At 46.1% G+C, this 144,179-nt stretch overlaps 1 long non-coding RNA gene across 1 annotated transcript; it reads left to right on the top strand.

The window, feature by feature from the left end:
* Positions 1-40,590: 40,590 nt before the first annotated feature.
* LOC142786371 (uncharacterized) lies at positions 40,591-129,098 on the top strand. Its single transcript, XR_012889026.1, has 4 exons — positions 40,591-40,784; positions 50,863-50,911; positions 53,236-53,431; positions 128,886-129,098. It is a non-coding gene; the product is annotated as an uncharacterized LOC142786371 (long non-coding RNA).
* Positions 129,099-144,179: the final 15,081 nt, after the last annotated feature.

Raw genomic sequence — 144,179 nt, 5'->3', positions numbered from 1 at the left:
TTCGTCCCACTTAATAAACATCGGTCGCGGAATCAAATCTCGGCTGCGGCGGCTGCATTTCCGATGGAGGCGGAAAGGTTGTAGGCCTGTCTGCTTATATGTGGGTGCACGTCAAAGAACACCAGGAGGTCAAATTTCTGGAGCCTTCTACTACAGCGTCTCTCATAATCAAATAGTGGTTTTGGGACGTTAAACTCTACACATCAATCAATCAATCACTTAATAAATATCAGGACATTGTTAGATGGCTGTACCAAAACTTATTCACCTATCGTTCTGGCAGGAATTTCTCAAGGTACATTTCAAATAACAGTAGTGTGTACCAAAGAAAAAGAAATAACTTATACGGAACTATCAACCCGTCTACTTCTTTCGTACGCTAAACGTATTGGTCACAACAACAACAAAAAAGTTGGCAGAACTTACATACCTTGAAAATCGATGTTATGCGAGGCATTCGAGGAAAGGTGACCATGCTGTCACCTTTTTACTGAATGACACCTCATGAAATGATGCTAAATATATGTATAATTGTTGCACCCACAGATATCTTATGTAACCAGTTGTTTGCACTTACGGAACGGTGCCAACAGGACCATTAGTAATAGCACCACTACAAGTGATGAGGTGATATGAAGCGCTGGTGCTCGTAAGGATGTAGCTCAGGGCGCTGTTACATAAATCAACTGCCTCGCAAGACACATAACTCCAATTGACGTTAACCCTACTGCGCATGCGCCAATCTTACTTCATGTGAGCAGGAGGACGTGGGGTGAAGAAGGTCACACAGCGCTGCCTCAACACCCTTTAAAAATTCTTCTAGTGCGTGTTGGCTGCCTCGACTTCGTTTCTCATCTCCCGTTTATCTGTCCATCACAGCTGCGCGCTCGTACATACTTCTGCGAGCTCTCGCACTGTTAGGCTTTCCTAACTGCGCTGTGTCTTCACTTTGCGACGCACACGCGCAAAACACAAAAGTGGGAGGGACGGAGGTACCATAGGTGGTACATATCATATACCAACTTCGCCTATAAATGAAAAATATACGGGAACATACAAATAGAAGCACACGCCTACAAGGTTCCCTTTAGTGGGAAATGGTGCTATTACTTGGGTGAAAAGCCATCGTGACCAGTCACTGAATACTGCCCTCAAAGAAGCTTGCTACGATTTATTCACAACTGATGGGGTTCAACGTCCCATAATCACGATATCGTTACCAGGGATGCTGTAGTGCAGGGCTCTGCAAATTTAGACCAGCGGGAGTTTTTTTAACGTGCACCTAGGCGTAAGCACGTCATCTTCGAGCTTTGCCGGTAGCATCAAAAGTGTGGCCGCCGCTGCTGGGATTTGATTCCTCGACATGTAAGTCACCAGTGGAGCACGATAACCACCGGTCCACCATGGCGGTTGCTCCGAAATGGTTCGCTTGCGTTTGTTTCTCAAAGCGGTGGAGCTTCTAAATTCTTTACAGCAGAAACGCCAAAAGGTAGACATTGGGCGAAGGACAAAGAGGACGACGAGGACAAGTGCTACTTCCAACTAAAATTTTATTGAAAAGACACTTCTAGAAGCGGCTCCAGAAGTCGTGCAAGGAGGTGACTAAGGTAGATAGGTGCTGTGTTTGCGCGACTTCAGCCACTCCTCCAGCATGTGAGAATGCGTTCCTAATTGACTTGCAAGCATGAAATGATCTTTTGTGTTACAAGGATCAAGTACGGGCGGAGCCTTATAAACTGTTTAAGTTTGCTGAAATTGGTACTAGTACGGCTGGTGAACGTGAAAACTTTATTGAAAAGTAAACACTTCAGCCCAGGCGATAGGTTAGAGCTATAGACTATGATGAGGCGCTCTGAGCAGCTTACGTCCAAGGTGACTGTCTTCGGTTCCTCGTCTGTTTAGAGAGCTTAAAGGATTGACTTTGGAAGGCTTGAACCCATTTATCCCCAGAGAAAGCGATTTAAGTTACCCAGAGGTAGAGTTGCACACTTTTGACATACTTAGCTCTAATACGTGTGTTCAATTGTCCTCAGCCGTGTGGCGTGGTGACGAACGAGCTCGGCCGCTGATGGTTCTAAAAAAGGGGCCCTAAACGGTCAGAAGAGACCCACGTGCGGGCGTAACTTTTTCTGTTTCCCGATCCCCCGAGAATAGTTTTGCACCATAGCATGGATTGATGCTCTCCTGCAGCGGTAGAATACTCTTTTCTATCGCCAGTCTTGTGCTGAAGCCGAATTGATGCTCAGTAGAGGAAAGCCTATTTTAAGTTGTTTAGGTGCGACTATCCCATTATCGTTCTTCTCAAACAGATGTGTTGTACATTTATTTTTAGTTTCACGATCACTGCCACTGGTGGCACCAGTGTCGCTTAGGTATATACGCAAGTGTACGTTTGAATAAAGGGTAATTTTGTTATTGTGTTTGTTACTCGGTCACTTCTTCAGTGGCGTCACACACCGCCACTTCATTGGCGATGAAGGGTCGGCTTCGGGGGGCGTGCTTTTCGCCAGCACGTTGGCGGCATCATGAGTATGTCGTGACTTGACTCGCCACCCCCGGCCGCAATGGTTTCGCATCTTAGAGAATTTCAAGCTCACTACGGAGGCCTCAGACTACACACCGGATCGCCGCAAAGCCTTACTTCTTCACAGTCTTGACGTAAAAGGCCAGCGCACAATTGACGCCCTGCCGCCTCCATCGTCGGACAACGCTAAGCACGGGGAACAAACTGCTAGTGATAAGATACCAACAGCTAGCAAGGTCATTATAAATACACGAGCTGAAGCGTCCTCGTATGACATCACAGTCGCAGCTGTACCCGCGCATTTCCCTACAGGAAGCAGTGTTGTAGCCGAACGGCATCGTTAGGTGCGTTCAGCAAGCTAGTGAAACCAATAATGAGTACGTTACTGCACTGTGTGAGCTTTCTGCAACGTGCTCTTTTCCTTCTGTGGAAGATTTGCTGCGTGACCAGTTCATTGCGGCTGTATCATCTCGGAGCTTGCGTGTGCAGTTTCTTCTTGAAGAGTCCTCTCTCTCGTTTGCTCTAGCTGTAGCCATGGCAGCGCAGTTTGATCGGGTAACAAACGGTCTCGAAGAATTTATTCCTGCAAAGTTGGAGTGCATAACTCCTCGTGGAAATACGCCAACCTATTCGCCGCATTCAGACGACCGCTCGAAGGCTTCACGCAACCACCAAACTCGTTGCCACCACTGTAGTGCATCCCATTTTGAAGTACAAGGTCATTCTGGCCCAAGAGTTAGGCTACTAGACCATTCAAAGAGGTCAAATACAGTTCTTGGTTGTTTCGTCGCAGACGTCACGCATAAAGATTGCACGAAATGTCTTCAGTTCCATGTCATGAAACAAGGCACTTCACTTACGTCGTCTGTGGCCACTCTAAGAAAGCGCCGCGTCTGTGGCCACTCACTTACGTCGTCTGTGGCCACTCTAAGAAAGCGCTCCGGCCACCCAAGTGACGTCGACAGTGAGGACACGCTCATGTACTCTACGGCCAGTGATGAGAGCTCCGATGAAAGTGACTTTGTGCCCGTGGCAAAACACAAGGTGAAGAGGAGGCTGCTTACGACATCTCCTTCCCAAAGTAAGGCCACCACGAATATTCAAGAGCCACCGGTTCACACTATTTTGTTTGTCCCGCTGAATGCCACTGACAGCATGAACCGACTTAATCGCCAGGTCACGTCTATGTCACTTGAGGCGCTCGTTCCGGGACAAATAACAGACGTGAGAATCAATCGCCGCAAGAACGTTCTGGCGATAGACGTTACGAAACGTACTGCTCTCGACGTATTGACAAAGGTGAATGTGCTCGGGAACATCAACGTTCGTTCTTTCATACCAGATGGCAAGGACTCTAGGGCAGGCGTTATCTACGACGTCGACACCTCTATCAGCGATATTGATTTTCCAACTGTAATCAAACCAGTGACGGAATCTACTATAATCTTGCAAGCCCGCCGTCTCGGGAACTCACGATGCGTGAAACTAGTTTTAAGGGTGACAGCCTCCCAACTCAAGTAAGAGTTGGTCTTTTCGACACACAGTACGGCCGTTCGTGCCGAAACCTCTTCAGTGTCGGAAGTGCTGTAAAATAGGACATGTGAGTGCTGTTTGCACAAGTTCTTCTGTGTGCTCCCGATGTTCGGAGTCGCACAACACGGAAGCCTGCCAGGCAGAACATCGCAAATGCGGCAATTGTCAAGGTCCTCACGAGGCGTCATCAAAGCAGTGCCCAAATGTGAAGAAGGAAATGCAAGTGCTGAGGCAGATGGCCAGACACGGTTCTACCCACAGGGAGGCTGCTGCCAAAGTGCGACGTCGGCGTTCACGCCATAGGAAAGCTCCTAGGACATCCTCTGCCAAGGCCAGGGATACACCGCTACCCCATATCACGCACTCACCACCACAAGCATCACCAAGCGCCAACAACAAGCATCCTCAGAGAGACGCAAGAAACATTGACCCTGACGTGTGGCCAGCACTGCCGTCAGTGACACCGCCAGTAGAACGACAGCATCGCCCACTGAAAGCTACTTCAGAGCGAGTAAGTCATGACAGTCAAGATAACGAAATAATAGACGTGATTGAGACCCTCATGAAGGCAATTCGAGTACTCCTGAATAATATTCAGACTCCGACTGCCCACAGCGCTCTTCAAATATTGGACGCTTTGAATCCGGTGCTATCAAATCTAAAAAGCACCGTGGCTCTTTCCCTGGAGCCCTTCTGTAAACAAGTGAAAAAGGCATCAATTTTCCAATGGAATGCCCGAGGTCTTAAACCCCGCATTTCGGATTTTCGACCATATGTTTTCAAGAATCAGTTTCCAATTATTGTAATTTGTGAACCACGTCTTCACAATGCTATACGACTTTCTAAATACGAGGCTTTCAGATCTGCAATCCGTAACGAAACCATGGCAGTAAGGTGATTGTATACATCAGGTGCGAACTCACATATATTGAGCATCCAGTAACACCGGACGACAGCAACCAATACGTGTGCCTGACAGTTAAGCGTAAGAACGTGAACTTCACGCTAGTGGCAGTATATATTTCGCCTTCAGGCCGCTTCGACCCAGCAAGATTAAGCGCCATTATATCAGCGACACCTGGGCCATGAATTATTACCGGTGATTTTAACGCTCATCACCCCCTGTGGGGAAGCCAGAAGATGGACCGTCAGGGAAGAGATGTGTCCTCCTTTGCATCTGACCACCAACTATATTGTTTAAATGACGGCGCTCCCACGTTTTTACGGGGTCTGACTTATAGTAGCTGTCTCGACCTAACTTTTGTGTCAAGTAGCCTGAACACCAAGGTGCAGTGGTTTGCGGACAATAAAACGCATGGCAGTGACCCCATTCCCACCTATATGAAAATAAAGGGGCTGAGCAAGTCGCAAATCGCGCCCACTTCACGGATAGACTGGTCAAAGTACAGATCATCCACAGAAAAGCAATGCGAGAGAAACCAAAAAGGTTCTCTTGAAAGCCTAGAAGGTATAATGAAGGCCGCTATTCAAGAAGCAACGTTTAATTGTGGACCTTTGCCAGATTTTTACAAATATGAGGTGGAGTTGGAGCGACTTCGAGCAATCCGTCATCGCGCCGAACGACGTTATAGGCGCACGAAATCTATCTACGACTTGAGGGAAGCGAGACGTCTACAAAAGAAGATTCAACGTCGAATCAATGCACTAAAGTCACAACGATGTAAGTCACTATGCGAGTCGCTCGATCCCCACAAACCTCTTTCGCAATTATGGAGAATATTCCGCGGACTATGAACATTGCCACAACAGAATCGTCCGTTCAAATGCCTTGCTCTCCACCAAGGCCGGCGTGAAATCGATGTAGCGGAAGACTTCTGTGCCAGGGTTGCAAACAAGGGGTCCGTGATCAACATGAGTAACCTACGAAACGCGCCGGTGTCCAGAGACACTCGGATGGACAATATGTTTTCTCTAGAGGAGCTTCAGGCAGCATTGACAGCATGCAAGCGCTCGTCATCGTCTGGACCCGATGGAGTCACTTACATGGTCCTTGCTAACCTAGGACGAACATGTCGGCGTGCCCTTCTAGCTGTATTCAATAACTCGTGGAGCAACGGTTCGGTTCCTCCTTCGTGGAAGTGCAGCCGCCTTGTGCCCCTGCTCAAACCAGGAAAATCGCCTCTGGACATGGCCTCCTATCGCCCCATCGCGCTTGCCAGCTGTTTTGGAAAGGAGATGGAGAAAATGGTGCTGATTCACCTGAAGTGGTACTTGGAACATAACAATATATACCCCGATGCTTTGACCGGCTTTCGACGTGGACGGTCTTGCATAGACAATGTTGTTGATCTTGTCACGTCTGTACAACAGCAGAAGAGCCTAAAGAGATTATCAGCGGCACTTTTCTTGGATATTAAGGCTGCATACGACAATGTATTACATGAAACCATCCTGGACGCCTTGGGCAGCATTGGATTGGGAGGCCGCGTTTACCAATGGATCTACAGCTATTTGAAGGACAGAACCTTCTTCGTTCAAAGAGAAGATCGCGCAACAAGGCAACATCATACTTATCGCGGCGTACCTCAAGGTGGGGTCCTAAACTCTATACTTTTCAACCTTGCGCTCATCAGCCTCATTGACGTCCTGCCACACTCCGTACATCTGTCGATATACGCGGACGACATCTGCATCTGGGCATCAGGGGTCACGCGTCTACACGTATGAGCCAGGCTTCAGACACCGGCTACACTGACGTCAAACTACCTTCAAGGACGAGGACTAGAGCTGTCATATGAGAAATGCTCACTAGTTGCGTTTACGCGCAAGACAATGACGCCATACCGCATCAGAATTAATGGACGCACAATCAGCTATCAAAAGACTCACCGTTTTCTGGGAGTAATAATAGATCGTGATTTGTCTTGGAGCCCTCATATCGCTTACATGAAGAAGAAACTGACCATGATCACCCACGTCCTAAGGTATCTTGCGGGAAAATCATGGGGTGCATCGGTACGAGCCATGCTTCAACTGTATGCTGCACTTTTTCTTGGCTTCATGCGCTACAGCCTACCAGTGTTGGCAAGGCCCGAATAACAAACGTACACGTCCTCCTGTCATTACAAGCTCAAGCACTGAGAATATGCCTCGGGCTGCCGAGATGCGCATTCTCAGCAGCGACTGTCGCAATCGCTCATGAACACCCCATCACAACCTACATTCGTGTCGATGCTTTAAGAACGCACATAAGACATGCCACCCGGATTCAATCGCATCACCTCGCCTCCCTTCCAACTTCCAGGCCATGCTCTGCCTTCTGCTCTATTATTGGCCCACATCGCACGGTGATTCCCACGAACTTCACGCACGCAGCAAGACCGTCGTTACAATTGTGGTGTCTACATCCACTGGAAGCCCTGATAACCATCCCCGGAATGCAAAAGAAGAAAAATTTGTCAAATTTGGCCTTAAAACAAACAACATTACTGTTTCTGCATGAGAAACACAGTGGACGCATTCACATTTACACGGATGGGTCGGTCACTTCAACAAGTTCAACAGGCGCAGTGGTAATTCCGGAGAAATCCATCACGATAAAGTTCAGGACCTCGCATCTGACATCATCCACGGCGGCAGAAGTCACCGCCATTCGTGCCGCTCTGGAGTTCCTAGTTGAAGAACCGCAACAGACATGGTCAATATTCTCCGACTCCAAAGCAGCTCTCCAGGGAATTGCCTCGCCATATCGTCATGGACCAAACGAACAGCTAATTGCTGAAATACGACTGCTCCATCACCGGGCTATAGAGAAACAACATGACATAGCATATCAATGGATACCAGGCCACTGCAGCATTGATGGAAACGACCGTGCAGATGAAGCAGCCCGAACTGCTCATGATGATGCCCCTTGTGTAGCTATACCATATCAAAAATGGACGCCGCTGCAAGGCTTCGATTACTTGCACGAGAACTGACACTCGCTCAGTGGAATTCACCGGCATTCACCAACGTCCGCCTTCATAATTTGGACCCACACCTACAGCTCCGTCTTCCATCAGGAATAACCAGAGCAGAGGAGACACTTTTGTGCCGTCTGTGGATTGGGGTGGCCTTTACAAATGCTTATTCGTTTCGAATCGGAATGGCGAGAAGCCCGACATGTGGCAACTGTGGCTGCGCAGAGACTTTCTCCCATCTTCTCTGCGAGTGTCCCCGCTTCAGCGTGCCAAGAAAAGAACTGTCAAAAGCTTTAGATAGGATAGACAATCGCCAATTGTCGGATGAAAGGGTATTAGGACACTGGCCGAGACCGTCCTCTGCACGCAAGGCATTGAGAGCGTTGTTGCGCTTTCTGCGGGCAAGTGGTCTTAGAGACAGACTGTAAACAGCGTCGTGGATCACCTGATGACCTTCTCTCTCTCTTTTTTTACAACGTCTCTTTTCTCTCATCTTTTATCTCCCTTACCCCCTTCCCCAGTAAAGGGTAGCCAGTTGGTCTGAGAACTGGCTAACCTCCCTGTCCTTTCTCATTTATTCCGCCTCCTCCTTGGTATCTCGAAGTGTGTCGATTTCGGTACCTAATGCGTATACGTTTTTTGGTGAAGGAGCGTACTTTTCTTTATATCTGATGCAGATAATAAATAATTACTGCCATTATAGTGCAATGTGATTCTCCTTCCCACTCACTTCCTGGAATGCGTGCCTTCACATCGTGGGTTCAGACGTCTATTCCCGCCTCTTAAAAAATTGTTCTGCCAAAAGCGTCTTTATTTGGCTTTTTTATATCTCTTTTCCTCTACCTTCTTCATTCTTCCTCTGTACCTGTTCTCTGACCCTTCAGGCTCACTACAGGCAATGCTGGAAGAATTAGTGCAATTTGTTATGCGAGCGAAGCCGAAAAGGATGAAGCTGATAGTAATAATATTACCTAGAATTTTACGTCCCAAAGTCAAAATGTTATATTATTTGACGCCGTAGTGGAGTGCTCCGGGAATTTTAACCACCTGGTATTATTTAAGGTGCACTGACGCCGTAGAGTACAGAGAGCCTTATTCTTTAAGCTCCATCTAAATGGGACCGCGACGGCCGGGATCGAACTCACAACCTTCGGGTCAGTAGCCGAGCTCTCAACCATGGCTTACAGGACCAAGGTATAAAAGAGGGGGTAGTGCGAAGATGATGAAAATTATTACGGTGGTCACTTCTGTTTTCGACAGTAAAGTTACGGCGAGCTTAAATAGCTTCGCTGTTAAAAATTCTTGCAGCTGGGAGTGATGTGGTTTGTCCCGTCTAGAACGCAAGTTCGTGCACTGAAAACTACTCCTCCTTTCCACCTTTCACTCCGATTCCTTATAATGTTTTACGAATATGTTCCTCTCTAGTAAGCTTTACCCTCATCCTTGTTTCTCTTTGTTACACTTGTTTCATCCTTGTCAACTTTTTCGGAGGAAGACGAAGTGTTTTCTGAGTGGAACTCTGGTTTCAGTCTCTGTTATTTCTTTCCCAGTTTTCATTGGTGCTTGTGGAAGACGCCGTTCTTCTGCCTGCGGAAATAAATGTCGAATCACCAGAGCCTCCATCCATACCTTTCACGCAGTCTGTGGCTACATTAGGAAGCGCTTTGGCCACCCACGCGACGACGACAGTAAGGACACGCTGCTATACTCTACAGCCAGTGATGAGAACTCCGATGAAAGTGACTTTGTGCCCGTAGCAACGCGCAATGCTAAGAGGAGGCATTTTACGACATCTCATTCCCAAATTCAGGCCACCACAAATATGCAAGAGAGACCAATTCCCGCTATATTGTTTGTCCCGCTTAATACCACTGACAACATGAACTGAATGAATCGCCAAGCCACGTCTGTGTCGCTTGCGGTGCTCGTTCCGTGACAATTACCAGACGCGAGAATCATTGGCCGCAAGAACGTTCGGTGATAGACGTAACGCAACGTACTGCTCCCGACGTATTGAACAAAGTCCATGTGCTGGAGTACATCAACGTACGTTCATACATACCAGGTGGCAAGAACTCTAGGCAGGTGTTATATACGACGTCGACACTTCTATCAGCGACATTCATTTTCCCATTCTAATCAAACCAGTGACGGAAGGTACCATCATCTCTCGGGCAGCAGCGGTAGCGGTTGGCGTGGGTGGATCCCGTCTAAACGCACGCCTGATATTCTTCAGACGATTATCGCTGGACGTTTTTGCGCTACTGGATCAAACTGCATCGCAACAAACTGCTGCCACTAAAGATCGCCGAGGCACGTGACCCTTACCGAGACACCTGACCTTACCCCTGACGGAGCCTACAAAAGGATCGACATCTGGCCAACGTACTCACTCGGGCAGCAGCGGTAGCGGTTGGCGGGGGTGGATCCCGTCTAAACGCACGCCTGATATTCTTGCAGGTTAGTGGAAAGTGTCTGCAATTATATTTTGCATTCTTATTTATCACTCACCACTTCTGCTGCTGCTGCTGTCCTGAAAACTGTTTAAATTGTCTTCACATGTGTATCATTTCCCTCGAGCAAAAATGACTGCAAAGGCTTGTTCCTTTTGTAAAACAGCGTTTAGTGATGATGATGTCATCATGCGATGTGTTGACTGCAACGGTGACTTCCACATCGGGAAATGTAGCGACATCACAGCTAGGGCGTTTAAGATGATAAAAGATGCGACTAAAAAGTCACTTAGGTGTCCTACTTGTAAGATTGCTCAAGAGAACACTGACACAGCAGGCCAATCTGTGAACCTTCAAACTGAGCTTGCTGAAATAAACGAAAAGCTGTCGCAAATGCAAGCGCTAGAAGCAAAGTTAGATAAACTGATGTGCTTGCAAGAAACTGTGCAGAGCGTCGAGAGGTCAGCGCAGCATTTGTCTGATACCTACGATCACCTTAAAGATGCTGTAAATTGGCAGGAACAAGGTATCGGTGAATTACGCCGCCGAATAAAGGCTGTTGAACAGTCGCAAGACGTGACAGTGCTTTCAAAATTAAAAGAACAAATGGACACTCTAGAACAGTACAGCCGCAGGCAGAACATGGAAATTCATGGTCTGGCTCAACGAGAAGGAGAGAACCTGCTAACAGAAATAAATAAGATTGCCGCGCAGCTTTAGCTGCCGTCCCTATCTGAAAAGATATTGAGGGAATGCACCGTCTGCGTGCAAAAGAGGGTAGGGACTCTGTCGTTCTTGTGCGCTTTGCCACAAGAATATTAAAAACTGCGTGGTTCAAAAACAAGAAAAATCTCGGGAGCAAAACACAGGGTATTAAATTCTTTGTTGACCTGACTCCTACAAACAAGCGGTTACTATGGTTTTAGAAAAGCCGGGCAAGGGAATTGAACTATCAATTCGTTTGGAGTTCACAGGGAACTATCTTTGTGCGCAAGCAGCCGAATGCTCGCGCAATAAGGCTGGCCACAGAAAGTGACTTAGAAAAAATTGTTTAAGACTATAAAACGCCGCCAACTTCCACAAATATGGAAACCTATCACAGTGCTGCATCTTTTAACAACTTGGTAGCGAAGAATAGCTGTTTTTGTGACAAAAGACTTACACTGTTCCATGTGAATACGCAAAGTTTAAGAAATAAGCAAGTTGACATGGAGACATACCTATCGCAACTAAACTGTTGCTTTGACTTCCTAGCCTTTTCAGAGACGTGGTACGTGGCTGAGCATGACGTCATACATTTCTGGGGTTATAAGCACATTTCACTTTATCGTTCCAGAAAACGAGGCGGTGGAATTTCTCTGTATGCTCGCGAAGACCATGGTTGCGAAATCTCGCCTGAATTTACGTGTGTGACCGATGATTTTGATTTTGTTGCTGTAGTTTCTAGAAACATTCTTATTGTTGCTGTCTACCGCCCGCCGCAAGGTGCGCTAACAAGATTACTTCATTATATGGACTCAGTGCTTGAACTTGCTAACATGAAGAAATTCCATTCGATTATTGTTGGTGATTTCAATGTTGACTTACTTTCAAAAAATAATAAAAGTATCCAACTTATTGAAACTATGTTAACAAATAGTTGTGAAAACCTTATAAAACTTCCTACGCGGATAACCCCGAGTTCAAAAACATTGATTGATTTATGTTTTACTTCTTTCACAAAAAACGAAACTTGTTTTGGAGTGCTAAGCTCTGGCATAAGTGATTATTTGTCGATATTTGCTGCGTTACCATTCTCTGTGCGCATTGATAGAAATCACAACTTCAAGTGTGTTATAAATAGTCGAAGTATACAGCTATTTCAAACGTTACTTTCTAATGCAGATTGGTCTGAAGTTTATGCTGAAGGAAATCCCTCAGCATCGTATGATCTATTTGTGTCCAAAGTGAAAGAAATATACAATGTAGCATTTCCTTTCTTCCCTGTGGTCCGGCCTAAAAGAGCTAGAAAGGAATGGGTAAATCGTGAACTATATAAACGGATTCAACACAGAGACAAATTATTAAGTCACTTCTTAAAGACAAGAGACCCCCAATAATTAAAAGAATTCAAACAAGTCCGGAACAAACTCAACAGTGATCTGAAGAAAGCAAAATCTGAATACTATACGCGTAAATTTGAAACTTTCATGAGTGATGGTCGTAGAATGTGGAACATATACCGCGAGCTAATAGGTTCCTGTTCGAAAATGTGCCGTCAGAGATTGTTGTAAATGATGTTAAGCACTGCGGTAATGATGCAGCTCATCTCTTTAATAATCATTTTATCAATGCTGGTGCTCCAACCTCTATATTTGGTTTTTCCCAAAATCGAAATTATGAAAGTTACATTGGTGATCGTGTCAGCGAGACAATATTTCTTACGCCTACATCTGAAAGTGAGATTTTTTCCATTATTAATTCCTTGAGTAACAAGTAAGCTGCTGGAGAGGATGGTATCAAAGCTCAACCTAACAAAGCAGTTGCTCACATAGTATGCGATCCATTGGAACATATTTGCAACAGTATACTCCCCGCTGGTATTTTTCCTGAAAAAATGAAGCTAGCTCGTGTTGCAGTAATCTTTAAGGTTGGGAATCACAATGACTTAAAACACACCGATTCTGGTACTCCCATTATTTCCAAAGATAGCTGAGCGTATTATGTATAAGCGCCTTAATAGCTTTCTACTGAATAAAGGTATTATTTCGGATAAACAATATGGCTTTCAAAAGAATAAGTCAGCCGATATGGCATTATTAGGAATCAGAGATACAATTATAAGTAATATTGAAGAAAAAACTCACCATTGCTATATTTTTAGATCTTCGAAAGGCCTTCGATTCTATAAAACATGAAATATTGCTTAACAAGCTCCACGTATATGGCATTCGCGGTGCAGCCTTAGAACTTATGAATAGTTACCTTGATTCTCGATTGCAGTATACTTCCCTGCAGGATTACAGTTCAGACAAAAGCTCGATTAAATATGGGGTACCACAAGGTTCAATTTTAGGGCCATTATTGTTTATCGCGTATATAAATGATATAGTAAACATTCCACTGACAGATCAAATGATCATGTACGCGGATGACACTAATGTATTTTTTTTCTGGTGCTGACCTTCAGGAACTAGAAGTTACTACAAATTCTTGGTTAAAAGAACTTCACCAATGGTATATGTAAATCAGCTTAAACTAAACGCGAAGAAAACAAAGTTTACGGTTTTTTGTTCTAAGAATAAAGAAATAAGGTACGGTGTAAAACTTTTATACTGTGGATCCCAACTAAAGCATGTGACAAGCCATTCTTTCCTAGGTGTTATACTTCATAAAACTTTGAGCTGGTCAGAGCACATAAATAAGGTCCACACCAAGGTAGCACGCTCTGTTGGTCTACTACGACGAATCCGATGCTATCTGCCTGTCAAGTTCGTCAGACAACTGTACTTTTCACTTGTACATTCACATCTTAGCTATGGCTTATTAGTATGGGGGAACGGAAACAAAACCAATATAGAAAAACTAGCAGTACTACAGCGTCGAGCTGTTCGTTTGCTTAACTCTTCAAGTCAATACATGGGGTCTTCTAAATTAATCATGCGCTACAATATCCTTGACATTAGAAACTTTTACAGATCGAAGATTTGAATTCGGCTGTTTAAAGAAGTTTCCAGCAACTTTGAGACATTTTCAAACCGGTACCTCAGTCGAGACACAGGGTACAGTTTACGCCGCACATGAATAGTAATGAAGAAGACCTGGACAAACTATGGTATGCAAACCATTGAGTAGAAACTATGTCTTTATGTAATATGTATCCTAATGTTGTTAAAATAGCCAGGCGTTGTAAAACAATTAATGAATTTAGACAGTCAATTATGAATATGTTTCTTGCTTCGGAATTGGATGTGTTGTGTAAATGTTAATATCTTTGGTTACTGCATTAGCATTGGTACTAAGTGTTACTGTAAGTAAGCATTACTGGTCACTGCATTGTTATGTTCTTGTTGCTTAGTGATTATGTTCTTGCTGTTACTATATCATTACAGTTATTACGTTCTTACTATAATTAGCGATCATGTTCTTATTGTAATAGTGATTATGTTCATGTTGACTTATTGTGTTCTAGTGAAATTGCAACTTTCGAATCCACTGTCTCTGCTGCCCCAGCGAGGTACGGCCTAGTCAAGGGGTTTAAGTCCTCCTTTTGCCTTACCTCGTGGGCAAACCCTGTATGTGTTATGCCCAAATAAAAATAAAAATAAAAATAAAAAAATAAATCATGCAGGCTCGCCGTCTCGGGAACTAACGATGCGTAAAACTTGTTTTCAAGCGTGACAGTCTTTCATCTCAAGTAGGAGTTGGTCATATTCGACACAAAGTGCGCCCATTCATGTCGAGACCTCTTCAATGTTGGAACTTCTATAAAATGGGACACGTGAGTACTGTTTCACAGGTTCTGTTGTGTGTTTGTAATGCTCGGAGTCGCACAACACCGAAGCCTGCCAAGCAGAAAATCGCAAAGGCGGCAGTCTCGCCAAGGTCCCCGCGTTGCGTCTTCAAAAGATTGCCCAGACATGAAGAAGAAGATGCAAGGGCTGAAGCAGAAGCCAGAGATAATTCCAACTACAGGGAGACTGCTGCCAAAGTGCGACGTCGGCGTTCGCGCCACAGAAGAACATATAGGACACCTTCTGCCAAGACCAGAGATACACCGCTACCCCATATCACGCACTCGCCACCACAAGCACCAACAAATGCCAACAACAAGATTCCTCAGAAAGACGCAAGAATAATTGACCCTGATGCGTTGCCAGCGCTGCCGTCGATGACACTGTCAGTACAGCCACAGCATCGCCCGATGAAAGCTACTACACAGCGAGTAAGTAGTGACAGTCAAGATAACGATGTAATAGCCGTGTTTGAGACCCCTAAACGAACCTTCGAGTGCTCCTTATGACTATTCGCACTCTGGCTGCTGAGAGAGCTCTTTAAATATTGAACGCTTTGATTCCAGGGATATCAAGTCAAGAGAAGCACCGTGGCTCTTTCTCTGCAGCTGTTTGGTAAGCAAGTGAAAGAGGCATCTATATTCCAGTGAAAGGTCCAAGGCTTTAAATCCCACATTTTGGATTTTTGGCCTTTTGTGTTCAAGAATCAGTTTCCAGTTATCGTCATTTGTGAACCACGCCTTCGCAATGCTATACGACTATTCAAACACAAAGCTTTAAGATCTGCAACCTGTAACCAAAACAGTAAGGTCATTGTTTACATTAGGTGTGAGCTCACATATATTGAGCATCTAGTAACACCGGATGACAGCATTATTGCGTGTGTCTGACCACTAAACATAAGAACGTAAATTTCACGCTGGTGACAGTATATATTTTGCCTTCAGGCCACTTTGAACCTGCAGGATTAGGGGCCATTATCTCAGTGACACCTGGGCCATGGATTATTACTGGTGATTTGAACGCTCGTCACCCGCTGTGGGGAAGCCAGTAGATGATCCGTTGGTGAAGACGTGTTTTCCTTTGCATCTGACCACCAACTATAATGGTTAAATGACGGCACTCGTACGTTTTAGGGGATCTGACATACAGTAGCTGTATCGACATAACTTTTGTGTCAAATAGCCTAAGTACCAAGGTGCAGTGGTTTGCGGACAATCAAAGTGATGGGAGTGATCGCACTCCCACCTATAAAAAAATCAAGGCACTAACCAAGTCGCTGATCGCTTCCTCTTCACGGATAGACTGGTCAAAGTACAGGTCATCCACAGAGAAGCGGTTTGAGGGAAACCAAAATGTTTTCCTGAAAGCCTAGAATGTATAATGAAAATCGTTATCCAAGAGGCAACGTTTAATTGTGTTCCTTTGTTAGATTTTCGCAAATATGAAGTGGAGTTGGAGCGTGCTCGAGCAATCCGTCGTCACGCCTAATGTTGTCATAGGCGCACGAAATCCACTTATGACTTGTGGGAGGCGAGACGTCTACAAAAGAAAATTCGGCCACGAAATAATGCACTACAGTCGCTATGATGGAAGCCATTACGCGAGTCGCTCGATCCCCACAAACCTCTATCCTGAAAATGGAGAATAATCCGCGGCCTACGAACTTTGCCCCAACAGCATCACCCGTTGAAATGCCTTGCTCTCCCCCAAAGCTGACATGAAATGATGTAGCAGAAGACTTCTGCGCCAGGGTTGCCTACAAGGGGTCCGGGATCACCGTGAGTAGCCTACGAAACGCGCCGATGTCCAGAGACACTTGGATGGGCAACATGTTTTCTCTAGAGGAGCTTCAGGCAGCATTGGCAGTATGCAAGCACTCGTCATCTCCTGTACCCGATGAAGTGGCCCTTGCCAACCTCAGACAAACAGCTCGGCGCACCCTTCTAGCTCTATACAATGACTCGTGCAGCAACGGTCTGATTTCTCCTTTGTGGAAGCGCAGCCGCCTTGTGCCGCCACTCAAACCAAACAAATCGCCTCTAGACACGGCGTCCTAACGCCCCATCGTGCCTGCTAGCTCTTTGGGAAAGGTGATGGAGAGAATGGTGCTGACTCGCCCAGAGTGGTACCTTGAACATAACAATATATACCCCAATGTTTTTACCGGCTTTTGACGTGGAGGGTCTTCGAAAGACAATGTTGTTGACCTTGTCACGTGTGTACAAGAGCAGAAAAGCCTAAAGAGATTATCATCGGCACTGTTCTTGGATGTTAACGGTGCATAAGACAATGTATTGCATGAAATCATCCTGGACGCCTTGGGCAATATTGGAGTTGGGGGCCGCGCCTACCAGTGAGTCTACAGCCATTTGAAAGATGAACATTATTCGTTCATAGATGAGATGGTGCAATAAGGCGCCATTATACTTATCGCGGTGTACCTCAAGGTGGGGTCCTAAGCCCCATACTTTTCAAATTTGCGCTCATCGGCCTCGATAACGCACTACCAATGACTTCCTCCATCTGTCAATCTACGAAGGCGACCTATTCATCTGGGCATCAAGGGTCACGCATCTACAAGTACGAGCCAGGCTTCAGAGAGCGGCTACACTGAATTGAAACTACCTTCAAGGACGAGGACTAGAGCTGTCATCTGAGAAATGCTCACTGGTTGCGTTCACGCGCAAGGCTTCATACGTCATCCCATACCCATACGCGACTCCATACGTCATAAGAATTAGAGGAGACATGATCAGCTACCAAAAGACCCACCGTTTCCTGGGAGTAATAGTAGATCGTGACTTGTCGTGAAGCCCTCACGTCGCTCACATGAAAAAGAAACTCTCCATGATCACCCACGTCCAAGCGTTTTTTGCGGGAAATTCACGGGGTGCATCGGTACAAGTTATGCTTCAATCGTATACTTCACGTTTTCTCGGCTTTATACGCTACAGACCTACCTGTGCCCTGCAAAACCCAAATAAGAAACGTACGAGGTTCTCCAGTCAATACAAGCGCAAGCACTGAGAATATTGTCACGGGGTCGTGACGTGGCCGAAGACAGGAGACTTCTTGTTGGAATTTAACTGTTTATTTGGGCGAACCTGTGCCCGGTAAACAGAAAGTCCAATTACAGCCGCAGTCTCGCACAGATAGCAGTCTCAGACTGATAGCGGCGAACGGAGCGTCGGCCTTCGATCAACAACTGACAAGCGGCGAAGCGCGTCGGCATTTATACTCCCGCCGTCGAATGTTCTAGCGCTATCGCTGGCGGCGGCGTGCGTTCCAGAACAATCTGTACCATTCGCACAGTGGGTGTGATCTTATCGAAATGATCTACTACAGTCCGGAACCCTCTAGAAAACTGCAGGCGCGGTTTGCGCTGAGAATCGTGTGGTGTTTTGGGACGATAACAAAAACTTGGGAAATGGAACGTGGCATGGCCCCCCTCTGAAAAAGGCATCGTCTCGATGCTTTAACTAAAGATGAAGGTACAATAATAATGCAAGAAATTACAATGAATAAGTTACGATACAACAATAATACAAAAAAAACACTGTTTCAGTTTGTTAACGCGCATGAAACGGCTTGAGGCGTGCGACATGGACGACGTCAGGTCGCGATCGGCGTCGTTGAGAGTTCGTGATGCCGTCGGGGACAACCTCGTAATCAAGTGGGCCGAGACGTCGAACCACCCTGTATGGTCCGAAGTACCGTCGCAGAAGCTTTTCACTTAGTCCACGTCGGCGTATCGGCGTCCACACCCAAACACGTTCACCGGGCTGGTATTCCACGAAGCGTCGTCGAAGGTTGTAACGGTGGCTGTCGGTCGTCTGTCGATTCTTGATACGGAGCCGCGCAAGTTGTCGGGCTTCTTCGGCGCGATGAAGGTACTCGCTCACATCGAGGTTTTCTTCGTCGGTGACGTTGGGTAACATGGCATCGAGCGTTGTTGCCGGGCTCCTTCCGTAGACCAATTTGTATGGAGATATCTGCGTCGTCTCCTGCACCGCCGTGTTGTATGCGAAGGTCACATACGGAAGAATGGCATCCCACGTCTTGTGTTCGACATCGACGTACACTGACAGCATGTCGGCGATCGTCTTGTTAAGCCGCTCGGTGAGGCCGTTGGTCTGTGGGTGGTACGCTGTCGTCCGGCGGTGGTTTGTTTGGCTGTATGCCAAGATCGCTTGAGTTAAGTCGGCAGTGAATGCCGTTCCTCTGTCGGTGATAAGGACCTCCGGGGCGCCGTGACGTAGGACGATATTTTCGACGAAGAACTTAGCTACCTCGGATGCACTGCCTTTTGGCAGGGCTTTTGTCTCGGCGTAGCGGGTGAGGTAGTCGGTAGCTACCACGATCCACTTGTTTCCGAAAGCCGACGTCGGGAACGGCCCCAATAGGTCCATACCAATCTGCTGGAAAGGTCGGCAAGGTGGATCAATTGGCTGCAGAAGTCCCGCTGGCCTTGTCGGCGGTGTCTTGCGTCGCTGACAGTCCCGGCATGTCCTCACATAACGAGTGACGTCGGTTGTAAGACGCGGCCAGTAGTACCTTTCTTGTATCCTCGCGAGCGTGCGAGAAACACCGAGGTGCCCTGCCGTCGGATCGTCGTGCAGGGCCTGCAGGAGTTCTGGTCGCAGAGCTGAAGTCACCACAAGGAGATACTTAGCCCGAAGTGGTGAAAAGTTTTTCTTTTGTAGAAGACCGTTTCGTAGAAAAAACGACGCAAGTGCGCGCTTGAATACCTTCGGGACTTCGGCGGTCCTGCCTTCGAGGTATTCTATTAGGGCCTTAAGTTCCGGGTCGGCCCGCTGTCGTTCAGCCAAGTCGTCGGTAGTTATCGTTCCCAAGAAGTAGTCGTCATCCGGGTCGTCGGGTAGCGGTTGGTCGACAGGCGCACGAGAGAGACAGTCGGCGTCGTAGTGTTTTTTGCCGGACTTGTAAATGACAGTAATGTCATATTCTTGAAGTCTCAGGCTCCATCTTGCGAGGCGACCTGAAGGGTCCTTCAATGTGGCTAGCCAACACAAGGCGTGGTGGTCGCTCACAACTTTGAAGGGCCTGCCGTAGAGGTATGGGCGAAATTTCGACGTAGCCCAGATGATGGCGAGGCACTCCTTTTCTGTTGTGGAATAATTTGCTTCTGCTTTGGAAAGCGATCGGCTGGCGTAACTAATAACCCTTTCAAGTCCGTCAGCCCTCTGCACAAGAACGGCGCCAAGACCTACGCTGCTTGCGTCAGTATGTATTTCTGTCTCGGCGAATTCGTCGAAATGGGCAAGTAACGGAGGCGTCTGGAGGCGATGTTTAAGCTCCTGGAAAGCGTGTTCCTGTGGCGTTTACCACTTGAACTCCACGTCGGCCTTGGTAAGGTTAGTGAGAGGATCGGCGATGCGGGCGAAGTTTTTCACGAACCGCCTATAATAGGCGCACAGGCCCAGAAATCGGCGCACGGCTTTCTTGTCAGTGGGCGGCGGGAATTCGGCGATGGCGGCTGTTTTCCGTGGATCAGGACGAACTCGAGACTTGCTGATAACGTGCCCCAGAAACAAGAGCTCTTCATACGCAAATCTGCACTTTTCTGGCTTCAGTGTGAGTCCGGAAGTCTTGATGGCTTGAAGTACAGCTTCAAGGCGCCGAAGATGCTCGTCGAAACTCGAGGAAAACACGACGACGTCGTCCAAGTACACAAGGCAAGTCTGCCACTTCAATCCTGCCAGTACTGTATCCATAACGCGTTGAAAAGTTGCAGGCGCTGAGCAAAGGCCGAAGGGCATCACCTTAAACTCGAAGAGGCCGTCCGGTGTTATAAACGCCGTCTTCTCTCGGTCTCTTTCGTCGACTTCGATTTGCCAATAGCCAGTCTTGAGGTCCATTGACGAAAAGTACTTGGCGTTATGGAGCCGATCAAGTGCGTCGTCTATTCGTGGGAGAGGATACACGTCCTTTCTTGTGATTTTGTTCAGGCGGCGATAATCGACGCAGAAACGTAGGGTCCCATCCTTTTTCTTCACTAACACCCCGGGGGATGCCCATGGGCTCTTGGACGGCTGGATAATATCATCCCGCAGCATTTCATCAACTTGTCTCTTGATGGCCTCACGTTCTCGCGTCGAAACCCTGTACGGACTCTGACGGAGTGGTCTGGCATTTTCTTCGGTTATGATGCGATGTTTTGTGATTGGGGTCTGCCGAATTTTCGATGACGACGAAAAGCAATCTTCGTATTGCAGGAGCAGGGCCTTGAGCTGTTCTTGCTTATCGTTCGGAAGTCTGGGATTGACGTCGAAAGCTATGGGAGGGGCTTGGTTCCTCTGAGCAGGTTCCGTAGAATCGCCGAGGGCGAAAGCACTGGTGGCTTCGACAATTTCTTCGATGTATGCGACCGTTCTTCCTTTGTTCACATGTTTGTACTCATTGCTGAAATTTGTGAGCATAACCGTTGCTTTGCCTCCCCGCAACTCTGCAATTCCTCTTGCGACGCAAATATTTCGGGTGACCAACAGATGCTGACTGCCTTCAACGACGCCTTCGAAGTCAGGTGATTCAGGAGCGCCGACTGAAATAATGACGCTTGAGCGAGGCGGAATGGTGACTTGTTCTTCCAGCACATTCAAGGCATGTTGTCCAGACGGCGTGCGCGGCGGTAGTGCTTCTTCTGTGGATAACGTTATCGACTTTGTTTTTAGGTTGATGATAGCACCATGGAGGGATAAGAAGTTCATGCCAAGGATGACATCTCTCGAGCAACGCTGTAGGACTACGAAGTCTGTAGGATAAATACGGCCGTTAATGGTGACTCTCGCTGTGCAGATTCCTGCAGGCGTTACGAGATGACCTCCGGCTGTGCGGATTTCAGGGCCTTTCCAAGCTGTCCTAACTTTCTTTAACTTCGCGGGGAACGACCCACTGATGACAGAATAGTCGGCTCCAGTATCGACGAGAGCGGTCACACTGTGGCCGTCGATAAGAACGTCGAGGTCGCTAATTCGCCGTCTCGCATTACAGTTAGGGCGTGGCGTCGGGTCACGGCTGCATCGGCTTGTTCCGCTGCTTCCATGTTGCGTCGTCAGGCCACCTTCGGTAAGTGAGCTTTCACCGTCATGGCTTTGCCTGGTTAGCGTTGTGTTCGGAAAGCTCCGTCGCGGCGTCGTCGTCGTCGGAGGATCTTCGGTAGTTCGTCGCACAGCAACCGCACCTCCACCGGTTGGTGCCCTTAGTTTCCCGGATACGGGCTAGGAGACCGGCCCCGCGTTGGGCCAGAGTACTGCCGGTGGTGCGGTGACGTGCGGCGGCTGGGCGACGGCGAACGCGAAGGGCTTCGTGGTGTCCACCGAGTTCCTGTCAGGTAGTCGGCGATGTCACGTGGTCGTTCTCCTGGCTGTGGGCGCGGTGCATTGACGGCGAAGCCACGCAATCCCATCTGTCGGTGCTTGGAACGGCGGTACGTGTGTCCGGCCTCGCCGCAGTGGTAGCAGAGCGGGCGATGGTCAGAGGTGCGCCAGACGTAAGTCTTCCTCGGTGCACTGCGCTGGGCCGCTGGCGAACGGAATGACGTCGGTGGGGGTGGTGGCGGCGGTGGCGTCTGGCGACGGAAGTGCGATGGGGCGGCGTTTTGGCGTGGACGGGGAGGAGCGTTGTGGCGCAGTGCAGCGGCGTAGCTCATAGCTTCCGGCTCGGGCAGCGGTGCGTGGGGAATTTGAAGCGATTGCCGAACTTCTTCTCGAACAATGTCGGCGATCGAATCCACTTGAGGCTGCGCCGAAGGCAACAGCTTGCGCAGCTCTTCCCGCACGATCGCTCGGATCATTTCACGCAGGTCTCCGGAGTTACTGGCTTGAGCAGCAGCGCAGTCTGCAGTCAGGCGACGATTATACTGTCTGGTGCGCATGTCTAGGGTCTTTTCAATAGTGGTCGCTTCGGCTACAAATTCTTGGACGGTTTTCGGTGGGTTTCTCATCAGCCCTGCGAAGAGCTCCTGTTTGACCCCTCGCATGAGGAAACGAACTTTTTTCTCCTCAGGCATGTCTGGGTCAGCGTGACGGAATAGTCGGGTCATTTCTTCTGTGAAAATGGCGACATTTTCATTTGGTAGCTGAACCCGGGTCTCTAATAAAGCAGCGGCCCTCTCTTCTCGAGCGACGCTCGCGAACGTTTGCAGGAATGCGCCGCAGAAAACATCCCACGTTCGGAGCGTGGACTCCCGATTTTCGAGCCAGGTCCTTGCGGTGTCTTCTAAATAGAAGAACACACGACGCAGCTTTTCGTCATGGTCCCAGTGGTTGAGGGCGGCCACACGGTCGTATGTCTCTAGCCAGGACTCCGGGTCTTCGAAAGATGACCCATGGAAAATTGGTGGTTCCCTGGGTTGATGCATGACCATCGTGGGCTGGGACGCTGCGGTTGTCATTGTCGCTGCAGTCGCGGTCATGGCCTTGGTCTTCCGCGGCTTGTCGTGTAGAAGCCCGTACTCCGGTGGTAGCCCTTGCTGTCGGCGGCTTGTTCGCTGCTCCTGGTTGGCGTCGGTGTCTTCTCCGCGACGTGGGCTGGGTTCACGGCTTGACGGGGGCGTCCGGTACATGAACGAAGCAGCACCTCCACCAAATGTCACGGGGTCGTGACGTGGCCGAAGACAGGAGACTTCTTGTTGGAATTTAACTGTTTATTTGGGCGAACCTGTGCCCGGTAAACAGAAAGTCCAATTACAGCCGCAGTCTCGCACAGATAGCAGTCTCAGACTGATAGCGGCGAACGGAGCGTCGGCCTTCGATCAACAACTGACAAGCGGCGAAGCGCGTCGGCATTTATACTCCCGCCGTCGAATGTTCTAGCGCTATCGCTGGCGGCGGCGTGCGTTCCAGAACAATCTGTACCATTCGCACAGTGGGCGTGATCTTATCGAAATGATCTACTACAGTCCGGAACCCTCTAGAAAACTGCAGGCGCGGTTTGCGCTGAGAATCGTGTGGTGTTTTGGGACGATAACAAAAACTTGGGAAATGGAACGTGGCAATATGCCTCGGACTTCCGAGATGTTCATCCTCAGCAGCGACTGTCGAAATCGCTCACGAACACCCTATCACAACCTAAGTTCATGTCGATGACTTAAAACACACATAACACATGCCACCCGGATTTAATCGCATCACCTCGCCTCCTTTCCAACTTCCAGGCTACGCTCGGCATTCTGCACTATTATTGCTCCACGTCGCACGGTGATTCACCCCGAACTTCACGCACGCAGCAGGACTGTCGCTACCATTGTGGTGTCTACATCCACTGGAAGCTTTGACAACCAGTCCCGGAATGCAAAAGAAAAAAAAACCAAATTTGGCCCTAAAACAAACAACATTAGGGTTTCTGCATGAGAAAGAGAGTGGACGCATTTCCATATACACGAATGGGTTGGTTACTTCAGCAAGCTCAGTAGGCGCAGTGGTAATTCCAGAGAAATTCATCACAATAAAGTTCAAGACATTGCATCTGACATCATCCAATAACTCGCCGCCATTCGGGCCGCTCCGCAGTTCCTAGCTGAGGAACCCGAGCAGACATGGTCGATCTTTTCCCACTCCAAAGCATCCCTCCAGGGCATTGCCTCGCCATATAGTCATGAACCAAATGAACAGCTAGTCGCTGAAAAAAGACTGCTTCATCACCGGGTTGTAGAGAAACAACATGACATAGCGTATCAATGGATACCGGACCACTGCAGCATCGATGGAAATGACCGTGCAGATGAAGCAGCCCGATCTGCTCATTATGATATATTTGTGCCGCTATATCAGTATAAGGAACGGAGACCGCTACAAGGCTTTGATAACTTGCACGAGAACTCACACTCGCTCAGTGGAATTCACCGGCATTCACCAACGTCCACCTTAATAAATTAGACCCACTCCTACAGCTCCGTCTTCTATCAGAAATAATCAGAGCTGAGGAGACACTTTTGAGCCGTCTGTGAATTGGGGTGGCCTTTAAGGATGCTTATTCGTTTCGATTCGGAATGGCCAGCAGCCCGACATGCGACGACTGTGGCTGCACGGAGACATTGTCCCATCTTCTCTGCGAGTGTCCTCGCTTCAGTGCGCTAAGGAAAAAAAACTGTAGAAAGTTTTAAATAAACTACAGAATCGCCAATTGTCGGAATAAAGGGTATTAGGACACTGGGCCGAGATCACCCTCGGCACGCAAGGCATTGAGAGCGTTCTTGCGCTTCTTTCGGGCAAGTGGTCTTAGAGACAGACTGTAAGCAGTGCCGTGGATCGTACTGTTGTCCTCCTTTTTTTCTTTCCTTCAACATCTCTTTTATCTCATCTTTTATTCTTCTTACCCCTTTCCCCAGCACAAGGTAGCAAGCTGATCTGAGTACTGGCTGACCTCCCTGTCCTTCCTTCTTCAAGCCTCCTCCTTCTCCTTGTTTCTCTTCTAGCTGCGCAACATTCTTGCAAAAGGGGCCCGAAGAAACGAGATTAAACCTCGTTTTGCTTTCATTTTTCTGCCAAAGCATAAAACGTGTCCGGTGGGCGTACGTGACCGCTGCACAAGCAGGAAGAAGCAAAGTAAACAATTTCTAATGCTCAGAAAGAGGCGCAATGGAAGAGGCCAGAAAAAGCAACTTGAAAACCTGGGCGGCAACATTCACGGGCACCTCGCGTTCGACTCTCCATTCGCTTCGCGTCATCGTTACTCACTCTCCCTCCCCTTACACTGGTTGCAGCGCGCAACAATCGCTTTGGTGTGTGCTGCGCGTCGTTTGAACAGGAGTGCAGCCGGCACGCAAACTGAAGTTGTGCCCGATTAATAATGAACGCGCACCACACATTTGTAGTAGCACATGCGTAGCTCACCCACGTTATTCTTTTTTTTTTTTGAAATAGCATATGAAGTGGGGCGAACTGATTTGTTATGCTGAAGGGCGGAAGAGCGGACTCGCTGAGTAGCGGAGGCCGAATTGCGGACCCTTTTCATTTTTTATTTTAGTCTTTCTGTTTAGATTTACTCAGAAGCATGCTTATTGTTTGCACCTAGGTTGCGAGGGAGGGTTCTTGTTAAAAAAAACATGTTCCTGTCGGTTGTTAGCAAAACAATGCACGTACGGAGGGTCTGCTGTATGACCAGTTTCATCCCATAAGCTCTTGTTGCATACATTGTGCTAGTTCTGAGACGGAGCCGTGAGCGCTGGAATGAATGAAGCAACCAAGGCACGTTTCTAAGAAATAAGTTACAGCTTAACATCTCCGGCTATTACGATATGAAAATCTGGGAAATTAAGAATATAGGAGCAAAGCAGTTTCGAACGGCGGAGTTTAGTATTTATCACTGTAGGTTGACTTCCATATTCAGCGTAGGAGGAGTTTAAATCGTGCCTAGAAAAAGCAGGATGAGTACACCAATCAGCTGCATTCTACTATAATACTCAATCAATCAACCATGAGTACACATTGAAATGGCGACTCTAAATCCCTCTAAAACCCGGCCTATTTTCTTCACTTCCAAGAACAAAATGTCTGAACAATTCATTTTATTTTGTTTATTTTGTTTTTGACTGGATAAAAAAAGGGGAAAAGATTATTTTAGAAGAACGATGAAAACCACTGCTGAAATTTGACTTTCCCCAAAGGAGCCCCTGAGTCTTCAATGATAGAAAAGTTCGCAAAGCAGTTTCTGTTCTGCAGGCAGAAGAGAGTACTACACTTGGAGGAACCACTCTAGATTTGTCTCAACACAGTTTTTCTGCATTCCCTATTTAATCCAGGCTTAGGATACTAGAAGTGTCCTGGCATGTGATGTCGCAATGTTGTGAGGTAACGCAGTAATCTCTTGCCTTTGTCGGCCATTTCGCCTTTCTTTTCTGTAATTTCCTTCTTCGGTCGATCATCGCCTTCCCTAGCAGAGCGCGATAGCGTAATCGGGCTCCGTGCACATCGTCCACTCTTTTGTTGCCCTGCATATGTTCATGGTGCGTCTCTCAACAGTGCCGTAATAAAAAGAATGACTGCACACGTAGCGTAAGCCGTTTAAAAGTATTACTGAATGCCTACAGCAAGCACAGTTGTTAAGGGCCCACTAAGCCATAAGTATTTCTTTCACGGAACAGCGAAGGGCCCACTACGGGTACGTAAAGCACCACGAAAACCTACGCAGCTGCTTGCTTTGTTGGTGGTTCTGCTGCAGATGATGATTGTATGTCTGAGCGTTTTGTAATGAATTGGTTCTTGAAACACCGACGCGTTGCGATTCACATGTTTTGAAGCCTGGCGCGATTCCACGCTTCTGCCACGCAAACTTGCATGAGGCTCCTCGCTCTTCATTTCATTCATAAGGTGTTTTAAATGCCAAGCATTCCTTAGCGAACTTTAGTGACTTTGAGCGTATCTATCTATCTATCTATCTATCTATCTATCTATCTATCTATCTATCTATCTATCTATCTAGCCACTTATCTTTGGGTACTCTCGTGGTCAACCCCTTAACTTGGTGTGTACCAAAATCGACATGGGTCGGGGGTACATTTCTTTGAGGAATATGACGCACATGGTCAAGACATGAATAATATCACAATCCCGTCACGCGCGTCGTCAAACACTTCCCGCCCGACAGTGACACATACCCACGGGTCGGTATATGCCGCTGGTATGCGGCTATGTGCCGCAGGTTATATACGCTAAGTATCTACCCAGAAATGAAGAGAACACACACGGGCAACTTTAACACGTAAGGATTAAGCAATACCCGACATCGGCAGCGTCGACCCAACGAATCACAGAATACATGTCGGTGTTAGGAAAACCCACATATACGCAGCGTTGACCCCCCGACGAAGCAAATAATGAACTTCAGGGTCCCAGCAGGAATCAAACCTAAGCATTCTGCGTGGCAGCCAAGCATTCTACCACAGAGCTACACCAGATCCCGCAACAACTTTTCAAAGTGAAACGTCATTATTGGTTGCAGTGCTGTGTATACCCAATTTTATAAACATTACATATTGTCAAACAATTACAGAACGACCACAACGTCTGTTCAGAGGAGCAGCAATGAATGTCGAGCCGAACCGAACGTTAGAGCACAAGCAAACCAACCATCCTTTTCTTTTTTCACACCATGGCACATACTGGTATTGGCATGGCTAAACCTCGTTCCATGACTGTGGCATTACCCTCCCCCGCCCCTTCGAAAAAAAGTACCACCCCGATGACCAAATCCGATTAAAAGTTGAAGTAATCGCGTACACGCACAAAGACGCATGATGAAGCAGTGTCAGATGACTCGGGGGTAGTCTAGCTTCATCCGTGACACATGAACAATGTCGGCCTGCTGTGAACATTGAGATTGCCGAGCTGTGTCTTCAAGCAGGATTTCGTAGTTGACATCTGTGAGGGGCCGTAGTACTCTATAAGGACCGAAGTAGCGATGAAGTAACTTTTCCGAGCGGCCCACAGCCACACCAGATCACCGGGTTGGTAAATAACATGGCGATGACGGGAGTTGTACCTCTGCGAGTCGATGCGTTGTTGTTTTCGGATCTGCTCTAGTGCAAGCTGGCGGGCCGCGTCGGCGAGCCGGATAAAGTCGTTCGCATCAGTAGAAATATCGGTCATGCCAGGCAAGAGCATGGCATCCAGCATCGTAATTGCTTCTCGACCATGAAGTAACCGGAAGGGATTGAAACCCGTAGTCTCTTGAACCGCAGTGTTGTAAGCGAACGTTATGTATGGCAAAATTTCATCCCAGTTTTCGTGATCGCGGTCGACGTACATAGATAGCATGTCAGCGAGCGTCTTGTTTAATCTCTCCGTCTGACCATTGGTTTGTGGATGGTATGCAGTCGTTTTGCGATGAGCTGTTCCACTAAGTCTCGTGACGCCTTGCATCAATTGGGCTGTAAAGGCTGTCGCACGGTCAGTGATAAGAACTGTTGGCGCTCAATGGTGGAGGACGATGTTGTTGATGAAAAAATGCGCAATCTCATTGGCGGTGCCTCGTTGTAGGGCTTTCGTTTCGCAGTACCTCGTTAAATAGTCAGTAGCGACTACGATCCAGCGATTGCCATCATGTGACTTCGGGAAAGGCCCAAGCAAGTCCATGCCGATTCGTTCAAACGGTTGTGACGGGGGTGCAACAGGCTGCAATAAACCAGCAGGGCGCACAAGTGGGGCTTTACGGCGCTGGCAATGATTGCACGTTTTAACGTAATGCTTGACATCTTGAGTGAGCTTTGGCCAGTAGTAGCGAGTCCGAATCCGGACAAGGGTATGTGCGAATCCTAGGTGGCCGGAGGAAGGCTCGTCGTGGCAGGCAGATAAAATGTCAGCACCTAGCCCTGGTGGAACGACGAGGAGGTATTCAGTCGCATAAGGTTTGAAGTTCTTTTTGTAGACGATGTCGTTGTGGAGACAAAATGTTCCTGAACCTGTGAATGCCGATGGTGGACTCGAGCTGGACTTTGAAGGTATTTGATAAGTTGTCGGATCTCTGAATCAATTCACTGTTGTTGGGCCAAGTCAGATTCACTGACTGCACAAAGAAAATGGCCATTGGTATCATCGTCACTCGATGTCGTCGTGAGGGGCGCGCGCGAAAGGCAATCAGCATTAGTATGCCTGCGGCCAGACTTGTAGACGACTGTAACCTCAAATTCTTGAAGGCGCAATCTCCACTTCGCGAGGCGCCCTGAAGGGTCCTTGAGATTGGCCAGCCAACAGAGGGCATGATGCTCCGTAACTACTCTGAATGGACGGCCATACAGATACGGTCGAAACTTTGTTATCGCCCAAATAAAAGCAAGACATTCCTTCTCCCTGGTCGAGAAGTTACTTTCCGCAGATGACAGAATGCGACTAGCATAAGCGATGGGACGTTCAGTGCCGTCTTGCCACTGGACGAGCACTGCACCAAGACCGATGTTGCTTGCGTCAGTGTAAAGTTCGGTGGCGGCATCTTCATCAAAGTGCCCTAGTAAGGGTTCAATCTGAAGCCACTGTTGAAGCTTGGAAAAAGTGGTTATCTGCTCTGGACCCCACACAAAAGGAGTATCCTCCTTCGTTAAACGAATTAGGTGTTCAGCGATGTTGGCAAAGCTCTGGACAAAGCATCTGTAGTAGGCGCAGAGACCAAAAAACGGCGCAAATCCCGTTTGTTCGGAGGTGGAGGAAATGCAGCAACGGCCATGGTGTTTTTTGGGTCTGGTCTAATGCCATCGTGACTGATAAGGTGGCCGAGGAACTTTAGTTCTTCTTAGCCGAAATGACACTTCTCCGGTCTTAGCGATAGGCCTGCGGATCGAATAGCGACGAAGACGGACTGAAGTCGTTGTAAATGTTGCTCAAATGTTTTGGAAAAAACAACGCCGTCGTCTAAATACATGAGGCAAGATTCCCACTTCAGTCCGAGCAGGACGGTGTTCATCATCCTTTGGAACGTTGCCGGTGCAGCGCACAATCCAAATGGTAACACTTTGAATTCGTAGAGGCCATCGGGAGTTATGAATGCTGTTTTTTCCCTGTCGCGTTTATTGACCTCGATCTGCCAGTAGGCGCTGCGTAAATCCATTGATGAAAAATATCGGGCATGCCGAAGTCGATCCAGTGAATCATCTATGCGTGGGAGAGGGTAGACGTCTCTCTTCGTCACTTTGTTGAGCTTCCGGTAATCGACGCAAAATCGAAGAGTGCCGTCTTTCTTTTTAACAAGTACGACAGGTGACGCCCACGGACTGTTCGAGGGTTGGATGACGTCGTCATCGAGCATCTGTTTCACTTGAAAACGTATTGCCTCTTGTTCATTTCGCGACACGCGGTAGGCGTGCTCTCGTATAGGCCATTCGGTCGGGTGCATTATAATGCGGTGCTTCACGGTTGGGGTCTGCTTTGATTTTGAGGTGGACGCAAAGCAGTCACTATACGTACGTAAAATCATGCTTATGTGCTGCTGCTGCGTTGAGGATAGCTGGTAATTCACGTCAACTATACTGGCCAATGCAGTGTTACCTTCGGCAGCAGTGGCAATCGGAGCGATAGTGGAACACTCTTCGTCATCAATGGCTTCAAAGTTCGCGATTGCTGTTCGCTTTGCCAAGTGCTGGAACTGGCCGCCAAAATTCGTGATCAGAAGCTGAGTCCTCGGATGTTTCAGTTGGACGATAGCACGCGCGACATAAATCTGCCGAGCCAAGAGCACCGAGAGGTTAGTTTCCGCGAAGCCACTAATCTTGTTGTCACAGTCGCTCTCCACAGTTACCAACATACTGGCTCGCAGCGGAAGTGTGATGGTGTTGTCAGCAATTCGATGTGTTGTGGTCTGCGCAACTGCATCCCTTCGTAGGGCTGTATGGTCGTTAGATAACGTTATGAGTAGGTCGCGAAGGTTAATAATGGCTCCTTGCTCGCGGAGAAAATTCATTCCGAGAATGAGGTTTTGGGAGCATTCGCGCAATACAACGAAGGAAACAATGTACGTCGACTCACGAGTTCGGAGGCGGGCAGTGCACATTCCCAGCGGTGTCAATAGGTGACCTCCCGCAGTCCGGAGGTTGGTTCCATGTCCCCAAGGTGTCGTTAACTTTCTTAGCTGTGCAGCGAGGTCAGCGCTTATAACAGAATAATCGGCACCCGTATCTACCAGAGCGGTCAGCGGGTGGTTGTCGACAAGGACAGAGATACGAGCAGAGACACATTTGTCGTCGATGGCACACGTCCGTGAAAGGATGTCGTCGGCTGTCAGCAGTCAGATCGGGGGAGGGTCTTGTAACGGTCGATCAACAGCGGTCTCACCCCCAGAGGGCGCTGTTCTTAGTTTCCCCGGCAGTGTGCTCACTGCCCTATCCTTGCCGCGCTCCGCCGTAGCGCACTCTGTGTCGACTTCCACGATGCCCACCAGGGGCGCTGACGCTTGACGCACCTGTTCAGTTCGGGCTGTCAAGGTGGATGGACGTGTTTTTTGAGCGCTCCGGATCGACTGCGCAGATAAGTGTTTTTGCATGTTTTGAGCTTGTCTTTATAATTATAAGGCAGCGGTTGAAATCTTCGTAGCACTTATTTTATGGTACGGCTTTTTCGGGGGCCAGTCACCAGGTATTTATTAGTTAGTGCGGGTGTGTGTGTTTGAATTTTTTTGTTGTTTTTTTTCTTTTGCCACCCGTGGGGAAAGTGCGCGTACATTGAACACGCAAATTTTTGTAGTAGAGCTTAGACTTTTTTTTTCTCGTAGCGCAGGGCTCGAGTTTAGTAATTATCGAGTATAGGGACAATTGGTGTCAGAAAGGCATGGTTAAAAAGACTGTAAAGTGTTCAGGATGTGGAGTGGGTTTGAAAGTGGACCCAAGCGTAGAAGCGGATGGAGAAGAGGCTGACGCGAAGTGTAGGCAATGTGAGGTCGAGGAAAAAATGGAGAAAATGATGGTTGCCCAGAGTGAACTGCTGATGAGAATCGCCAAGCTCGAGACTGAGTTGGCGACAGAGCAAGAGAAAACGAGGGCAATGGGAGAAAGACTGAAGTCCGCCGAGGAAGCGCTAGCGAAGCTGAACAAAGAAGCGACCTACCGAGAGAACAGTAAGGAACCGGCAACCAGAACGGTGGAGAAGGAAAAGCAAGCAAGTTTGGAAAAAACAGGTTTAGCCGGTTCAACTGTCGCAAGGCCCAGCTTCAGCGAGGTAGTGGTGGGGCAGGGAGGGAACAAAGCAGCCGGTGTCACAGGTGCAAGTAGCCCCCAGGTGCAGAACGCTCCAGCTGAAAAGTCGCAGCATGTGATAATCGCCGGGGACTCGAATTTAAATCGATGCACAGAAGCCATCAAAGAGAGGGTAAGAGGTGACAAGAGGGTTGCAGTAGGGGCGTTCCCAGGACGCAAGCTGGAAGCAGTCATGAGGCAAGCGACCGCAAACTCAAAACGACAGCTGATAGACGAAACCTAGTGATAATTTCAGGCGGTTTAAACGATGTCCTAAATGGAGATGCAGCAGGACTAGCAGCCACACTGGCGAAAGGCGTCGATGACATGCGCGCCACTTCTCCTAAGGTACAGGTAGTGATATGCACCATACCGGAGGTACCGGTGCGTGATAGCAACCTGCAAAGAGCGGTGGTCAACGCAAACCAAGAGATATGGCGGATGAGTCGAGAGAAAGGCTTTGAGGTGGTGGAAATAAACAGAGAGGTGCATAGGTGGGGGGGTTTTCAACGAGACAGAATTCACTTCGATGGGCGGCTAGGTCATGAGGTGGGTTGGCGACTTGCAGGACGCGCAGTAGCTTTTTTGGGGGGCAAGCGAGCCCTTCGGGGCGCAGGATAGCTAGTAACGAGGAAAACAACCAGGGAGACTCTTCGACAGGTGGTATGGAAAGATACGATTCCAAAGTGGCACCAATATCTAAGATAGGTAGAGTCCAGGGCATAAATAGACGTAGCCACGAGCGCCGAGCCAATTCAGACATAGGGTATATTAACATGCAGGGTGGTAGGAACAGGCTGAAGTGGGAAGAGATAGAAGAACGGCTAAGGGAAGAGAGGCCGATGGTATACGGTTTTGTGGAAACACATCTCAGGGACATGGAACAACCTCCGAACAATCCGGACTACGCGTGGGAATATTGTAATAGAACAGAAGGCAGCAGAAAGGGGGGTGGTAGTGGGGCATTCATTCATAAAAGTACAGACTGGCAAAGGGTCAAGCAGGAGTGCAAGGAACATTTATGGCTAAAAGGGAAAGTGGCAGGTCAAATGACACTCCTTGGTTTCGTGTACTTGTGGACGGGAGCAAAGGCCAGAGAGGAAAACCAGACAATGGTGGAGTGTATATCAAAGGACGTTCAGGAGTTAGGAAGAGAGTGCGAGATAATTATGCTAGGAGACATGAATGCGCAAATAGAAGATATAGATGGGTATACCGACCCGACAGGCAAAATGATCATGGATATGTGTGAAAGGCTTGATTTGATCATTTGCAACAGTACCGAGAAGTGTTAAGGGCAAACAACATGGGAGGTAGGAAGGCTTCAGTCGACGATAGATTATGCACTGATGTCACATAGGATGTATGATAAGCTCAGGGGAATGCACATAGATGAAGGTGGCTCCAGAAGTCTGGGTAGCGATCACAAACGTATCAAGCTAAGTTTTGGAAGAGGAGTGAACGCGGGAAGGAGACAAGATGAGCAACTACAGGAAGATTTTTATCCAGAAAGGCAAATTGAAATAGCCACTAAACAAATTGAGAAAGTAATCACGGAGGATAATAAAACAGTGTGGACATACACGAATCTAATTAGACTCTTTGAGCTAGAGCTTGCTAAGACACGTGACAAGTCACCCCGGAAAAGAAGACACAAACCCAAAAGTTGGTGGGATGAGGAAGTTAAGAGAGCCATAGCAAAACGTCAGGAAGCCTCTAGGGAACACAGACATGCTAAGCAGCGGGGTGAACCGACAGATGATGTTGAAAGAAAATGGGCAACTTTTCTAAGCTGTAGAAGGTATGCATCCCTTCTGATCAATGAAAAGATTAGAAGGAAGGGAGCTCAGTGGCTGGCAGAAGTACATAAAAAAGATAGAAAGGCAGCTGCAAAATTTTGGAACCATCTAAACTTCATAAGAAATGAGACGAGCCTAGAGCAGAGATTTATAACTACAGCCCAAGGTGCTAGGCTAGAAGGGGACGAAGCTATTGAATATATAAGAACAAAAGTGACAAAAAAATTTCAACAAAGAAGTACTTTATGCACCACAATAGACAAGGACGAATCAAGTGGTGCAATGGCTCCATTTTCACAACAAGAGTGGGAAAGGGCCGAGAAAAGGGTTCCTAGTAGTACATCAACAGGCCCAGATGGCATTCCAATTAGGCTGATAAAGACATTAGGTGCGAAGTCTAAGCGGGCTTTGAGAGAGGCAGTGAGCACAATAATAATCGATGGTGAAGTTCCCGATGGATGGAAACTTAGCAGGATGAGCATGATCTATAAAGGAAAGGGGGACAAAGCTGACATAAACAACTACCGTCCTATAACAGTGACATCAGTGGTCTACAGGCTGGCGATGCAGATTATAAAGGAAAGACTGCAGGCGTGGATAGATGATGAGGGGGTGCTGGGGGAACTGCAGAATGGGTTTCGGAAACACAGGAGGTTGGAAGACAATCTTTTCTCACTGACGCAGTGCATCGAAATAGCAGAAAAGGAACACAGGCCCCTGTAGCTAGCATTTTTGGATATCAAGGGAGCGTACGATAGCGTTGTTCAAGAGGAATTGTGGGGAATACTGGACACACTAGGCGTGGAACATGTAGTCACTAATCTTTTAAAGGGTACCTATAAAGGTAACAAGGTAGTTATAAAGTGGGAAAAACAGGTATCCATGCCTGCAGAGGTAAAACGGGGGCTTAGGCAGGGGTGCCCCCTGTCACCCTTATTATTCATGATGTACCTACAAGCATTAGAGGCAAAATTAGAGGGTAGTGGACTGGGCTTCAACCTCTCTTTAGTCAAACAAGGAAAACTTATTGATCAGGCACTACCAGCATTAATGTACGCAGATGATATAGTGCTAATGGCCAACAACAAGGAAGATTTGCAGAGATTGATGGACATCTGCGGTAATGAGGGAGATAGGTTAGATTTTATATTCAGTAAGGAAAAATCAGCAGTCATGATTTTCAATGACAACGAAGGTAGTGAGCTTAGAATACAGGAGGTCACGCTAGAGATAACAGATAAATACAAATATCTGGGCGTATGGATAAGCAATGGGACCGAGTATCTGAGGGAACACGAAATATACGTGACGACTAAAGGTAACAGGAATGCAGCAGTCATGAAAAATAGGGCACTGTGGAATTACAATAGGTATGATGTTGTGAGAGGAATATGGAAAGGGGTCATGGTTCCTGGGCTGACGTTCGGCAATGCGGTCTTGTGCATGAGATCAGAAGTTCAAGCAAGATTAGAAATTAAGCAACGTGGAATAGGTAGGCTTGCTTTAGGAGCTCACGGGAATACACCAAATCAGGGAGTACAAGGTGATATGGGATGGACATCATTTGAGGGCAGGGAAGCTAGCAGCAAGATAAAATTTGAGAAGCGATTGAGAGAAATGGGGGAAGAACGTTGAACTAGGAAGGTTTTCAGCTACTTGTACATGAAGAATGTCGATACAAAATGGAGGAAGCGAACCAGGAAGTTGACTGGTAAATACTTAGAAAACAGCAGGTGGCCAAACCAAAAAGAACTATCGGTTAAGAAGAAATTGAAGGAAACGGAGACTGACATGTGGAGAATGGGCATGATAAAGAAGTCCGCACTAGAGATCTACCGAACTTTTAAGCAGGAAATTGCCAAGGAAAGGATCTATGATAATACTCGGGGTAGTTCTCTACTGTTTGAGGCCAGAACGGGAGTACTGCGAACCAAGACATATCGGGCCAAATACGAAGGGGTAGACACAGTATGCAGTGCGTGTGGAGAGGAAGAAGAAACTGCCGAACACTTGATAATGTTCTGTAAAGGGCTTCACCCTATAGTTCAGGATGATGGCGCAGAGTTTTTCAAAGCACTGGGGTTTAGGGACCGGGAGGGCAAAATAAACTTTAAGCGGGTGAACTTAACTAGAAGGAGGTTATCTGATTGGTGGCTAAAGTCAAGGCACGAGTGAAAATTAAACTCTTCACTGCAAAGTACGAATCCTCAAACTCTTTTTTTGAGGAAAAAAATATAGTTTTTGGTTCATTAGGTATTACGGCTTGGTGGCGCTAGCCACCGCCCGATCTAAAGGGTACAGCCATATCCATCCATCCATATCCATCCGGCGCGGGCTTGTGGATCTAGTCAATCTTCCTGCAAGGACGTCCGGAAAGGTCGACTGTTGGCCAGGTGACGTGGAACGCCGAGGAGACAGTGAGCGGGATTGGCGACGTGGAAGGGTTGAGGATCGTTGGCTAGCCAAGTATTCGGCGATAGCACGGGGCCACTCACCATCTCTGGGTCGACGAGCATCCGGACGAAAGCCAGGAAGACCCGTGTGCCTGTATGCGCAATCACGGTAGGTGTGACCTGGTTCACCACAGTGATAACATAGAGGCCGGTTGTCGGGAGCACGCCATACACTGGATTTCCGTGTAAGGGGTGGGTCGCCGTACTGCGGTGGTCCTGACTAGAATGACGGCGCCGTCTGCAGGGTGACAGACGGGACGGATAGCCAACAGCCGGTGCAGGAGTACATACTGCTTCTGCGTACGTTAATAGTGGAGCTTCGGCTGGACGCGGTGCCGTCATGGGTTGGACTTTGGCTGCACACAGAGTCGTCCTGGAGTGCACTAGCTTCCGGACCTCTTCGCGAACTACATCCGTTAGAGCAGCAACATGGGGCCGAGAAGACATCACGTGCAGCTTTTGCAGCTCCTCGCGCACAATACTGTGCACGAGCTCCGTCAGGTCTCTTACAGTCGTGACGTCAGGTGTTGGTAGGGCCGACGACACTGACGAAAGACTGCCTGGACGCTCATACTGGTAAGAACGCTGCCTTAGCATTCTCTCCATTGTCGTGGTTTCGCGGAGGAAATCCTCTAATATGCTGGGAGGGTTCCGCACTAGTCCCGCGAACAGCTGCTCTTTCACTCCGCGCATTAGTAGACGCACCTTCTTCTCTTCCGTCATTGAGGAGTCAGCTCGCCTGAACAGCCGTGACATGTCCTCAATGAACATGGCAACACTCTCGTTCGGACGCTGGTTTCGGGAATTGAGGAGCCGTTCCGCTTGCTCCTTTCCGTCAGAGCTTCGGAAGGTATTCCGCAACTGGTTGCAATTCTCTGGCCTGGTTGTCATAGTGGCTTCATGGTTTTCGAACCAAGTGCGCGCAGAATCCTCGAGATAAAAGTAGACATACCGAAGCTTTCGTTGCTCGTTCCACTCGTTGACGCTGTCGCAACGGTTGTAATCGTCAAGTCAGTCATTGACGTCCTCGTAAGGCTCACCGTGGAACGGCTTCGGGGTTCGCGGGGCGTTGAAGAACCATGGAGGAGGCAGCATTGATGTTTCTTGGGTTTGCGTTTCCGCACTAGCGATTGTACTGCCGAGTTGTGGAAATGGTCTGAATTCAGGAGGTAGGCCTAGTTGTCGCCTGCTACGCTGTAGGTCAGCTGGTTCTTCCAAGTCGCGACTAGTGTCGCTGCCTTGCTGCTGATTGCAGTGCATACAACACTACCCAGCACCTCCACCATAAAAAGTCCCGTGATTACAGAACGACCACAACGTCTGTTCACAGGAGCAGCAATGGACGTCGAGCCAAACCGAACGTTAGAGCACGAGCACACCAACCGACCTCTTCTTTTTTCAGACAATGGCACATACTCGCATTGACATGGCTAAACCTCGTTCCATGCCTGTGGCATTATGTACTCCTTTCATACAGCCGTCGCATCGGGTTAACGTCAATTGTGGTTAGGTGCTATGCACTGAAGTTGATTTACGTAGAAGTGTCCAGGGCCAGCATCTTTGTGAGCATCATCGCTTCATATCAGTTTCTGGTGCTTCTAACACGCATGTTCCAGTTGACATCATTGCGCAAGTGCAAACAACTGGTTATATAAACATCTGCAACTCTTCAACATATGTCTGTGCGCGCAACATTTATACATATTCTTAGCATCATTTCATGACGTCTCGCTCAATAAAAAAATTGCAACATGGTCACCTTCCCTCCGCATACTTCACAAAACCTCGAATTCAAGGTGGGCGGGATCTGCCGAAATTTTTTTCTCCAAAAGTAAGTAGTTTTAGTCAATAGAGTAGCTCTCTGCCAGAATGCCTGCTTGCTACGCAGGCGACGAGACTTCAATTGCACTCGAACCGAGCAGCTTTGTTTATTACGTTTGTATCTTCCTTGACTTTTCGGTAACGCACGAGATGATTACTCACTGAAAACCAACGGTGCAATGCACAATTCGCAAAACGAGCTCTTTAAATGTTCCCGCGTCGCAGAAAGACTCGATTTAGGCAAGCAGGCCTTTTACCGATTATCCAGCGCCATTTTTTCCTCTGATGGTTCTGTTTGGAGAGAGGGCCTGCCGGCAAAACAACGTACCAGATTTGAAAAGACTTCGTGTGGGATGGAATTTCTTCCCTAACCTTTTGTCTACCTTCTGCGTTCAGTTGTTGAGGACACACCGCCACGGTAATCCAGTGGCTAATGTATTCGGCTGCTTACCCGCAGGTGGCAAGATCGAATACCGACTGTGGCGGCTGCATTTTTTATAGAGGCGAAAATGCTCTAAGCCACTGTGTTCACATATGGGTCCACGATACAAAAAACCCATGTGGTCGAAATTTCCGGAATCTTCTACTACGGTGTCTCTCTTAATGATAACGTGGTTTTCGGATGGTAAACTCTGCCTATTATTCAATCAATCAGTGGTTGAGGACACAATGGTTGATTTGCTGTGGAACTTCGGCAAACCTGTCACAATAATTTTACAGCATAAATTATATGTCACGAGCGAGAATGTGGTCGTTGGCGTAGCGGCTATTTAGAAGGCTGAGCTTTACCTCAGCTCTCGAGCTATGCATGACAATCGCGGATAAACTTTATTTGAGAATTGAACAGAACTTCACGTTCAAGTACGAGACATGTAGCTAAACTGCCAAACGCGTTTGTCGTGTGATTATGATGGATTCATGTTTTATCCTCAAAAGTGTTAACTATACTTCGCGCAGCGCACGGTGAGATGTTTGGGAAGCTTTGCGATTACTTGAGCTCAATCTTTTGCGATTTAAAAATGTGGATATCTGAGAACCTAAACTCGGGCTGGTGATAAATTGTCAAAATGATTGATAGCACGAGTTGGGGATCCATGGTGGATTGAAATACGAGCGCGATACGTAGACGCAGACAAGCGCTGGTGATGAGGCACGAGTGTTCGATTACGCATGTAGACCGGCGAGCACTGTTAGGGTGGACACGCAAGCGCGTGGCCGACGGCACGATCAGCGCCGCCTAACAGCCATCGTTGGGAACATTGCCCGTGTGTAGCATCTCCTTTGCGTTACACTCTTTCCACCACGCACACTCTACGTCACAGATACGCTTTATAATAGTCTGCTAGCCACATTTTTTTCTGCTAAGCTAATGCAACCTGTATTTCAAGTTTTTTTGCAGTTTTCTTTATTAAAACATTCAAAGGTATGCTATTTTATACTCACTTTTTGCATTCGTGCACCCGTATTTAATCCAGATGGACATTGAAATGCAGGATGCAACTACTTAGCCGACAAAAACGCAGCCAGCAGACGTCGAGCAAGCGTATCTGTGACGAAAGCATGTGGTCGAAAGAGTGTAATGCAGAGCGCATGCTGCGCATATGCAGTGTTCCCGACGATGGGTGTTGCGTGGCACAAACAGTGCTGTTGGCCACGCGCTCGCCATGGAGTAACATAAAAACGACAACAGTGGTCACTCGGGTCAAAAAGCGGCTGAGCTACGCAGCTTCACCCCAGCCGTAAGATGGCAACACATTACTTACTGCTTCAAGAAAACACACGTACTGGTTAGTTACTACAGTACCCTTTTCTAGTGGATTATACGTCTACGTGTTTTTCCGAATCTGATAGTGGCCTGAACTCGTCTTTATCGTCTGCGATTGTACGGTGTGATAACGTCGTGCTGGGATCAGACATGAATCGGGCGTGAGAGAAGTGCACATGGCGTCGACGCGACAGCAACGTTGTCACGCTCCATGTTCATGAGCATTTGCGGCCATGAAGAAGTACAGGCAGCAGCAGGGAGATGCCATAAAAGATGTGCGATAAAGTGCGTGGTGTGCGCCATGGTCTTAGCTTATTCCGGCTGCCTCTCAGCTTGGCTACTGGTAGGTACGAACGCATCAAACCTAGCGTTTCTGGCATTGTGCTGTTCAGCGCAGCGACCTTTTTCGTGCTCTTCACTTCACTTACTGTCTTCGTGGATTGCTTCACGTGAAAAGAAACTGTCTGTAATGCTTCGCAGCACGTTAGCGAGAAAATTATTTCTTGGCTTAAGAACTTGGATAGCCGCTCGCGTTGTTAGGTTTTGTTTGTGCAGCTACGTGTATTCAAATTTACTGTATGAGTGAGATTTTGTAAAAAGCGCAGCTATGCTGAGTATTGCTATCTGTGCTGTTTGCCAATTGCCTGAAGCTTGAACGAGCGCAATAAGTGGAGTGGTGAATCTAGACAAATGTTTGCTAGCTAAAGCTTGGATGTAATCTTTGAGTAAACACTCCTGCCTCGTGAACGACTTGCAAGACACCCACAATTGCTTGGTTTTCGCTGCGAGAACTGCTTGTGGCTATTTTTCGCGAGAGCATTGTAAAGTGTGCAGGAGAAAATTAGTGTGAAGTTGGGAAGGAAAACGTAGACAACATTTCATTTTCTTTTTTCGGTTCATGCCAGAGTCAAGTGCAGAGGCAACTACTGCCGTATCGCGTTGTGCACTGTATATGTGTAGCTTGTGTAGTTGTGTACGCTTAATGCAGTTTTATTCTGCTGTGGTTCTTGTTATATTGTTGCCTATATGTTCATTTTTTGAAGCTCATCGATGCATGCAAACGACGCGTTAAGCATATCAAAGTATGTCCTCAGAGATGAGCAGGCACGTAGAAGTGGTCGTGGAGCCTGTATAATAATCCTAGTCACTACAATATCACCTTCAAGACAGTATTTTGTGTGGTCTGCTATCTCTGAGGCTGCAAAGTTTCACCACACCCGTTTGGTGCGAAGCGAACCCGAATCAGCCGCAGGGGCACTAAGAAGGTGTCCTCTCTTGACCTTTTCTGTTACTCTATGCGTTCGCGAGCCCATTCTAACATCGCTAGCAAAGCGCAGCGCTGCATAAATGTAGAGAACCTCCGCTCAAGTCGGATTAGATGACGGCGAACGGTGATCACGCCTCTATCTGCGTACAGCTTGAATTACTTGCACTTTCCGGAACCAGGTTCGCCCAAATAAACAGTATTGTCTTAAACACGCCGCCTTCTGCCTTTGTGAGCGTCATTACCACTTGAAAACATCATGCGTTATGCTTTACGGTTGAAATTCTAATAAGCTCATTCAACGCAAATATTGATATTTAATTCACCCGTCTCTCTATTTACACCTAGGCGAAGTGCAGCTATCGGTATCAGTATCCATGAACTGTTTGGCTGTGTTCACCAGGTACCGTCGAGCATTGATTTTTAGTTTTTTTTTTTCCTGAGAAGGCAAGGAAAGATGCCAAGTGTTCCGCAGAATGATCATGACTAGAACGTGTGAAAATTATGCAAAATATTAAGACAACACAGCTGCTGTAAACGATAATTTATTTTGAAACGAAAATATATCCGTTCCTCTGACATGCTTTCCGCAACAAACGATAGATGGTGCTATTGAATCGATGTTTCGATCCTCTAAGAATATCGCTGGATCTTTTACACAGTGCGGGGAGAAGCCGGAAACTTAGGTATTAACTGTTGACCTGAAATGTCTAAAAAACGCTTCGTAAGGCTGGCGTTTGCCATTACAGTAGTCCAAACACATCATGGTGGTGGAATACAGCATCGCCGTTATGCTCAAATCCATGCCCTTCACCCGGCCTCTGCTCGTGCACTCACGCTCCTTTCAAACAAGCTCCCATTATACTAACCTCAACACGCTTGCTGGTAATCACAACAACTTGCTAACACCCATTCGCACTAACTGCGGCAAGAAAGCATCTAAATTCTCTACCATTCATCTTTGAAATAGTTTGCCGGTTGAACTTAACCCTGTGCCCTCTTTTCCATTTTTCAAAACACCACTAAAATATCCTTTGAATTCACGATTGCTCACCTTACTTATAGCATATACCTTTTTTCACTTGTTCTCATTTTAATGTTTATTTTTTTATGTTTATTGATTTATTTCATTTCGCTTTCATTTCTTCTGTGCACACTTTCTACATTTATTTCGTATTATTTCTGTGTGTCGTATTTCACTTTGCATTGCATTGCTTTATGTATTATATTTCGCATAGTGGTTTTCATTCTATTGTACTATCTTTATTTTTATATTGGAGCTTTCAATCGACAAATGTGCAGTGCTTGCGTTCACGCGCAAGCATATGTCGCAATACCCGATATTTATTAATGGGACAGCGATACCTGCTGTAACGCACCACAAGTTCCTTGGGGTTGTCGTACACAGAAATCTATCGTGGACGAGGCATGTCGCAGTACTTAAATCTAAATTGAAGAGCTTTGCTCTCATTCTTCGCCACGTAGCAGGAGCAAGATGGGGCCCATCAGAATCATCGCTACTTCAATTGTACAATGCTCTATTTGTGGGATACATTCGATACAGCATGCCGGTGCTTTCCAATATGAGACCTAGTTGTGTGAAGACATTAGAGAGTGTTCAAGCTCAATGCTTACGAAGATGCTTGGGTCTACCGCGCTGTACTTCAACAAATGGGACAATCGCAGAGGCTCGGGCTTGTCCCATCAGTGTATACTTGCTCTGCGAGCCACTTAGAGTTCACCTCCAATTACTGAGCAGACACAGACAGCACCCACTGTCAGTACTACTCGCCACTCACCCAGATTGCAGTTTCTCAAGAGTAATATCGCGGCATGAAAATATTATACCATCAAGGTTTTCTCCGCCAAATGCTCCTGCAGTGCCTCCATCGGTCCTGCCTAAACCACCTATCTCTTTTACGATGCCTGGAATTACGAAGAAGTCGCTCATTTCTTCTGTTGGCCTCAGACAACTGACCCTATATCACATTTATACAACGTACAGTGATTCTCTGCACGTGTACACCGACGGATCCACCACGCTAAACACCTCCGCCGCAGCCTTTGTCATCCCAGACATGGATATCGCTCGACGATTCAAAGTGGACCATAAAACCACATCAACTGCCGCAGAGCTTGTCGCTATCCGAGAGGCAATAAGGTTTATTTCCGGAGAGCGACCTCGAGCCTGGACGATTTTTTGTGATGCCGAACCCACTTTGCGAACCATTAATTGCATCATGAAGCAAGGTCCGTATTACAGCTTGGCAATAGAAATCACAGAACTTATTCAGGTTGCTTCAAGAAATGGCCATCTTATAACTTTCCAGTGGATTCCCGCTCATTGCGGCGTGATGGGAAACGAAGAGGCAGACGCTGAAGCTAAAATTGCCTTAAGCAGTGCCCCTGAAGTACGCATTGCGTTTTCACGAGCTGACACGAACATCCTGCTTCGCTGTGTGATGCGCAACTACACACTTCAGCACTGGACCAAACCGGAACGGCGACACCAGCGACTTCACAAATGGGACCCGGAAATGAGGTTCCGCATTCCTCCTAAATTGAAACGGCAACTCAAAAGTATGATCCACCGCATTCGTCCGGGTGTATCGTACACCAGACGTTACGCACATATCATCGGTCGCAGTGACACCGGTCCTAAATGTGAACACTGTGATGTGCCAGAAACACTTGAGCACATATTTTGTGTTTGCCCAGCATACGCACGTGAACGACAAACACTGATTCCCTCTACTGAACTATATCACAGTAGGTCATTAACTGATGAGATCATGTTGGGCTCTTGGCCAGACACCAACAGTGCAACTGCGGTCACAAGAGCAGTTATTACCTTTTTAGAAACAACTGGACTATGTGCGCGGCTATAAAATGTGTCTCAGCTAAAAAGAACACTACATACTAACCTCTCTATCTCACCATCGTCATTCATTAATCTTTCTTTTCCCCTTTCCCTTCCCCCAGTGTAGAGTAGCAGGCTAGAGCAAGCTATCGCTCAGGCCGACCTCTCTGCCTTTCTGTAAATAAACTTACCTCCTCCTCCTATATTGGAGCTGTTCAAGCATGTTGCTGCCTGTTTTGCCTTGTATAAGATTAATATTACCACCTGCCAATCTTCCGCCAATTGCTTTCAGTTTAGTTTTCTTCTAGTTTTTAACTGAGGTTCTTTTTCTCAGTATTCATACTCTAGGGCCCTCATCTGTATAAAATTGTTATGTACTTGATGCAAATGTAACGAATAAAACTGAAACTGAAGCTTTTCACGATTGTTTCATGGCGCTGCTCGCTGACTGATTGATATGTATTGATTGATTCGTGTGGTTTAACGTCCGAAAACCACCATATGATTATGACAGATGCCGTAGTGGAGGGCTCCAAAATTTCGACCACTTGGGGTTCTTTAAAGTGCACCCAAATCTGAGCACACGGGCCTTTCCGCCTCCATCGGAAGTGCAGCCGCCCCAGCCGGGATTTGCTCCCGCGACCAGTGGGTCAGCAGCCGAGTACCTTAGCCACTAGACCACCAGGGCGCGGCTTATTGATAAGTATGATTTGACATCCTAGAACTACCATATATTTATGAGGGATGGCGAAGGTGAGACGGCGCTGCACGCACCGTCAATAGGATCCTTTCGGAGCAACCTGGAAGCATCGCCCATCGTGGGTTGTCTATTAACTTTAAAAGCAATTTCAACCTCCTCCTCTAAACAACTGAAGCAAATACAATACCAGGTATTTTAAGGCTTTATGTGATGGATAAGACCAGAGAAGAAAAGCTTACAACAGATATTGGCCGACTAATTGCAAGAATACTTCAAGCTCATTTATTATAAATGTGCCTCAAAACTACAAAAAATGAACAAATTGACTCATCTTAATAGCAATGGCAAATGACGTTAAGTGGGTACCTAGTCGTCAAATGTAAGGCCATGAAGCAGACGTGTATATTTTAATTACCAACAATTAGGACGTTATTGAACTATCAAAAGCCAATAGCTCGGCTGCCAGTAGATTTACTAATCAGTTTGAATCTAATCACATTTACTAATCTGTTTGAAATTATTAGTCAGTTTGAAAATAAAAGCACGGTGCCAAGAAAAAAGAGGGAAAAATACGGGACACAAGATACGAGCAGATAGAATGGGTGCTCACTGCCAACTGATTGTATTATGAAAGGATTTGGCGAAGATATACGGGGAGTACGTCAAAAGTGCCCCTGCGCACACATGGCAGAGCTTGTTGAAGATGGGAGACGAAGGCGGTCTCGGGTCGCGAGCCTAGAATCACCATTAGTATGAGTATAGTTTGAAACGTGGAGAAAGAAGACACACATGTCATCGGTCTCTGTCTCTTACAAAGCTAGTCATCCAGAAATGTACTGCATACTGCGGCAAAGCCATTACGATTCATGTTCCCACAAACGAACTGAAATCTGGCTGACGCGGTTTGCGCCCTTCATTTTCTATAAAACGCCTTCAACAGCCTTCATGATGAAATCGGCTGGATGTGAGCGCCCATCCCGCCATCTTGTCTCTTGTGTTCCGTCTTTTTTAGCTGTGTTTCAGACAATGCACCAACTCACCCGGCAACAAGTTTTGATATAATAATCAGTGTACTTATTATCTTTCACAGTTCAGAACTTTGTAGCGGGCGCCGTGCTTCCTTTTTGTCCAGTAACGCTCTTTGCTTCTTTCTGTTGGAGGTGCCCTTATTCATAACGAGGCCACTTTATATGATTATGGGGGGTGGTGCCTTTCTTCCAGGTCCCCACTGTCTAAAGTGGCTAGCCGGGCGCGGTCAAGGGCCGCCAGCTTGCTTCCCATTTCCACTTCAGTGAGCCGCGCCTCCCACAATGAATACAGGGGAGCGGTATTCAACAGATGCAAGATGGCAGCCTCCGGACGCTGTGTGCACTGATGTGCAAAGTTCACCAAAGTTGATGTTGCCCAAGATCACTTATGACGCTCTGCTGTGTGAACTGCACTGCTTTACAGCTAGCGAAATGGCTTTCTCGTTAGGTTTGTGTTATTTCAGATATGTGGTTTTACTGAGAAAATTGTATATATGGCTAGGCGAAGCGAAACTCGATTCACCTGGAGAAACGATAATGGTCTTCAGTGCATGCGCCGTCAGTTACGTCGTTCTGTACGTCACCACCAAGAGCACACGTCATTGGCAGTACGGCGTCAGTGACGCCATTCTTCCCTTCGTAGCCCTGCAGCCAAGCCCGTGCACAGCAGTTCAAACTTAGAACTAAACCGTGGGGAGGGCGCACGTCATCTGACCACCCGAACAGCAGACAACTTTCCAAGCTCAGCACCGGAAGCTGTTCCATGAGACAATTCATGTTCCTGGGGCAGATGCAGCAGGCCGGGCACAAACTCGGCTAGGAAATATCAAGCAGCAACTGCGCACCAAGGATAAGGCTGCCTTCAAGCGGACAACAGTGATTCGACGAAGCAATGTTGTGGGCAGAGCAGCGTCAACGTGGCGATGGCGGAGACACGTTCGCGGGGCAAACGCATGCTTTCAGTGGGAGTTTCTCGAGTGGCGCTTTGGCATGGGCTGTGATGTCGGCAACCGCCTGTGGCCGCACGTTCTAGCTTCACTGGTGAAGCGTCGGTGCGAAGTGTTTGGTTGATGACTTTTAGGGGCGAAGCTCCTTAGGGCACGGGTCTGTCCATCCTCCGTCGTTGTCGTACGTAGCCGCCGGGATGCGAGATGGCAGATGGCGGTACTCGGAGTGTTCACTAGATGGACGCACGGACGGACGCATGGACGGCAGACAGACAGACTAGCAGACGAACGAACGGATGAACTGACGCACGGAGCCGGTTTGTGCCACAGGGGATGCGAGATAGCAGTACTTGGAGTGTTCACTAGATGGACGCATGATTGGACGGACGGATGAATGCATGAACAGACGGGCAGACGCATGGATGGATGCATGGATGGTCGCATAAATGGTCGCAAGGACGGGTGGAAGCAAGAACGAAGAGGCGTATGGAAGCACAGACGGGCTGATGGACGCTTCGCCCTACTCATCATCATTCACTCCATGGATATGCTGTGATATTTTTCATCTTTGCATGAGAAAGCGGTGACGACAGATTCGCGAGATTTACTAACGTATTTCGGAGGTATATAAAATGAAAGGAATATTTGCTTGTATGACTCGTCCCCCTTCGCCGTGCTTCTGATTGTGCCAGCGTTAACACTTTTCGTGCTAAATCTCGTTATAGCGAACTAGGTGCCTCTGCTAACTGCTGTATTTGTGTCACACAATGCCAGCTCCGTCGCTTTTTTGTTAAATTCATTAATTTTACAGAATTTCTAGCATTTTGTTTTCATTTTTTTAGCTTGTTTCTTTTGCTCGTGGCTGGTCGTATGGCAGCTGCCGTTGTGTACACCAGTGTTTCCAGTGTGTATACTTGTGTGGTCACCGCTTAGAGTCACCTCTCTGGAGATTCCAACAATGTTCAACACATGACGCACCGCCACCCAAGGCGTTGGTTTTCGATGGGCCGTGCGCTCGCCTGATCAAAATGGATTTTAAAGAAAGTGAAGTGAAAACCGTCGCGTAATAACTTTCTCTCTGTCAGGAGATCGCGTCGAGAACGCCACACAGGGGATGGGTAGAGGCAAGGAAAAGTATTGCAAAACAGAGAGGAAAAGAGAAGGGTGTCAGTGGTGTTGGTCTGGCCGCCAGCGCGAGAGAAAAGTTTGATTCAAGGCAGAGACCAGTATGACATAAAGGGGCGCGTGCGTAACGTGCCGATCGACGTGACCAACGCTGTGCAGTGGCTCCCCTGAAACGTGTCCAAGAACTGCCTTCGACGTACACATCATGCGCCGGCTCGTTAACCAGTATTCCTAGAGAAATGATCTCGCCAAGAAACCTCCGTGCAACTCCGCGTGGGGTCCTTTAACATCGCTCACTTTGTGGATATGGCGGTAATATTTTGTGTCGTTTAGGACCACCCACTGTGAGTTCTAAGTGATGTCAACGTTTACGTTTATTTAATTATTCTGTTGACAATACCTGAACGAACTTGTTAATGTAATTGAATTAGCGTGTTAACTTCATTTGGCTTAACAATAAAACGAGAATACAAGTCCTAAAAGAGTGTATGATTATAGAGCCATCGTGTGTTGAAATATTTTTTTTCAACCCTTGAGGTAGTCTTTTTTTGCGTTGGGAAAGATCTTGACGAATGAATAAAACGTGTATTAACCGAGGTGCTTTGGGTAACGTAGCGGGTTTTCCGGTCTCTGCTCACACGTACATTTTAATGCAGGCCGGTATTTGTGTGAACAGATTCCCTGCAACGTAAAGCATTTCCAATCTTGTTGCGGTGTCAAACGCACGATGCAGAGAAAATAGGAAGGTATCCCGTGCAGAAAAATAATCTGTTCAGGACGCACGTCAGCCTTGACGCGCGTTTGTCCTCAAATAAAAGGCACAAAATGAATTAAGTTTGGCCACCAACTTACACCAGCGTCAATAACCGCAACGTTTCACAGACGAAAAAATATTGAAGTGTTTTTACTGAGCGAAAAGCTGTATACGTTTGTTTGGCTTATGATCACGCTTGCTTGAAAAAAATAACCACCTCCTTCAAGGACAGCACCATTCGGAATTCAACACCGTTCTCTCGAAACTCTTTCTTTTTCTTCATGTTTAACCCGTATGTTCATTGGAAACACTGAAAATCTTTTCGGTGAGGTATCTCATTCGCTCAAAATAGCGAAAAGGAGATTTGAAATCACGAAGAACGTGATCCGAATTCTAGGCTTGTTCATTGGTGGTAAGCCTTCTACGCTCGTGCGGTTCCTATTTAATTCTCGCCACAGTTGGAGATTTGAGCATAAATGAGCATGCTTTTTCTTGCGGAGCCTTTTTTGCAAATTGTTTCCGTGTTTGCCATTTTTATTGGGGAACAACGTGAATTTAAATGATTTCCCCTTCCAGTGCGCCTAAGTACCCTATGTGTATCTGAAATGAAGAAGAAGGGAGTGGTCGTTGTGGACCAAGTAGATTCCTGGGACTGGTTCACTTGAAACAGAGGTGAAATCAGTAAAGTAAACTTAGCTATAGGAACAATGAAACAATGTCACGGACTCTCCTGATGGAAAGGAGCGTACTTTCTCGATCATGCGAGCTCACGTAAAGTAAGTTATGGCCAGTGAGCATGGCATTGAAACTGAGTTGAAGGGGTGCTGGTAGGATGTAGACGTGCAAAATACGAGCACAGGGTAATAACTGACCGAGTTGAGGCTGCGCTTGTCTTGTGCCTACTTCTACTTGTGTTCCGTTTGTTCCGGAGTTTCCAGAAAAAAAAAAAAGGTAAGCAGCTTAGCATTATTCGCTCCAATCCTGAAGGAAAACCACAACAGTTGGGGGGCCTTCTTTGCTGAAGCTTATTTCTCTCTGTCTTTGTTTTCTTTTTTTCTCTCATTTGTGTGTTTGTTGCGTCTTTTATTTTCTGTGTCTTTCAAATTTCCACGTGGCATATTGAAAAGCTTGGCGGCTCTGCTGTAAACGTATGTATCAGGTTGGGAGCGATAGAGTTAATGTCATGTCACGTGACACTTATGCGAACCTTGTAAAAAAGCCATGAGGAGGCCATTCCGCGCTATTGCGTACAGGCCCACATGCAGGATTTCGTGTCTAACCATGCCAAGAACGTTTAAAATTAAGCGCATTTCAAATAACCATGATTAACTACCACAATCACCAGCCCTCCACTCAGTAAAGATGGTTCAAATTAGTTCACTTTATTTCAATTTTATTTCATCTCAAGGATGAGCACAGGCTCGGGAGAAGAGTGGCGTTTGCCACTTGAGAAGGACCCAAGATTCCCTACTGCATGAAAAGCAATGAAGCCATAAATCATGGGTACGAAAGAAAGAGAGCGAAAAAATAGCACAGTACAATTGGAAATATGTATGCAAAGAATGCTATGCACAAACAGCTAATACACACAAGCAGTTTCTAGCTATATGAAACTCATAGAACTGTGCAAATTACAACAGAACACAAATAATATGCACACACTGACTGTAGTTTTCTGCACACATTATAACAATTGAACAAACTTCATTCACTCGATTGTCACAATAAAAATATTTCTTTTAGGACATGTTCTACACAACGGAATGGTCTAGTGTTGTGGCTGACGAGTAAGGTAAGGAGCAGTTTCTTATATTTTAAATAGAAACATCTTTGAGAAGGCATGGTTGTTGTGAAAAACAGATTGCTTGTATCTGATCGCAAGCGAATGCTCGTAAAGTTTGTGAATCAGGACGATATGAAAGCGCTTCAATAGTTCATTGGTGTGTGCATAGTTGTCGACGTTTGCTATATACCTAATAGTTTTTGGTAGCTAGTACATTTTATTATACTTCTTGCTGTGGTAATTGCCCATACCAAAAGACAATAATTTGTCAATGTAGACAATGGTCTATCTTGATAGCCGCCTAATATTTCAGTTAGGCGTTCACTTAGGTGTCACATTTAGCGCCTCTTTTACAGTATGCCGGCTTCAGACTGATCAGGCCGCAACAGACAATGCTGCATCAAGGGCAGGTGGGATCGCCTCGCAATACCGTACTGATGAACGGCATGTTGCAAGAAAAGATTGCGCTGAAAAGTTGAGGACGAAAAACTTGCTCAATACTGCTTTGACTGTAGGTGTCAACCTAACTTCAGGGATGCTACCACTTTGGCTCACTGAAAGGATAAAATCAGGAGAACAATCCTTGAAGCTTACTTTATGATATGTGGGTAGTTTAGCGCATGCGTTAGCACACCTTCATTAGCACTTACGAATAAATGATTGGTGGTTTACACAAAAAAAAATGAAGGAAAAAAGTTTGATAAAAGGCAGTGTATATGGCATGGATAGCATCCTGATAGGGCCATGCGTGGTTTGCTTGCAGTTCCCACTTCCTTACATACTACTCCACCCCCTTTTTTCGACACCTTCTTTCAATAAACTTCAGTTGTTAGATGCATTTTCCCTGTGCCAGTCCAATGTTTCGTCCTTAATTTTGCAGCGCAGCCTTTTCCTGCAGTACGTTCGAACTAGCCCCCACACAACGTTTTCTGAACGGCATGTGTTCTGCGGACTACGACATGCTCTGTTCATTTCACAGAAGAGAAAATGGCACCCTACCGCACATCTTGATGTAGTAAACAGAACTTAGGACCACCTCCCCCTTCCCACGCTTCCCTTCCTTCTAATACTCAAACACTTGAGCAATGGGAGGCCTTGTTATCCAGCCCCCCCCCCCCCCCCCTACCAACTGAGCTTCCACCGACACGCAGGGGCCAGAAGCTGCAGAGAACATATGGGTTCCACAACTAGGGACCCATGTCATGTAGTGGTTCCATGTATCACCTACGTGGTCAAGTTAAATAAAAGTTAATTATTCACCACTAAGTGCCTACACTCTCAGCCTTGACAGAGTTTCCGAAAGGAAGGAGGGCATTGCAGCCAATCTTTTTAGTGAAGTGAGCAGCATTTTGGCAGTTAACACAAGTCTTAGTGCTTATAGAAGACGTGCGGTGAATACTGGTTAAGACAAATTTATCACCGCTAAAAAACGAAACAATTAACAAGGAACACACGCACGGCACTCTGTGTGTGTATTCTTTCTTAAGTGTTTTGTCTTTTTGTGCTGGAAAATCTAACCTAATAACGAACCCACTAGCCCAAGCAGCATTTTTAGCTGATTAGTGGTACTTGGCAAACTTCTCTGGCTCATGCCCGCAAGCAGTTTTCTGAAAACACCACGGGCTTTCAGGCTAGCTTTGATGTTTCACAGCTTTTGTGAAAAAATGTTCCTATATTAAGTTTAGTAAGGCGAAAGCCTAACATGACCCATCACATGGGAAATAGGAACGGCGGCAGCAACAGTCCCGCGGCGTTGGGGACCATCGAATAACGCAAGAATTATCACGTATTGACCTCACCATGTAATATAATCACAACGTCACAGACCGCAAAATTTGTGTAGTCATCGTAAAGTCCTCCAATCTGACACTACTTCATGTGACTAAACGATACTTGATGTCGTCGTAGCGCACTCTTTTGTGCGGCAAACAAAACAGCGGAGTGCCCTACCTCAAGGGAAGAAAATGAAGATAACACTGGGCAGCGTCACATGAAGATGCGGCTCATGTTTTCTGCTGAAAATCTGAGTTTAGAAATCAATGTTGCAGTGAGTTTATACTTTGGAGGAATCACAATAGGTTACAGACACAGGGAGGTTTATTATGCTGTGTTTTCAAGCACTATGGAAACAAAAATATATCTTGTTAGTATATTGATATCCTTATTTCCAGCTCCAAGCCTATCTAACTGCCTGACCGCTTGCTCTTGCAACAATTTCATTCATGATTTTCAATTTTATTTTATGAAATTATTTTTCATTTGTGGTTTTTGCATTCACATCTCACTAACCTAAAGATCCTGCCGCCCGGTTCTTGGCCAATCTCTCTTTTCAGGCAATAGCCAGAAATGTGAGGGAAACATCATAATCAACGTCATCGTCGTCGTACTGCTGCCTTAAACAACGATGAAGAAAAAATTCGGTAGATCCCCCGTACCATGCAAATCGATGTTATGCTGAGCATGCGGATAGAACGGGACTTTGGCGTGCTTCTTTCTTGAGCGAAACATTAAGAAACGATGATGCAAAAGGTATGTATGAATGTTCTACGCACATATATGTTCAGTAGTCTTATAAGTTTCATATAAGCAGTTGCTTACAGCTACTGAACGATGTCAACACCGACGCCAGCATCATCAGAACCGGCAGCGGCGAGCTTGCGATGGCGAGGATGTTAACCCTGAATAGCACTATGCCAGCCGCGACGGTCTAGTGGATAAGGTACTGGGCTGCAGACCCGCAGGTCATGGAATTTTCTGCATTTGTGATGGCGGCAAAAATGCTTAAGGCCCGTTTGCTTTGATTTAAGTGCACGTTAAAGAACCCCAGGTAGTGAAAATTTGCGGAGCCCTCCAATGTGGCATCGCTCATATTAATATGGCGATTTTAGGGCGTTATACGGCAACAGGCATATTGAATAGATTGACGCAAATAGGCTTTAATGGAATGGAAGTAAAAGTGACGTTAACCTGAGCCTGTGTCATGCGCGCACATAAGTAAGGCTTCCAAAATTAAATAGCCAGCACTGCATCCATCAGCAACATCACGGCTGCATAGGAACTTTTTACAAAGAAGTTTCTATACCTACTGTTGCAAATTATGTAGAAGACGAGGAGTGGTGCCTCGTCTTCCACCTCCAAAAGTGACTCGTATGTATCACGCACGATTATTTTCTGGTCCCAACTCATATATCTTTAATCCGGTTGATTTTGGTTCCTTGACACAAGGGAATAAAAATTAATGGTGGACGCTCTGGTGAAAGCCGCTCTTAATAGTCCGGTACTTTCAATTATTTCCACATCAGCACTCATAATACGTGACAGATTTCTAAGGCGTACCATTATTGAAGGCTCTGGTAAAAAATAATTGATTCAACTAAATGAACATCGATACCTTTTGTTCTCTTAGCGTAGGAACTTCTGGTCAACGTGCAAAGAAGTTACTTTTACGAAATCACGCCGTAGAGTGCCAAAACTAAATTATTACATGCATAAAGCTGATCTGGCTCCTTCTCCTTTTTGCTCATTTTGTAAAAAGAGTGAAACAATTGGGCACCTTTTTTTATAGTGTACACGCTTTAAGTCACTGAGAAAAAGCATTCTTGAACATGATCTTAATCGAATTAGGTTAGATTTATTTATTTCTAATATTCTCTCCTTAGGAGCCTCCCAATTAGGTCATTATCACCAGGATATCTGTTTTGCTGTACAAACGTAAAAGCTTATTCGAATCAAGGCAGTTTTGATTTGAAGTCTCTTAATTATTAAAATTTGATTTCTTCTAAATTTTAAAAAAATTGTTAGATTTAAAAGTATGATTTGATCCACTGTCTAAATGATCGTTTCTTGGCCAATCCCCCAGAGTGGGTTAGAGCCATTCGTTTAGGTCATCATCATCGACTTCATCATCATCATCATCATCACCACCACCACCATCATCATCATCATCAACCGGAAGAGAACAGAGTCAGTCAGGGAAGAAACGGGGTTAGAATATCATAGCCCTTATCATCAAGAAGAAATCGACAAGGACCGCGCCCGAAGTGCGTTGGCAGGATAACTGCTGATTATTAAGGGCAACTGAGTGAATTCCAAGGGAAGGCATGTGGGTGAGGGGGAGACAGAAAGTTAGGTGGGCAGATGAGACTAGTAATTTGGCAGGTATAACGTGAAGGCATGAAAGCACAAGACCGGGTTCCTTCGCGGATTATGGGAGAGGCCGTTGACCTGTAAAGGGCGCTGTCAGGCTAACGATGGTGATAAAAATAACTTATGTCTGTTTTTGCCGTTCCTGGGTTGGCGAATAGATAACGTTCACAGGCATACTCAAAGTTCCTCCAGGGGTCTGGGAAATGCTTCGCACTTGAAAGGAAACTTGGAAAGCCCCCTGCTGTTTTCTTCCTTTTTGCTTGGCGCCAATATGGCGTGAAGCTGTCATGGCTTTTCACTCATGGGCTTTCGCCCGGGTAAACTAGAGCACTTTTTACCTAGTAACTATTTTGGAAAAACCAAGCATTTCAGGGATGTAACGAATTCGTTTATGCTCAAGATTACTAGTCAATGACTTACTGATAAGATTTATTTGATTTCGGAAAAAGAGCAAATCACAACATGCGTACATCTTGCTCATAATACTGAATGTGCGCGTACACGTCCACTTGTTAGATTTATTAGTTATCACGTCCAATAAGAAACATCTATAAGCATTAGGCATTATTATTACAATGTTCAGCAATTCGTAATTTAAAAATACTAGGCACCTTTTCTTTTTTTAAGGCGATTTGTAGTGTCCTTAGTACAACCCCTTGGACTATTATCTCGTCAACGAAAGGCCACGCTAACTTGTAGGAACGCATCCAAGGGACCCTAACGGCTTCCGAGCGGAAGGTGAACTATCACTGCCTTTTCCTGGGTGCACACGCTGATGACGTCTTGTAGTACTTGCCACCGTGGACAAAAGATATCGGCGCATCGAAGGCTGCCGATTCGTTACTTGTTCCAGTAAATACAGCGCCGCCTCGGTGCCATCCTCGAATTACGTGAACACCGGAAAACTTTCTGAAAATGCGCATCGTTAGCGAGGGCGTTGTTTACTCGCACTCTCGCTGGAATGGCATGCTTGTACCGTATTTGCACCGTGTCGGTACCTGGTTTTTCGCACTGGCCCATAGCGTACGCGTAATAGAAAATCTTAGGACTGAATCGGAAGTTGTCGGCGCGGTCAGCGACGCGGCGGTCGTAAACGTCCAGGAGAGGTTCAATGGCAGCGCTCTCCGCCACGAACTCGTCCAAAAACGAGCGGAAGCTGATGCGCGGAGACACTCTTTTCACGTCGTCATTCAGCTGCTGCAGAAAGCATTCCGACCTGTTTCGGTACTTTGTCCAATCCTCCTCGCTCCACCAGCCACGGTAGGCGCTACCATCTCTGGAATTGCCACTACTGCGGACGTCTATAGCTTTTATAATGCCCTGCAACATTTTGGTTCCTATTATAGGAACGAAGATTGGGTGCAATGTCTCAGAGAAAAGGACAGGCATGGTTACTAGAGCGTGGGGTACGTATAATGAATTCGTGTCAGCATTGTACTCCACGGACGTAGAAAACACTGAAATTCTGTGCAGGTAATCGTAGTTGTTTGTGTCGTTGAAGCCCCTTCTGACAGAATCTTTGATCAATGCACCGAAGTCTTTCAAGCTTCTTACTTCAGGCGTTGACATGGCGTACGACGTAGGGTACGCCGCACTCGCGCCCAAATAGGCGAGCTTCATTGAGCGTAACCTTCTGAGCGCACTGTTAACCGTACTACCGCTGAACCAAAATCGCACGAACCTCTGCAGTGAGTGACGAAGATCTTCGAATAAAGATTCAACTTCGCGCTGGAACGGTATCCTCCACACACCGAGATTTCCACCTAGCGCTTCGATGCTCAGCATCCTCATGCCATGTTTATAAATGTTCTCAACCATGTGTAGGCAACCTTGGATGCGAAGAGGCACCGAGTTTAGATGGTTGTCGTAGCTCAGTGGTATGAGCGGAGTGATGTTGAGAAACGAAGAATATTCAACGAGAGTCCGGAAATAGAAGTAATCCGCGACGTCATCGGCAGTAAATACGTGTTTTAGGAGATCGGTTACGTGACGCACGTAATCTTCATTCAGTATACGCACGTTTAGTCGGCCACCAAACGAATTTGGAAAAAGGTGCGACAACCACCTCGCAGTCGAGTTTCCGAAAGTCGTTGTTCGATCCGTACCAGCTGCTCTTGTTTTGGTCTTAGTCCCGTAATTGAAGACGATGCTCATCAAACGTTTCTCCATGTAAACAATCTTACTGGCAACTAGCGATGCGTTTTCAACGTCCAAAAGTGATTTTTCTATAAGGCGCTTGTAATCGCTTTCGGTTCGATCCGGGTACCGGAGAAAGAACCTTTTCATGATCAGTTCTGGTGAGTCGACGTAAGATACGTACTGGTTCTCGCCTCCTGCACCCTCCTCTGCTGCAGGAGCTACGTACACGCTAGCAAGAGGATTTACACCCAGCTGTTCCAGGTAATCGCTCTGCAGCTGTGGTAATATTTTCTGCAGTCCAATGCGAAACACTACGCCAGGAGCGTTGGTGAAGGGCTGAGGCGAGGCTGGCGACCTCTTATGTTGCCTCGTGAGAAGCAGCTCCCTGATGTCGCGAGTGCCGTTAGAGGTCAGACATGACTGGTAGATAAAGGCTACGTTGCGAACCCAGCGCAGGGGACTGTGCTTCTCTACCCGAATGTTGACATCTAAGCAGCTCATCAGCTTCTCCACACTCTCAGCCTCGAAAGTAGGCTTGCCATTCGGCGAGAACCAACGTGGACCGCACACGTGACCATAAAAGTCATCGCATGGATTCACGCTACGGTCCAGTTTGTTGTTAGTGTGATGCAGATACCAGAGGCACTCCGGTTGCGAGCAGGCTGTGTCACTGTCTTTGAACCGAAGCCGGCGGACGTCTCGTTCGGGCTGAGGTGGATAATGCCTGGCGATTCGTTTTGTCGGGTGTCTGAGTGGTCGCGAAGCCGATGAGTTGGATAGATTTTCGGGTTTTTTACCAACGTTGTCTTTCGTGATCCCTGCGACATTTTTATTGCTTTCATCGAAGGCTTCAGAGTCGCCACTCCGGGCACTGAGCTGCGGACCACCGTCGATCATCTCCAATCGATCGTCTTCAGACTCGAGTCGCCTCTGCGCTCCGCCATCGTCAAGATCACTGTCCAACGGAGGTGGTGTAGTGGCTGCTTGCTGCCATAGGCCCCACCTGCGCATGGCGTAAAAACTGCGCCTAAACGAAGATGACCTCCCTATTGAAAAAAAAAAACGTCCACCATAAAGATGGTGAATTAAGGTGCTGTAAATATTGGTGGCACATGGTGTATGGTGCCCTATGCTAGATGCTGGAGGGACGGCAATGCTGAAGTGTGAAACGGCGTCAGAACTACCGTGGCAACCTGCCACTATAAATAAACAGAAAAATTTCACAGAAAACGATCTAGAATGCACCCGCTAAAAACGTGCGATCACGATAATATGAACGTACAACCTTTTGATTTTCAACTGAACGCACTAATCACTGCACCATGCCGATTTGTGAATACTTTGCTCTTAAATGACCAGTGAACTCACGAACTGATTGTTGAACTTCAGTTTTGTTGGCTACAGAGAGACGGGCCTGCACCTGTTATTAAACTGGCAGATTTAATAAACACAAATAACGGCTGCCTGTAACGTTTACCACTGCGTTAATGGCAACAGCACTATGTTTTTGTCACAATTCACAACCGCAAGAAAAAGAACCAAGTGGAATGAGGAGAAGGAACAGTTTACCGGCGGTTACTAGCAAGCTTATTATCTGTCTCTCGCTCGTACTAAAGTGCGACATCTGCTTGGGCTTTATGACGCCTCTAGGCTCCTTTGATAGATAGGCTCGCAGAAGTAATTGAGTAATGTGATGTTTTTCGCGGAACGTACAGCGCAGTCGTGCCAGCGCACTGTTGTAGCTCTAGCGCTGGCAACAAGTACATAACGGCTTGACGAAAACGAATGTAGCCCGCAGGTAAAATTATGCCGTCATATTGGTTCAGTAAGCGCACAAATCGACAAGCCCATGTTATCGACAACAGCCAGAAACGTACCGGCGAGTGCGACCGGCGGCGGTCGGTGAGGGGAGGCGTACGTTTGCGGGAAGTGGTGGCACCGCGGCACATCGATGTCTGTCGCTTCTTACGTTGACACCGTACACAATAGAAAAACTTTATTTAGTTTAAATGATGCCACGGCTGTACTTTATTGTGATTCTTACTCGTCGAAATCTTTATTCCAAAACTCCGAAGCACCGATAACCTTGTACGGGCTCGGTCGGTAGGCCTAACATTTGGTGGAAATCGTGCCGGTATTATAGAATGATGAAAGTCAAACTCGCTTGGCCTTCTCTTGACGTATGTCGAAGGTACAAGGTTATGCATTGTAGCGTCGCTTGCACTTCATTAACTCCAAAGTACGCCTGAAGTAATTTGGTCTGCGCAAATTGCGTGAGTTGCGTCTCTAGCGTGGCGACATCAAGTGACCACGGAATTCTAGTCTACCGTTGAAAGGGGGAATTGCGAAGTGGAGCTCCTTTATTTCTCAACAAATGCAGGGAGACGTAACACACTCACTGTCACTGTTTACAGCGACACCTATAGTCTTCTAAACATTACAGCAAAGCAACACATCACGCATGTTGAACTGACGTATGCATTCACAAAATGTAAACAATCGCGGCCGCGTTCTACGCTCCACGAAAATCGAAGCGTTGTTGACTCCACAGGAATAACAAAAATGTGCTAGAAAACGTTATGAGCGGCGTTGGTTTCTTTCAACCGTAAACACATTTCTCTGCGCATTTCATTGTAAAACACTACAAATAATTTATTTCAAATACTGCAGTCTCCTTTTTCATCATTCCACCATCATACACCAAGCTTCCATTACGCCACCGTCCTCCAGCTTGTTCACCAAGCCATCCACCAAACACGTTTTGAATCGCCACCATCAGTGGGTATTTTCCACTGTCACCACCATTGGCTCCCTGCCACCACCACTACAATCTGCCACCTTTGTTTCCACTCTCACCGTCATCAGGCATTATGACCACTACAGCTTTTACCATAATTACTTTTATTTCCACCATGTTCAGTAATATTTTCACCATACCTTTTAATGATTCCAGCATTCAGCAACCAAGGATTATCAATAGGGCTGAATTATCGCTAAAGAAGATATATCAGTGTTCAAAGCTCTGCGTTCCTACTGTCCGAGGCCACGCACTTAGATCAATGGATTGATACTTGGAGTTTGACGTCCCTAAACCACCACATAACTATAGAGACAACGTAATGGAGGGCTCCGGAAATTTTGACCACCTGAGGTTCCTTAACGTGCATCCAAATCTGAGCACACGGGCGTACAGTATTTTCGCCTCCATAAAAATAAGCACTAAACACTGCTTTCTACATTTAAACAGAGGAGTTCCCCTTTAAGGAGTTGTGGAGTCCTTTTTAATAAGCCTACTTGCCTTGCGTATTGCTGTGCAATGCCGTCGCCGCTGTTACTGCTGAAGTAGGATGTCAGCAGCCCGCCGTTAACCATGGCCAGCACTACGACGGCGACGCCCAGTAGCACCTGAACAGCCCGACGGAGGCAGCGGCATTCTGCACCTGTGTGGCCAGCTGCTTCCATGTCTGCGGCCACCACCATGGCACCAAAGGGCCGCCCACCTGACGCGGGCGGTGCGTCCAGCGGCGTCGCCGTCTTCGACACTCTGGAAGCTTCTCGTCGCGCTAGAGGTGTTGTGACACGTGGCGACTGCAACTGACGCCCCTGTTTTGCACACTAGCGGCTACATGGCCCGCTGCTTCTGCTTCATCTTTCTCGGCTTCCACACCTGTGCGTCGTTTGACTCCCGAAAAACCCACTTGTAACTGTCCCATTTCAAGAAATGACGCACTGCCGTACAACTCCGATTTTTCGTCTCGAAGAACGCGCGGACATGCAGATATAGATGTCTGTCGTCGACCATTTCTTGATATCCTGATGCCGATGATGATGATCCTTGGTTGTTCTCGTTCACCCAACCGATGTGGCCCATACCCACTTTGTCGACATAGGCGAAAAATTGAATGTTTCAATAAATTTATATAAAACTTGCCTCTAATATTGAACAAAAGCGTAAAAAAGAAGTTGCATTGGTAGGGAAAGAACTGCAAAAGCTTACCGGGTAAGTTTATTACTGCTCTTGAATAGAAAGGAGAACACCATAAAAATACTTTCAATTTACACAAAGAATCATAAGCCGTCATGCACAGTGCTGACATTGTTACATAAAAAAGTTGCTTCATTGTTGAATATTTCAGGAACTGAAACCTCAGTGAAGTGTTTTTATATGTAGGTGACCCAGCAACGCCATAGTCCATTCATGCGTTGAGGTTGCAGTAAACAAATTCAGTACACTAATGTTCGGATGGAAGCAATGCCTTCAAATGCATAATTTAAAATGCACCAGTTGAAGTGCTGCTGGAAACATCCTAGCACTTCCTAGCAACATCCTAGCATAAATCTGCTACCATAACAGGGAAACATGAAGAAACAACTCCAGAAAGCTCCACATAGAGATGTGGCAAAATATTTAGTCAGTTCGAAGTGGTCTAGATGGTACATTTTCTTCGAATGTGTCAAAGTAGCAAAGATCTACCATAAAGACTGACTTCGAAAAAGTGACCTAGCCTGAAGTGCCAAAAGGTATTTGATATTTATCCTCGCAAGCTCCTGGCCCTCATGGTACAAAAATTGTTATGATTTCAATTTTATTAAACTTTTGATTAAGGTTATGAGTAAAAAATGGTCAAAGCAATTCCTATACTAAAGAAACAATGGTAAAGTTTTAACATTAAAACCATCACACCCATCTTTCTCACATCTCACCTAAGAAGCTCCTAAAGAGGGTCATAAATGACACAATAAATTTCTGGATGGCAGACAAGCTGTTATTGAAACCACACCAAATTTGTTTGAGTTGTGGGTGCTCAACTTGGTGTGCTCATGCCGATTTAGAGAGTTTAATACTGCTTGCCCGAAAAAGACGACATTACGCTGTGCTAGTAACACTTGACAAAGATAAATCTTATGACAGCGTTGAGCACTTTCTTTTGTTGAACACGCTACAGAGTTTAAACTTTTCGCCCTCTAATATTGAATAGTTAGCAGAATTTTTAAAATCGAGGGACATTTACTCTTCTCTTCAAAAATTGCAAAAATATAATACCTAGAAATTTAGCTACAGACAATTTCACTGTCACTAATAATCAGTAAAAGTGCTCTCCTAGTGTTTCTTTTAGCAGATTCTATTTGCATTTCGGTATTTTTCAGGAACGCATTCGTCAAGTGTATTGCATCAAATATATGAGCCTGGTTCATAATAAAACACTTATATGGAGTCACACATAAAATATATAGCAGAAAAGGCAGAATTGACTTCAGGCTGCTCGCGCATGCTGAGCAAAGAAAATGTTTAGATAGAGACTTCTTATAATTGTTATAGAAAATGTATGTGTGCCCTACACTACTAGTTGTGTGCATAATATTTTCAGGTGTGCTTCTGAAAGAACTCTTAGTTCTGTTGGAGCAAAAAGCGCTTCTAATGCGTCTGGGACTCCTCTCGTTTGTGGGTATTATGTCATATATGACGAAGCACGCATCTCAACACTTATTTCTCTATTCTGCACCCTAAAGGTACCAACTTAAAATTCTTCAACTTGTGATCCAGAACATCTAAGTATGCCTTTTTTAGCGACCCCGGCGCCTGCATTCTTGTTCATTGGCCACGGCTTTGCATAATCCAGATTATTTCGTGTAAAAGAAACTGGAGAATATCACGGTAGACATTAGACTGGTGATTGAAACAAATGGGCTGAGTCACTATGTTACGATAGAATAAGATGAAATTCCCCTCCCCCCAAATCTAAGTTAGAAACTCCCATATTTACGAAAAAACAAATTACATAATAGCTACATGCGCTTCTGTGAATATTGAAAAGGCAGGTGTAGGAATTGCCGATTACTTTTTCGGCTGGTAATTCTCTCTTTGGTTGCCAGATTTCACTCCTGTTTCTGAAGCTGAGCTCATGGGTGCTATGCAAGATGCCTCGAGATCTTTGGGCAGACGAGTTGGCTCCGAGCTCGCCTACGGTGGCCGAGGCATGAAGACAGTGTGAAGGGCGCGATAGCAGCGTTGATAAAAATGGCTGCAGGCACACCCGTGGCGTGGGAAACGCATGTGGGACATCTGCGGCAGTTATCGAAAAAAAACCACGTGCGATCACATCGGCGCCGCCAATCAGTCAACATTTTAACAGTGCAGCAACGTCAGCGCAATTGTCGCGCTATCTTTTTGCCAACTCAACACGCACTTTCCACAGGCGGGTTTGTGGGCGTTTGTCCTCTTTCAAACAGGTTCTTTCGTTCCACCAGCAGCATGAAAATTTCCACTCTCGAGGGCAGCAAATGTGCACAACCGCACTCTCGTGCTGCTCGTTTCGCTTCTATGAAATATTGCAGATATATATAAAGATAAGTGGTCACCAGGCGCACTCACATTATAGCGGCAACGCGGCTGTGAATAAATATGTCGTGAGTGCGGTGAAATTAAAGGCAAGACAGCGTGGCCGCGTAGTGACTTCACTTCTAATTCTGCGTGCGTGTGTGCATAGTCTGCGCAATAAAGCTGATAGATTATTCATGCCGCACGGCGTGAGCACTGGTCCTCAGTAAAAGCAAACGTGGTGGGTGTGCCCGATCTTCCCCGCGGGCGTCTGTCAATCAAACTGATCGTGTGAACTCGGATATAAACTCATTGATTCAGAGAAGGCGCGAGTTCAACTCGTGACTGTGATGGTGCCGATGTGACTGTCGAGCGTTTGATGCGGAGAATGCTACGCGGCAGCTTCTTTGCATATAAAATTATTTGGTGAACTTTCACTACTTGTGAAAGACTGGAGCAATAGAGGAGCTTGTGATAGCCTATAAACTTGCAGCTTTGTAAGTTGGTCGTCTACTCATATGCGTGGCTGGCTTCAAAGTGAAGACCAAAGCAGTTTTGTCTTGATTTTATTGTACTAATTGGATGAGGCTTATCAACCAATACACTGAGTGGTCTTGTCTTATTAATAAGGCTTCAATTAAGAAGCAGTTATCTCGGGCGCAATTAGCAAGGTTATGATCAGTATAGGGCTGTTGAACGTAATACTGATTAGAAGGATATATTTGTCATCATTTTAGTGAGGGCTAATTCGCACTGTTGTACTTAGCATACCAATATCACGTTAATTAGCATAGTTTAGGTAGCTCATCAACAAGCATGCCTACGTTCAGCCGGTTCTAGCTTTACATGGCTTCATTATCGCTGTCTTCTTAAAATGTGACCTAATTATCTTGGCCTTACCATTACCTGGTGTAGTTAGCCGGGTCATGGCATTTTCTGTCCTAACTAGTGAAGTATACCGTCCAGCCAAAAAAATCACAGAATATTGTCTGAGTGAATGAATATGGGTGAGGCGGAGCTTCGGAGGGTTTTGTTGGTAAACCGTGAGTCATCCGTACGTCCACACGTCCGTCTGTCTGTAACTGTCGGTCCATCCATCCGTCCGTCCGTCTGTCTGTTCGTCCGTCCACACTTGCCAAGCCAGTGATCGAACTAGGCGGTCATGTGCCACGAGCTAGGAGATATAGATCCATGACTATAGGGGATTCAACGCTATAGCTACATAACCGGCCGTACGTTCTCGGGTGTTAGCGGGCTATGATGACAAAGGCGACGTGCACCAGCTGAGCAGCGCGCTAGAGTGTACATGTTAACCATGATGCGTGGCCTCGAAGTTAGCTGTGGTAGCAATGTTGTAAGACGCTTGGATGGTGCTATTCTCAAGAGCCACTATGTTGATATTTATAAAGGAAACTTTGAGCAGTCATTGAAAGCTCTAATAATAAATTTAAATTCTCTGTGCCTCTAAAAACTGTCATCACAAAAACTTTCTGACACTTGTATTGCATGGGTGCACTTCTACACTCAGTAGAACGACAAACAAACGAAATAAGATGCCTCTGGTTTGAAAACACTGCCCAACTTCGTCGACCATTCTTGACGCGATGAATGGTTCCATCGTAACCAATAAAACGCAGCACGTTGAGGGGTAGATTTGACATTTTCGTACTGTTGGCTCGTTCATAAGGGGGTGTCGCCAGAGGTGGGGAAGATCCCCAGTTTTGCGAACTTGGTCGAAACTCAACCTATCCGTAATAGAGAGAGCCCCATAGCTATAGTTTTGGTGCTTCAAGAACTGCCTTCGAGCAAAATTAGTGCAATTCTCAAAACATGTTCTCTTTCAGTGTGTACAGCTTTTACAGCTTCAGAAAAATCATGAGCCCCATCGACTTTGCGCTCTTTCGTACCACACCAAATGAAGTAGATGAAGAACGTGTTTAATGAGAAGAGGGTCGAGACGTTGGCCTGGAAAGCGGGTTTCTACCCTGCTACTCCTCATTGGGGTAAGAGGAAAAGGGAAAGAAACAAGAAGTTGTGATGAGGGGGGATTGTTGCATAGCACAATGAGTCACTGCACACAATGTATCGTGCGGTGTAGGACATGCACATAAGTCTATACATTAGCCCGTGCTCTAAAGACGGGAATATAAACTGGTCTTGCTTAGAAATGCAAGCAGGCTCTTTAGGCGGCGTTGGGCGTGATCCACATATTCCCAATCACCCAAAAGTTTCTCTTCCGAAAAGGGTTGGCAGTCTACCTCATGTGTGAGGCGCTTAAGAGATAGTCTTTCTACTTCATATAAAGGGCACACACACAGGATGTGATTAATAGTCTCTGGTGTTTTACGCAAGCTGCCGTTAGGGTTTTGCTCTTGTCCCATCTTACATAGGTATCGTCGCGTGTATGCAACACCGAGCCTCAGTCTATGTAGTAGCGTTTCCTGGTCTCTCCTCAGTCGGAACGGAAGGGGAAAAGGACGACAATAGTCAAGTCTATAAATATGCTCGTGGCGATAATCATAATCAGTCCATAATCGCGGCATAGGTGTATTCATACCTTTAGACTGCAAGGCGTTGATGACATAGTGACAAAAGCGAAGTGATAATATTTCGCCACCTGTGTGCGCCATTTTTGCTTCTTCATCAGCTTGTTCATTGCCAGCTATGCCACAATGACTGGGAATCCATTTCAACACAACGGTATGTCAAAATGAAATGCATAATTAAACATATTCATTATGTCACACACCAGAGCACTGTATGCCGTGTCTTGTTTCAGGTAGTTTCTAATTATCTTAAGTGCCAGTTTGGAGTCGCAAAACAATATCCATTTCGCCGGACTTTGCTGTTAAATGTAGCACGCAGGTTGTTGGACGCTGGTCAGCTTAGCGGTAGTAGATGATGTCCGGTCTGCTATTTTGAAGCATTGAAATGATACTTCTGCAATTAGTATCAATTCCATGTCACTGTGACATTCATTTAAATTACCAGGCCGATTCGTTAGCCTAATGTTTTGGCACTCCCAGAAACAGAATACTGTTGGCTCGTTCATAAAGGGATGTCACCAGAAGTGGGGAAGATCTCCAGTTTTGCGAACTCGGGAGAAACTTGACCGATATTGAATAGAGCCCCATAGCTATAATTTTGGTGATTCAAGGACTAACTTCAAGCAAAATTAGTGCAATTCTCATAACAGATTCTCTTTCTGTGTGTACAGCTCTTACAGCTTCGGAACAATCAAGAGCCCTATCGACTTTGCGCTCTTTAGTACCGCACCAAATGAAGGAGATGAAGAAGGTGTTTAATGAGAAGAGGGACGAGACGTTGGCCTGGAAAGCGGGTTTCTAGCCTGCTACTTCTCATTGGGGTAAGAGTAAAAGGAAAAAAACAGGAGGATGTGATGAGGGGTGATTGTGGCATAGCACAATGAGTCATTACACACAATGTCTCATTCGGTGTAGGACATGCACATAAGTCTCGACAATAGCCCTTGCTCTAAAGAAGGGAATCTAAACTGGTCTTGCTTAGAAATGCGAGCAGGCTCTTTAGGCTGCGTTGAGGATGATCCACATATTCCCAAGCACCCAAAAGTTTCTCTTCCGAAAAGGGTTGGCAGTCTAGCTCATGTGTGAGGCGCTTAAGAGATAGTCTCTTTACTGCGTATAAAGGTCACACACACAAAATTTGATCACTAGTCTCTGGTACTTTACACAAGTTGCCGTTAGTGCGTTGCTCTTGTCCCATCTTACATGCGTTTTCTTCCTCGAAATGAGCGCTAGCCGGGGCTGTCAGCCGGGAAAGTTACTTCAAAAAGAAGAGTCCTTTTGGAATATTAGTTTAACTTCTTTCACAAAGCCTTTGAAGTGAACAGATGTACGAATAGATGTACGAAGCATCGATCAGATGTAAAGAACTACCAATTTGTACAGATGGGATGTAGAGTGTTGCTAAATGGATAGCTTGTCACCACCTCAGACTTCATTGGAAAACACATATAAGAAAAATACATAGCTCCTTTCCGTTTTCGATAGTACGTTTAAATTTAACCACAGAAAATTTTCGGTGCCTCCGCATTGAGACTTTCCCACAGAAACATACTTTATGCTGTATATAAGTTTGTTTAGGAAATGAAAGGTATTTCAACATATTATCTGCTTTAATTTATATTCGAAGAATACTGTAGTGATATAACTGTTAATGTGAATAAACGTAGTACCTACATTCGGATTTGATTGGTTGAGGTATATTTATGGGTCTGGTCAGCGAAAAAGTTTGTGACCTCAGAAAATTCAACTCAGCACCTCTGAAAATTTGTACAAAAGAGCATTCAATAAAAAGGTCATACTGTCTGCACAAGGCAAAGGACCTTGTGTGGGGCAAAGAACGGGCCACTTTAAAAATTTGTAACTCTGGCAGGTATGCAGTGGGGTGAAGTGTGTGAGCGCGGGAGAAATGCGGAAGGTGTTCGTTCTAAGGCACGTTACCTTTCCACCAAGCATATGAATTCAAGTCTTGCGAACCAGTAACAGTGGGTCATAGGCATTGTTTTTTGTCCGACACCTTAAGGCAGCTTGATAACTCGAAGTTCAGTCAACGAAGGGATTTTGGGAATGAACTAATGAGTTGGGCTTATTGGTCTATTAATTTGCACACTAAAAAAAGCAATGGATGGAACAACGAGCACTGACGTCATCGTCATTTGTCTTCTGTACGTTATGTGTCCTCTGCGCTGTGGTATGCCAGATTTCGGCAGTTCTCAGGCAACGTCATCCACATTACCTGAAATGTGAAAACTACTCGTGAACGGGAAACAGTGGGTGGCCAAAAATGGCAGCTTATTACATCTTGTACTTGGGTGCTTAAAACAACCACTTGAGCGTGAATAGTCCAGTGACAGAGCCAGCTCGTCTTCCGCGAAATGAGCGCTAGCCGGGGCTGTCAGCCGGGACAGTTACTTGAAAGAGAAGAGTCCTTTTGGAATATTAGTTTAACTTCTTTCACAAAGCCCTTGAAGTAAATAGATGTACGAAGTTTGTTCGATACCCACCACTCGACCAAGTCGCCTTTCAGTAGATTTCTGCGCCACCAAAAAAACGAAGAAGTGGCACTGAGTTTACGAACGTGGTGTCGCTGATTTAACCGCCCCGTCAAATCGACTTGAAACATTTCAAAAATCACGCGTTTGGAAGCACTAAGCTTTCCAAGTCGTTACTGCGTTGTGAATTCTTTGAAAACAGGGTGGCAAAGCGCTTAGTTGGTTACATGAATAGCGTCCTTTTGTCTCCGCAACTTCGCTTCACTCTCAGAACATGTCGTCCGTTACACTGACAACAGCGCAAAAAAGGAAGAGAGATAAGAACGCAGGTGAGCGCTATAGTCTCTGTTCTTCCTATCCCGTGTCTTTCATTGCGCTACTGTCAGTATAATGGGCTACGAACTTGCCCAACGAGTTGGTCCCTTATATCATCCGTATAAGTTCGCTTTCAGCTTTCTAAACTCGTGTCGTACGCCATTCCGCCGTTGATCAGGAAACCGTGCATCTAGAAATTTGAATTCATTCCCATAATCCGATGCTGACCCAACAAAAAAGAAATGTTATAAAATAGTTTGCTTCCGGGTGTTCTCAGCTTGCCTTAAAGCGAGAAGATAATTGCAGAGTGCTCGCAAAAGCCTTTCATAAAAGCCACATGAAGTGTCTGACCGACTTACACGGCAGTGCTTGCCGTAGAAGGAAAATCCTGCAAGATTTTCATACACGTTAACGAAAGAAAGCAGGCGCGTGCCATAGGCAATAGTGCGAAAGTATGAAACGTTCACCCTGCACCCTCAGGCAGCTATAAGTCCGACATGAAGTTAGAGCGTAGGGATCTGTAACAGCGTGACTGGCCAATATGTATGCAAATTATGACGAAAACTCGGTAGATGTAGGTGGCTACCAAAAGCTTGACTCATCTTATGGATGCAATAACGTCTTCAGGAACTGCTGGGTTTTCCAAAATATTTTCATCGCTTGTTGGGCATACTTTAGTGTGGAGAAAACCCGTTCATGTTTCATCCAGTCTGCCATTGCTACGGAGATGCTTGGTATTAGATTTCACTGAATTTATTCTAGACTTCTTAAGCGTGTTTATGCTCGTACATCGAACTGCAAGCATTGTTTTACGTAATTCTCCTAATCACATATGAACAACACCTGCTTGATGGCTATTTCGAAGAGCGTATGAAATAAGGCCAGACTCAATATTTTCCTATCACATTTGACATATGAAAACTTCCCAATCAAGCTTCATATCATAAGCAGCACCGCTGCTCTCCATCTTTAATTATTTAGATTGACGAAGTAAATGATGGAGAGATCCTGCTACCAAAACTATTTTCAACGTGGCTCAAGGTGTCTCTATACTTAGGCAGCATGTTGCATACTTTTCATATAGTCATTTATTTTACATCCATTCACTTCATGCGACCTCTTATTTGAAAATTGACGATTCTGTACCAAGACAGCACCTCACGTTTCTGCGTTGATTACCGCTAGCCCCATCAGGTTACAAAAAAGAGACATATCTTGTATTGTATCAGCGTCATCTTGGAGGCGTGTGTTTTTTTATGCATGGGTTTGTGCATGTGTGAGTGAACGTGTCGTGTTTTCGCGCTCGAATTAACTTTTAGAATTATTGGAGGCATTTTTTATTAGAGATGTACTTTTGTATCTAAGCAAGGCTTCTGTCCCTGAAAATTTAAGTCGGGGCTGTCTCCGGGTTGGAGCCTTCGGAGCAATACGTCCACGCCTGTAAAACCTGCAAGCCTCAGTATATGTCCATGCCCACGACAGCATGACACCACTGCAATTCAACTGTCAACAATGCCCCGCCGCAGTGGTCTAGTGGCTGAGGTACTCGGCTGCTGACCCGCAGGTCGCGGGTTCAAACCCTGGCTGCGGCGGCTGCATTTCCGATGGAGGCGGAAATGTCGCAGGCCCGTGTGCTCAGATTTGGGTGCACGTTAAAGAACCCCAGGTGGTCAAAATTTCCGGAGTCCTTCACTACGGCGTCTCTCATAATCATATGGTGGTTTTGGGACCTTAAACCCCACAAATCAATCAATCAATCAACTGTCAACAATGTACCCCGTTCATGGCTTTCTTCCGTCGTAGTCCGTTGAAGTGTTATAGCGGTTACGATGATTGGCTGCTGAACCGAAGGTGATGGGTTCGACCACCACCGCGGCGGTCACATGTCAACAGAGGTGAACTGCTAGGGGCCTGTGCGATGTTAGTGCACGTTACCTTAGATCATCTTCATTTCTGAAGCATACCAATGTGGTGAACTTCATATTCATATTGCGCTTTCAGCACATGAACCGCGACAATCACAAGAACTTCCATTTAAAAGCACAGAGGGAAATGATTAATGTGATCCGGAGGCTCCGAATCGAGTTGGCGGCTCCACCCACGACGGAACCGGGAACCGGGAGACGTGGAGATTCCGCAACGTTGTGGACCACCTGCACAGCCTGTAATTCCTATGTAGAGTCTGCATTTATTTATTTATTTATTTATTTATTTATTTATTTATTTATTTATCTATCTATTTATTTCTTTATTTAATGAATGATTATTTATTTATTTATTTAATTTTTTATTTAGAATACATATCGGGGCTTCCGAAGAAGCATTGAGTGAGGGGGCCACATAGTAATAAGTATAATAAACACTAAGCACAGGGAATGAATACATAAGTAAAACACAGGCCCGAAGCTGCAAAGCAGCACCAAAAAGGTGATCATTAGACAAAATAAAAATTTCTATCTAGCCACTAATGTAAGTTTCAAGCAAGTGTTTCAATACGTATGTTTAGTTGTTCACGAAAGCGTTTATGTTCGGTGATTGTGACAATGGCTTCGGGAAGAATATTCCATAGTGCTATGGCGCGAGATAAACCAGACGAATTAAAACACTCAGTCCTTTCAAAAAGTACCCCTAATGCTTGAACTGTTGTGTAGACGTCGTGATTTACGCATAGGGGTGTGAATCGGTAATTGATGACATGGCAGAACATGAACATACTTACGAAGCAGGCACAAAAGTGCAACAGAGTGGCGGGCTTCTAATGGCTGTAGACCAATTTCTTGCTTTGGGTGAGTTACACAGAAATGTCGGTCGCAGTTAGATCATATAAATCGAGTGGCCCTGTTTTGAACTGATTTTAGGTTCGTAATGATGTACTTCTGATGAAGAGACCACACCACTGAGGCAAATTGCAGCAGTGCGCAAATGAAGGTTGGGTAAGCTATTTTAAGTAAGCTAGGGTTAGTATGATGCATGGTATTGCGCAGATACCCAAGTAATTTGGATGCCTTTGCACGCACTGAAGCAATATGCTCTTTCTAAGAGAGGGTGGAAGTTACATTTATTCCGAAATAGGTGTATGAAGAAGCACGAGGCAGTTTTTACTGTTTATATAATAAGGAAAGTTATTTTAGAGTGCTTTCGACTGAATGATATTACCTTTCTCTTAGATAAATTAAGGGTCATAATTCATTTATGACGCTGGCTGCAGTTTATCGCTTTAAGATTGCGTTGTAGAATATAATGGGCATCAGGAGATTTTAGAGCCTGATAAAGAACACTGTCATCGGCAAAAGCCCTTACCCTGGAAGTGACGTTAGTACTAATGTTATTGATGTAAATTGAGAACAAGAAGAGACACAGTACGCCACCCTGTGGTACAGCAGGTCAGAAAAGAAAAGAAGTTATTTGCGACTGTGAACTAAAGGCGATAAGGAAGAAAATTCTAATCAAAAACAATGTTAAGCCGTCGATTCCAAGGGAGGATAATCTTGCAATGAGATGACAATGTGCTACGCGGTCCAACGCTTTGAAGTAGTCTAGAAAAGTGTCGTCGGTGTGAACATTATCGTATACGCTAGAATGTAGTTCGGTGATTAACTCAAGTTTTTGTGTTTCACATAAGATACTGTAAAAATCAAGCTGATTACTGAAAAAAAAGTTATTTGACTTGAGTTGCCTGTATAGATGAGAAGAAATAGTGTGTTCGAAAAGTTTACAGCTGATACATGTCAATAAAATGGGACTACCATTTTCAGCTGCCTGAAGACTGCCATTTTCAAAAATGGGCATACTTTAGCAATTTTCCAATCTGCAAGTAATTCTCCTGATGATAGTGACTGCTGAAATATGTGGAATAATATCTTACCGGAAATTAAGCAGGCATGTTTTAGTACTTTAGAATTCATGTTATCCATGCCACATGACGATGATGATAGTTTAAGGTTAGAACTCTTACACATTATGCCATCCAGCGTGATTTCCATTGATTACATAAATGAAAAGTCAGTTTCAGGAACGGCGGGCACTTTGGAATGACCCTCTCGAAAAAAAAAAGATGAAAAGAAACTGTTGAGTTCAGATGCCAACTCTTGAGCAGAAAGTCGTGTTAGGTTATCGTGGTGTAAGGAAACGCCGTTATCCACGCTATCTGCGCAAATTGTTCTCCGGAACAATTTAGTGTCCGACTGTAGTAATGAAGGCATGTCGTGCGAGTAATATTTATTTATAGCTATCTTTAACGCTTTACGATAAGTATTCAAGTGTTCCTTACATTTTGCCCTAGAATACAAGAGTTTGGAGACGTTTTGCACATATTTACAGGCGTTTCTTTTGATTTCTTAGTTCTTTGAGGTTTTTATTAAACCATATATTAGCTTTATCATTAGATATTGTAATTAAGGAGCCTACTTGTCCACCGAAAATCGAAATTGTGTCCCTGAAAAGAATCCAATTTTCATTGACCAAGCAAGAAGTAAAGAAGTGCAAAAGCGTTTCGTTAAAAATACTTCTAACTCATCATTTATATCATAAAATTTTGCCTTACTGTAGTTGTGTATGTTTTTAACTGTACTTCAACAAAAAGTAAGCGAGATGTTAAGTTGCAGTTGTAGCATCCTTTGATCACTAAAGCCATCGATTTGAGTAATAGGCCCTATGGTATCAGGATATTTTGTTATTAGCAGATCTAGAATGTTGAAACCACGATTGGGTTGCTTAACGGCTTGAAACAAAGTGGAGCCTAAGGTTAGGCTAACGAAATTCTTCTCAGTATAGCAAAAGAAGGACAAAAGGTGCCAGTCAATATTTGGAAGGATTAAATCACCAAACAGATAAATGTGAGCGGCAGGACACTGTTTAGAAACCTCGTACAGACTTTTTCTTTGCTGTTCCACGAAGGGAGGACCATAATTTGGTGGACGATAACAAGTACCTAATAGTATTTGAGGGAAGGGTGATGAACAAACAACCCATATAGTTTAGAGAGCCGTGTTAGTGTGCGCACGTCAAGATCAAATGTTTCTGTTAACGGCAACCAAGACGTCGCCACCACGTTTTTCTATTTTATTGCACCTGTAAATGCTATACTGTTTGTCGTTATCAAGAACTCCTTTGTTATGTATTTCGGGATTTAGCCATGTTTCTGTAAGTACCAGGATATCAGAACTACTGGGCTCTAGAAAGAGGCGTAATTGATCGCGTTTAGGCAAAATACTGCGTATGTTAGTAAACGAAGCAGAAAGCGGATAGGGTATCATCAATGAAGGAGGTTTATTCATGTCTAAGCTTTTTTGCTTCTGTAGCTATCTGGTGCATGTAAAAACTGTGTCAAACGTCTTACAGAGTGTATTGGCATTATAAAGTACGCTATAAGGCAAAATAATGTTAAGAAGGCTGTGTTAAAACAGTCCAATAAAATTCGTTGTTATAACGGCTTTTTCAGAACAGTTCTTTGTCGCAAAAGGTATTTACGTGCGTCAGGTACTAAACTGCTCGTAAGATAAAGATGAGGCCGTGCATTGAGTATTCGCCCTTTCGTGTGGCGTATCAATAACAACCAACGTGCGAGAGTAATTTGTTTCTCCTTTCAGTATAGGTTGGCACAATGCATTTGTTGGTACGCCAACTTATGCGGCGTTTTCTCCTTTACAAATTGGCAGAGTGTTCACACTTTTACATAACGCCTACTCTTGGATTCGGCTAACTAAAGGTCGACCTAGAGAAAGCATTCTGGCCTTTGACTTTGATAGAGTATGTACTCACACCTATGGGAATATTTTTACCAGGATATTACATTAGGAGCTAAAAAAGGTGTAGAACAATACTGCTCCGTGTCCTTTTCGCTTGCCGATACGAACACGGATATGTGCCCAGTCGTAGGAACTAAACGAACTTGAAGTTTAAGGCGTGAATATGACACGAACGAAGAGAGGATATACACCCACATGGAGCGCCACTTTCAAAACTGATGTATTTTTAAAAAGCGCAGAACACACACACTGACCACGCGTGCCGTCACCGTGGCTTAATGCGCAGTCGCATTCAAGTAGTGCAACTTTTTTTGGTGACAATAAAATGGAAGGTACGCTGACGAATAGATCACATGATTCGATTATTCTCTTGGCGTTAATGATGATTCGTACTACTTTATTAGTACGACTACATTGACCATACGTCCTGTGCTTTTTCGAAATAAAGCTTTGTTGGAAGTGGCGCTCCGTATGCGTGTATTGTCTCTCTTCGTCCATGTCGTATTCGCGCCTTAATTTTGATGTATGTTAAACCAACAAGCCCAGTATGACATTCTCAAACCAAGGGAAGTTAAAAAAAGAGAAAGATAACGATAACAATAAAATGATGCCACCCTTGAGCACTGGGAGTGCGGGATGACCACCTTTCAGCTCGAGATTTAGGAACAGATGATCTCCCAGGCTTGATCTTCCGAATTCCTTATCTTCCAAACACGTATACGGCAGTTGGTCACAAGTTTTTAAATGCGAAGCATTTCTTAGCAAGCTTCAAGGACTTTTAGCGTATCTATCTATCTATCTATCTATCTATCTATCTATCTATCTATCTATCTATCTATCTATCTATCTATTTATTTATTTATTTTATTTAATATACCTCAAAGGCCACCCAACAGGGGGCTTTACATGAGGGTGTGGGCAAACAATATAGGGTTAATAAAACAATGATTCTATGGCATTTTTAAATCTATCCGTGTTGCTATGATGGATGACACTTGGGGGAAGATCGTTCCAGTCCCTGGCTGCTTGAGCGAAGAAGGAGTGATGGTGGGCTGTGGTACATGCAGGAGGTGGGTACACGGCCTTGTGGTGGCTTGTGCGGGCTGAAGTACGATGAGCTGATTGAATGGGACCGTTGTAATGAAACGTATGATACATTTTGTGATACAAGGATAGTCTGGAAACCTTACGGCGTAGGTCAAGGTTAGGTAGATCTGCTATTCTTTTAAGGGCGGTAACACTGGTATGATACGAGTAATCTGAGTAGATGAATCTAACTGCTCGGTTTTGAATTAGTTCGATGGACTTACTTAGGTTAATTTGGAATGGGTCCCAAATGGCGGATGCGTACTCTAGTTTTGGGCGAATTAGTGTTTTGTAGGCTAGTAATTTGACTGATGGAGGGGCAAGATGCAAGTTACGACGAAGGTAACCGAGAGCTCTGTTAGCATTGTTAACTATTTTACTTACGTGAAAAGACCAGTTTAGATTCTGTGAAATGTTAACACCGAGATATTTAATGGAACTTAGGGAAGAAACTATGGAGCCATTAATATTATAGTTAGTGGTAGGTAAGTTTTGGCGTCTGTGAAATGAAATAAGTGCAGTTTTATTAGTATTTAATACCATGAGCCATTTGCGACACCACTCGTCCAGCTTTAGTAGGTCCTGCTGGAGAGTAATTGTATCTGAAACGTTAGTAATAGGTCGGTAGATTACACAGTCGTCGGCAAAGAGGCGGATGTTAGATTAAATGTTATCGGGTAAATCATTGATGTAAATTAAGAAGAGGAGGGGTCCTAGAACTGTACCTTGTGGCACACCGGAGATTACGTTGGAAAGGGAAGAGGGCGTATCGTTAGCTTCAACAAATTGCTGACGGTTAGTGAGGAAGTCCTGAATCCAATTGTAGACAAGTTGGTTAAGGCTTAATTGGGAGAGTTTTAGTAGTAGGCGGTTGTGGGGAACTTTGTCAAAGGCTTTCTCAAAGTCAATAAAAAGGGCGTCAACTGGTATGTTAAGGTCTACACTAGCGCTTAAGTCATGGATGAATAGTGCAAGCTGAGTATCGCATGAGAGTCCCCTTTGGAATCCATGTTGGTTAGGGTGAAAAAATTTAACTGAGGTAAGGAAGTTAGCGATTTGTGAATGAATTATATGTTCCATTATTTTTGAACAGACGCTGGTTAAGGAAATTGGCCGGTAACTAGATGAACCAGGCTTAGGAACCGGAACGATCTTACCCACTTTCCAGTCGTGAGGAACGATGCCGGATGAGAGTGATTGCTGAAAAATCTAGGAAAGAATGACACTGGTGATTTCTTTGGTGTTTTTGAGCACCTTAGCATTTATACCATCGATGCCGCAGGATGATGTAAGTTTTAACGACTCGATAATTTTCTGGATGCCCTGAGGTGAAAAAATGACGTCCGGCATGGTAGGGTAGTTGTGGGGGGAGACATCAGGGAGGTTTTCAATCGGTTCTCTGATGAAAACGGAAGAAAAGGTATGGTTTAGTTCTTCTGCTACTGCACTATTCGCGATAGGCTGTCCAGTTGGATCCATTATTGATATGCATTTGTTTTCGTTTCGCGGGTTGATCACTCTCCAAAATTGTTTTGGGTTAGTGCGGAGTAAGTTAGGCAAGGTGGTATTATTAAACAGCCGCTTCGCTTTATCGATGGCAGAGCAGAATAGTTTCGTGGTAGTCTGGTATTTTTGCCACGCCACAGGATTGTTGCTGTTTTTTGCGGCGCGAAATTGTCGTTTCTTTTTGTTTTTGAGCCTCTTGAGTTCAGGATTAAACCAGCGGGATGTGCTACGTTCACCAATCGTAATTGTTGGAATGTAAGTACTAATAAGCTCATGCATTTTAGATTTAAACATTAACCAATTTTCAGTGACAGATCGTTTGTTAAAATCTTTAACTACAAACTGACAGAATTTTGTTAGTTCTTTATTGAAATTATTATAATCACCCTTATCGTATAAGGTAAGCTTTTTCCTTGTTCTGTCTGGGCGCTTCAGCCTACATTGGAATGTGCCATGAATGACCTTATGGTCGCTGATTTCGTCGAGGTACGAAAGCGAAGTGATTCTATCAGGATGGGTTGTTAGTACTAGATCAAGTATATTGGCTGAGTGTTTAGATTGCCTCGTTGCTGCATTAACAATTTGAGTTAAAGCGAATGTTAAACATGTATCGACGAAGTTGCTTTCAATGTTTTGTTTCGATGTGACAAGGACGAGGTCAGACCAATCTATGTTCGGAAGATTAAAGTCGCCGAATAGGACAACTGGTGCATTAGGGAAATGAATCTTTAGTGATTGTAGCGCGTCATGAAACATTGGTATAAATGTACTGTCGGAATCAGGTGGGCGATAGCATGCACCTAAGACTACGTGGGGTTGAATGGCTTTACAGCACACAAACACCATTTCGAGTGAGGTTGGTATATTGATACGATAGCAGCCAAGGTCACGGTGAGTAGCAATGAGCACGCCACCACCACGCCTGCCATCTCGGTCGGTACGAAAAATATTGAAATCTGGATAAGAAGGGAATATTTCACCGCTGATGACAGACGAGTTTAACCACGTTTCGGTTAGCACTATAACGTTGGAATCTGAAGAGTCAATTAAACAGGACAAGATATCCCGCTTTGGTAGTACGCTCCTGATATTAGTAAAAAGAAACGATAAATAGTCCTTGGGACCGTAAGGGCAACCACTAGCTAACTGCTACGGCGTGCGAAGAACGACTTGTTGACTAACCGGGTCATACACGTAGGTGTTCTTCCCTGCTACAAGTTTGTTATGACGAAGGCTGCTGGGAAAAGTTTGAGTTTTTTTGAACTCGACCAGTTTTTTTCGGGCTAGGCGTGTGGCTGGTGAAAAATCTTGCACAATGTTAACATTGGGATGCTTGTGATCTCTACTAGCAGTTAGTACCTTTTCCTTATCTTTGAAATGGGTGAATTTTACTAGAACTGGTCTAGTTTTATTCGGCGAAAAGGTGCCGAGTCTGTGTGCGCGTTCTATGTCTTTCGGAGCAATAGTTAATTTGAGGTGCTCGCTTGAAAACCTGATAATCTTTTCCTCAGATTTTGTCCAACTTTCGTTAGACTCATCATCTATCCCGTAGAACACTAAGTTATTTCGCCGCGCTCTATCTTCGGCGTCATCAGTGCGTGCAGTCAGCTGCTCAATCTGATGCGCGTTTGCCTCTGCGAGTGCATGCACACTCTTCACGTCAGCTTTGATCGCCGTCAGCGATTGGCACTCCCCTTCAATTTTCGTAAGTCTCTCTTTTATGTCTTTCAGCATTTTATCGTTATCAGCCTGTTTATCTCGGATACCTTTGATTTCGCTAAGTAGTGCTGATTGGCCTGTTTTTAGTTCGCGCAAGGCTGCTAACACATCTGAATGGTCGTCACCGGCAGAGGCACGAGTGGCAGGCCCTGGGTTTAGTTCGACATCGCCAGACAGTTGCAGGAGACTCATGATGATATTCACACAGTCGCAAAGAATGGCAAACGCTGCATGTGGGCCCGGCAGCACTAAAAGACCACGGTAACGCGTGGGTTTAGTGAATAAGGAAAAGCGGTTTGTTACCTGCACAAAGGATAGAGGCGTGTGGTGAGTTGGTGTCATCGCGATCGTGCCGCCGGACCCACTGAAAGCAGCGATGATGTCACGGCGATTTATATAGGTGCAGTCACGTGTGGGAATGGCGAGAGCGCGTGGTCCCGGACGAAGCATGCGCAGCACCGTGGGGGGCCGCACAGGCAAGGCAGCGGGAGCCAGGCACCATTGTTGATGCACGGCGTCAGATGCAAGGCTGTGCCCTGCGGACGTGGTCATTGGGTGGCATAGCCGCTCACCAGCATAGTCGTCGAGCAGAGGCCGGGGGCCGGATGGAGGGTTCCAAGGACGAACACGCATGGAATCGCCGACAAGACGTGCCGACGAAGCCTTCCAGAAGGACGACGATGGACCAGCCATGATGTTGCCGAAGCGGTGAGCTCGGGTAGCAGTCATTGCCGCGGAAGCATTGGTGATAGCACCGCAGGAGCAGCAGGCCATGACTAATAGCTGCACAAAGGATAGAGGCGTGTGGCGAGTTGGTGTCATCGCGATCGTGCCGCCGGACCCACTGAAAGCAGCGATGATGTCACGGCGATTTATATAGGTGCAGTCACGTGTGGGAATGGCGAGAGCGCGTGGTCCCGGACGAAGCATGCGCAGCACCGTGGGGGGCCGCACAGGCAAGGCAGCGGGAGCCAGGCACCATTGTTGATGCACGGCGTCAGATGCAAGGCTGTGCCCTGCGGACGTGGTCATTGGGTGGCATAGCCGCTCACCAGCATAGTCGTCGAGCAGAGGCCGGGGGCCGGATGGAGGGTTCCAAGGACGAACACGCATGGAATCGCCGACAAGACGTGCCGACGAAGCCTTCCAGAAGGACGACGATGGACCAGCCATGATGTTGCCGAAGCGGTGAGCTCGGGTAGCAGTCATTGCCGCGGAAGCATTGGTGATAGCACCGCAGGAGCAGCAGGCCATGACTAATAGCTGCACAAAGGATAGAGGCGTGTGGTGAGTTGGTGTCATCGCGATCGTGCCGCCGGACCCACTGAAAGCAGCGATGATGTCACGGCGATTTATATAGGTGCAGTCACGTGTGGGAATGGCGAGAGCGCGTGGTCCCGGACGAAGCATGCGCAGCACCGTGGGGGGCCGCACAGGCAAGGCAGCGGGAGCCAGGCACCATTGTTGATGCACGGCGTCAGATGCAAGGCTGTGCCCTGCGGACGTGGTCATTGGGTGGCATAGCCGCTCACCAGCATAGTCGTCGAGCAGAGGCCGGGGGCCGGATGGAGGGTTCCAAGGACGAACACGCATGGAATCGCCGACAAGACGTGCCGACGAAGCCTTCCAGAAGGACGACGATGGACCAGCCATGATGTTGCCGAAGCGGTGAGCTCGGGTAGCAGTCATTGCCGCGGAAGCATTGGTGATAGCACCGCAGGAGCAGCAGGCCATGACTAATAGCTGCACAAAGAATAGAGGCGTGTGGTGAGTTGGTGTCATCGCGATCGTGCCGCCGGACCCACCCACTATCTAGCCACTTACGTTTGGGTGCTTTCGTGGTCCAAAATTTAAGGTGAACCAATATTAGCATGGTTAGGTAAGATGGTTTCACGAATATACCGCGCTGGTCAGAACATCAATATTGTCACAATCCCGGCGCTTACGTCGTCAAAATCTTACCGCCAGACAGTGGCACATACCCACGGGCGGGTATGTGCTGCTGGTATGTGGGCATGTGCCACAGGTGGTTGACACTTCGTATATACCCAGGAACGACGAGAACACACAAGGGCAATTTGAACGCGTGAACGTTAAGTAACACCTGACATCGGTAGCGTCGACCGAACAAATTTGAAACGTAAATTTTAGGGTCCCAGCTGGAATCGTACCCAAGCATTCTGCATTGCTATGAAGCATTGTACCACAAAGCTATGCCAGATCTTGGAACTGCGTTTCAAATAGACGCCACATCTTCTTGAAACGTCAATAGTGATTGCAATGCTGCCTACCCAATTTTGTAAACTTGACATGTGTACTTTTTTGATACAGCTGTCATGTCGGGTTAACGTCAATTGTGCTAAGTCACCGTGCGCTGAAGTTGATTTATGTTGCAGTGTCCAGGGCCAGCATGCTTGCGATCATCAGCGCTTCATATCAGCTTCTGGTGTTCCCAATACGGATGTTCTAATTGGCATCGTTGCGAAAGTTCAAGCAAGTGGTTATATAAGCATCTGCAACATTTCAACATATGTCTGTGCGTGCACCGTTTGTACATATATTTATCGTCATTGCTTGACGTGTCGTTCAATAAAAAAATTGGAACACAGTCATCTTCCCTCGCATCCTTTGCATAAGGTCGATTCCCAGTTACGTGAGATCTGCCCAATGTTCGTTCACCAGTCTTGCGTCATAAAAAGTGCTTAAGCGTCTTCTAGATTTCTATATGCTTCAATAAAGGTCGCAAGTAGCACAAAGTAAAAGAAAAAAACTTTATTTTGTTGGTCTTATTGATCGAAATTTTGCAATAAAATAGTAACAACTTAACGAGCGATATGGCGTTTAGTTTTAAAACCCTAATTGTGCCTGGACGACGTATTGAAGGGTTGGTTTTACAAAAAAAAAAGGTGAGATAAGGCAATTGCCATGTACCTAACTATGTGTTGCATTTCACAAACATGAGTTGCTTAAGCGTGAACCACTGCACGCAGGAGCCTGTGTGGTAGTGCATTATGGTAGTACTTCTCTAGCCGCCTACACGTGAGGCTAGTAACGTTGCGCGCCGCAATAGGGGCGCCTCCCCCCCCCCTTCCCGCCCTAGAATAGAGTGAAGGTAGGTTTGTTTCGGCGCATGGGTTTTGTTCGGGAATCAGGGAGGCGCCGCCATGGCCGTGATTACGTGGACTTTCTTACTCCAGGTGGCTTCTGGAACCAATGCTTTCAAAAGCTTATTCTCTGTCTATCAGTACGAAGCGGAAGCGCACACAGGTCATCGTGTACGACTGTGTGCTGCGCTGGCCTTCGTTGACAGAGTGTCTGGTGAAGGCGCTCATGTGTGACAGGGGGGACAGTACTGCAAAAGAGGGGAGGGGGGAGTAGGAGGTGAGCTCTCAGGGAACAAAAGCATCGCGCCAGCGTTAATACACAACACAACTTGGAGAAGCGTTTTTTTTTTCGTGCGTTCATAACATCTCATAACATCATAGCTCTCCTAACTCGATGGATCTTCTCCCGATTTGACTGCTTTTTCGGGCGGTTGCGTGTTGCAGTGGTTCGGGCGAGCGCTGAGGTAGGTGGATCAGATGTGTCCTATTCTTCTTTTTCTTTTTTTCTTTTATCTTGTCTCTCATATAGCTTTTATTCACTTTACCACATACCTGTACTGACCCGTTGAGGTGTCCTTTTAAGGAGAGACAAATACAGACGTCACTTTTCTATCTATTTCTTTATTAAAATGACTTAGAGAGAGAGATCAAGCTTACGGGTCCGCCGACGGTGACAGAGGATAGCACAAAGGCGTGAAGAGTTTGAACACAGCAGATGGCTGGGGACTGTAGCTGCGGGGCCACCGAGGGCGAAAAAAAATCACTAGGCTTAAAAAAGGCGCGGGGGGGAGGGGGCAGGCTGCTGCCGTAGTTCTACCGGACGGCGGTTAGGCAAAATTATAGACAAACTTCAGTGAAGCACTGTCATATAAAAGAAAAAGCTTGTAGTAGGCTCGATGCTTGTAAATGAAATATGCTTGTAAGCAGCCAATCCTTTTTTTTTAAAAGTTCTTTTATTGTTATATTCAAGGCTCTGATTTACAAAATTCTGAAATTTGAAAAACAGCACAAAAACGTGCTCTATTTTAAAATAAAGACGCTATTTCATTCTGGCCGAAATATGCTTAATTTCATTCCCATTTTATTCTTCGAAGTTTTGTCAGCATTTATTTCTCATTCCATTTCGGGGTCATGAAAATGTGGAATGATTCCGGAAGCATTCCTATTCCGGAGTGGGAACTCCGCAACATGGACGCTTACACTTTCCGAACAATCGTTGTACCCTCGGATACACCTCAATAGGCTAACATTTAGTCCTCACATATACAGATGACCAGACAACCATTAGTCCCCACAGTTACACCTCACTGCACGAATGGGCAATCTACTCCAATATTCCATTCGGATGAACGTTTTACCCACAGTTCAAATGATCCGATAGTCCCCGCGGATGATATTATACAGATACTCTCCGCAAGGCTTCATACACTTACGCGATTTTCGATCGATGAGCAAGAAATGGTGCGGAAAAGAACGCAAGAAAATATTTCTTCAGGCGTGTTTCACAGCTTTATTTGTCAATACAATCATTCTGGGGAATTACCGTCCCTAAATCACCATGTGTATATGAGACACACCGTAGTAGAGGGCTACGGAAGCTTCCACCATATAGGTTTCCTTAACGTGCATCTAAACCAAAGCACACAGGCCAGAAGCATTCTCACCTCCTTCAAAAACGCAGGCGGCGCGGCCGGCATTTGATCCCATGACCTGCGGGTCAGCAGCTGAGTGCCTTAGACACTACACCACCCTGGCGGGTGCTTTCGCAGTTAATACCACAACAAAATACAAATACACAATAAAATTATTTAGTTGATTTTGCTTCAATAAATTCTCTATCAAATCTCCAATACAAGTCCAGTCGTATTGTCGTGCTGTTCCAACGGAATTTCAATTCCTGAATTTTAACCTACTTTATGTTCTTCGTCTGGAATTGACTTTGTGTGTCCTGGTTCGACACCCCCCCCCCTTATGTCAGGGGCCCTTAAGGGAAAATAAATGATGATAATGAAGCGATAGACGACTGGCATTGAAAGCGTCAGCGCACCATCTTCCGCTCTTTGTGGATAACGGCTGCATTCTGCGAAACGCAGAACGCACGCGTATCTAAGATTAAAATAAGAATGAGTAAGTGATGCTTGATCCTTAGGTCCACAACGTTTACTTTGAAGTTGTCGACTAGTAGGTAGAGTTCACGCTTGTAGGGGTTGTATATTTTTCTGTGACAATTTTGGTATATATTAGTCTAGTGTTTAACCTTTTTTCTGTCTCACGCATGTGTCGACTGTACCGTATGTTAGTTAACCAAGCGTTGCCCAATATATTATACACGTGAGAGCAGACACAGGACAAATCTCGCCCGTGAGGTTCTTTGCCTCAAAAAGAGTGCAAATAGTTAGTCGCTGTAATCAAGAAAGAGATGGTGAAAATGAACGCACAAGGCAAATATGTGCAATGTGCAATAAAATAGTGTCTAAAAATGGCATGAAAATGATTTCACTCCGATTTAATACTTTACAGACTCATTTCGAGCGACATACGACATAACGCTGCAGCTCAAGTGTGGCAGGCTAAGCTATCACACTGAGGCGCCGCGAACGAGTCGGTGAACTGCGTCGTAAAGATCGAGCAGGCGCGTCAGCCGCCGCTGCCACCAGAAAAGCAGCCAAAAAGAGAGCGAACGTAGAGCCGCCGTCACAAAATACGCCGAGCAGCTTGCGAATGCGCGACAGGAAAGCCGACGGTAATGGAGAACAACTTCCACAGAGTTCCCAAGCGCAGCTAACGTTACCTTGGTAAAGCCACTGCCAAGCCATGCTGTTGCATTACAACCGCGCGAAGCGCAATCGAGCTTGTTGCCGGCCACCTCAATGTGTTTTGGACGACTTGCAGCGCAGTGGCGTGGCCTCAGCCCACTCATCACCATGGTGAACTCATCACTACGGCCCACTCATTACCAAGCCCGCATCTCATCACCACGGTAAACCATCGATGAGTAAGCCACCAAGCCGCTGACGGCAATGGCGGCCAATGCCCTGGTGGACAGAAAGCACAGGTGAGCTGACGCCTTAGCTGACCTTCACCATGTATTTTGTGAGCGCCATATACAACATCATCAAAGTTTTTGCCGGCGATGGTGAAGCGTTTTGCGCATGTGACAGGCATGGCAGAATAAAGATTGATCACTCACTTTGGAAAGAATACTGCACTGATTTCTGCCAGGTGCCCCATTGAAATCAAGGATTCGACAGGCCTGCTCTCTTCTCGGCCCCCATTGCCAGTCGGTGGCGGCTCAGTACGATTACTACTTCAATGAACTACAGCGTGGCGTGTCGAGACAAGCTCCAGACTTCATTAGAGCAGCGAAACATTAAAAACATCACTACACGCTCATCGCCACATACGTGTACGCGGCGTAGTTCTTACGTAGTTGAACTATTGTCGAGCGCGACGAGAGCGCAAACATACCACCACGAACAGAAACGGGAAGACAGGGCCAAGAGCAAAGAAGATGGTTAGTTCCTTCGATAATGCTTTTCACAGGAGACGTGTCTCTGCACACGTGCTGTATCTCCCTTGCGATTGATCCGATTTTTTGAAGATTAACTGGTTTGAACACGGCACGCATTCCTATGCCATTGCTCATTCACTAGTCTATCCGTTCACCGCGTGCCTATGGACCTCTGTTACTCCTTTTTTGAGTAAATTGACCTTAAAGGTTGCGTTGTCTTGCGTTGTCTTTGCGTTGTCTTGTTATTTGGGGCCCATGTTGCACAGACACAACCAGAGTATTTGATCAAAAGAACAGAACTCATGGCAACAAGACGAACAAGACAGCGGGAAAGTGGGATTGATCCGATTGAACGCTAGGGGGGGGGGGGGGAGGGGTGATATATGTTGGCGACTATGTTAGTTTAAACGTGGCAGACTGGGGCCTGTTCAACTTGGGGAATTTTCTTCGAAATCTGCGACATCTATAGACTAATCGCTACACACGCTTCATTGCTGCCATTCGACCTCAGTCATGCCATTGCCGCCATGCCATCATCTTGTCAATGGCATGCTCACACAGTCTTCGTCATTGTGTTTTAGCACATCACCATCATCAAGCCGTCATCATTGCATCCCCATTGTCTACATCTACAATTCTCATGCCGGTGTTGTGCCACTCACACAGTTGTATGCCGCTCATCAGGTCACAATCACTGTTTTGTCACCACAAGGCTGCTATTTTCAAACATAATTATCTATTAATTAGAGAACCGTGTCGATGAACTTTCAAAAGCATGTGATTGGCCCAAATATGCTGCTAAGTTCCTGTGACCTGTGTGTTTGTGTTAAATAAAAATAAAAAAAAGACCAACAACTTCTGGTGACATTGTGACATTGTAGGGTTCGAATGCCGGCAACGTACGCTGACCACAGGGAGCTGCGTTGCTGTCACTAGTCCCATCTTAAGTTCGCTGAAGTTGGCCGCCAGGGGCACGGCAAAAGCAGACGCATGCAAGCTTCCCCGTGTATCTCTGCTGCAATCCGCCCACTAGCGCCGGCAGGGAAACGCGGCCATTGCGTTCCCTTTTGATTGACCCCGACATATTATTGCGTTTTTTCTTTGTTAGGCATTGCGTTCTGGCACTGCAGTCACACTGCAAAACTCGACTGCGCGGTGCATATACCGCTGATCCACACCGGTGCTTGCACTAGTTCGCAAACTTGCTTTAGGGAGGCTTGTTGTCGGGAAAGTAATCGCGTTAGTATGACTGATGAAGCGCTGTAAAACAGCAAAAGAACAACCAGGCGTCACACAAAGCGAATCGCGTATTCAGTTGGTCGTCCAATGCTCCAACACATTGCAAAAACTTAGGCTATGTTCCAATTCTTAGACAGCACGTAGACAGTCTACGCAGACAGCTTAAAATACAGCACCGAGCCCATGCATTCTGAGAAAAGGAACACATCTGGATGGCTTTTACGCGACGAGGTGCCACCTCGCATCGAAAAAAAACTAAAATAAACAAATGTAACTGTTTTAGAAGTGTGGCAGCTTGGGCTTGTTGGTATGGCATGAAGATAGTTATAGTGCGAGAACAAAACGATCACACAGAGACAAGAAAAACACGAAGGACACGAGCGCTCGTGTCCTTCGTGTCCTTCTTGTCTCTGTGTCGTCGTTTTGTTCTCGCGCTATAACTATCGTATCTGTTTTGTTGTATTTTCTGGCTCATTTCACGTTAAAATAAAAGAAATTAAACATTACTCACAAGTAGCGTCTGGATAACATTTTCTTGTGTGCAGATGACCATTTGGGCGAGATGCGATCTATTTGAGTGATTCGCTGAGCAGACATCCTGTTTGGACAGCAAAGTAGCCTGCATCGTATTTGTTTACGATGCGGTCTTCTCGGAGCTGTCTATTTTACCGGCTTCGTGAGAATTGTATTGGGACGTAAGATGGCCGCCGTCTATTTAGCTGTCTATTTAGCCGTCTACGGTGATTATGGGAACACCCCCTAATGTTCATCACCTATTAATCATAGCACTTACCCACTTCAGCCGTAATTCTTCATCGTCGTCAGCCACTGAATGCAACACAAAAAAGGCACAAAATTTGTTGCAACTGTTCAGTAGATACAACGCTTCTTCGAAGAATGACGTAGGATAACATAGTAAATCTCGGCCCACCACGAAAAAATAATGTTTATTTATAGCGGAGTGGGTACTCAGCGAGTGTGCGTCTAGCATTTACCCAAAGTGTGCTAACAAACGGCTCTGAAATGCCGCTCTTCATGCTTCCGCTGTGGCTGTGCTGTGCGTTCCGCCCAGGCCTTGCAATGTTTCGTTTACAATTACTACTGCGAAAAAAAAAACACAGCATATCCACGGAGTGCATGGTTATGAGTGGGGCGAAGGATTCGTCACTCCGTCCGTGCTCCCTCTGTCCGTTCGTTTTCGCTTCCGTCTGTGCGTTCATCTGTGTGTCCATCGACGTGACCGTTTGTCCATTCTTCGTGCATCCATCCGTCCGTCCGTTCATCCATGTGTCGGTCCATCCGTCTGTGTGTCCGTCCGTCCAGCCGTCTTTCCGGGCATATGTCTTTCTTTTCGGTAGAGCGTCTATCCATCCGCCTGTCCATCTAGTGAACATTCCTAGTACCGTCATCTCGCATTTTTCATCATATATTCATCATATAGAAGTACCGCCATTCAGCAGGTATTCTAAGGACTAAATGTGAGGTGGAACGGCCGAAAGAAAGGAGCAGCATGCGCGCACTTTCTTACGGCCTGCACTGCGTGTGCATTCTCACCTATCACCACCTCTAATTCATGACACTGCGGCCCAACCCTCGTTCCTTGCTAAAACTGAGGAGATTGCGCCCGGCGAGTTTTACGTGGCAACCCTTTCTGATCAGATCGTTTTCAATGTGCGTCCTTCTGATACCAGTTTTGTTTAGTAAGCTATAAATTGAAGTGAAATTTTATTGGAGATTAAGTCACCAAGAGTCGCCTCTGTAAGTTTTTCAACAGAAACAACTATATTTTAGTTTATGATTAACGTGCATGGGATTCCTTCTCGATCCAAATCAGTGCGCACGTGCCGTTCCTCCAGACTGGCCGTAGAGGTGGCTACGTTCTACTACGACGCACTACTAATACATACATCGTTAACGCATACCCAGAGTTCTAGGAGTTTTGTCGCTAAAGAATCGAGTGTACTGAGGAGCAGATTCCATTTACCGGTGGTTACTGTCAAGTTTAATTTACGTTTCTGACTCGTTCCAAATGACAACATCTGCACAGATTTTATAACGCCTCTAGAGTCATTGGATAAATACGCGCACGTAAGTGACTGAGTATTGTGATGTTTCTTGCGCAACGAGCAGCACAGTCCTGCCAGTGCTCTGATCTCTAGGTCTGTATATACTTAACGGCTTGGGGAAAACGAATGCAGTGTGTAGGAAAAATTATGCAATAATATTGGTTCAGTAAGCCTACGAATTGATAAATCTGTGCTTTCACATAAAAGCCAGAGAAGTACCGGCGAGTGTGACCGGTGGCTGTCGGTGAGCGGAGGTATCCGTTGCCTTGAAGGGCTGGAACCGCTTCGCATCGATCTTCATCGCTTCTTGGGAAAACCACGCACACAATCAAAAATGCTTCATTTAAGGGAACTGATGCCACTGCTATGCTGCAGTGTCATTCGTTGTCTTGTGCATTGTGAAACGAAGAAGCACCGATAACATTTTGAAAGGAGTCGGTCGTTAGGCCAAACGTTTGGTGGAAATCGCGGTGGTAGAACAAAATGGTGGAAGTCTTGCTCACTGGGACTCGTCTCAACACTAGTTGAATGTGACAGTTTATGCACTTTAGCGTCGCATAGACTTTCACTGCCAACATGAAGTACGGCTTAGGTGATTGAGTGTGCAATAATTGCCAGAGTTACGTTTCTAGCACAGCGACACCAAGTGGTCACCACGCTAGATTCTAGTCTATCGTTCGTAGGTGTGATTGCGAACCAGGTCAAATTTATTTATCGACAACTGCACGGCGGTGTAACACATTTACTTTCGCTGTTCATAGTGACATCTCTAGTCTTCTGAACATCACAGCAAAGCAGCTGTAAGCACAGTATTCACAGCATTTGACCACTTTCTTGATGTGTATGTAATCATCATCAACATCACTAGGAACGTCGTGTTCGTACAAAGTGTTGATCAGGCAATTCAGCTTAATAAACACCGTCGCGACTCCAATGCTGCTACTGTCTTGCAGATTGGTGGAGGCTGCTTCGATCCCCAAGTCCTCTGCGACGTCAGGTTCCCTGGAGCTTCGTTCGGGTCACCGCTTGCTTGCCCCGTCCGCTATCAATGCTCAAGGAACGCTGCTCGTACCATCCAGTAACCCTGTCCAACAAACCATTCCTGCCTGGATCGTTAACGCCTGCCAGCGTGACCCATCCATCTTCTCCGGTCTTTCACGCGACGACGTCGAGAAATGGCTGAAAGAATACAACATAACCAGTGTTTATAACCAATGGGATAATCCTCAAAAACTCTTTCAAGTCGTCTTTTATCTGTCCAATGTCGCGGAAACGTGCTTTTTAACCATGAAAACAGCTTCCTAGATCGGGCAACTTTTGCTCAACAAGTCCGTAGGATTTTGGGGAAACTGTACATCCATTCCGAAGTCACGAAACGAAAGCTGGACGAGCGTAAGAAACATCCCGGGAAGATGTACACTTCGTACAATGAATACGTCCTTGTCCTTTGCCAGCGCGTGAACTCGGTGATGACTGAAGCTGATCGTGTTCGCCACATCCTCAAAAAGATAGGCTGTGTCGCGTTTACCGCTCTGACTGTCAAAAACCCCACCACAGGGGAGAACGCCATCACCACATGTTAACATCTTGATTAACTTCAAACCATTCGATTTCACCCAGACTATCCAGACGCCAGTGACAGCCAGCCTTCCTCTGACGTGGATTCGCGCACGCCGATTTGCACTCTGATTCGCGAGGAACTTCAAGCGCAAGGGTTGTCAAGGGCACCCGCCCCTCAGCCTCACTCCCCATCTGCTGGTCTGCGCGACATCGTCAAAGAGGAGCTTTAATCTATGGCTTGCGCTCTGCCATTCAACACTCCGATGCCACCAACGCCACCCAAGACAAATGCAAGTCGCTGCCATGCCGTCGGCCTTGGTTCAGTACGCGTATCCGGTCCCTGCGCAGTCCAACGTAGCAGCATTTGCACCACACTCGCCTGTCCGTGTGCCAGTACCAGCGCCTGTCCCAGCTCCAGCACTCTACGCCCCTTGGCGCTCACCTCACCCAATATGTTACTATTGAGGCATTCGGGGACATATTTTACAATTTAGCTGCAAGCGCCAGCAGGACAAACGCCGAGGCTGTGACTTTTACGCAACGGATTTGGTGCCCTTTCCGAACCAGTACCAGCGCCGCCCTACGACACGCTCCTTCTCTCTGACTTCTCCACTCGCTATACCTCGCCCCTACTGCGTCGGTCAACATTTCTCCTGAGACCGGCTGTCCCTTCTGATTACCACTTGAAAACTAGTTAATGCAGTTTTTGGAGGGAAAGCTGCAGCGCTCGAACAAACACTAAGACTTCCAGTGGGCCCAGTTATTTTGTTTTAGTGTATGCTGATGAAGTACCAGTTCAAGCATCGGTGGACATGGGCACTGCTATTTCCGTGATTCATGTGGATTTGTGTTCTCAACTACGTAAGGTTACCACACCTTATACTGGCACTCTCTTACGTAGCGCAAATGACTCGTAGATACCGCCATCAGCACAAGGCACCGTTAGACTTTTCATTGATGGGGTTCGGCATCATATTCAGTTCGCCGTGTTGGCTTCTTGTGCTTTTGTGCTTATTTTAGAATGGGACTTTCTTTTTAATGCTGCTGCTTCTATCTCTTGTCGACAACGACTCATACATATGTGAGAGACGTATAATATGCCCCCGAAATCATCACGTAACTGGCTACGAACAGCCAACGACTTCCTTGTGCCACCTAACCACGAGCACATTATCACTGTTATGTCTGACTTCATTGACCACGGTGACGTCCTAGTCACTCCATCAGCCCATTGTCTATCCAGAGGTATTGCACTTTCATCGAGTTTTCTCGGCTTCTCCAACGGCACCGCCTTTTTCGCTATACTGAATATCACAAATTTGCCAATTCTGCTTAGCAAGTGCACTGTTGTAGTTTCCAGCGTGGACACACAAATCTCTGTACTGGCTTCCGATACCAGTCTGGTGGAATAATGTTCAATACCAATGAATACTCCATCAACTACGGCTCTCGTCAATGCCATCAGCACAGATCTCACTACGCCGCAAGCAGACGAACTACTGGCGTTGTTGTCCATGCATAAGTATTCTTTCAGCGTACATTCCACTGCTCTATGCCAGACTTCTGCGGTGGATCATTGCATACACACCGACGGAACTTCTATGGTTCGTCGTCGACGATACGTATCTCCTCCAGCGATCGCGAGATCATCGACAAGCACGTTGCTGATATGCCTAGGCAAGATATCATCCGTCGCTCTGCAAGCCCTTGGTCGTCACCTGTCGTTCTCATGCGGATAAAGGATGGCTCGGCGCGATTTCGCGTTGACTACCGCGTATCGAACAAAGTAACCAGAAAAGACGTATATAACTTGCCTCGCATTGATGATGCCTTAGATTCCTTAAAACGAGCGGAATATTTCTCGAGTCTTGACCTGTGCTCCGGTTATTGGCGAATTCCAATGCCCGAGGATGGCAAGGATAAAACTGTCTTTGCCACACCCGACGGATTTTACGAATTCAACGTCATGCTTTTTGGCCTCTGCATAACGCCAGCAACGTTTGAACGAATTATAGACACTGTATTGCGGAGCCTTATGTGGAAAACATGCTTATGTTACCTTGATGACATCGCGATATATTTTTCAACATTCGAACAACACTTGCAGCACCTAGATAAATTTCTGAGGTGTCTCGCAGCGGCTGGTCTTCAGCTCAACACCAGAAAGTGCCACTTTGCAAGAAAAGTATAAAAGTACTCGGACATATCGTCAGCAATTAGGCGTACGGTCTGATCCCAGCAAGATTACCGCCGTTCTTCACTTCCCGGTGCCTCAACACGTCAAAGAGCTCCGAAACTTTCTTGACCTAGCGTCGTACTTCCAGCGCTTTATACGAGGCTTTGCCACCATTGCTGCACCACTTCACTTCATACATATGGTCGGACGAATAGCAATTGGCTTTTGACACCTTGAAACGTGCCCTCACGTCTAAGCCAGTGCTTTTTCATTTTGATAACGCCGCACCCACTCTCCTCCATACTGATGCCAGCGGCAACAGACTCGGCGCTGTACTTTTGCAACGAACAGAGCGTTATGGCGAACTTGTTATCGCATACGCTAGTCGGGCCCTCATAGAAAACTACGCAATCACTGAGCAGCAGTGTCTCGCTGTTGTCTGGACCATCCAGTAGTTTCGATCATATCTTCACGGCCGTCTTTTTACTGTCATAACTGACCACCACGCTTTGTGCTGGTTGCCGACGTTGAAGAATTGACTCGGACGTCTCGGTCACTTAATACTTCGTCTCCAGTAATACCAGTTCGACGTTACCTACAAATCCGGCAAAAACACAACGATGCCGATGCCCTTAGCCGCTGTGTTTTACCATCCCCATCAGACATTCCCGTCCTGTCGCCTACTGTGAGCGAACCACTGAAAGCGTCTCCATCAGTTCATTCACTCGCTGCTGTCGACTTTCTTTCTGCCTTCGGCAACGAGACGTTTGCATCCCTCCAACGCAGTGACACTTACTGTCGCTCCATATTGCATCGCCTTCAAGTCTCCTCTGGTCCTCCCAACGCCCGTGCCCATCGACAGCTGCAGAACTTCAAGACATAAACTCTATCCTTTACCGCTTTGCCTTCCATTCCAAAGGACAGCGCAGGGTTCACTACACTCCTCGTTCCCTAAGGGCGCAGATTTTGGGGGCGTTTCACGATCACTTCAAGCCTGGTCATCTCGGTTTTCAAAAAACCCATGAGCGCATCCGCAGGCATTTTGCCTGGACCGCGCTTTGTACCTGCGTAGCGCGATATGTTGCGTCATGCTCGCTGTTCCAACGCCGCAGCGACCCACTTCCTCCCCGGCCGGTCTCCTTCAACCTCTGTCGGGTCCTGACAATCTCTTCGATGTCGTCGTGACAGACCTCTACGGACCACTACCAGTATAAACTAGCCGCAAGCGCTGGATTGTCAAAGCAGTTGACCACTTGACAAGGTATTCCGAAACAGCTGCACTTACTTTAGGATAGGAAGAAGACATTGCCACGTTTATTCTGGAGGCAATCTTTCTGATACCTGGTGCGCCACGCATCCTATTGAGCGACCACGGCGAGGCGTTTCTCTCAAAAGTATTCGAGCGCGTTCTCAATGCATGTGATACAATTCATCAGATGACTTCCAGCTACCATCCCCAGACTAACGGTCTCACAGAGCACCTCCATCGAACTTTGATTGATATGATATCTATGTATATCAACGCCCACCACACCAACTTGGATATCATCCTGTCATTCGTGACTTTTGCATAATTTACTGCTACGCAGCGATCTACGCGCTATTTCCCATTCTTTCTCGTATATGGCCGTCAACCGACATCTCTGCTCGACGTCCCTTTGAACTCGTAGTCGTCATCGAGTGAGCACCTAATCTTTTGCCTGGCCGATTGTTGCCGATGCGCCCGCCTCAATATAGAGGCAAGCCAACAAGAGCGGAAGACTCGCTACGATAACGTCCACCGCGTAGTTCACTTCAATACTGGAGACGAAATTCTGTTGTTGACCCCAAGTTGGGTTCCTGGCATGTGTGATAAGTTTCACTCACGTTTTATCGGCCCCTACGCTATACACGAGCAGACGTCTCTTGCTAACTACCGAGTAACCACTGCTGTCGTGCCTTCCGTCGGCCCTTTTCCTGGTACGGAGGTGTTTCACGTGTCGCGCTTAAAACAACTCGTGCGACGTACACCACCGTCCTTAACAGCGGCCATGTTGGTCGCTTCCGCGCGAGGGGGAACTTAGTGTAAGCACCAAATTCACAGCATTTAAACTTCATCTTTTCATGCGTATATATTCATGATGATGAAAAGCCTCATCTTTGTTCGAAGCGCTGATCAGGCGATTCAGCCTAATAAACGCCGTCGCGCCCCCAACGCTGCTACTGTTTTGCACAGCCCATTGCGCATGTCGAACGTAAGTACGTGCACGAATTGTTAACATTCATGGCCACATTCTACACTTCACAAACATTAGCCGTTGGTGACACCACACGAATAAAAAAGTGCTAGAAAGCATAATGAACGGCGTTGCTTTCTTTTGACCTTATACATAATTTACTGCACATTCCACAATGAAACGCTACAAATACGTTATTTCACACATTGCCATGTGTTTTCCATCATGCAGCCGTCATCCACAAAAAATTTCATAACGCCACCATAATTCTGCTTGTTCACCAAGCCATCCACAAAACACGTTTTGCATCGCCACTATCAGCCGGCGTATTTCAGTCCTCACCACTGGCTCACCACCATCTTCACCATCTACCACACCATGTTACAGCGAAAGCTGTTATAAGATCACAACATGGTTTAGGTGTGGGCCGTAATTGTCCGCCGCCGCTTCCGCTCGCGGTGTCAGCCACTATCTCACGAAATATAAAAAAACTAAGTAAACAAAGCACAGAAGGACACAATGGGAGTAGAACCCACGTCTTCTGCGTACCAGCCCAGTATTTTACCACTGAGCCACGCCGGAGCTTGGAACTCTTCTGCAATGTGGCCCTGGGCAGGCTTCATGCTTGGAAAGAAATTGGGTTATTATGAGTTATAAAGCGTTTTAGAACAGCAAAGAAACAATCGTGACACATAATGCGAAATGCGCAGAATGGGTCATCAACTGCGCCAAGCGTTTACAAAAACTCGATCTTCTTTACATATAAATTATGGCACATACCCACTGTATGAAATTTTGGGGATTACATAAGCTTCTGCCATAATTCTTCATCGTCAACAAGCACGTCACAAAAATTGCTCAAATATTTTCAAGTGTGCATCAAGTACAAAGCTTCTCCGAAGAATGATGGCGGTTGGCATAGAGAATGCCTGCTTACTACACAATGAATAATGGCGTAGTCGGTACCCTGCAAGGGTGCGTGATGATTACCTAAAGAGTACTTATTAAACGGCTCTGAAGGGCTGCTCTTCCACCTTTCACTGTGACAGTGCTGCGCATTCCACGCAGGCCTGGCGTTTGTTTCTTTTCCTGGCGTTCCCAGTCTGTTTCTTTTTCTGTCACTCACCACCAATTAGCTGCTATTTGGCTGTAAGTAGTTTTTGTGTTGCGCACGAAAGCGCGCTACGAAGTGTGCTTTAAAGGAGAAAACTTTGTACTTGGAAGGATTTTTGACACGGCATTTAACAAACTTCCCTGAATCAGTAGACGAAGAATGACTTAAAGGGCTTAGTAGCGCAAAGAAGGGGAGGGGATAAAAGAGACGAGACAGAGCTTCTATCACCTCTTGTCGCTTGCGCTGTTAAGCACTTTTCGTCATTCTTCGTCTACCATGCAGCACCAACCAGCCCAATCAAGCACTTTCTCATGGAAACCGCCCTGATGTGGTACGGAAACCACGAAGATTCCTTAACAACGCGTGATTGTTACGCTGAAAAACTCAAGAAATGCTTCGGCAACTCTGATTCGAAAAAGAAAACTGTGGAGCGCACGTTGGTTTAAAGAGCTCAGACTACTAAAGAAACGTGTACTACCTACATAGAGGAGGTTCTGATGCTCTGCAAGATCATAGACCCGTATATGTCTGAAGAGGACATAGTCGGACGCCTTCTGAAGGGTATAGCAGAGGTCGTCTACAATTTTTTCATAGGTAGGGAAGACCTCACTTCCGTCTCCACTGTGCAACGTCACTGTTATACTTTCGAGACGATGAAGACCCGTCGTATTGCCCTGAAGTTTGGTAGGCTGGCAAATGTAACAACGGTCACCGGCGTCAACGTGAGCCCGCCTGCCGACCTTGCAAATACTATCAGCGCAATAGTGGGCGATAAGCTACAGCGACAAGACATACTGGTCGACGACGCCATCCATCATCCACCTATCTGTTCGTCCTAATACCTTGGGCCGTTCGCTCTTCTGCACCATCGGTATGTGTGACGGACGTTAGCGAAGCTAGAACTTCCTGGCCACGCCGAGACTCATTTGCGCCTGACCAGTGGTATAACCGACGCCTTCGTCCCGGTTCCGCTTCACAGAGGCGGCAGTTCTCGTTTAGCAAGCTGCTCCACTCCTTTCGGGTAGGTGATACACAGCGGAGCGCTCTCAGCAGGGGTTCGACGAGCGACGCCTACCCGTCTGCTACAACTGTGGCGTCGAAGGCCACTTTCCCAGGTACTGCAACTAACGGCAGCCGCTAAGGTACGACTGCTCACCGAGATTCCACCTGTCCGGCTTTGCACGAACATAACGTTCCTTGGAAGCGCATCTCGCGAAATACCAAGGCCACTCCGAAACCGTTCGCCGGCCTCTGACCACAGTTTGGCACCCTTATAGCCCTCGCTCCCATCGGTCGCCGTCTCCTAGGCGCCGGTACCCTTCGCCGCCTCCGGAAAATCAGTCGGCGCGACCGTTGAATGTGAGGTCGCTGGACAGTCTTCGATTTCCACAGCAATGCCTCCTTTGTTTTGCATGGTAAGAAATGAGGTTCGTGTGCTAATGGACGGCGTTTCAACAATGGCCTTAGTGAACACATGTGCAACGACATTAGTGATGAGTCTAGCATTCAAATTCCTTCTTGGACGAAAGGTTATGTTCCGTTGGGACCGTGCTAATACGTTTCGAGGAGTGAGCGGAGATGTCTTACAACCTGTTGGTATCTGCACAGTGATTGTTAGTTTGGGGGGACAGATTTTTATTTCTGATTTTGCTGTTCTCTTTCATTCAACGCATGATGTAATTCTAGGACTCGATTTCCGGAATCTCTATGGTGCCACTGTCGATTGCTGCACAAAGATTACAGTAGATTCAAATGTTCCAGTAGCGTTTATGGAAAGTCCGCCATGTATTAAAAGCACCCTTTGCGTGTCCATGGACAAAACTGTACCACCCTTGTCTGCCTAGTGTGTTCCTGTCGTCAGTTTCCCTGCAACAGAGACGACATTTCATGCCACCGTAGAGCCCATTTACCTCAGTTGCATAAAGAAAAAGGTATAATACCCTATTGTACGTTGTCGGTTGTGCAAGAGCGTACTGGTTTGTGAGTGATCAACGGCTCCAATGAGCCTTCGGTACTGCCAGAGGGTCTACAACTTCCTAAGATCCGTCAACATCAAGTGTTCTCCCTTGCCAGCCTTGCAGAGAGCAGCGATTCTCCGGATAAACCCGATTCCTATAATCTGGACGCCAGCAACACCTCCATAATGGCAATTATTCACAAGTCTCTTAGCACCATCGAGCGTAATGACCTGGTGAGGATTCTGCGCAAACATGCTGGTCTTTTCGATTTCGCACTGCTACGTGCTTCACAGTCATTCCCTGCTTCTAGTGTAAAGCACCGCATAGATATGGCATATCATAGACCTCTCCGACAAAAGCCATACCGGGTATCGCCTTGGGAACGCGCAGTGATAAATGAACTAGTTGGCGGGATGCTAAAGAAGAATGTGATTCAGGAATCATGCAGTCCGTGGGCCACTCCCGTAATATTGGTCAAGAAAAAAAGATGGAACATGGCGATTTTGCGATGACTACCGCCGTCTCAACGCCATCAAAAAGAATGACGTAGACCCACTACCACGTATTGATGATGCTATAGACTGTCTTTCATCAGCATCTTACTTTTCGTCTGTTGATTTGAGATCAAGATATTGGCAAACTCCTATGCTTGAGGAAGACAAAGAGAAGACAGCATTTGTTACACCAGATGGATTTTTTTATTTCAATGTGATGCCATTCGGACTATGCAATGCACCAGACATTTGAGCGCTTCATGGACAACATTCTGCATGGTTTGAAGTGAGAAGTATGCATGTGTTATCTGGACGATGTTATGGTTTTTGGGCGCACTTTCTCTGAGCACAACACATGCCTCGACCTCGCGCTGAACTGCCTTTGCAAAGCCCGCCTGATGCTCAACTCAAAGAAATGTCGTTTCGGAGAGCACGAAACACTTGTCTTTGGACACTCAATTGGTGAACAAAGAAGGCATACAGCCGGATCCCGCGAAGACGGCTGCAGTGGAGGCGTTCAGGCAACCTCACTCAGCGAAAAACCTACGCAGCTTTTAGGGCCTCCGCTCATACTTCCGTCGATGCATTCCTGGATTTACCAATATCGCGAACCCACTCACGTGCCTGCTTCGGAAAGGCATGCCATTTGACTGGACACCAGAATGTGCGTCCGCTTTTTATGAGGTAAAGTTCCTTTTGACATGCCATCTGATTCTTCGACACTTTGATCCTCTAGCTCCCACAGAACTCACAGACGCTAGCGGTGTCAGTGTAGGCGCCGTGTTGGTTCAACGCTTGGATGCCAAAGAACATGTCGTTGCGTATGCAAGTCGCTCACTAAGCAAGTCCGAGCGTAACTACACCGTCACAGAGCAAGAATGCCTCGCAGTAGTATTGCAGTGCAGCGCTTCCAGTACTACCTGCACGGACATCCGTTTACCATCATGACAGATCATCATTCCAAATGCTGGTTGGTCAATCTGCGTGACCCATCTGGTCGACTAGCACGTTGGGCACTCCGTCTACACGAATACGACTTTACGGTTTACTATAAAAGTGGTCGTCGTCACGCAGATGCAGGTTGTCTGTCACGACTACCACTTCCATCGACGGACTGTGACGCGGGCAACTTCGACGCCTAGATCACACCATTGGACCTGCAATTTCCTCATACCAATGCCTTTAAGATTGAGCAGCAAAGAGACCGCGCCATACAGGAGCTCCTTTCTATCGAGTCAAGATCATCGGCGACTCGCTTCTGCATGCGCGATGGGCTTGTGTACAAAAAGAACTATGCTACGACCGGCTTACAATATCTTCTCATGGTTCCGAAGAGTCTTCGCGTTTCCGTCTTCCAGGCTATGCATGATGATCTAACGTCCGGCCTTCTAGGCACAGCGAAAACTCTTTGTCGGCTTCAAGAAATATTTTACTGGCCGAAAATGCGCCAGACGATGGAACAGTACGTGTCTAGTTTCAACGAGTGCCAACGCCGCAAGCACCCTACCAGTGCTCGATTGATGATTGATATCAGGAGTGTAACGTCCCAAAACCACCATATGATTATGAGAGACGCCGTAGTGGAGGGCTCCGGAAATATCGACCACCTGGGGTTCTTTAACGTGCACCCAAATCTGAGCAAACGAGCCTACAACATTTCCGCCTCCATCGGAAATGCAGCCGCCACAACCGGGATTTGATCTCGCGACCGGCGGGTCAGCAGCCGAGTACCTTAGCCACTAGACCACTGTGGCGGGGCGCCCTACCGGTGCTCCTCCAGGTCGACTACACTCTGTTTCACCCTTTAGATGTCCATTCGAGAAAATTGGGATTGACCTTTTAGGAACCTTTCCGAGGTCTTCTAATGACAATGTACCGATCACTTAACACGGTACTGCGAGACAGCTGCTGTACTATCGGCAACTGCGGCTGACGTGTGTTTATTTATGCTAGGTTTTGTGGTTTTACGACATGGGCCTCCTAGAATTGTTATCGGTGATTGTGGGCGACATTTCACTGCAGAAGTGGTAGAAAAGATGCTTCGTCTATGCGCTTCAAGCTTTCGGCACTCTATGCCATACCATCCCCAAACAAACGGCCTGACGGAACGAATTGACGGACTCACACGAACATGCTATCTATGTATGTCGCAGCAGATCACAAACACTGGGACTGCGTGCTACCTTTCATCACTCACGCATTTAACAGCGCACAACATGAAGCTACTAGCTACTTTCATTCTTTCTTCTGTATGCTTGGCCGCCTCGTCATACCCTAGATTCAAAATTCTCGGCAACTTGCTCGGCTTAGTACCGAAGCCAGTCAACATCGTCACAAGCAGCTCTACGACTACTTTCATCGTCACATCTCTTTCCACCCTGGCTACGATGTCTTCCTTTTGTCACCTACTCGTGTTCCACGATTGTGTGAAAGTTCGAGCCGCGATTCTTTGGTTCCTATATCATTACTGAATGAGCAGATCTTGTGAAGGATTGTGTCACTTCCGTTAGCATTTGCCTCCACCACCGCTGCCGTGCTTTACAGATCGTCGATGTTTCCCGTCTAAAGCTTTTAATGCGACGTCTCCCACAAGTCTGAGTCGCAACCAGGCTGCTGGCCGCTTCATCATGTGCGAAAATTAGTGGGACAACTACAAATATTAGTCATCACTGCTTAGATTTGAGCAGCGGGGCTCTGCTCGATCGAGTGCGAATAAGAAATGCTGAGGCCCGATGATTATCTCATATATATATATATATATATATATATATATATATATATATATATATATATATATATATATATATATATATGTGTGTGTGTGTGTGTGTGTGTGTGTGTGTGTGTTACGAGTGATTGTGTTTATTTACAGATGAGGTGAAATGGCGTTGGGAAAAAGCAGCGCACTTCTGAGACAGGCCTAGTCCGCTTCACCCAACCACACAGTCCAAGTGCCGCTCCACTACTCTTTTTCTTCTTCCGCGCCCCCTACGCTCACGCATTTTCGTTGCATTTACCCCAGCGGCAGGCAAATCTCGCCGAGCGAGTTAAATAAGCCTATGATGGTACTGTTTGAGGCGGGCTACGTGAACAATTTGCGTAGTGCGCGAACGCCGGTTATTGGCTGTGACTAGGGCGACAACGTAATTCACGTCAATGAGACGAATGACTATCACGAATGGGCCGATATAGTTTGCTAGAAACCTCTGGTACAATCCTTTTCTACGAACAGGAGTCCACAACCAAGCGTAGTCGCATGGAGAAAATTCTACGGGAATATGCTTGGCATCGTAGCGACTCTTGCTGTGTTCTGGAGAAGACAATGTTCGAAGGCGTGCTAGTTGACGTGCTTCTTCAACGCGACACAACTTCTGACTGATGGACAGATCTTCCTGATGCGAGAAAGGTGATAGAGTGTCCAGAAAACTATGTGGATTTCGTGCGTAAAGCAGAAAGAAGGGTGAATGTCCAGTAACTTCATGCTTGGCGGTGTTGTACGCGTAGGTAACAAATGGTAAGACGGCGTCCCAGTTCCTGTAGTCAGCATCAACGTACATCGACTGCATATTCGTAAGAATTCGATTTGTTCTCTCAGTAAGACCGTTAGTTTGCAGATGGTAAGGGGTGGAGTGGCGATAAGAAGAGCCACAGAGGCGCAAAATTTCTTCAACCACATCAGCGATAAATAGTCGACCACGGTCACTGATGACAACCCGTGGAGCACCGTGACGCAGTATGATCCGTTGTAACAGCATAGTGGAAACATCGGCTGCTGTGGCCGATGTCAGTGCGTCCGTTTCCGTATAACGAGTTAAATAATCCACACACACTATAACATATCGGTGGCTGGATGGAGCCTTAGGAAGAGGTCCGAGCAAGTCGATGCCGACTTTTTCAAAAGGGGATGGCGGTGGAGGGATGGGCTGCAAATAACCTGCCGAGGAAGTGGTGGATCGCTTGCAGCGCTGACATATTTGGCGACGTACTGTTTTGTGGTCTTCCACATTTCCGGCCAGTAGAACCTCTCATATAGCCGATGTAGCGTACGTGTAAAACCGAGATGACCGGATGTTATGTCATTGTGCATAGAACGAAGGACGACCTGGGGCAGGCTTCCCGGCACCACTAGAAGCAACGGGAGGCCGTCAGCTGAATAGTTTCTTTTATAAAACAAGCTATTTGAAAATTTAAAGTGCTTCTCGGCGGAGTTATGTGCAGCTTTGAGAAAGGGTTTCAGAGTAGGGTTGGGCCGTTGCTCAAGTTTGAAGCCGCTGGTATCTGGGAAGTCAGACGAGACAAAAACTAAGTAATCGTCAATGTCATCGTCGTCAGCGTTGGTGGGTACTGAAGAAAGGCGGAATAAGCAGTCGGCATCTGTGTGACATCGTCCGCTCTTATAGGTCACAGAAAAGCTGTACTCTTGGAGGCGCAACGCCCAACGAGCCAGCTGGCCAGACGGGTCGAGAAATCCCACAAGCCAGCATAGTGAGTGATGATCGGTTACTATTGTGATTTCGCTGGCATGTAGATGCGGTCGGAACTTCTGAATGGCGAAAACAACAGCTAAGCACTCGAGCTCGGTGATGGTGTAGCTCTTCTCTGCTCGCGTCAGTGTCCGACTGGCATATGCTACTACGTGCTGACGGCTGTTGCAGAGTTGGACCAGCACAGCACCAACACCTAGCCCACTAGCATCAGTATGAAATTCAGTCACATTTAGTTAAAGCATCGGGATCAAAATGCTTTAGGATGGGTTCTGAAGTCAATAAAAACTTCAGGTGTTGAATTGCAGCCTCACATTTATCATCCCACAAGTACGATGTGTCTTTATGAAGAAGGGACGTCAGTGGTGAGGCAAGTTTTGTGAAGTTCTTAATAAATCGGCGAAAATGTGATCACAGACCTAGAAAACTTCGCAGGTCCTTCACTGTTCGTGGTAATTCAAAGTTGCGAACCACTGCGGTCTTCTGTGGTCGCACGCCTTCTTTATCCACGAGAAATCATAATACGAGGGCTTGACGTTCTCAAAAATGGCACTTTTTTGAGTTTAAAACAAGGCCAGCTTCACGTAAGCATTCAAACACTAGCGACAAGCGGTGGTTATGCTCTTGAAAAGCCTTACCGTAGATAATCACGTTATCTAAGTAGCACATGCGAATTTCCCATTTTAGTCCACGGAGTACTGTATCCGTAAATCTCTCGAATGTCGCTGGAGCATTGCACAAAACAAACGGCATAACGTTAAACTCAAAAAGACCGTCTGGTGTTACCAAGGCTGTCTTTTCTTTATCTGAGGGATGCATAAGAACTTGCCAATACTTGGAACGCAAGTCAACGGAAGCAAAATAGGAGGCAGAATTCAGGCAGTCCACGGCGTCATCTAAACGTGGCAAAAGGTAGACGCCATTTTTTGTGATGGCATTCAGGTGACGATAGCCTACGCAGAATCTCCATGAACTATCCTTCTTCCTGATTAGAATGACAGGAGCTGACATGGACTAGCATGTCTTCAACTTGCTCAGCGATGACTTTCCTTTCCGAAGGCGATACGCGATAGGGCTTCTGGCGTGTCGGTGGTGTTTGACCTGAATAGATGCGGTGTTGCGTACGTGAAGACGGTGGCGTAACGGTAGACGTCTCGTCTTGAGCAAAGTCAAAGACTGAAGCGTAGCGGGTGATCACCTCCTGCAGCAGCGACCGTTCAGTTGAAGGAAGTGACTTGTTGATCATACGGTCAATGCTGGCAGAATAGTCGGGGTAAGAAATGGTGTGGGGTTTCTTTACATCCACCTACAGTTGAAGTGACCGAATGGTAAGAGTACTTTGCTCTTGAAAGCTTGCCAATTTAAGTCCTGTAAGCAGAGATATGGGCTGCGCGGAAACGTTCACAGTCCACAAATCGGCACAACCGTCGACGGTGAGCACGAGGCAACGAGTCACAATAACATTTTTCTTAAGTGCGTTACTGAAGTTCAGCTCGGCTAAACCGTAGTAAGAACCCGCACAAGAATGCGAAGAGTTTACGCTAACAAACAATGCGGTATGCGGTGCCAAGCAGACGTCTTCAGAGACGGAAGACACTTCCAAGCAGTCAGCAACGGTATCTTTCGTCAATGGAAAGGGCAACACGGGACGAAAAATAATCCCGCCACTACCAGAATCTAGAGTTGCATCACAATCACGGAAAAATCTATAGTTAGAATGACGTCTTGGGTCGCTCGTGCAAGCACCGTTAGTTCGGCTCTAAAAGTTTGATTTCCTACAGAAAATAAAACAGAACGAACACCAACCGGCCTCAACGTTTCTCTCCCTACGCCACGGAACGTAGCACTCGGATTACAAGCAAACATTACTTTCGTCCCAAGACAATTTTTAAAAGACGTGCTCATTATGAAAATGGCAGCACCGGTATCAACTTGTGCAACAGTACTCACATTATCTACAAAAACACTCACTTTGTTCTCAACCATTACAACACAAGGGGGTCTTGCGGAAGATGATTTTGCGGCCTCGCACCAGTTAGTTTCCCAGTGGTGGTGGCGCCCCCGAGCGACGACGCGAGGATGGGGATCGCTGTTGGCGTGCGGGTGGTGGGGTAACGCTGCGGTCAGAGCAAGGCGAGTCAGCACTTGCTGCGAGTTGCCGTTGGAAAGAGCCCCGAGATGATCGAGACTCGCCAGCAGGTACATAGGGCGTGTACACATTGAATCGTAGAGCTCGCTGCTGATGACGGTAGCAGTACCTAGTGATGTGTGCAGGTAGCCCGCAGTTGTAGCAAGTACGGGTGTCGCGTCTAGTCGTCCCCGGCGAAGTAGACCTAGTCGGTTGATAAAAGCTGAACGATGGTGGCCGAGGAGCAAATCGCCGGGATACAGCTTGCCTGCGTTTCTGGTTTTCGAGTGACCGTTCACTCCTTCGTTCAAAACGATCGGTGTAATTCGGGCGAGGCTCAAAGTAGCTCTGACGCATTCGAGGTACCAGTGGTTCACGGGGCCGTTGGTCGAATGCACACTGATGGCAGACACCGGCGTTGTCCACAGCTTGCAGTTGAGCAAATTTTTCCTCAACCACAAGTGTTGTAAGAGAAGAGATGTCTTCCTGCGATAGAAGGTTGACAAAAGCAATCGCGGGCATATTGTCAAGACGTCCAAATTTTCGTAGGAGTCTCGTCCTCTTGAGCACTTCAAACGCTCGGCAGTGTCTCCTTAGGTCGGAAGGTGTGTGTAGGTCTTCCTTAGTTATAAGAAAATTGTACACGTCTTCCTCGATTCTCTTGAGCGAATGACCTACCTTATCTTCGCAGACATGGTCGCACTCACGATTCCGCAAAGCTTCAAGAAGGCCTTGACGTAGGTAGTGCATGTTTCGCCAGGTAACTGAGCTCTGCGTGAAAGCGTTTGCTGCGCCTGCTTGACCTTAGCTGTTGAGTCACCAAAACACCTCTTCAGCTCGTCCACAAAAATGTCCCATGCACTCTCGTGGTTATCGAACCAAAGAGACGTGGTGCCGACGAGAAAAAACACCACCTCGTCGAGCTGCTTAGCAGTGCTCCAGCGGTTGCTGCGGCTCACTTTCTGGTAGTGCTTGAGCCAGTCCTCAACATCGTCATCCGGCTGCCCCGAAAATGTCCTCGGTTGACATTCCGGCGTGCCGCAGCGAGATTGTCCTGGCGGGTGATCGTGTTGCTCATCAGCAACGAGGTTGTCATGGCCTGCTCCCGCGTCCTTCATGTCTGGTAGCTGTGGTGGCAAGCCTGCCAAGCGTCTGCTCCGTCGCGAAATCGGTAGAGCTAGGTCGTCCAAATCTATGTACCCGGCACCTCCACCAAACTGTGACGAGTGATTGTGTTTATTTACAGATGAGGTGAAATGGCGTTGGGAAAGAGCAGCGTACGTCTGAGACAGGCCTAGTCCGCTTTAGGCTCGCGCAACTTCATTGCAATATATATATATATATTTGTGTGTGTGTGTGTGTGTGTGTGTGTGTGTGTGTGTGTGTGTGTGTGTGTGTGTGTGTGTGTGTGTGTGGCAATATTGAGACTGCCAGTAATGAAATAGAGAAGCGTGAAATCTCGGAACATGTACGGAGAAAAATGCACCGAAGTAGAACAAATCGGCACAGAGCTGGCTTGAAAGCAAGCCAATATACAGAACATTTTCAAAGCCAGCGTTACAAATTAGTAAAAATGGTCCTACGGAGAAGCGCGGTTCGGCCGCTGCAATGAACGATAAATCAAAAACTTTCTATCTTTCGTGTGCATTCCTTACTTTGTCCTCCTTACCAAGAAAGTGCGCCGTAGGGCATTTTATTGCCATAGTTTTCGATGTCTCTGGAAGCGATTCTCAGCCAGGCTACACTCTAATACTCTGGACACTCCTCATACAATGCCTCATATCTGCACGCCGCTATGGTCTTCTCGCTTTCACTTTGGCTTTCTGTTCGCGAGGCCAATTTGCCGTTTCCTATCGAATCCAAGGGAATCCGGCTAGAATGAGGTCTTTCAGCTCAATACTTGCTTACTTCCGGAGACATGAAAAGCTTCCGCATATCTTTCTTGATTGCGCCGAGCCAGAGCTCTCAGAGAAACTCCAGTAGTCACGCACGAATACGACAACCGTAACAGGGTATTTGAATTCTCGCCCGCTTCCGCAGAAACTCCTGTAGTCACTGTTGAATAAGACAGCCGTCACTGTATACGAACTCTTCCCCCTGCCCTCTCCTCGAACTCCTTCCTGATTTTTATCCCTGGCCTCAGAAACAAGTCCTTATTTCCAAACAGTGAGGCTCGGGAAACTACCACCGCGTTATATAGGAGCATATTGTGCCACCAGAAATGAGCAGGAAGAAGCGCAAATGGAGAATGTTCGAGAATTCTTCCTGCATACAAAGTAAAACTGCATCTTTAAAACGCAAAATGCAAGTGATAACGCACGTACTGATTTGGGATGAAGTGAATACTTGGTGTGCATTCAGCGATGCCTAATACATATGTACAAGGTTTCAATGTCAATATTTCGGCTTGGCACAGCATGCCATCGTGAAAGTCTTCTGGCATAGCGAAGCTGCTGCATCGATGGGGATAATTTAGTTCTCCCTTTGTATCCATGCAATTTCATATACAGTGTTTGCCAGCACTCGTTCGGTGAGCACGGGAAAAACGTTTTCCCACAGCAAGACACTGACAAAGACACAACAGACGAGGTAGTTTATGAGTGAGAAGTCGTTACGTTGTCTGCGTCATTCTTATTATTTTTCACTACAGGTACTGCTGTCCTGATAGTCGAGGCATAGCAGGAGTGGGTATACCAAACAGTAGATAAAACAACAAGAATGCAACGCATTAGAACTGTATAACAAATTGTGGTGAGAGAACATCCATGAACAGGGTCTGCATGGTCGAGCCGAAGTTTCCACCACTGGAGTTGTGTTCTTCAAGGGTAGAATACAAAAGGCAAAAATTCCGGTATGGCGACAGCATGGGTGTCTTCGTCGCTGATTGGCAGTGAATAATTTTGATTGTGGCTGGAAAAGCAAGAAAGAAACACGAAAATTGAATAACCAAAATTTTAGCGTCAAAGCGAGGGTCGAACGGAGGTCGTCTGTGGGGCAAGCAGGTGTTCCACATCAGCTGCGCCATAATATCCGTTTAAAATGTTTTCAAACAAAACGCTATATGTATGCAATGTACTAGATGGGTACTTCTTAACTTATCGTATATTGCATGGCAGAAGTTAAGAATCGCGTCAGACGTCAAAAGATGCGGATAGAGCAACGACTTGGTGTTTGAAAGGCCCACTCAATGCAAAGCACTCGGACATTATTATTATTGATCATCTTCAGCAGCAGAGATATCAGTAATGTCGACAGCTGTATAGGTCCGCGTGTTGCTATGCGGACGTGTAGTGGACCCTTCGCTAATTGATGAACGGTATTAATATGGCGCCATAGGCACTTAGCAAGTGCTTTTGAAGTAGGCGTTCAATGGTACTTTCAAATAGCCGTTATTACGTACACTGCCATTGGTCTCCTTGCAGCCCGGTGGAGGCATGTACTGAGAACCACCACAGGCCAGCAGTTCAGAAGGTTAGGCACAATAGACCCAATTACGTTGTCGTATTCATATCTTGACGGCAGAGTGTGATTGTGATTCTGATTTCTATTGGTGGTTGCATCCATCAGTTTTGTTTTATTTCTAGGTTTTGCCTTTTTAAACATTTGGTTATGTATTCCTTTACGAGCAGTTCATTTCGCTTTTTTCTCTAAAAACCACTCTGGCTGTTCCGATTCACAACAATGCTTGAAAAAGCTATACTTACTACATTTCATGATAGTAACGCATCGAAACCAGGACCACTTCGGGCTAAGTAACACGCATACTTTCACTTCAACCGTGCTCAAGTCAAATTATATCAGCGTAATTTCCACTCCAGTGTGTAGGTAATAGTCAACAATATTTTAGGGAATAGATTCGTCGTGACATGACGCAGCGATTCCGCGCACTCGCACATGCACGTCTACATTTAAAAAAAAAGTTGGCTTCATTGGTGAATTTGTGAGTACTTTATATGTGGCCGAGAAGGAAAAATATGTGGGAGGGACTAGCGGCTTAGCATCTTATTCTAGAACATTTTTTTCTAAAAATGCGATGTTACCACTACACATATTAATTGAGTGAGTAGTATATATACTACTATAACGTATAAAGACGCCTTCACACACAGACACACACACACACACATATATATATATAGGCAGGCAGGCATGGTGGTTGAGTGGCCGTAGCGTTGCATATAGTCAAGTAAATCCTCCGTGAGCGATCACAACGTGGTTTATTTCGACGTTTCGGCCTAGAGTCTGGCCTTCATCAGGATCCTGATGAAGGCCAGGCTCTAGGCCGAAACGTCGAAATAAACCACGTTGTGACCGCTCACGGAAGATCTACTTGAATATATATATATATATATATATATATATATATATATATATATATATATATATATATATACCACGGTTCAGCTGACGCTTTATTCAAGCAACAGCAAGATAGCGCCGATGATGAAGAGGCCGAAGCTAAGACTGATGATATTTATTGACAGATGAGGAAGGTGAAGTCCAATGAATTATTACCGTGATTTCCCCCGTCGACGGAAGAGGCCAGCCTGGCCGCGATTCACGCTGTGGAACGCATACAATAGGGCTTCAGACGCGAAACGTGTATAATCTTTGTCCCATGGCAGCGTTGGTCAGTGGGGGAATGAACACGTGTGATACGGTAGTTCACCGGTGAGGTCTGTTCGACAACTTTGTAGGGGCGAAGATAGCGCGCATCAAGCTTCTCGCATAAGTACATGAAGTACAGTTGCGAGTCCGCAGGAAGTACAGGAGTTCGTGCAGGAGTCCACAGAAGTACATCGTCGCCGGGGCGGTAGAGGGTGACGCGATGAGTAGCATCGTAACGATGTTTGCGATCTTCTTGGCTAGCTTCGGTGTTTACACGGGCAAGACGACGGCATTGAGTAACACAGGGCAGAAACTGATCGCAAATGAATGGTGAAGCGTTGATGAGGCCAGAAAAGAATGAAACGTCGAGTGGTGATGTCGGTTTGCGTCCGTATACTAGGAAAAATGGAGAATCGCCTGTGGCTCGTTGAACTGACGTGTTATATGCATATGTGACAAAGGGAAGAATAGCACCCAGTTGCGTTGGTCCGGTGGGATATACATAGACAGCATTTTTTTTCAGTTATTTTACCCTCAATCGCACATAGCTTTACAGAGGGAAGTGGGGTACATGAAAATAATAAACAATGAACAAGAGAAACATAGTGACATCAAAATGATAAAGATTACAAGACATGTTAATTTGATGTTAGGCAATACACTGGGTGTATGTGTAAGTACCATGAGAAACATGGGGGAAACAGAATACAATAATATAAATGTACAATATACACTTCACGCGTCATCACGTAAGTATTCCTGTATTGTGGAAGAAAACAAGTCATGATTTGACATGGAAACCATGTCTGAGGGAAGGTGGTTCCAGTCGTTGGATGTGCGTGGGACAAAGGAATGGTGAAAAGTGTTAGTGCGGCAGCTAATGACGTGTACCTTATGTTGATGATCTAAACGAGCTGAGTAATAGGTAGGAGTGGTAATGAACTGAGTTTTCAAAAGTGGATGATTGAATATCTTGTGAAAAAGTATGAGACGAGATGCTTTGCGACGTGATTCAAGTGACTGTAGTGAAAGGCTGTGTTTCATTGACGTAACACTGCCCGTGCGAAGGTAGTTAGATAGAATGAAGCGTGCTGCGTTATTCTGTACCATTTCAAGCGCGTGAGTCAAGTTGAGTCAAGTCATGTCGCAGTCAAGAGTGAGTCAAGTCATGTCGCACAGCGTGTGATGAAATCTTTTCGTTAGGCCATTGGTTTGTGGGTGACAGCTAGATGTTGTTTTATTAACTTTTTTTGATGCTTGAAGAACTTCACTGAGCGTGTTTGAAAGAAATGGTTTGCCCCGGTCGCTCAAAAGAACACGGGGGCTCCCTGACGTAGGCAAATAGCATTGAAGAAGAAAGTTGCTACTTCGGAAGCAGCTCCAGAAATGGTTGAGGCCGTCTCAGCGTACTGGTCAAGTGATCAACCATGGTGACGATCCATCTCTTGCCGTCTGATGTAGTTTGAAGGGGCCCGAAGAGGTCAATTCAGATGACAGAGAACGGCTCTGCTGGGCAAGGAAGTGGTTGTAGGGTCCCGGTTGGAGCAGTAGTGCGCCGCTTGCGGTGTTGGCAAACTGCGCACGAGGCAACATACTTAGCTACCGTCGTGGAAAGACCTGGCCAGAAGAATCGACTGCGGATGCGCTCGTATGTTTAGTAGTAACCTAAGTAGCCTGACGTTAGGTCGTCATGTGAAGCGCGCAGAACTTCAGTGCGTAGTGCGCGTGGTGCGACGGGAACTCATCAATGACCTTCAGGGTGGAAAGTGTATCGATAGAGCACATCTTCTTCCGACTTGAATAGCTGCAGTTGTTTCCGGAGCCTGACATTTGGGGAAGATGAGGCACCGGTAAGCCTACCGATGAAGTCAGTGCAATAAGAATTGGCTCGCTGGTACTGACGGGTGGGTGGGTAAGTACTGACGGGTGGGTAAGTACTGACGGGTGGGTAAGTACTGACGGGTGGGTGGATGAAGGTAGGGAAGAAATGGATGATATCAACGAGGCCTCCTCTGCATGGCCAATTTTACAAGGGGATGTAACGTGCGCCGAAAACTGCGGCAAAGGGCATCGTGACAAAGCGTCAGCATCTTGGTGTTGTATTCCGGTCTTGTAGATGACGTCAGTCATATGATTGTAACCGGAGAATCCAGCGACCAAGTCACCCCGACAAGGTTTTGATTGTGGACAACCAGCAAAGATCACGGTGGTCTGTCACTACAGTAAAATGTCAACCGTGTAGATACGGATGAAATTTTTGGATGAACCAGACAACGGCCAAGCACTCTTGTTCGGTTATCGAGTACTTTGCACAGGTCAGAGTGTGGCTTGCATACGCGACAACTTTCTCGCGAAAGGCATGGTCGCACTAGAGAAGTACGGCACCGATTCCTTGTCCACTAATGTCAGTGTGTAATAACGTGGGTGCTTTGTCATGAAAATAACAAAGCACTAGTGCGGATGTCAATGCGTGCTTGACTTTTTAATGAGGCTTCGCATTTATCATTCCAATCGAAGGAATCGGTACTAGCAAAGAGGTTGTGGAGAGGAGCGGCAGTGGTGGCAAAGTAGCGTATGAATCGGCGAAAGTACGATGCGAGTCCAAGGAAACTGCGTACCCTCTTGAAAATCCTGGGTTGGTGGATGCTGGAATCGTTGGTGGATATGGTGGAAAGAATAGTGGATATGGTAGAAATATTACTGGATATGGTGGAAGCTGTAGTGGGCATAATGGCTGATGGCGGCGAGTGTGGAAAAAATGGTGGCAGATGGTGGTGGTGGTTGCGAGCCAATGGTGGTGACGGTGGATAATGCCGACTGATGATGGCTAGAGTAGAAAAAATGGTGGCAGAGGATGGTGGTGGAGGCGAGCCAATGGTGGTGACGGAGGAAAATGCCGGCTCATGGTGGCGAGGCAAAACGTGTTTGGTGGAAGGCTTGGTGAGCAAGGGGGATCACGCTGGCATGATGGGAGCTTGGTGGATGACGGTGGCTTGATGAAAAGCATATGAGAGTATGTGAAATCACTTATTTTTAGTGTTTCATTCTTGAATGCGCAGAGATACATGTTTACGGTCAAAAGAAACCAACGCTGCTGATTATGTTTTTAGTACGCTTTTTTTATTCCTGTGGTGTCAACAATGCCTCAATGTTTGTGGAGCATAGAAAATGCAGCCGGGAATATGTTTACATTTCGCGCACGTACTTACATCAGTTTGACATCCGCGATGTGTTTTTTGTTGTGATGTTTAGAAGACTAGAGTTGTCACTGAGAACATGACAATAAATGTTTTACATCGGCGAGCAGTTGTCGACAAATAAATGGGCTCCAGATCGCAATTGCCCCTTTCAATGTTAGAGCAGAACACAGCGGTCACTTGATGTTGCCACGCTAGAAACGCAACTCTGGTAATTCTTGCACACACTCTTAACACTATTATTTGAGCCGTACCTCTAAGTTAACAAAGCAAATAAACATTCGCTTTCGGCATGCGTCAAGATAATCCCCAGCGAATTGGACTTTCACCCTTCTGTTCAACCACCATGATTTCCACCAAAGGTTAGTTATACCTACCAAGCGCATACAAGTGTTATCGGCGCTTCTGGATTTCAGAATACACAATTTTGACGAGTAAAAATGACAATACAGTACAGCTGCGATATCATTTACCCTAAATTAAGCCTTTTTTATTGTGTACAGTGTCCGCGCAAGAAGCGACAAACATCGATGCGACGCGCTTGCAGCACTTCCACCAAAGGTAAGCCTCGCCTCACCGACAGCTGCCGGTCGCACTCACCGGCACTTCACTGGCTCTTATGCGAGAACATAGACACGTCAATTCGTATGCTTACTGAACCAATATAATAGCATAATGTTTCTAACGCACTGCATTCGTTTTGGACAAGCCATTATGTAGCTGTTCCTAGCGAGAGAGCAACAGCGGTGCGCTGGCACGACTGCGGTGTGCGTTGCGCGAAAAACATCAAAATAAATTCTGTGGGCGTATCTATCGAATGAGCATAGAAGCGTCATAAAGCCTGAACTGATATCGCCTTTTCGAAGGAGCGAGAAACGGATAATAAACTTGGCAGTAACCGCCGATAAACTATACCTGCTCCTCAGTCCACTGAGTTCATTTTTTTTCCTTGGGGTTATAAATTGTAACAAAAACATAGCGCTGTTGCCATTATCGCAGTGGCAATCGTTACAGGCAGCAGTTGGTCGTGTTTATCAAATTCGCAAATTTTAGTAGCGGGTGCAGATCCCGTCCCACCCAAGTAAGCGACAAACAGAACTGAAGGTAAACAGTGAGTTTGTGAGTGGACTACCTATTTACCACCCAACTCACCATTTGTCGGCGTGGTTTAGTGGTTAGTGTACTCAGATCAAAGCTCGAAGGTGCCAGGTTAGATTTCACGCTGGCGCACGTTTTTTTACGGGTGCTTGATACATTCTTTTTATACAGTTATTCTTAATATTTCTTTAGCGGCAGCTCGTTACGGTGGTTCTGACGCTGCTTCGCGCTCCAGCATTGCCGGCTGGAGCGCGCCATCTGCCATCCGCTCCACCACACGCCACCATACACCACGTACATGGTGTATGGTGGCGTTCCCCTTTCGTTCCAAAGAACTATAGTTCTTTGGAACGAAAGGGGCGCGGAAACTTGAGGACTGTGGAAATTTTGTCCAGATCTTGCTGGATGCCATTTTTACTAACTAGATGTCTCAGAACTTTTATAGCTGTGTTGCCGAAGTAGCACTTCTTTGTGTTTAGTTGAAGTCCAGCGTTGGAAAACATGTGAGCACTTGATCTAGGCGTTGCAGATGACCAGCAAAAGTGGAAGAAAACACGACGATGTCATCAAGGTAGCATAGACAAGTTTTTCACTTGAGGCCACGAAGAATAGTGTCGATCATCCTTTCGAATGTGGCGGGAGCATTACATAGGCCGAATGGCATTACGTTAAACTCGTAAAGACCGTCCGGCGTAGAAAAAGCAGTCTTTTTTTTGTCTGCTTCGTTCATTTGAACTTGCCAACATCCGGACCGAAGGTCAAGGGTGGAGAAGTATTGGGCACCTTGCAATGAGTCAAGTGCATCATCTATACGGGGCATCGGATATTCATTCTTTCGGATAATCTTGTTGAGCACGCGGTAATCAACACAATATCGTGCCGATCCATTTTTCTTTTGTACCAACACGACGGGTGCTGACCAAGAAGCGGTAGAAGGTCGTATAATGTTTCTTTTTAGCATATCGGTCACGTTCTGCTCGATGATTTTGCGTTCGGTCAACGAGACTCGGTAGGGCGTACAACAGTCTGACCTTCAGTGTTGATGCGATGATGCGCATCTGCGGTCTGTCCTAGTGCCGAAGCATTGGCGTAGAAGGAGGCCTGTTGTTTTGTTAGCAAATCTAGCAACTCCTCACGTTGAAGCGGAAAGGTCAGGATTTATAACGGCAGCAAAGGGGGAGGAAGTAACAGGCTAGCCCTGTTGTGGATGAGCTGGCAAGGCGTCAAGAGAGACCAAAGATACCGGTTGGGTATCCACATAACACGACAATGCAGAGCTTTGGGGTAGGAGGACAGGCTCTGGGGTAGGGTTCAGGTCAAGAATTATCGCAGCACTGTCTTTGAACCCCACCAGGCTGGACGGAAGTACGACGCCGCGAGCTAGCCAGTGGCTGGAAGGGGTGATAAGGACGTCACCATTGGCAATATTCGAAGAAGTGATTCTATACTGCTCCTGACCCGGGAGACGTAAGGAATCAGAAGATGTGAAAAACCGCAGTGGTTTCTCACCGACGTGTTTGCTGCAGTGATCAGCCTCGGTCATCTGGACTGCACGTTGACGGCAAGAAATTAATGCAGATGCTGATGGCAAAAAGTGTCAACCTGAAATTAGTTCATGAGCACACAAAATTAGGACAGCGAAAGTGATGTGATGACGAATACCATCAATGAAGACACGCGCTTTACGTTGAGCCGATGCTGTAATTATTGCTCTATTGGCCCCAATCAATGATGATCCAAGGTAGGGCGTCTTCACTCTTCGCAATCGAGAACACTAGTCGGCACCCATAACTGAAAAAGATGCTCCCGTGTCCAAGAAAGCCAACACCCACACACCTTGCACAGTCACAAATAACGTGTTTGATGGTCGTTCAGGAGGACTTGGGTCATTTCGCCGCGATACAGTTTTCCCTCCAAAAACTGCACTGTTTAGTTTTCCGATCGCTAGGCAGACAGTTGAGAGACAGGCCGAAGTGGTGAAACAGAGTGTTGGACTGGCGAAGGGGAGCGTGGTCGGGAGACACGTATATTGTTGGTCGTGTTTAAAATGTGCACAGGATACGGGGATTGGTGGTTGGAAGGACTGTCGGCATCATGGTAGTAACCTCGAGCACATGTGTCGTCACGTTCAAAAGCGGTATAACCACGACGTTCGTCTTGCTGCCGACGTCAGCAGAACCGAAATTGTGTCCTCGAATTCCAAAGTAGTAGCAAATAGGCCATGGGGCTCACCAGGGAGAATGGTAGGTAGGGTTCGGTGGACTGGCGACTAGAGGGGCGAGATGGTCGTGATCAGGCACAGGTGGTGGTACTTGACACAGATAGGGTTACATTGAAGTGATCTGTGCGTACGAAGCAGGTTGGGGGCAAGGTGGAGCATGGTAGGTGTTTTGAAACGCTGACATTTTTTTCCCTAATAACGCCACGCAGATCGCTAGACAGGTTGAATGAGAACGTTGTTATGAGGAAATACACTGTAGGCTTGTAATTTCCCACGAGTTATGGCTCGAATGATGGATGATGTTCCATACTGTTTGCCAGGGGGTTCTCAGAGAAGTCGGGTCGCAGGCGGATTGACTGCAAAGTATTAAGCCGCTGGCATACAGAGACGACGTCAGAAACCGTCTAAGGGTTGTGCGCGGCGAAGGCATTGAACGCGGTAGGTCTGAAACCGTTCAGAAGGTGTCGAACACGATCAGCTTCTGGCATTTTGTCGTCGATACGACGGCAAAGTGCAAGCACATCCTCAATATAAGAAGTGTAGGACTCACCATAATGTTTAACGCGTTCTGCCAGCTTCTTCCAAGCAACTTCTGAACGGACGGTCGGCGTGCCGAAAATGCGTCGGAGCTGGTCTTTGAAGAAAGACCAATCGCGGAAGCCGCTCTCATGATCAGGACCCACGTCTTGGCAACCTGAGAGACGTAAGACTGGCCACGTGATAATTTCGATGTCTCGTTCCAGTTGTTGTAGACACCTACGTGGTCATAGTTGTCGAGCCAGTCTTCGACATCTTCACCAGGCAGACCGAAGAAGTTGGGAGGCTCCCGAAGGGGGTCGTTGACCAGGCTGGGGTTAGCGGCGGGTAGTTGGGCCAGCGGGTGGTTCGGTTGGGCTTGCTCTTGCGCCATGTTGCTCTGCTGGCGTTAGCGACGTCCCGAACGGAGCTCCAGGAGCTGGCTTTGGATAGAGAGAGGTCGAAGAGATCGTGAAGCACCTTCCACCGCTTGACATACCACGGTTCAGCTGATGCTTTATTAAAGCAACAGCAAGATGGCGCCGATGATGAAGAGGCCGAAGCGAAGACTGATGATGGTTATTGACAAATCAGGAAGATGAAGTTCAATGAATTCTTACAATATATATATATATATATATATATATATATATATATATATATATATATATATATATATATATATATATATATATATATATATATATATGGTGTTTATTCTTGTTAACCATATTTTTGTACGTACATAGGGAAATGGAGCAAGCATGTCAAGCAACAACCTTTTATCCGCCTTTCAATATTTCACGTTTTTCAAGCTTATTGTTCAGGTGGCCATTTAAATATACATAACATGAAAAAGAACCACATTGACATAATTACACGCAACTATCTTCGTAAACTTCTTCATTTAAAATGGTCATTAAAGGGTTCCTACACCACATTGAGTCCGAAGGCGAGAAAGTAGGTTTTTTCGCACCTTTATTACCTTCGTTACAAGCGCTATTGGTCTCGGGGGCAACCAATGGAGATGCTGGCGCTGCTGTGGCTGTGACGTAGTAAGCTACATCACGTGACTCACCTAAGCAGTCTAGTCGTCAGTACAACGATTTTGCTTTCAACCTCGAGAAAGTTAATTTTCTAGCTGACAGGTTCCTTCACCGCTCTATGCCCCAGCGGCAGAGGCATTCGCGCGAGCCTTAGTGTGAATAAGCCCGTCCAAAACGTCACGAAAAAGATATGCATGGCTCATACAACTTAAATAGGCAAAAGAATTCGGCGTTCATCCTCGAGCACGCAGCTTACTCTTTGGTCTTTTATTGTTTCTTTTTGTTTTTTGGCGTCTGTGCATCCGTAAATGTTTCCGGTAAATTTCTCGGTAATTACGACGGTGCAATTCGCGGATCTGTACTGCTCTGTATGCCCGAGCTCTTCTCGCAGCTGAGGCTGAAAACGTCGAGAGGCAGTGGTAATCGATATCGTGACATCCAACCTATAAAACGCCGGTTCATATAGGCGTATGGGCAGCGTTAACTAAAATAAAAAAATAGTTGTACAACCAGATATATTTGTATAGTCATCTTGCTTGCATTCCTCTCAAGAAGTTCTGTCAAGCCAACTTGCACACCCGGCATCAACATTGGCAATGGGGATACACTTTAAAGTGACTGCCACCATAGTTTAACGGTAAAGCATCGGACGTGTTATTAGAACATGGCAGGTTCCGATCCTCCCGGTGGCAAGCCATCTCTTCATTAACTTTTCTTTCTTCACGAATATATTGCGATTGCTTTTACTACATCCCCTATACTTTTCTTGGCCTAATTATTTATTAGTTCCAATCAGTATTGTGTCTAACATAAAAAAACGAGCCTTTAAATGTACTCTTTTTTTCATTCCTATTAGCGAAAATCTTGTTGTGGCAGACTCAATGTCTTGAAGTAATTTGGGAGGCATTATTGGTCAGACGCCATTTCTTAGTGATATAACGTATTAAGTGACGCCAAACAGGCAAAAGAAAGTGTTCCACATTCGCCGAAGTGCCAACAGGTGGCGCTCACGTACGCTCCCTCGTGTAAACGCCCATATATATTCTATAAATGGGATGGGAGCCCAATTTTCGACAGGCTAACCTATCCCTGTCGGGGCATTTGCTACTCTCAAAAATACAAATCTGCCTGCGGTAACGATTGCTTTGGCGGCTGCCCTCTTTCAAAGATTTGTCTTCTTTCATTGAGGAGAAACTGTAGTACTCCACTAATATGCATAAATACGTGTTCACAGAATAAGTCAAGAAGCTGCTAGTCAGAAAACGTCATTAAGCTCCAACTTACCATTGGAATATAAATATTTACAAAAACAGGCTAAGTAGCTGCGTTATGGTCATTGTTTCAAACCGTTGACTATTATTTTCATTATTTTAGTCGTGCATTAAAATCATTCATTAGCATCAAGAGGTGAAAAAACTTTCTCTACAGAAAAAGCATTGTGTTGTTTTGTTGGTGTTTACGCTCTGTTGCATGTATATTGCGGTTCAAGTACACTTTTGCCCTGTACACCAACTTTGCTTTCGCTGAGGTGACTTTAGCTGATTTCATCAGTGGTGCATTTAACCAATAAACTGTTTTAAATGAGTTACATTCAGTTATATAGGTGAACAAAACCTTTTCATTTTTGAACGAGACACATTACGTGGAACTGCCACGGGAATTTCTGCAATACAGCGAAGCTCTCAAAGTCATCTGCTGATAAGTGAAAGTCAGTATGTGATTAAAGGTTGAAGTACAAATATGTATGTAAGATAGCATACTACTAAGCAAACTTTTGTGCAGTGAGCAGTCAATAATCCCGCGCGCATGTCTCTTGGCACATATAAAAGACAATGTAGTGTCAAATCAGAGTACATTTACCTAGGATTCTACACTGCCGTAGTGTAATGCCGAAGAAACTTTTGACATTTAATTATCACAATAGCTGTTCACGCTATTTCCTTAGTGTCGAGTGATGTGAAAGAGCATGGCGTGCATTAATAACCCGGAAAATTCATGTGAAAGTTAACCAGTTTAGCTAAAGAAGCCAGATAAAGCTTGCATAATAAAGCCCTTTTTTTGAGGTGCCTTACCATGCCAAGGTCTGTTTGAGTGCACCTTGCAATGGTAAAGCATCAAAACGAACCTTGCCATTTTATGGCAAGGTGTGCTTAAACGTGAAATCACTACCGAGGGGGGATCGATTAGAACCATTGAAGATTGGTAGGCTAAAAAGAGCCTCAATTCGTAGCTCTTACGTTTTGCTCCACATGTCGCAAATGGGAAGCGAAATGAAAAAGCATGAATGCAAAACTTGAAACAAAAAAAAAACAAAAAAGCAACTTTGTAGCATTTGGCAATACTCTCCATAAGCTAGCTAACCAAGTTAACTTCTGCAGTGCTATATTCATGCTTGAGAGAGTTACATACTTTCAGTCTCACTTTATTTTCTTAAAGGCCCCATGTAGAGAGCATTACATTACATACGCTTTCTTATTACCAATAGCACTCCTCCGCAATGTCTGAAAGCGATTTCTTGCGGGACGATTTCTGCCTGACTTATCATTACTATTTCGGCACTTGCGTGAGCGGATTCTAAATTACCCGGCAGGGCGTACACGAGCGGAGAGTTCGGCGACGCGCCCATATCGCGCTCCACATAAAATGTGGTACTTCCCGGCCGTTGTCTTAATAGCTTGCTGCACGCATCGCGAGGCGTTAGGTGCGCACTAGTTGTCGTTCAGAGTGCTGCCCCAAAAGGAACCATTGCGAAGAGGTGGACGAAGTGAATAGGGAGCTAGCATAACGGAACGCACAACAAGCAGAACGAAAGAAAAGAAAGAAATCAAAGTGCATACAGCGATTGCTTGGGATGGGCTGCGAGAGATCCAGTGTTCTCCCTCTTATTAATTTCTCCTCGCCGAAACTGCTGAATTGTTTCCTTTCGTTTTGCTCATTAGATTACCTTCAGGTTTTTGCTTGCCTTGCAGTGAAAGACGACCCCAAGAGCGCACTTCTGTATCACGTCGAGAGTTGCCAGTATACCACTGTCTTACAGGAAGGATGTTCCCCGCGTTAGGCATTGCAATAGCCCTTTTAGCGGCGAAGCTCCTTATGGCGTGGCTTGTGCGACCCCCGTGGTCGTTGTGCGTAACCGCGATCGTAGTCGCGCGATTGTCTCTCATTTTTTCTGTGGAACATACCACCTGCCCCTGTGGCACATACCAGTCTTCCCCGGTGGCACATACCTGAGAGAGAGGGTATGCAGGGAAATGGTATGCTGCACAGGGGACAGACGGGTATGTGCCTTCAGGGCCACGTAAGTTACAGAATAGTCTGCAATATTCACGGAGTGTGCCCCGCCACGGTAGTCTAGTGGCTAAGGTACTCGGCTGCTGATCCTAAGGCCGTGGGATCAAATCCCGGCTGTGGCGGCTGCATTTACGATGGAGGCGGAAATGTTGTAGGGCTGTGTATCCGGATTTGGGTGCACGTTAAAGAACCCCAGGTTGTCGAAATTTCCGGAGCCCTCCACTACGGCGTCTCTTATAATCATATGGTGGTTTTGGAACGTTAAACCCCGCATATCATATTCGCGGAGTGGATTGAATCTTGGTGAAATGATCTACTACAGTACTGAAGCTTTTCGAACGCTGCAGGCACATTTTGCGCTGAGACTTACGTACAATGGAACTGGGTGATAACAAAACTTGAGCACAGAAACGTGGTATTGCCCCTCTCTTAAAAAGGCATCGTCGCAAGGCTTTAACATAATTGATGAAAGTACAAAATAATGCAAAAATATAAGTAATAAATTACGGTACAGCAATGACAACAACAAAATACACTCTTCCAGTTCGTCAACGCGCATGATGCAGCTTCAGGCGCACGACGTCGACAACTTCAGGTCGCGATCGGCGTCGTTGAAAGCTCGTGACGCCGTCGGAGACAACCTCGTAATTGAGTGGGCCGAGCTCTTACACTACCCTGTATGGTCCAAAGTGCCGTTGCAGAAAATTTTTATTGAGTCCACGTCGGCGTATTGGCGTCCATACCCAAACACGTTCGCCGGGTTGGTATTCCACGAACCGTCGTGAAAGGCTCTAACGGTGGCTCTAGGTCGTCTGGTGGTTCGGGATGCGAAGGCAGGCGAGTTGTTGGGCGAGTTGTTACGCTGAAGGTACTTGCTCACATCAAGATTTTCTTCGTCGGTGACGTTGGGTAACGTGGCATCGAGCGTCGTTGCCGGGGTCCTTCCGATAGACCAACCTGTGCGGCGTCATCTGCGCCGTTTCTTGTACGGCGGTGTTATGTGCGAAGGTCACGTGAAAAGAATGACGTCCCACGTCTTGTGTTCGACGTTGACGTACGTGGCCAGCATATGAGCGAGTGTCATGTTTAAGGGCTCGGTAATGGTATTGGTCTGTGGCCACGTAAAAGGAAAGTGAGATTACAGCAAGACACTGACACTAATATTAGCGGACTGAGCATCCGCCGTTGATCAATATTCAAGCGGTATCGCTAGTGGCCACTTAGGTTTCAGAATAATCTGTAATGTTCGCAAAGTTAGCGTAATGTTAACGAAATGATATATTATACATTCCCGAAGCTTTTCGAACACGGTATGCATGGTTTGCTCTGGAAATAATTGATATATATGTGGGGTTTAACGTCCCAAAACCACAATATGATTATGCGAGACGCCGTAGTGGAGGGCTCCGGAAATTTCGACCACCTGGGATCCTTTAACGTGCACCTTAATTTGAGCACATGGGCCTACAGTATTTCCGCCTCTGTCGAAAATGCGGTCGCTGCCGCCGGTATTCGATTCCGTGACCTGAGCGTCAGCAGCGGAGTACTTCAGCCACTAGACCACTGCGTCGAGGCTTGCGCTGGGAATGACGTACAATGTAACGGGGCGATAGCAAAACTTGAGGTAAAGAAGGTGGCATTATAATATTGCTCTCGGTTTTTACAGCCAAGGCTGTTATGGGGTCAGAACACGAGTCACGTGCGGCGCCATAGTTGTCGGCCGCCACCGCCGGTGTTTGTAACGAGTATCGCAAGCAATAAAAAACTTAAGTAAATAAAAGCACAACGAAATGCGAACCCGGGTCCTCTACGTACCAGCCCAGTATTCTACCACTGAGCCACGTGGATGCTATTTATTCATTTCCAAACTGGCCTTAGGCAGCCTTTACGTCGACAAAGGAATCGCATGAATATGAGTAATAAGTGTTTGATAAGATCAAAAAGCAACCAGGCGTCACACATTGCGAATTGCGTAACGAGTTGGTCGTCAAATGCTCCAACCCATTAAAAAAGCTTGTTCTTGTTCACCTATTACTGTGGCTCATACCCACTTCAGGCATAATTCTTCATAATCGTAAGTCACTGCATAAAAAATTGCACAAAATTCCTAGCAAGTGTGCAGAGTGTGCAGCGTATACCACGCTTCTTCGAACAATGATGAAGAACATCATAGTGAATGCCAGCCCAGTACACAAAATTATGATTATTTATTGCGTAGTGGGCCATCAGCAAGTATGCTTGTGGCAGGCACACAAAAAGTGCTAAGAAAAGGCTGTGAAAGGCTTTTCCTACTTTCGCTGTGACAGTGCTGCGCATTTCACGCAAACCTGGCGTTTCTTTTTGTCTCTTACTTTTTTGCGTGTTTTCTTCTATTTGTTTCTTTGTCTTTTAACCTAGTTTCTGTTTTTTCTCATGTTTGCATCTTTCTATTTTTTTTCTTTTTTTCTTTGTCTTTTCTTTCTTTTCTTTTGTTTTTCTTTCTCGTTCTCTCTGTTTTTCCTTTTTTCCTATCTCTCATTCAAGTCTGTTTCTTCTTATCTTTTTCCATCGCTTTTTTTCACTGTCTTTCTACCTTTCTTTGTATTCCTTTTTTCTATTCTAGCCATTGTCATTTTCTTTTTATCTCTTCCTTCCTCCCTCTTTGATGCACTCCAATTTGCCGAACAGAGTTTTGGCGTAACGCACGTAGATGCTGTGTGTAGTAAGGCTTGCCTAGCTGCAAAGGCGCATAGCCACGTTGGGAAGGCGATGGTTGAAGCTTACGATGAAAAAATCTGCGAAGATAGTTGTGTACTCAAGCCGATGTTTCGACATTAGGACTTGTCTTTATCAATGCTGGAATTCATTTCGTCAATGCTAACGAAGTACGAACACACTCCTCTAGCGAACACAGGAGGCAGTGGGGGCAACTGTGGATGTGAGGAGCGAGAATAGGGGGGGGGGGGGCATTGTGACCAATTGTGTGCGTAACGAGGAAGATGTATCTCATGAATGAACAGAAAGCAATGAACGAATCCGGGCGAGGGGGTTTAGACGATCCTCTGAATCTGGGTTGGCAAAAGGAGTACCACTTAAAGGGACACTAAAGGCAACTATTAAGTCGACGTTGACTGTTGAAATAGTCGTTCAGAAACATAGTAGTGTTACTTTTCTGCCAAATAAGGGCTTATTTTCAAACATAATCACGTAGTAGTGTTCCACATCAAGCTAGCTCATTTTAAATCACCTGCCTCAAAAAGCGGACCATTTCACGCTACTGTTGCCGTGCACAACGTTTCCCGGCTTTGCTGCACGGCCACTGACACTACTAGCAGGAGCAGCGAGAGCCTCAGCAGCAACAACCACCATTGATCAGTTTCTTGCCATTGACTCCGAGATGGCAGACGTGTTTTGGTTCAACTGAGCCTCACTAGATGGCACAAGCTGTCCAGTTTAACTAGGCGAAAATCAAATTTTTTATCACTCGAACTATTTCCCATAGTTACGACCGACTGTTCTTTTTTTTTCATGAATCAAACAGAAACGAACAAGAGGCATTTTATTGGGCCTCTTGATGCATGGAAGGTTCTTTATTTAGTGCAGCTAGATTGATTTATAATGATGAATAGTAGGGGGTTTTTGTGACGTCATCGGGATCATTGTGAGAACGTCGTACTGCGACGCAAGTATTTCTGTGCATTTACTTTAATTTCTTGGTAAGAATAAGGCACTGCTGTTGATAACATTGTCGTTTTAGATGTTGTCATACGTTGAATTTTCACTCTGAGGTAAATTATTATTGGAGTTTAGTGCCCTTTAACAAATGGTATATTTGAAATTCTTAGAATTGCCAACATACCCCGTTAGCGCTAAGGAAATAAATTCTAGTTTTGAGGAAGACAACCCCTTCCCAGAATTTTTTCAGCGCATAGCGATGAGTGCTTTTCGGCGTGAAACAACGTTCTGATTGCCGCAATCAGTTCGCCTCCCCTCACTGTCCCGCCATCTCGACAGCAAATTTTCAGCACGTTGAATTTATTAAACCACAGGCGAGAAGTCGATCCCCGATCGCTCAACGTTTATTGCTCGCCGTGAAGCGGGCTAACTAACCCTCGCCTTTTTGAAAGCCAGCTCATGGCTTCCTGCCCGCATCCCATTACGCACATTTAGACTGGACACTGCATTGTGGATAAAAAAATCGCCCGCTCTAGCATGTGAACAACGTTGTACTCCTGACACAAGGAAATCTTATCTTGCTGGCACTCCTACTACGCCAATTTCATATGCGAGCATGAACCTGAAGGGCGACCACAGACATCTTTAGTCTTTTTATAGTTATAATGAGTGGCTATTGGTGTTCTAACGAAAGAAATGAAAATTTAAGGGCTCGTTTTTTTTGTTGGGCACAATAATAATCAGAGCAAAAGGAGAGCATCGGGCACCTTGTTCGATGGTTATCGTAGAATATTTGACAGCGCAGCGTCTAGATACAGACAGTGTAGGGTCACAGCGTTGTGTCTCTTCATCATCCGTATCTGGACGTTGAAGTGTAAAATATTTTACGATGAACATCCACCAAATCGCCCAACTCGCGATTCTGCTTATTTGAGATCGCGGGTTCGGTCCCTACCAGCAGATAGTTCTGTGTTTGTGTCTCCTTTCTTCACCTTTACATCCCAAATGAGATTAATAACATCCGCTGTACCCTTTATTGGCTACATTCATGTCAGTTTTCATTTATAATTGTATTTATGTTTATTTAAACTTATCATTTATATTCAGTTATTAGTCTCCTAAATTGCCAGATTTCATTTTCGACGTCTATATGAACATTAAATAGCCTCAATTTTCGCTTTCGCGTGCTATTTGACATTTTTATTCATGCTATCGGGCAAAATTGTTTTGACACTTAGGGAGCGCAGCTTAGTCCAGCAGTAAAATCTTCGCGGCGAACAGCAACAAGCAGCAGTGAAGGACGCGCCGGCAAAAGTGCACCACTGTGGTGTCTTGGCATGATCAGTTGGCGAATGCATAACGAAGTAGCTTAAGAGAAAAGGAGAGTGCAGAACAAAAGACGGAAAGTATGATGTGACAGTGCTTTTGTTTCAATTGTAGTTTCTTTCAAAGATGTTGACCAGCAGCTCCGCAATCAGCTCTACACGTAATTTGATCAGACCAACAAGATGCATTGTTTCCTTTTGACTTTCGGGCTGTCTGGTGATCTGCTCCTGCTTTGCCCTCCTCAGCCATTCCAAATAAAAATTCCGCCATATCCACGAAGTGAATGATGATGAGTGGGCGAAGCTCCGGAGGTAAACCTGGTAAACCATGAATCCTCTGTACATTTTGCCCACTCGAGTTTATTACATCGCTCCCCCTAGCGTACGTCGCCGCACTAAATCGAACAATTGCCTTCAACCAATGACACGCGCCATATGTGACATCATTCCTATTTTATAAGATCTCGCGTCTTTCAACAACTACAAGTACCGCTTTCTAGTTTATAACATCTTGCATCTTTTCATCATCAGCTACAAGTACCACCATCTAGTAAACACTACAAGAACTAAACGAGAGGTGGCTACATACAGGAGACGGTACCGCCATCTAGTGAACACTGCAAGAACTAAACTAGAGGTGGCTACATACAGGGGACGGTACCGCCATCTAGTGAACACTGCAAGAACTAAAGTAGAGGTGGCTACATACAGGCTACAGGGGACGCACAGCCCACGCCCTAAGGAGCTTCGCCCCTAAAAGAAAGACCACTAGGAGTGTGTTCATTCGGCAGTTCACACTTGACTCACTATGCTACAGAATAAACGGAGAGACCTTGTTCTGCGAACCATGTGGGTGAATCGACAATTACACGGGCATGTTCAACTGTTGATACGTTTTTCCTATTGTAAACAACTTTGTTATCATCTTTCCTCGGTAGATATGAGGCGCGTGTGTTCTCGCTGGAAATTATTATCATTTATCTCTAAGAGACACAACAGGATGGAAAGAAAGGCATTGTTGTTAACCAGTCAGGAACGAGCGATATGCTACCCTACACTGAGAACAGAGATGAGGGAGCTTGCAAGATAAAGAAAGGGAGAGAAAGGAGAGCTGCACACGTGTTGGGTTCATAAGTGACGAGGACTGGGAACATCTTGAACCGCACTAACTGACAATAGCCCAAAAAACGCGGTGTTAGTCCTCTAGAATTCCACTGATTCTGCCTGGACTTTTCAGAAATGATGGTGGTGGTTAGCCATATTTCTACTCGATTTATTCAAATACTGTTTTTAAGGCTTCCAGTGCTTGGATAGCGCTTCGAGCAGACGTTGAACCCACGTCCGTCAAGATTTCTCGCATGGCGTTCATGAGAGAACGAACTATAGTAATCACTTTGCGATCTGCCCTATGTGTGCCATCAGCGGTCCGTGAAGACCCCAGAATTGGCGTTGTTTTCTGAGGTTCAACGGTTAGGGACGACTTGGAAGAATCGACCATTCCACCATAAAGATATTTCTCGCCGCAGTCTTCTTTAAATTAGTCGGTCCTTTTGCAGCTTGACTTAATGGTGCAGCAGTAGAGGTCGTGCTGTGTCGTTTCGATCTTGCGCAGTTTCTGAGGTCGAACGATGACTCCCACACCGCTGCCAACGCCGTACTGTTTCAGCAGCCTCTCTTTGGGTAGAATTGTCTCTCGACATTTGCTTAAGCACCACGTGCTCGTTCTTATATTAAAAGGCAGTCTTCCGATGAGGCAGCGTGTGTGTCATTACAGTTGCAGCATTTCAGAACTGTGGATTGACAGGTATCTGCCTAATGTGGTACTGCGCACCGGGGACACCGTAACAATTTCGGGCACTTGTCCTTAACGTGGCCTAGCTTAAAGCAACGGTGACACTGAAGTGCAAATGGGATGGAGTGCAATCGCCTTCCAAGACCAGTTTCACACAACGTGACTTCTCAAGGCGGTGCACCTGAGCAATGACAATACCCTCATTTGCCGGTTTAATGAGTGTAGGCAAATCAGCGTCGGGAATTGCAATGTCTACGCCGTATACCATACCAGCTATGGATGCGTTGTCAATCGCCATAAAAGGACGCACATTGATGCCGCGTACCTAACCCTCTTCATTGAGTGGTCCTGACACATTTCCGTGGAACACGGCTATGGCGGGCATATTTTTCGTGTATTTACTTTGATTCTTTAGATTTCATTAGGTACCACACGTTCCGAAAAAGCGGAGAGTGCTCGCCTGCTCAGCAGTCCCAGGTTTCCTGAGGCTCTTCTGGCACGAAAAGGAGTGGGCTTGGCCGCGTTGATGATCTGCCTCTTCGCCTTCTTGCCCCAGACAGCAATTAAATCATCGTCGGATGAGTCGTCTTGCGAGGCGGCTGAGTACATCTCTGTGTCCGTGGTTTCACTGAGTCAGGTTCCTCTTTTCCTCGTGGTGATCGACCTAGACGACCGCTAGCCAGGCGGTCTTCTGGAAGGCCCCGCATCCAGTGCCGCAAGACGGGTCGATGTCTATGGCTTATGTCAATAGTTATTGTCACTATATCAGGGGCGAAGCACCTTAGGGTCGAACCTTGTTCCTCTGATTCCCACTGCCCTGGCTTGCACGTGCTGGGAGCGCTGGCTGCGAGCGCGCCATTTGTAAGCACAAGCAGAGAACGATGATCGTGGGTTCACCCGTTGCGCACTGTTTCGTTTGCTGCGGCGCCCCCAGAGAATCACAAATCGTACGGCTCTCTTACTCATGGTCGTTGAGGGCACTTAGTTATGAAAAAAGAAAGATAAAAAAAGGAAAAAAAAGAATGAATGTACGGGGGTTAATGCTCGCCCGGAGCTTTCCCACTCGTCATCTTTCACTTCGTGCATATGCTGTGCTTTTTACGATGTTCGGTGCCTAAAATGTTGTTCTACCTGTCCATATTTGGTGCCTGACATGAGCTCTATATTGTCCAGGAATCCGGCCACTTGTGATCAACAGTCGTACTACTCACCTCCTGAATGCCACAGGCCCCTTGGGAAAAATGACGTCCTGAAGTGTCCGGTGTATACGTGTGCTTCTTTGGAGGCTGAGGACCATTGCTTTTCTTCGTTTGTGGAGCTGTGGCCAATAAAAGTGCTCAGTGTCACTAAGGAAGGAAGAAAAACGGGAGATAGCAGAGGCGTATATTAACCAGCGTAGCATGGAAGACATGCTACCTGCACAGGAGAAATGTGTAGGCAAGAATAAAAGAATTAACGCTAAGTGAAGAGAGGCAGATAACGTGAGCACACACGCACACAATGTGACAGTCCAGCAGCTCCGTGGAGCATTTCATTGCGTTGTCTTTTGTGCGGGGCCGTCTGTGAAAGCGAAGTCGCAACGATTGGGGACATACATGTGTGCCACGTGGCGTTTCCAATAGGCAACATGCGGACGAGATGTGCCTTTTCTTGTCGAAAAACTGTCATTCTCCTACGACAATGGCTGTTGTCGTGCGGAACGCTTTAGTGCCTCGGCCTGACGGCATCTAGTGTGTCATGCGGCTTTTCGCACTGGGGAAACCACACATAGCATAGCCATATGTCTAGTGTAGCATGGTAAGCGGGCTGGAAGTGAGGGCAAGGGGGAGTGATTTGATGATGAGAAAAGCGAAAAAAAGAATGTGAAGCGAGTAAAACTTGGTATAGCAATGTATTGCGTAACGCAAGCAAAACTACGCTCAGCATAGCCATGTGTACAATATATTAGAAAGGCGAAGAAGTAGAAGGACAGAAACGAGAGAAACTAGAGAAAGCAGAAGAGGAGATAATAGATCGAGAGAAAGGAGTAGTGGAGGGTAGATCGTAGCTAACATCTATGCAAAATGTAGTATAGTAGAGGTAGTAAAGCAGCAAGCTGGGTGAGGAGGCGGGAAAGTTCGGCTGGAAAGTAATGATCTATCCATGGATCGAATAGCAACGGCATAGTGAAAACGTAGTGCGTGTGAGAAGGAAGAAGGAGAAGGTAAAACATAACATAACCGTTAGTGCACAGTATAGCAGCGTGAAAGGAGAGGGAGTCAGGAGTGAACAGGAAATTAAAAAAAGCGAAGGGAAAAGAATAGTGCAAAGGGTGTGACTACACCACTTATGAAAGGGCCGTGAATCGTTACGCATTAACACCGCCGTCACCAAGGGCTGCTTTTGCATCTCGCACACCTACTGTTACCTCTTCATTCACATAATTTCTACTACAGTTCTTGCTTTCTCTCAAACTTGATACAAGCCAAGACGCTGTTCAACCATCCACTAGTGGCCTGTTATCTAAAGCCTCTAAACGTACAGCACTTCATAAACTCAGCGATGCAGTTAAGATTGACGCTCATCATCAGCATATCGTAATAGCCCAAAAACTAAAAGTACCATATTGGTAACATTTGCTATTACGAACAAATCCCATACACATGTCCTCCTGGGACACCGGGGATTCTTGTTTACCCTCGTAATGCTTTTTTATCTAATGGTTTTTCTCAACGAAATTTTCCCAGTTTTTATTCTTCTCATCTTTTACTTTTTATTGGTTTTATTCATGTATACATTTGTGAAACAGGCTTCTCCCTATTGCTTTCTATTCTTTTTTGGCTCCGGGGGACACACTGAAGCTACAGACGACGAGCGCCGTGCCCGTTAAAAACGATATCTTTTTTTTTTTTGCCCAAGATCGCCAACCATAGGTCGGCAAAAATTGTGGAGCTCACTCAGACTCACTCATGAAACATATTATACGCTTATTACTCACGCAAACTCCAACTCATAAGAATTTTCGAGCCTTATTCACTCGAACTTGCACTCACGAAATGTTTCTTCAATCTGACTCACTCGGACTCAGACTCACGAAAATATATTACTCCCAGACTCACTCAGGCTCGAACTCATGGTTCTGTCTGAATCTGAGCAAGTCAAACCGAGTCAACTCATGAGTCTGTTAGTGTAGAATTAATTTTTTTCATACTGGTTTCAATGCTCTTTAACAACAGTATCTCGCAGAATCGGTGCTCGTGGTGGCACCTTTCCATATGGTCCATTCGATTACAAGTTACAAGTAGCAAACCAGCAAGAGCCACTTTATTATTAGAGATGACAACATAAGACATCTTTTTTATTTATTTTACAATACTGTCAATCTCATCAGAGATTATAGCAGGGAGGGCCATAGGAAAGCGAGTATTAGTTTACACACAGTCATAATGATGAAAAACACAAAAAACCTGGAATTACAATATGACATACAAATCATAGATTATACATTGCCATTATAATAACACACAATCAAACACTTTTTGTAATAGCGAAATCATGAACTAGGCTATCGCTAAAAACGAGTGTGAAAAGATAAGGCATGCATTTGTAATATGGCTTAGGGTCAGCAAGTAAACATTATTATTGAAATACTCAATCAAAAAATTTTATTAACAATAAATTAATTGTAAAACATGTCACTTGAAATATTAAGATTATGAAAAACAAAATTTTTTTATTAGTAACATTACACTGAATCATCGTTTATTTGGTTTTTTTTTATATGATGTCGTTATTGCGATTTGCGAGGCAAGCAATTCGCTTTCAATCGCAGCTGTAAACAAGTTTATGGATGATTCAGTAGTTAAGGTGGGTTTCAGTGAGTTCCAATTTTTAGGATCTGAGGAAAAAAGATTATTTAAAGCAATTAGTGTTAAAAGGGTATCAACAGAATTGATTATGACGGGTTGGTTGGCCGTGAAAAAAAAGATATATGCCTTGAAGTATCTATGTTTTTTTTTATGTTGTGGAGTAGTTGAAACATCAGTTTTAGTCTTGTTAGTTTTGTTCTGTTTTGTAGTGTTATGCCAGAGTTATTGAGTAGGTGCGTCGGTGAGTCTGTCAGTCTATACTTGTTAAAAATAAACCCTATTGCTTCTCTTAGAACCACGTCTATTATAATATACTGTTGGTGGGTATATGGGAACCAGACAAGGCTGACGTATTCTAACACAGATCTGACGAGGGTAGTATAAGCCATTACTTTGGTATTTGGTGGTGCGTGTTTAAGACACTTTTTTTCAATAAATATAGTATTTTTAGTGCTGTGGTAGTAATAATATTAATGTGGGTATACCATCTCCGATCGTTTGAAATTGTGATTCTAGGATGTTTTTGGATAGAGACTGTAGCTAAGCGGTCGTTGTCAATAGTGTAAAAAAAGTTTAACCTATGTTTTTTGCGGGTTATTGCCATGAAAACCAAAGTACCAATATTAAGGGACATTTGCCATTTTTAGCAGCACGCTCCTACATCTTCTAGTGCTCTGTTAAGAACTAGGTAATCCGTAGGAGTATTAATTTCCTGGTAAAGTACGTAGTCATCTGCAAAGAGCCTTGGATTTACTTTAGTTGAGAGGAGCAGGTCATTTATGAATAATATTAATAATATTGGCGCTAAGACGCCGCCCTAAGGCACGCCTGACATGACTGCTGCTATTCTAGAGGTGGTGTCCTGTAACTGTACAAATTGTGAGCGATCGGTTAAGTAATCCTTAATCAAATGAACAATGGTACTATCTCAAAGAGCAGCTTTTAAATTACTTAATAATTTTGTATTTATCAATAACTGCATTTAAATAGCTATGGAACTGGGGGAGGAAAGTACAAGGCCCCTGCCTACGTAATTCACCCCTATCTCCAATAAATATTGAAGGACTGTATGAAAGATACTGCTTTGGAATGATTGAGAGTAGACGTGAGTATAAACATGACTCAAGGTAAGTCTCATAGTAGGGCTGCAGATTAGTTGATAGGACTATAGGTCGGCAAACAATCGCGGAACTCATTCAGTCTAACTCGAGAAAGATATTGTGCGCTTTGAACTGACTCTGACTCAGACTCGCCAAAAGTTTGCTGAGCCGCACTCATTCGTTCTCACACTCACGAAAACTTTCTTCAACCGGGCTCAGTCCAAATCAAACTCACCAAAGTATTACTCAACTGAATTCGACTCAACCGCATTCGCGCATGGCTCAACATGTGTCTGAGTAAGTCCGAGTGAGTTGACACGAGGATGAGTTTGCCGACCTATGCCGCCAACGTCACCTAACGACACTGAAGTCACTGCGCCACAATTCATACAACTTTCATGTTCACTAAAACAGCAATTTATTATTATTCTGTTTTGTTTTCTAAGAAGTTTTTTAAAGCCTCCATGCTGGGTGTCCGTCACGGGCTCGTGGTATACCAGTCTAACGAATGCTCCGCACTACGATTGTTCCTCTGAACATCGGCAAGATTTTTTTCTGCGCATGCAATTCGGTGAATTTATTGCTGGCCTACAGTGCACGTTCTCACGCCTATATCAACGCATGAATAATTTTCTTGAGCTGTTCTTTAGTGAGTTAGTTTTATTTTATTCCTCTTAGTACTTGAAGCGTACCTAATCAAAATATATTAGTGTGTATCGATCCCTTTCGCTATATTGTCTTTCCGCTCTGATTGATGAGTGCTGTACGCCAGTGAAGCAAGCACCGTGGTACCAATACATCATAGTTAGGCATCGAAAGTGATTTTTACTTCCACATTGAGCTCCTTCAGAGGCCTTTCTATCGCCCTTTCTATCCTCTCTCTTGCACCTTCATGGCACGAGTCGCTTGGTGCCCTGTTCGCTTGGTGCCGAGTCGCTTGATGCCTGAAACAGCGAATAAGTATAGACGAATACGTTTCTTTCGTGAAAATGCTGCTTTATTGTACTGTTGAGTAAAGAAAGTGTAAAGGATGCTTACCCATGTCGTCTTGTATGGCGACCTTCATATGACGATAAATCTCCGGCATATTCGGCAGTCTCTGACAGACGACGCGACATCAAGCCGTGCAGTACTTGAACAATGTCAGGCTCAATTTTTAAGGCTCCCCATTGCACTTCATTGTAACATCCAAATTAATTATCACTTACTCCCCGCAAGAGCTTCTTTAATGCATTCAATTTTCGATAGCCCAATTTTCTAAATAATAACATCTGCATCAAGTAGTGGCCAACCTAAGTGTCTTAATGCCGAGTTGTCTCTTGTGTCCTCGGCAGTGCAGCGGTTATTCTGTTGGTTGCTGGTTCGGTACCAGCGACGGCTGTAGCTTCTTCGCAGAGATCCAAGTTCATCTTTGTTTACCACGCACCAAAAATTCACGTCTTTCCCCCACTGACCCTCACTCGCTCAATGTATAGCGAGTCAAACCCAGAAAAAGTCGGTGAGGTTACTTTGATAAAGCAGACCACCTTTCTTATTTTTATTTGAAATATTGTCCTATTGCCTAGGTAATAAAGCTACAAAGGTTCATGACACCTGAAAAAAGAAGTTACGCTCCTTCTTAAATTTCTCAAAAGTTAGTGGAATGGTCCCTTTATCTAACCCTGTAGGTACACAGGGCAACCGGTATGGTGACCGGTTGTTCTGAGATGACAAAGCCGTGCTTGCTCTAGACCCAGGCACAACCAGAGCAAGTGTGTCACGTACACTTCAGTTACAGGAGCCTCACAAATAGAACGTGTGGTTCCATACGCAGCGCGATAGTGTTGCGGCCAGTGGACTGTTACCGCCGGCGTAAAAGCAACCCTAACTCGAAGCCTCCGAAGCGCCACCTCTTCGTGGGTGAGCCCACTAGAGAGGGCAAAACCACGCGGCGGTATGAGTGCTGGCGTGGTTCATCGGAGACACTACTATTGCAAACATACAGCGACAAGTTTGAAAACATATGGATAATTATATCTGATAAACCTCAGAATAATACGCACCTCGTGAGTTGTAGTCGGTAGACCATCTGCGTTCGGCTCCTCTGAATTCGAAACGTGGACTCCTCCATGAACACGTACATTCTACCAATCATCTTCTTGGATTCAAACCTCCGTCAAGAAGTCACTATCGCACCAGTTTTGCGCTAACGCTAAAGCCCACAACATCATCGAGGCTCGCCCCTGGGATGAGAAGAAAGGCAGCGTCTTCTTCATTGTCAAGCTGACAAAATTTCTCGGTACATCGTCAGTGCGTCCTTCATCCTTAAACGCCTTCTGCTGCGATTCTCTTAACAGTTGCTTCACTTATATCCAACGCACTTGCATTGCGCCTCTGGTTTGCCTCCTCCAGTGACGTACGAGTCACCATATACATCTGTCTATGACGCTATATTTCTTCTTTGTACTAGAGGAGGCGTATCTGGTGGTCAGTACAAAGGTCGCTACTTATTTCCCTGATCGAGGCATTGTTTACACATACGTAACCATATACGGGGCATAATGGCGCTAGCAATGGTGATTGCTAAAACCAGTCGGGAGTGTTTATAAAGTTGCTATCGCATTATTATTACAAAAAAAGTATCTGGGATCTCACGTCTCAAAACTATTGTATAATGATGAGATACGCCGTAGTGCAGGGCTCCAGAAACTTCGACCCTCTGGTGTTATTCAACGTGCACTGACATGGCAGAGTACAGGGGCCTCTACCATTTCACCTCCATCGAAATGCGACCGCCGTGGCCGAGACCTAACCCACGGGTTTCGGGTCAGCAGCCAAGCACCGTAACCGGCGTTCCACCACGGCGGGATACAAAAAAGAAGGAAAAAAAGAAGCTAGTAGCGCAGCGCAAATCATACTGTGTCGAAGGCACCTAGCAGAACAAGTGTCGTTTTGACACATATTGCCCCGTGTAATACTGGTACTGCTATTACAACTCTCATTTATTAACTTTACTTTGACTATGCTAACATTATTATTATTATTATTATTATTATTATTATTATTATTATTATTATTATTATTATTATTATTATTATTATTATTATTATTATTATTATAGCTCGCCGACCTTTCCCCGCCACGGTGATTTAGTGGCTAAGGTACTCGGCTGCTGACACGCAGGTCGCGGGATCGAATCTCAGCTGTGGCGGCTGCATTTCTGATGGAGGCAGGATTGTTGTAGGCCCGTGTGCTCATATTTGGGTGCACGTTAAAGAACCGAAGGTGGTCGAAATTTCTGGAGCCCTCCACTACAGCGTCTCTCATAATCTTATGGTGGTTTTGGGGCGTTAATGCCAACAAATCAATCAAGAATTCATCCAATTCTTGCTCTTGCTTTGTGTCGTCGCTTTCTTCAGAAAACAGGCATATAATGTGAAAGTTGGGGATGTTTCCTTCTGCACGGGAATCGTTATCACATATGAAAGTTCTAAATGTGTTCACAGAAGTTGTTCAATGTGTAATACAGATTGATACATAATGTCTATTGGTGTTTAGTGTCTACAGCGCCCTTTGATATTAATGCACGCATGTTGACGTCTGGTGACACATCTTTTGCACCGCAACCATGAACTCGCGACTGGTATACAGTGCCCGGGGATACTGCATGCACTGAAGCATCGCGCAAATCGCGCTCGAACCACAAGCGATCACAAATCGAGCAAGCGAAATCGAACAAGTTTTCACCTAATCATCTTTGAACTCACAGTATGATAAAGCGAAGGAACGTGAATGGCTGCTCAGCGGCCACCTCGTGAATATGTGCTTCGCATGCAGCGTCCTGCCGGTAAGTTCATTTAGGTATTGCATCTTTCTCTGTATGGCACCCCTTCGGGTCGCGATGCGCCCAAATTCACAAACGCGTAAGATAGAGTTCTCAACTCGAGCTGTGAACGCGCTAAGGCCCCCCGCTCTTTCCCAGCGGGTCCATCACTGCACTGAACTCACCTGCGCGATATTCACGCCTCTACGCTATTGTATTTTAGCGGTGCCTAATGCAAAAGTTCTCGTAGCTGGTAACATCGCTCCCGTAGATGGCTGAGGTACTGTACACCATTGTTGCATATGGAAGCTCGACTACATTACACACAGAAACACGAAGCAAAAAACGAAGCGCGTATAACTGCATCTTTACCACGTCTAATCGGGGCGTCGAGTGGGTCGCAATCACGGACTGTCTTTGTCACCCGCATAATGAGCCCCGGAAAACTTGTCGGAGCTGATTGCAGAGGCAACGCTACACTTTCTCCCAAGTAGGGCCAACGCCAGCTAGGCGGCGTTGGTAGGCTGCTCTGATTAGGGAGCCTTCATGTGCGCGCGTCTCCGTGTTTTAGGGTGGTGACAACTTCGATCATGGTTGCTTACAACTGGCTAAAAGGGCCCCCATACTTGACGGGCCGCCATGTTGGTTCTGAGTGGTCGCTCATTTACATTGACGGCAGCGTGAATTTCAACGAAAAGAGGGGTTTTTTGTATAGCAAGTGCTGAAGGCTGAAGGGTTGTTTCTGAAGTTAGCCGTTGTTTGGTAGAACAGGAAAGACTCGTTCGTGAATCGAGTTTGTATAAAATACTGTTAAAACAGTTAGTTTCTCCCACTTGGTAGACTCACCGCATTGGCAGAGTGAGGTTATTTATGGAGCCTATATTTGGGGGGGGGGGGAGAATCTCGATGTCCCTATGGATGCATTTCGATGTCTGCGCACCATTCATGAAGCATATTCACCTTAGCACTACAAATACCTCAAAGGCCTCTTAGCGCAAGGCTCGAAACAGTGCTGTTTATATGATGGAACTCGTAACGACCGGGAAAGCAGAACAAACAACCGGGTAGCTCGCGATGTTCTCTGTAAACCGAACAGCTCAGCTAGCCTGCTTCTCATACACTAAACATTGCGTTTCTCCGTAATATAATTTCCTACAGCAAGTTTAGTTCCTGCGAACGAATCTGTACAATGACTGCTTAAAAACCTTATAAGCTGTAAGCATTGCCCGAAAAAGTAGGGCATTCAATCACATTACACCGCCCTCCCCCTATGCCCACAAGCCTGTATATTAGGCTAGAAGAAAAGCAAAGGGGAGCAACGAGGGACAAATCAAGTTTTTCCAGGTCAGAATTTATTGCAAACAGCATCCAAACGGAATCTGGCCTTGTGTCTTCAAACCATCCTGCCGGTTTTGCTGGAAGCTTGTGTCCTCGCAGTGGGCCTAGAGTAAAGAAATAAGACAAAAAATCATACATGGCTCCGACCACATATACGGAATTCATACACATTTTCTCTACTAAATAAAAGCAGAGTTTACGATATCAAATTATTTGTGTGTCAGGTTATGAAGCAAAAGGACGGCACAAATAACGATGCACCACATAGGGCATATTTGAGTTATGGGCTGACAACCGACTTGCTTAGTGCACATATACTGCTCCGTTCAGGACCGACAGATAGACAGAAGGATTGACGGACACGAACAGTAAATCTGTCGCATTCTATGTCATTAAAGAGAAGTCCTGTTTGCAATTATTGAGCGAGGTTCGGTGTGGTTGCGCATGTCATTGAAGCGAAGAACGAATACCCCATGGCAAGCAACGCAAAAAGTTAGTTGCGTTGCAACTGTGCAAGACAAGCGCCTACAGGGAACGCGTTCTTCGGCTCGTCTGTCTACCTCTCCAAATGCCCTTCCTCAGCAACCGAGGTAAAATTGCAGGAATGCGAACATCTGCCATAGAAGGAAGAAGCGAACGGGAGCGTCTGTAGGTGGTCTACGGGCCTGGCGTTTTCCGTGACGAATGCAGTGACGGCTTCGGAAACCGACAAAGTGCAGAAAGTGAATGCATGCAGGACCACACATTCGACTAGTCATATCATTCGATTGAGGAACTGCGCTTTGACTACAAGGATAAACAAGCATACTCAACCATCTTCCGCTCGCACAGCGTAGCCGAACGAAGCCTAATTCATTATTATACTGTGCACGTTGTCGTGCTTACTTTGCTCAAACTGTTTTTCGTTGCATGGCTAAGTCAGCCCTTTCACGAAATGTGCGGTGATATACTCAACCCACTCGCAATACAACGGGTACTCACCTCACAAAGACGGCGAGAAGTAGTCACCTCCAAGCAGTCTCACTTCACTTGTGTAGCCCAGCGTTTCCGTTGGCTAGAGCAAGTCTGAAAGTGGGAAGGTCTCCAAATGGTTTTGCATTGTGGCGCGCAGCAACCTGGCATATAGACTTCAAAGTTCTTTTATGTGTGGTTAGCACGAGGGTGGTGTCGTAACGGAAGCTACGTCTATGGGGTAATCAAACGCAGCTCATACCACAGCTTGCACACCCGCACCAACATGCAGCTGGTGCAGTGCGACGGAGCAGGAACGCCTGGCCGCAAGAACCAGCATGGCGCCTGTTGCCACGGAAACCGGGACTGGCAGCATTGTGTTTTAGCTGGTGATGGCAAGTCATGGGTCAAAGGCTGACACCACCCTAAAACACGGAGACGCGCGCACATGAAGGATCCCTAGCTCCGATGCTAGCGTAAGTTCGAATGCTGGCATCGAGGCGCTGAAGAGCTGAGACTACCGCAGCGTTCTATGGTTGTGTTAGTGTCATAATGCATTACTTCTCCGCTCTTCGGCAGTGGCAACGCCCTGAAAAAAAGCAAAGGGGTGTGGATAGGTAAGGTGCGTCCGAAGGGTTCTCAGTGCTCGCATCGATAGTTCACTTGGCTAAGCGTGAGCGGCCTGTCGCAGTGGATCAAGAGGTCGTGTGTTCAATTCCCATGTCTTTAAATTTTTTACTGGTTTATTTCTGTGCATGCTATTTGGGTATATTTTTAAAACGTCATATCTGGGACACGTCAGTAAAGTCCTGGTCAAACCCGGCATGAAACAGTTTTGGGTTAGAAAGGTAAAAAAAGTTAATCCCATCCGAGCTTGGGCCATTGCTGCTGCATAGTCTACGTAGCGTTGTCGAAAATGCACTGAACGTAGTTAAATCAGTTGGTGATGCATGATGGGCAAATTGTTCAAAGCACGATGGACATGCAGCAAGATCAGAAACACGTCTTGTCGCGATACAAACATCCATTCACCATACTGGAGACCAAAGCAGAGACAGAAAGTGGGAATAAGTTTTATTCTAGAAATTCAGAGAAAAGAAATATTACCAGGCTGCACTTTCGTCACCCTTGGTAAGTCGGCATCAATTGGCTGCACATCGATTGAAAATGTAGTTGACTTTGTGACATGTGTAGAACATCAGAAGGCCTGTAAACGGTTATCTGCTGCTCTGTTTCTTAAGGGGGCTTACCACAATGTCTCCCTCGAAGCCATCCTCGGCGCATTAGAAGGAGTATAACTCGGTGCCAAGATCTATTCGTGGGTTCACAGCTACTAGCAGAATAGAGCGTTTCACGTGCAGACAAAGATTGGCCCGACACCCGAGTATAACGGTTGCCGAAGAGTCCCGCAATGTGGTGTGCTAAACCCGTCGTTGTTCTACCAAACACTAAATTGAGTAGTTGCCACGGAGCCAAGCAGCGTGGGACTTTCCATCTATGCAGATGACATCTGTGTGTAGACATCAGTTGTCACTCGGCTTGAACTTCACGTTCGACTTCAAAAGGCAGCATCATTGACATCACACTATCTACGTAAAAAAGGACTCGAAGTCGCAAGGGGAAAGTGTGCAGTAATGGCGTTCACCAGAAAGGCGATGTCTGATTACGGCATACTAATTAACGACAATTTTGTCATCCTAGTGTAGCCCCAGGTTCTTGGAAGTCATAATTAGCTGAAACCTGTCTAGGAGTCCACACGTAAACTACGCGAAAAAGCGGCTGACTGCCATTTGTCAATAGTTCAGGTTACTCGCCGGAAAATACTTAGGGAGCGTCCGTCGAGGCTATGTTACAGCTGTGCAAGGTATTATTTATTGGATTCCTGCGGTACAACCTACCTGTAATATTAAACACGTGCAAAGCTAACCTACTCACACTGCAAAACATTCAAACCCAGACTCTTAGGATAAGGCTTGGTTTACTTTGCTGTGCATCGACGGCTGAAACCATTGCCATTGCCCAGGACTACCCGACTATGACGCACATCACCTTTGAAACGATGCGTACATACCTCAGGAAATGTGCAAGGAACCCTTCCCACCTTTCGCGAGCCTCGCTACTGAGAGGACCCGCACGAAATTAAGAGCAATTGTCTGTGCGCATCGTGCATCGTTTACGTGAGGTTTTACGACTGCGGAGAAATCGGTGTATCTTCCGTGGAGCCTGACCCTTCCACAAGTACGTATTACAAATCCAGAAATGCAGACAAAATCGAAACTGCCCTTGTCCACCCTAAAACAACTGAGGCTACACCTCTTGCACAAAATGTACAATAACCATGTGCACATATACACCGATGGTTCAATCACAGCGTCTAGTTCTGGCGGTGCGTACGCGTCACCGCTGCATACGTGTCAGCCCATGGACTGACAATTCTTTTGTCTCTTTTTCTTCTCTTTCTCTCTCTCTCTCTCCTTTACACTCCCCTTCCCATTCCACCAGCATAGGGTAGCAAACCAGGCGTGTGCCTCGTTGACCTCCCTGCATTCTCTCTTGTTGTTCTTGTTCTTCCTTCCTTCGGAATTGGTCAGAAATCTTTCGTAGGCGCAGAAATAACCTCTACATGACTTTCCAAGTAGAAAAAGCGTTCAATTGGAACGTCTAATGAAACATCTAGTTTACCTCAAAAACAAAAACTTTCACTTTAAAGGCACAGCTGGACAATTCTCTCTTCGAAACGGCACATTCGCCATTTCAAATGGTAGCTGTCCACGTAAACGAAGCCACTTGTGGATGAGCAACATTTTAAGTGTCTTTAAAAAACATACAAACATAGTTTTTTTTGTATCTTCGCCGCGAAATAACGCACTAATTGGCTCCCGTTAAGCAATGGCAAGAACCAGTCGGAGACCACTCATCTCCCGCTTTCTTTTTGGGAGCTCAGCTCGACTACACATCACATCCACTACCACAGGTCTGTAGGAACACGCCAGCCGGCAGATAATAAATAGTGCCACAGTAAGAAGTGTTGTTTCTTTTGCAAGAACGAAAAGGCGATTTTCAGTAAACAGTGAGTGCATTTGTTCCATCTCATAAAAAAAATTGTTGCTGCTTCTCAGGCATGCTTGAAATAGTGTTGACGTAAATGTGACGTCATATAGAACAAAATAAAAGATAACTTTTTTGTACGTTATACGACCTCTGTTTCTGTATAGATATGAGATAAGAACCAGCACACACCCCAAGACTTAACTAGAGCATGCATTGATTGATATGTTGAATTTAACGTTTCAAAACCACCATACGATTATAAGAAACGCCGTGATGGAGAGCTCCGGAAATTTTGACGACCAGAGGTTCTTTAACGTGCACCGAAATCTGAGCACACGGGCCTACAGCATTTACGCTTTCAATGAAAATGCAGCCGCCGCAGCCGTGATTCACGGGTCAGCAGCCGAGTGCCTTAGCCACTAGACCACCGCGGAATGTCGACGGGCATCCATTAGCTACCTGCGTTATTGCTCTGCATTATACTAATTACAAAGCGAGCGCTTCATCTTGACATTTCTATTCCTTTATCATTTTTTGGAGATTTCACAGGCTTTAAATTTCGGAATACAAGCTAGCCCAGAGTGTCCTCATTCTGAAATGTAAGACAAAGCAGGGTCGCACTGCTTTCTAAACAATCCGTCAGGCTGGTTTAGATACTTGGGAAGTAGAACCAGACATCGAAAGCTTAACTACGGCCACTCCTTCATAACGTGAACTTTAGAGATTTCGTTGGTATCACGCATACTATTCACGCATACTATCACGCATACTAAATCAATACTATTTCACCCGTACCGAACATAAATGATGCAGAAGGCTACATTATAGTGGTATAAAAATGATTGATTCATTGATTGATTGACATGTGGTGTTTAACGTTTTAAAAGCACCATATGATTATGAGCGACGCCGTTGCGGAGGGCTCCGAACATTTTGACCCCCTGGAGTTTTTTAACGTGCACACAGATCTGAGCACACGGGCCTACAGCACTTTCGCCTCCATCGAAAATGCAGCCACCGCAGCCACAACTTGGTCTCGCGACCTGCGGGTCAGCATAGTAGTATAAAAATTAAAATGAATATAACATGTGAAATGCACGAGGGAACAATTTTCGCCCATTGAGTACCGCTATAACTGGAGCTCTATGCTGTCGAGAAGCACCTGGTGGACTGAGGCGCCACCATTGTTTGCGAAGTCTTCTAGAGAAACATAAACAAAGTGGCATTGTTGCTGCCTCGCCCTCAGTTTCACACAGGCATTTCAAGCGTAGAATAACAAAATGGTACGCATCCACACAATCTGAAGATCAGCTGCATGTTTATCAGCGTTATCGACCTCAGAGCTATCAGCATGAGTACACTGGGTTTTACCTTCAACGCCAATTTTTTTCTCAAGGCCTGCACGTGCTTACGTTTAAAGATCGACCAGGGACACCCACGCCCACGCTAGTTCAGGGAGCGGACGTTCGCTTCACCGGTGATAGCGCCGACGCAGCGTGTCACTTCTGTGGTCGTCGATCATGGGTCACGTCCCAGTGACCGCCATCTCATCGATAATTCATGGGAGGGTCAAGCCGACGATGAGACATCGCGTTGAGAGGGGGGTGCTAACAGTACACGTGCAGTAACACAGAGAGAGGGAATACCGGTGCAAGGACTGGCCTTCTCTTGCGATAGCATCGGGTGACGTGATGAACGACGTATCGGTGACAAGCGAGCTCGAGACGATTTACCGCTGTCCGCCATCGGTAGACACCGGGGGCGACGTCGACGAGGACGCAGTTGTCTAGTTCGAGGATATCCAAAAGGACGCTGCTATTTGCGTAACATTTCCGGTTTTAGCGTAGCCTGTGCTGGGTCCCGTGAGGCAGGAGGGCGATCCTAAATGTGGCTCGTATTCACTCTTTGTTAAGGTATATGAGCAAGTTTCTTGGAAAGAAATGCATTTCATTGTCAAATAAATGTACTAAAACTTCGTCTTTTCTTCAACATGAGCAAAAAGTTCACGAAGTAACACCAGACGAACAGAAAACTGACTTTCGCAGCGACACTTTTCTAGATAATTTTATTTAGTGGAGCACTACTTTGCTTTTGCGTATGCTTCTCCTTTTCACTAATTAACGTTTAGTCCTGATATACTAGAGTGTGTTCGTCAATAAAAAACTGGCCGTTTTCCATTGAGTGAGAACACTGGCATCATATTAGTGAAACACGACAGTCGTGAACCTAAAAATTGTATGATTGCCAGTAAATATTGCTCAGTCTCATAGGACTTCTGAGATACGTTTGTGAACTTTAAAATCCACACAGCTTTCCATTTCATCAATTTTCAGGTGCAAGCATGGACCTTCGTTTTCGTTTTCACATAGAAGTACCA

Source organism: Rhipicephalus microplus, unplaced genomic scaffold, assembly GCF_043290135.1.
Source record: "Rhipicephalus microplus isolate Deutch F79 unplaced genomic scaffold, USDA_Rmic scaffold_23, whole genome shotgun sequence".
Classification (NCBI taxonomy): Eukaryota; Metazoa; Arthropoda; class Arachnida; order Ixodida; family Ixodidae; genus Rhipicephalus; species Rhipicephalus microplus.
The sequence above is the reverse complement of the archived record's forward strand: the minus strand, read 5'-3'. Positions and strand labels throughout refer to the sequence as shown.